The sequence below is a fragment of the Pseudopodoces humilis genome, chromosome 6 (genome assembly GCF_049639895.1).
Source record: "Pseudopodoces humilis isolate 2021_Gansu_Grassland_sample_001 chromosome 6, ASM4963989v1, whole genome shotgun sequence".
NCBI classification, from domain to species: domain Eukaryota; kingdom Metazoa; phylum Chordata; class Aves; order Passeriformes; family Paridae; genus Pseudopodoces; species Pseudopodoces humilis.
The window spans coordinates 35075310-35219488 of NC_142205.1; the positions used below are offsets into that span (position 1 = coordinate 35075310).

General features: G+C 35.4%; 1 protein-coding gene across 1 annotated transcript; it reads left to right on the forward strand.

Moving 5' to 3' along the window:
- Positions 1-5763: 5763 nt before the first annotated feature.
- GPM6A (glycoprotein M6A) lies at positions 5764-121192 on the forward strand. The gene is made up of 7 exons (XM_005517635.3): positions 5764-6332; positions 83991-84183; positions 95571-95727; positions 109406-109559; positions 111659-111735; positions 113058-113123; positions 118931-121192. Exons 1-7 carry the CDS (start codon positions 6296-6298, stop codon positions 119081-119083), a joined length of 837 nt encoding a protein of 278 aa, XP_005517692.1. The 5' UTR covers positions 5764-6295; the 3' UTR covers positions 119084-121192.
- Positions 121193-144179: the final 22987 nt, after the last annotated feature.

Here is a 144179-nt window from a genome sequence, read left to right on the forward strand (position 1 = left end):
GGAAAATACAGATTATGATTTAGTTTTGTGTGTGTGTAGATCCAAGAATCCAATCTTGGCTAATTTCTTTAGTGTTTTGAAGAAATAATTTGAATATAATTTCTATTCTCCAATGTCTAGTTTCAAATTCCATTAATATTGACTTAACTTTAACAATTTCCCATTAGATCCATTTTCTTGCAGATACTCTGGTGTAATGTAGTTACCCCTCACCTTTATTCTTAAATTTACCATACTAACACTTTAAATTTTTTAATTGAAGGTGTGCCTGTGGCCAGTTTTGAAGTACTTCCATTTTTCATCAGCAACTTTGCATTCATGGCACCAAAAACTATATGGAATATTTCAGTAATAGTTATACCAGTAGAAAATCATAGAATACAATCACAGTGATTTGGTTTGGAGAAGACCTCTGGAAAGAGTGCAGTCCAAGTCCCCTGATAAAAGCAGAGTCTGCTAGAACTGTATGTGTTGAGTATGCTACCAAGCGATTCTTTTTAGAATCACTTGATCTAATACATACCTGTATGGGTATTTATTAGTATATCCACTTCCTATAGTACTATCTGGGGTAAAAAAGGCTCGGCTGGATGATCACAATGCTGTGCTAATCTCATGACATCCAGATTTCAAAGGGAATGTGAACAGCTATCTGATGTTGGGCTTTAAATATAGGCTTACTGCTGAGGTCTAGAGCACCCAAGTGGAGAATCTAGCCATAATATTTAGAAACCCATATGTAGAAATATATTATTGGGCATCTCCCTCAGTTACACTGGCATTCATGTTCAGTTGATAGTTCTTTATTAATCCGTCAACCAAGAGCATCTTTTCAGATTTAAACCTTAGAGAATGAATAGCAGTATCCTTTGGGAATATGGACAATTAATTTTGATTCCAAGATACAAAAGGCATAATTTTCTTAGTCTTAGGTTTCAAAATGATTGAAGTTCTTCAGAATTTTAGAGGAATCATATCGACAATGTTAACTAATTTTACTCTGGAAAATTTTACTTATTTTCAAAAGTAAAACCAGTAAGAATCATGAAACATATCCAGTCAGACTAAAGGTTTTAAATTACAGATGATGCTTACAATAACTCCAGATAATAGTCTGGAAGAATATTAAGATTGGTATTCTGAATCAGAGATACCGTTAATAATTTTTTATTATCTTTCTCCTCTTGATCGATACTGCATATATGAAATATAAATGTGAATACTGATATGAGCAGGTTACTTCTTATCTCTTGTGTTTTAAGTATATCATATGTGGTGGTAAAAGATCTTCTCAGTGAAAGAATTTTTTTAAGCAGACAAGACTTTCACAAAGTTTCTGAATACGATAATGATGTTAGTGTTTATTAGTATGAAACATAATGAGGCTATATGCAAGGAGGTTGTCTTCTTGCTCTCCTCTTCAACAGAACACAGAAGAATGAAGAAAGAAATAAAAATAAATTAAGGTCATCAAGGAAAGGATATCCATTAATCTTCTGTCAAATGTAACTTCCATTATAAAAAATAGTAAGAGACTTATTTCTATCAGGTGAAGCCCTGTACTGAAATTTCTTTAGGCTTTGTGACTATTCTGCTGTCTCTTGATAGCTGCCTGTTTTAAACTGGTAGTTCGTTCCTCTAGAAGAATATAATTTCCTCAGAAAAAATTACTGTTGGGAATTAGAACTATACAAATCCCGTCAGTGGGGAAAGCAACAATATTCTGATAACATTACATTTTGCCTTCTGCTTTCTTCCTTCCTCCCTTAACATTCCACTTCCCCACTAATTCTGATAATTTTCATGTCATTAAGCATTCCTCCTTTCCCTGGATACTTGTGTGAGTGTCTGCTATGAGTTAAACTCAGGGTCATGTGCTCTTGGTTTATTATTCTGTAAGTATCTCATGAAGTTGTAGATATGAAATACACATCCCAGAGCAGACATTTAGAGACATTTTGGAAGTCTTAAAACTTCACAATGCTTCCTGTAACTTCCTCTGTTGGGATTTTCCAAAAATGAAATAGTATGTGCCATTATTTTATAGTAACATTTCAATTTTGAATATAAAATATAAATTGTGGAGGACTCTAAACAGAGAATTTTAATTTTAAGTTTTAATGTTTCTGTGCATGTTTTCCAGATTTCTATAATCTGATGCCTAATTTACATAAACTAATTACTACCTGTGCATCTACGTTAGTGTTTAGGTGAGTTTAGGAGTGAACTTTTAAAATGAATATCCCACTTTTCCTCACCTGCTGTATTTTGGTTCTCACCATAGAATATTCTCCAAGAACATAAATGGTTTTTATCATTTATGTTCTCATAAATGTTTTTATATATGCATTATATTTTTTCATATAATGAAATGAGAACATGATTTCCAGGAGTGAACTGTACACCACTCCATCTCCTGAAGGGCAGTCTGTCTGTGAGACCTGACTGGCATTAGTCCAAAGTGAATTCCCTCGAAGCACAAAGAACACTTATTGCTTCACTCCCAATATCCATCACAACTTCCTCCTGTAGTCGGAGGCAAAATAGCTGAAGTAATCTGAGCTGGCTTTTGATTTTTCTTACTTTGTTATTGAGGTAGTAGTATTAGCAACATAAATAATTTTGTGCTTTTAAATTATGTATTCATAATCAAGTTCATTATGTTGTCATGATCAAGACATCACTGCACCACAACATTATCATTATTATGTAATTGAAAATCAATGGGACTGAAGGATGGAATGGTAAACTGATTTGAAGGCCATACAAAACTGGGAGTAAAAGTCAGGTGTTTGTCATGCTGTTTAAAGCTGTAAGTGCTCAGCTACATTTCATAATATCATAATGGACACCAGGGGATCCTTTAATGTCATCAGCTTCCAATTATTCTCTTGATTAACTGTTTATTTAGTCTCATTATACAGTTGGATGTTCTGTCTTGCCTTGCCATTTACAATTGGCATGGTTGTCCAATGATCACTTGCACCAATAATCTCATTTCACATTAAAAGGGAATTTTAGGCAGTTTAATGTAGTTCCCACTAATATAGCTCTCTTCTGTGGTAGAAGTGTTTCCAGAAACAAAAGCTTGTGTAGCTTCTCTGTAGAGTTTTAAAGTAGCTATGTATCACTGGTGGTAAATATGTTTTCCCGGTATGCTGTGGTTGCTGCTTAGAAAGTCACATACAGTTGGTATTTTCTGCATTGGTTTATTACTCTGAGTAAGAATTGCAGAGCTTTTCTGTTCTTTGGCTTTAGGATTAACATCTATTCATAATTTAATCTTGAAAGGTCCTTGCAGCAGTTCTAAAGAAACATTGAGGAGGCAGATTTATGTTTCAACCTTGTTAATAAAGTGCAGTTAAATATGAAGGAAGCTTACGTGAAATCTCTTTCACATTCTCTCTGTTGCTCACTGTCACACAAGCTGTGTGATTGTCCAGTTAATAGCACCTGAAACTGAGCAGAGTTCTCTGAAGAATGAGCTTTGGCACTTCCATAGTTTGGAGGAGTTGCTGTTTAACAAGAGGAGCTGTCAGTATCTTCATAACAATAATATTTACAAAGAAAAATAGATTATTGTAGGGGTGGGGGTAAAACTTAAAGCCATTTTTTGTCAATGCTATGGTTTGCTTCATCAGTTACAGTGATTTCATCTTAACCTTTGGCATGTGAGTGTGGTAAGCTTTTTAGGAAGTAAAATATCCTGTCATTAAAATTAGGGTGTGTGTGAACGTGGTGTGAAAATGACCATTGTGGGAAGTAGATCAAGGATTCATTCAGCTCAACATCTCATATATTTGTGCCAAAAGCAGTCTGTCTTGGAAGTAGTATAAGAAAGGGCTAAAACTTTTTCACACAATATTCCTCTTCTCCCTGGTAAATTTCAGCTCAGGGATCTCATATCCATGAATCCTTGTGATTCAGATTCTTCTTGTTATTTTGTTGGGTTCTTCCCCCCCTCTACAACAGCCTGCTACGACTTGTTTCCACAACTTAAATACACTTTGTGTTAAATGCTTTTGTTTACTTCTGGGCTTACTTGCTTTGCAGTCCTGTCCTTTTATTGAGCAAGTCGTTTCTTCTTGACCTTTTTATGTCACTCAAGATTGTGCCATCTTTACTGTAGCTTCTCCCAGTTATCTCTTTCCAGCCTTTTTTCTTTTTGTTTCCTGTTATATTTGAAAAAAAGTTTTAATGTTTGTTTCAAAGACAAGGTAATTTGGTTTAATCAGTGACCTCTACATTCCATTGTTGCAAACATCATTATTGAGGATGTTGGTCACCCCAGATATTTGGTGCTATTGAGAAATAGAAACATCTTAGAAACAATTTGCCAGCCTAGGTAAAATATTCTCCATTTTTTGAATGGCAAATTTTGAAATATGAAGATTTGTTAATGCTTATGTAAGAAAATATTTTGAAGAGAAAGAATAGCAGAGGAGACTTACACAGGAGATCTGTTTTAAAGGAGATAGGCCTCTCTTAAAAAACTGTCTAAAGGAATAATTCCTAGAAAGATGGAAGACGCTTAGATCCTATGGTGTTTGCAGCATTTCTATAAATACAGACCTTCTCAATGTGTTGATTTTAAATGATCAATTAGATATGAGAACTAAAAAACTGATAGTTTTTTTTCAGTTATTTCAGAAAATGGAGCCCTAGAAACATAAATTAAAAAGGAAAAAAGGTAGGAAATGTGTTGAGTCATAAATAATGTTTCAGTTATTTAATTATGTATATACATTTAACTTCATACATGATTATTATTCTGATGTGAACCAGATGTGAACAGATTTATACACAGAGTAAAAAAACAACAAAAACCCAACAATCACCGCCCCCCCCCAAAAGCCCCTCCCTAAGCAAAACCCCAAACAAAACCCAACCAGCCAAAGTAAACAAGTTGGTTTTTTTTGTGTCTCGGAAGGCAGAACTAAGGCAATGTATTTAGGTAGCATAAAGTAAATGGATGAGGTATTTATCATATATTAATAGGAATTTTCAGCCATAGTAGTTTTTATTTTTGTTTTAGTCACTTCCCCCAGAAGGATGAGAAGTTAAACCTGCAAAGAAAAATTGGAATTGTGTTCAGTTTGCACTTTTGGTGAAATAATGAAAAGTCTTAAAATGATGATATATTTCTCCGTAGACTAAGGTACAAAAATGCTAATTTATTGCTAGACTGCAGCGTCCAATTTGCATTCCAAATCAGACTGCAGAGCTCCCCAAATTAGTAGGTGCCCTCACAGTGTATTTAACCTATGTTTTTCCAGAGCAAAATCTTAGCAGTGTGTGTGTTTGTATGTGCTTCCTCGTGTACATACCCACATGTGGTGCTTCACCATTTTAAGATCCGGTTGTTTTAAAAGAGCTTTGAAGAAAGCTAATTTAAGATATGAGGAATCAGAAGAAGAATTGACGCAATAAATGGTTTAAACCTCTTAACTACCTCTAAATTCCTGTTTACAGTGACAATGGGACTGTGTAAAGTGCACGAAATTTGCAGTGATTAATGTCGTGTGTTAAATTGTGCTTGTGTGCACACATATACATACACACAAAATTGTATTGCTATAAAGATATTTTTTAGAATACTGTGAGTGCAGTAGTGTATATTTGTTGTTAGTTCCTGATGATACAGATATATGAGAAGAAGGGAAATGAAGAGTCATATTATTCTTAAATGTGCTGATACAGGAGGAGGGGGAGAGGCGGGGGGGAGAGAGAGAGAGAGAGAGAGAGAGAGAGAAAGACAAGTAATACAGCATAAAGAACCCACAGGCATTTGGGCTTTCCCACTTCAGTAGCAAATAGGGGGAATTATGGGTTGGTGGTCTGCTTCCCCTTAGGAGGACACCCCTCCATCTGTTTTCAGTACAGCCTGTTTTCAATTTAAACACAGATTTCAATACAAACCTCGATTTCTTTACTCCATTTTATATGCAAAGTGAGGTTTATGAATCGGTGTCATTGCCATAAGGGCTCAGACCAAATTTCCCCCCAAAATTCACAGGCTGTTCATTTGAATACCTGCTTACAGTGGTACACAATGGGCAGCTTTGAGAAGAAAAATTGATAATCTTCACGGAAGAGTAATTTGAATGAAATTACACTTGACAGCCTGTCTCCAAGCAAACAAGGAGAGTGAGGGAGCCTTAGCTAAGCTCTGAGGACTTGCCTAAGCCTCTGCTGTTGGAGCTTCCCAGGGAAAAAAAAATCCACACTTTTTCCTACATCTGACTGAAGCTTTTGATTAATTCTCTGTAGCTGTTTCTAGTGAAGAAAGGTAGCCATGGAAGAGAATATGGAAGAGGGACAAACACAGAAAGGTATTGTGTTAAAATTGCTTTTTCTTTGCATGGAGATAATTATTTTGCTGTTCCTTATTTGCCTTAGCAGCATGCTGTAAGGCTGGGGAATATCCATATGTGGCAGATGGGGAAAGATATATTATTTTCATATCATTTTCTTCATTTTTCTCTCTGCAGTAGCACATAGCATCAATATAGTGACTGCCAGCTGATATCTAGTATGAAAAGAATCTAGGTAGAAAATTTTGCATCTATACGAATAAGGTCGCGAGCATTTAATGCAGCCTGCTTTCCAGACTAGTCTTTGTTAATGTTCATTTATTTCACGTTTTCACGCCTGTCTAGCTGGGTCAAGGGAGTCTAGTGTGAACTATGAGAGAGCTACTCACACAATATTTGGAGCTGGTTGCAGTTGGATATCTAACAATGTAACCAGTATTTACACCTTGAATGAGAATCCAGACTGAACAAAGACATAGGGTATATTTTGTGTGTATTAGGCAGTATTGAAATTTCCCTCTGCCTTTTTGCCACTTTGGTTTTGTAATGTGTTGCAGAAGACTTGCTATCGTTCTAATATTTGCGTGGCACAGGTTTGCATTTTGCAGAAATTAATTTTGCAGGCTGCAGCTGAAATTGCTTTAGCAAGATGTACACAGCATGTTCAGAGCATTTGTGTTCCACGGCTTCTGGTTGAAAACAACTGAATGTTGTGGGATACATTAGCACTTAAAAGTCCGATTTAAAGTGATTGTGGCCATTTAATTAATGTGTGGGACAGACAGTGTTTTCAGTCTTTTCACTTAAGTGTTATTCTGTACAAGCGACATAACAGTACTGAAAGGAACCAAGGTTTTTTTCATTTTTCTTTACTGCAAGCACATAGGGTAATCCTAGTGAATATTTGCTATGTTAACTGTTTATTCTTTCATTTTTATGTTTTTTGAATTCACTTCCATTTTTGAGGAGGATATAGGAAGTTGCCAAATAATTTAGCATAAATTGCCTGTAAAGGCATATTTTTTCTGCACTGATGCCATATTCTGTTTTTCTGCTCCCTGATCAATCTACTTCCTACATGTAAATGTTGTGCTTTCTCATTATAAGTGACCCATTTAGACAGAATGAAGCTTTGAATTGTTTATAGTCTCAACTTGATCTAGATGCACAGTATATAGTCATGAGAACATTAAAAGAGGATATATGAGCTCCATGTGCATACACACTTATGTTTATAGATAAATAGATTAGTATTTGATTACAGCACTTTCTTCAGTTGAATTTTATTATTTGTGAATGAAAGATAGAATAACGAAGTACAGGACAGGTCAGTTTTTTGTTTTGTTTTGGTTTAGTGTGGGTTTTTTTCCCTCAAGGTAAAATCAATACTTTTACTGTATGATTCAAATTGTTTAGGGTGTTTTACACTTAGAAATTGAAGACATGCATTTAAAAAAATTCTGAAAAGCATTCTTTTGCTTCTTAAATCAAGTAAATTGAACTGTTTGACCAGGGGATCAAAATACGTCATTGTTACCAAACGATGTTACCTGATGAAACAGTATGAAATTCAAAATGCCTAAATTCTCATTAGAGAGAGGTAAAAAGAAGAAAAAAAAATACAGTGAAAAAAGTGAATAGTTTTTGTATATTGAAAGAATTTGTTATTGATAAACTGTGTCCTCATTGTTCATATGATAAGCAGTTGAATGACCAATAGCCACTCAAAATGGTGTGATTAATAGTGTGATTACAACAGCTAACACTACTTACCCCCACCCCCATGTAAAATGCCATGTGTTCAGCCTTTTTCCCCTTTAGTGGTACCCAGCTGTCATCACAGACTGTGGCACAAGAATGTTAAGAGCTCACAAATCATATGGATTTTTCCTTATTGGTGTGAAAGGGGATGCTGCTTAGTTTCTGTGACCATACTTGTGAACTTGCCATTCCAAAATGTCGTGTTCCCTTGTCGGGTTATGACAACTTTTGAAATTTATTTAGAGTTTCAAAAAAATTTGAAATTCAGGTGGCAAATCAAAAAACATTTTCAGTTTTGGATTTTTGGAGGTGTTTGATTACATGATAGGGAAGCATTGGGATGATTATGAAATCATGGATCTCCTAAAGTTTTTCACTTTTCACTTGAAAAATATTTACTGGTACAAGTATAACATGGGAGGCCTCTTTCATAGCTTCTGGGTTTTTTTTTACTTTCATTTAGTGTGATCTACCTACTGTGTGTTTAATTAACATCCAGAGGAGAGTTCCAGGTCACCCAGACCTATTTTGCTAATTGTAGTGTTTCAGAAACAGTAACCATAATTGATATATTCTATTTTTCATCCTCCTGCTATCTCAAATGAAAATGTTTCTTTCTTCTTCTTTTCTGATTTACACAAAATCAATGGGAGTATAAATTGTCACTGCTTATCAGCTCCTGTGCTTTTCACAGCAGATGCTTTGAACCTCCCACTGAACAGCATTACGTCTTGCTAGCAGCCATGATGGAAGTGAATAACTTCATATTGATGCATTTCATGAATATGATCAAGGTAGATCTAGCAGACTTGAAAGTCTTTTTATTTTTGAGATTTTTATGAAATAAGATACAATTAAGTGCAAACATAATTCTTAGCACAGTGATTCCAAATAATTACTTTCTGCTACAGTCTCTCAACATTCTAAGATTTAACACTTATGATTTCTTTATGTCTGTATCTTGGAAAATTATAAGCAGGGAAAAACATTCCTTTTTTTTTTTTCTTCTCTGAAAGTAATGAATTACTAGAAACTCACTTCAAAGTAAAGGACATCTTCTCCCCTCCCCATTTTCTTTCTATTGGCTGCAGAAAGTCTGCTTTCGTACTGCCATCACTACCCTTAATATGGTAAGATAAGGCTGTTGTCCAGCAGTTTTCATGTGTAAAGCTGTAAACATTGAAACCAGGAATAATTTCTATTAATACATTTCCTGTTTTAAAGTACTGGAAGACTTATTGTGCTCCCTCCACCTGCTTTTTCCCCTTGATATCACATTTTCTTTGCTCGGAAGTCAGTACAGGTTGGGGAGGAGGTTTTAAAGGTATTTGCTATGCAGCTTTCTCTAGCTGTCCAAGAACTGAAAGTGTGTAGGAAGTCTGTCTCAAATGCAAAGTAAATTAACACTAAAATATATTCTAAAAAGGTAAAAAGTCATAACATTATAGAAATATATTTAGAAATTTCAACTTGTTAACAATTTCTATAACACTGACATTATGCTACATCCTAGACCTCTAACATACTAAGATATTGGAATGCAAATTTTCTGTCTGGAAAACCCAGGATGACTAAACTGGGTTTATTTTTCAAGAAATATCAGGTCCACTAAGAAGCAGAAATTTCACTGATGTCTTTAGGGATGCATGCTAATTTTGAAAACCTCATGCATAAATTTAATGTGGCAGTGGTAGGTCTCAGCTGCCAGGGTTTGAAAGAGAGTGATGTCAAACTGATAGCTTTGTGATGTGGAAAAAGGTATATGTCCAGGTCCTGCATTTCAGGTCCTCCCTGTGTGACAAAACTAAGATTGCAATGGTATCCCCAGCCCCAGTTATTCATCCTAAAAAAGAACTTTTCAGAGGGCAGGCTCTGTAATTTTTTGCACTGTTAAGGAACTGGGTACAGGGGAGTGCTAGATTATTCTCACCACAATCTGTTTCAGAAAAATAGAGAAAATGTTCTGAAGCACAGAAAATCATACTTGTATCATTTGCACTAAATGAAAGATGAATTTACCATTTTTAATGATTCATCCATAACTTCATTTTATAGTTTGAATTCCTATACAGAATAAACTCTTGGGAATGAATGGAGCATCAGGTCTTTGTACAGCAGCAAATGTGAGGAATATACTAATTTTACTTAAGATCTAACCTAGGCTCCAACTGTGTATACCTAACACAGTTAAGCTTTCACCAGTAGGATAGCAAAAAAAAAAAGGTAGTGTTATTGTGACTAGAAATGATTGAATGCCAGAAAATAATGTTTGGCCTGTATTAGCAATATAAGTGGGCCTGCAGCCTGTTATCAGAGCTTTTTCATTTGTTGTCACAGCATATCAGTAAAGGAGGACTTTAAGCAGAGTTTTGGAAGAAAATTATAAAGAAACTAGGATGCTATCGGTAAAACATACACACAGCCTCTGCTTCTTCAGCCATGAGAGAGTAAATAGTTTCCTCTTATTTCAGTACTTTTTGGAAAATGGCAGACTGACTTAGTAGGATAGTACAGAGTAAATGAAAATTATGTGGGTTTTTTTAATGTTCAGAAATACCAACAGCCAAACAGTTCAAATAATGCTGGCATTCTTCCAAGTTAGTCTTCTAAATATTCTTATTTACCTCTAAAACAGGACAATTTTCCTTCTCTTTTGACAGATGTTGCAAAGTTGGTTAAAATAAGAATGAGGAAGTCCCAGTATTTTTCACTTTGATTTTGTTTGGTGACAATGCTTGTAGATAAAGCAGAGCAGTTATTTTTTGTTCTTTAGTGTAAATGCCACACTGAGTGAGAGCCATGCTTGTATCTTCAGTTAGATCCTTTTTATGTTGTGAGTATTCAAAAATAACTTGGAAATAGTTTTTAAATTTGGCCTTATGAGTAGGAATTAGCAGACATTTGCTGGCTGATATTCTTCATACCAAATCTGGATTTGTAGTGCTTGATTCTTAAAGAAAACATGGTGGGCAGAGGTCAATCTCTATTTACTTTTGGAATATCTTTTCAACTTAGCTCCCAAGCTTGTGTTCAGATTGTATTCTTGCAAGTTGCTTCAGAGTAGAATGGTCTTAATTTTCACCGTGTTTATTGTTTCCTGTTCTTAAAGGCATGTGTGTTATAATAAGAGCAGCACATAAAATACTCAACTGTTACAAAGTCACTAACAGAGTAAATAAATTTCCTTTGTAATCAATGCTAAATATGAAAATAAATTTTAGCATTTGGCAAACTATCTCACTGTATTTCCTGCTTAATACTCCCTAGTAGTATTAATCAATATGTTTTATTAAAGAAAAATGCAATAACAGTCAGTATGAATTTGAAGTTCATTGTTCTGATACTGTAAGAGTTATTCTCCTTTATGTAGTAACTACAGGCTACCTTACTTAATATTCTTACATAAGGAGCACTGACTTGTAGAGCTGTAATTTGAATATGTTATTATTCAATACATTATGCTTTTATTCATAGATAATGATGTAAATAAATTTAGTCTTGCTTGCTTATTTAATCTTTAACATTAAAATGTCTCTGTTAATAGTAGAAAACTTTGTATTTCTAACAGGCTTAACATTATGCTAGTCCTAGGCATGAAAATCCAGCATTAATAGGACTTAATTATAATTTTATATACACTCTTTCAGGGCAAAAAACATTCCAACTGCCCCAGGGCAGATGGAATCCTCAATTCAATGTGTGAAAATTTAAGTCTTCATGGTTATTTTGACACTTGGATGTCAATTTCATAAATAAGCTATACTAAAAAGATTTTTCATAGGAGATGTAAATGCTTAGGAAAAAAGTGTTGAATGTATTTTAAATTATTGATTTTCACCAATTAGTGAAAAAATACTCTATTGACGAAGCAATATCAATTTATAAAAAGCTTTTTTGACACTTTGTGAAAGTAAAGGCTCAACTTTGGGGAAAAAGGGCTACTCTGGGTGTCCAATTACTCTAAAAAAATAATAAATTAGGAAGGATAATGCAATACTGTACATACAGAAAAATTAAATTTGATTCAGATGATTGCTTAGGTTCCTTATGGAGAAGGATTGAGAGATTGTTATTCCTAATATCCAAATTATTTTCATTTTAGATTGTGACTATGCATTCATTTCTGATAAGTACCTTAAACAATTTGTCAACATGACTTTGTAACCTGTTTTAAGTAGTCTGCCAATGCACTAAAATTCAACATGAAAGAATGGAGGAAATGCTACTGGCCTCACATATTTATGTTTGCTTCCTTCATAAAATAGTTTTTACCTATTAATCCTCCCCATATAAATAGGTGAGAGTAAGCTATTTTCTCCAAGTAATTTTATATGGAGGATTGAGTAGAAAATTTTTTTTAAAAAAACAAAACCAAAACCAAACCCAAAAAACAAAACAAAAAAAAAACCCAAAAAAAAGCCAAAAAAACACCCCACTTTTTTGGCTGTTGTACCTCAGATTGTAGACACTGCAAATGATTTTATAAAACTCATGAAGAATATAGGCAGCTGATAGCCATTAAAAAAAAGAATGTCAAAAAGGCAAAGGTGAATATTGATCCTACATGAAATACTTTGTCAGTTAATATTCTGTTTGGCAATTCTATTTCACAAGGGTTTTCAGCTGATTCAAGTGACTAAAATGCAAGATTCCAGCCAATATCTTATCACATGGCCAATTTCAGAGACAGGCAGCAAGTCCCACACTGATGGGTTGTCACAAATCTTTTTCACGTGGGAGTGGGGAGTTAGAGAAGCTTCAGTTCCACTGTGCAAGGAATGAGGAGTAAGTCTTGTCATTTTCTCAGCTGCAGAGTAATCAAACTCAGAGCATCGGAATTGAGAGGGTCAAAGATATACACCAAGTAGGAATTAACAAAACTGGGAACTATTTTGTACGTGCTCTCTGGGGCCTTATGAAGGAACAGCACTGACAGAAAAAAATGGCTTACTTCTTCTCTTAGCTTGTCCATGGTAACTCTTATGCACCAATGCATTAGTCTCAAGAAGGCTAATTTTTATCTTATAATTTCCCCCCCCCTAAAATTTTCATCTCCTTCTTAGTAGTTATCATGTAGGAGTTCAGTACTCCTTCCAAAATTCATGCTTCAGCCATCTGGAACAACATTTTCACAAATAACAGTTGCTGAAATACAACTACTAAATGAAAACACTACTCTTCTTTTTACGATTTTTACACTTAAAATGTACCCAACTTTTGCACTTGGACAGTTTCTGAGGACTTTTATTTGGTTCACACAGTGAAAGTTTTCTTTCCCCAGTAGTGAAAATAATACAATTATACAGCAAACGAGTATCACAATGAATGTAGTGTCAATTTTTAAAAAGTTCAGTCTTTTTAACAGCGGCATGAAGGGAATAGTGCATTTGCTGTGGTTTTGGTATTCAAACTAGACCAACAAAAATGCATTTGCTACACTTTTGGTATATGAGATTTACAGAAAGGTGCTGCTGCCAGAATTTTTAAAAAAACTTAAGGGAAAAATATTTTTTCCCCACATTTGTCAGTAAATTCCTATTTTTACCCCAAGACTGCAATTATTTTTTAGACTTCTTAAAAAAATATAGCTCTTTTTGATTGTTGTCTTGCGTTTCATTTTTCTGTGAAAGCACTTTCTTTACTTTCTTTTTAACATGGAAATGAAAGACATGAAAATTAAATTCTGCAACAGTCTGAAATTTCTCCTAGGAACATGTAATAGAAGATGACAAGTGCTGCATGTTTATTAATTAAGTCATAGATGGTCACATCCTACTTCTCAGGTTGCAGAAGAGTGATTTTATACAGGAAAAATTGGACATTAAGGAGGAATTTGAAGGAAGAGAGTGTAGTAGCATAGCTAAGTGATTAGGCAGGGATTGTTCTGCACTAAGGCACAATGAGAAAAAAGCAGAGATGATTGATGATTGTGCTGATAGAGGTTCAAGAGAGGCAGGATGAAGAAAAGAAGAAAAGAATAAGCAGTAGAATTTGAAATACCTTTGGCAGGCTTCAGAAGTCTGAAACTGGTATGGAAATAGGGGAATCATGAGGCCATTTATGTCATAACAGACCTCTGAGGTCATCAGGACCAACCATAAACCTAGCACTGCCAAGTCCACCACTAAACTATGGTGGAAGACAGCACTAGAATTGAAAGAACATTTGAGTTTACATAAGGAATTAAGAGAAGCATAAATTTGAATTATCTTTTTAAAATAATGAACATTTAATTTAAGCACATTTTCCCCCCAAGTAAAATAGCAGCTATGTTCATGGCTACTAATAATACCATAAAATTACTATGGTAATACTGTAACTGTGGGCAGTTGCTAGCTATATGAGGCTATAGATGAGGGAAGAGAGAGAGTAAGTCTGGTTTTATCTTAAGGTGATAAGAGGAAAGATTCTGTTAGTTGGAAAAGGTAAGTGTATCAGTTCACATTCATGGAAAAGAGTTATCAGAATCGACTTGTTGGCCTAGTTTCTCTGGTGAAGTAAGCTGGTATTGCACCCCCTTGCTTAGCAAGGTGATGTAGCCAGTGTGGGAGGCTCCATAGTGTAGTGGCACACTCTGCTACTGGTGAATCAGCTTAGCTTTCTTTATGTAGTTCATCAAAGCCTCCCACCCCCTGCTTTCCCACCAAATCATCTCTTACTCTGTTAAGATACATGCAATAGTAAGCACCTGGCATAACTTTGAATAGATTTAAAAGCATTTAGAAAACAACCAAGGGAACCATGGGAAGAGCTTGGGGTATACCTTTGCAGTTCTCAGGTGAGGATGTTTGACCATAGCTAAGAATTTAAGTTTGCATATTTTTATGCAGGAGTCGATCCTAAGGTTCTGATGTCATGGTTTTGGTTGGTACTGTAGGGTGGGATGAGGAAACCTATCCAAACTAAGTATTTATCCCTATGCTTGGATGGCACAAAGCTCGGACTCTCGTCTCTCCAGAAGAAAGCCAATACATACACCCTGTTGTGTTCTACTTCCATCTGCCACATTGTTTGCTCCCAGTCTCTCTTGTCATTTTATGACTCATCTCACACCAAACAACCTTCAAAAGATTTTCTGCTCTGAGATAGGGAAAGTTACTGTTGGTATCAGGAGTGCTTTGGGAGCGTTTGTGTGTTACCTAAGTAACAGTGAAATCATTCAATTGAGGACTGCTTTCCTTGCTCGTGAATGGTGATAGACAAAGTAAAGTTACATTAACCTGTCCAGTAAATTAATCCTTGCCTTTTGGCACGTAAATACCATAATGTGTCTTAGTTCATATGAACTAAGCAATATATATTCAGCAACTCCTTGCTCTTTACTGGTCTGCTTGTTCTGTGACCTCTGTGATGAAAATTTATTTCCAGCTACATTTTTCTGCATAACTTATTTACCATGTTCATGACACAGCTTGGAGTTGGGATCTGTTCTCTGTGATGCTTATGTTTGTTTTTCTCCCTTTCCAATGGAGGAGGTGGGGAGTGACTGAAACAAATGTGCTGCTGGAACTTGGACCAAACCAACGCTTCTGTACCCTACCTGAGTACAATGTTAAACAGGCCAGGCAGATGGCCAGTAGGAGAAGATGCAGTAGCTGCAACTGGATGCAGTGAGCCCAAATTCAGCCTCACTGACTGCTGGATTAGTCCACTGTGAAAAACCTTAACTGAGCAGATGTCCGTGAAATTATTTTTATTTTTACTGATAATGATGATGATAATAAAATAAAATAATATTTTGAAATCTGCATATGGTGTGAAAGAACTTATAAACTCTAAAAATATAGTGTTTTTCAAAAACATTATAACCAATAAAATACATGTACTTGAACTTGTGGGGGTAGTGGGCTGATAAGTCACTGTAAATAGTAATTCAATATGCATAACTGAGGATGAAAGTAAATGTCTGAAATTGCCTTGAGAAAGGGACCATTGACTACTAGCTACTGTGTTGGTTACGCAGGTATTCAATTATATTATTGAACATTGTATTATTGATTTTTAAACTGAGTAGCTTTAGCGTGAAATGCTTCCTGCTTAAAAGGGTTTGCCTTTGTTCATGACTTGTTGATAAACCAGTCCTGTAGAGAAAAGGAATTTACATTTCTAGCTGATTGACACAAAAACAGTGATTTACTTTATTGTGAATTAGTCTGAGTATATTAGATACATAAAATGGTTTTTGCTATTTGTTGTGGTGTTTCAATATAGCAGAGCAATTATCTTAAGATAGTTTCTCAGCCTTCTAATTTTTTACTGACACGCTGACCACTGCTTCTGACCAACATACACTTTTGACATTATAAATAAACATAGCCATGATTATTCCCCCCACCCTTTCTTCTAGTGGCAGATTGCAGTTCCTTGGAAACACCTGCAGGTTCTCTTTGCAGGTCTCTCAGGTAGTCAGACACTTTATTGTCATGTTACTTGACTAGATGGCTGAACTAGATTAAAATGAAAGAGTATCTTGCTTTCCAGGTGTTCATAATCAGCTTAATATCTACTCCTCTGAGTCACAAAACACGTCTACTGTTTAGTCTTGACTTATGTTTGCTAACTAATGCTTTCCTTTTGCTGGAAAACTCATAGTTCTGATAGAGCATTAAGGACTCCTTTCGTCCACAGTGCCTACCAGTGTTGTAGAAAAGACTAAGATTTGCTTGTGAGTGCATATATGGCCCTTAATTACTTCCAAAAAGTATAGACATCAGTAATTTGAAAATCTGAAAAATCAATGACAAAAGCTCTGATCTTGCAGACTTAAATATACATTTTTGATGTTATGCACTGTGAGTAATCCCATTGGTTTTATTCCAATATAAACAAAAAGGAAGCACATGAATGTCTAAGATTAAGACCTAACAATGCCATGGAGTAATTTGCATGTTGCTGTCAGGTTTTTGGCAGGATATCTGTGAGAAGACATGATGATGCAATTTAAAAGCATTTGAGAGGAGACTGGAAGGAAGGTTGAATGGAGTTTGTTTATCATCTGAGGGGATTTTTTGTTTGTATCACATGGCATTACAGTGATTAATATGCTTTGGGTCTCCTGTGGCTGTCTGCAGTTTCTAAAAAATATTAGTCTTAGATGCTTTTTTTTTTTTTTTTTTTTAAGGTTTTTGTTTGTAGTTTTCTTTTGAATTAGTGTAATTTGGATTTACTCCCGGGCAGGGTATACTGGCCCTTTTAGTGGTATTGAACAATTTTGCTACCGTGTCCTGTTCACACACTTAAGCCAAGATGATCATCAAATTTGCTGTGCAGATGGAATTTTTCCCAAGGCAGGCTACTAGTGACCTTCTTTTTACCTCTTTTTTCTGCAACATGGTCATGGTCTGCTTTCTAAGATTATCTGGGAGTTTATTTTCATTAAATTCTTGCTTCTAGTGCAAGACTAACAGTGTTGTTTTCCTTCTTGCTGTCCTCTTGTAACAAACTATAGATGATCTATGAATGTAGGTCTGGACCAGAATATTGGTTATTTGTCTGTATTTTTGGGCTAGACTGGAGAGGATATAATAAATCTTTCTGAACTGAATATCTATTACAAGGTTTTCTTTTATTAGAAGGTTCTGGACTCGGACAATGTCTAGTCTGATCACTGCATTTTTTTCTGGGATTTTTACCATATGAACTGTGCTATTATAAAATTTAAAGGGAAGAAAGATACAATTTTCAGCTATGTGTAGAATTTGTATATCTTCTATTTTTATGATATCACTTTATTAATACAGATAAAATCAATAAAAAGGTTGCTCATCATTGTGACAATCCCAAGAATTCAGTAAAACATGTATGCTTCAATCACACTAGTGACATGTGGTACAAAGGCCAGAAAATGAAAATTAATTTTGTAGCTCTTTGACAGCATATGGAGGCTACCATTTCTCAAAGATGTTATCTTTCAATCTCTCCAAATTATTCTAGATTTATGAACATTGTTCACTACTGACTACACTGGAGTAATTATAACCTAGTGGTGGGTAGGTCTTTCAGGTCAGCTGTGTTTATGCTTGTGGTTCAGACAAGATATTTTTCTCCCCCCTCCCCATCTGGTACATTCATCAAATATTTAAGACACAGGGGAACCTGTTAAGGACATTTGTGCTCTTTTATCTGCTTTATGGCTGTGTTTACCTATTGGGGACTTTTGCTGTTAATATTTTTTTCATTTTGATCTGTTACATGTCTCTACCATTTGCATTGTCTGTACTTCCAGCAGATATCCCTCCTTTATTACGTGTCATGTCCCCTTCTAGACGAATATGTCTACTTTATTACATAATTATTGACAGTATGAACTTTTAAAATCCAGTTTGAAGACCTCTGAACTGGATCTAGTGATTGTAATATGTGGATTTAAAGACTTTAAAGAACCGGTAGCTGGCTGTGGGTGTGTTTTGTGATTATACACAACCAAAAGAACTGAAATACACTTTTCTGATAGAAGAGGAGCTACGTCCCTGCCTGGGGAGTTACCTTCTAATACACGCTTATTCCTGCTTGTCTGTCTTGATTTATTCCTCATACTGTTTTATTTTTATTATTATCTTTTAATGTAGACTCAACTAGATTTGATGTAGCTGCTGCAGTTGCTGTCTTGTCATATCCTCTGGGATATATTTTTTTGCCTTTGTGTTATTCTTGCCTTAATCACTCCTGATATTTTATTTTTTTTTTGACTCCATACTAACTCTGTACCTCAAGCTGGAAAGATGGACTGTCTCCTACTAGAGGTATGAAAGTACTGCCACTCCAGAATCCCTGATCTGTAATCATTCCTCTAATCTAATACCCTGAAAAGGTGATAGACTTCAATGTTGTTACAGAATGCGGTTGTTTTATTTCTAAAGGGATAATTTTACTAGGCTTTTTGTGGTCCTTCAGGGACAATGAATTACACAATGGCCCAGATGTAGCAAGCAATATGTAGCAGTCATTAAACGAATTTATTGCATTCATCCTCACTGTCCTTAATCTGTTAACATTGTTTTTTTTTTTTTCTTTTCCATAACTATCTCAGTGTGATAAACTGTATAATTTAAAAGCTTTCCTACCAAAGTGTGATTAGGAATAATTTGACTAGGGGTAGGAGTGGGTAGCAATGATGCAGAATTTATTCAGGTAAGCATGGTCATAAATTCTATAATAAATTAAAGTAGTAAGTACTAAAATATAAAATACTTGCATAGAATGCATATAATGAAACAAATTTCTCCTTTGTAAGCAGGAAAACATGTTAGAAACTTCCACAACGATTAATTCACCATTGTCAGAATATGAAAAACTTTAAATGTTTTTCATTTCAGTGATGTTATGTAAAAAGAGGGTAGTTATTTGCATTTGCTTTGTGCAGTTGCTTTGACTCTATGTTTTCATTCTTTGTCCATTATAATTCATTTTATGAAATTGTTTGTTTTACCTTTGTTAAGAAGAATTAAGAAAACACCTCTTTTCTAAGTGTCTTTATGGTTATTGAGGTAGAATAGCAGTTGCTCTGTCAGTGTCACAGTGTTTATTTTAATCTCTGAATTAATTTTCTTGGTTGCTAGGCAATTCTACTTCATAGATTTAATGGAAATGACTAATTCAGTGTGCTCTCATTTCATAACAGGCAATCGTTTGCATTAAAACTCAAACTAGGTTTCTCTATGACATAATGTTTGACAAATACTCGTATCAGTTTACACTTTTATGACTGGGGAACAAAATATTCAAATTTCTATTACCCAGTCGTGTATTTCTTGTGCAATACAACAAAGCTGTTGTAAATATAAAGTATTCAAAGAGGGAGAATTGGGCTTTTATATATTTGTAGAGGGCAAACATCTGCCCTAAAATCTGACATTTTGGAAATTTTAAGGCATCTTATGGAGATGGTTCTGTAGTATGTATTTAAAGCTGGTGTCAGTTAAGTCTTTTTACATCCTCAATGGCAGTGGTGCAATTAATAAGCGCTCTGTATCTCAGTTACTCAGCCTACAGATGTATTCAGGAGATACTGCTTATTAGCAGTGCATGGAACTTCAAAAATAGGTATAAATATTCAAAGTAGTAATAACCATATTATTAAAGAAAACCTCTCAGTAGTCGGTCATTCTGGAGATTTTTAATACTGAAAAGCAAAAGGCCTGAGGACAGTTTCTTTAGAATATTGTTTTCTGCTATTTTGATATTATTCCTATTTGAGGACAAATATGTAGGGAAAAGAGCTTTAAATGAAGCTTCTTAGGCTCCTCAGTATCAGGTAGCACACAAGCACCATGCAGAGGTGCAGGCCTCTTTCATTTTGTTGCTACCAGCTATGCTTTCATTTATTCTGAGCCACCATCTGCTGAAATAATGTCTTTTAGCTTGGTATCTCATCTCACTCTTGTGAGTGTTGCAGAGCTGCACAGCTTAAAAATGAATGGAATCCACCCTCCTCTGTAAAAGAATAAAGGATTCTGTAGGTCAGACTGTCAGTGGTGTACCCTGGTGTTCTCTGTGCTCCTGACATTGGTTCAGGGTTTATCAGTTCAGCTTCTTTAGCCAAGAACATCATTCTGAATGCTTATTTGCTCTTTATTTACCTTCTTTTTAGTTTATCATACATTTGAATTCCTGACAGTGGCCACCTTTTTGTACAGTCATTGTGCTGAAGACCACACAGATTTGGTTTACCTATATAGCTTGTGGCCATCAAAACACTAAATTCTAAGTCCAGTTCACAGAGACAATATTTTATCAAGACAGAGAAGGCTGGGAATGCTGTATATTGTATTTAGTACACAGTCTTTCAGTATCTACTAATGCAAAAAGCCTCTAAAAAGTCTTCCAATTGCTATCTTACAACTTTAATTGCCACCTAATGGTGGTAAAATAAACAACTATGCCATGCTATTTTTGAGCTTTCTAATTGGATTTGAGAGAAAACAAATTTCAAAAATCACACTATTAAAAGTTTTTTGAGATTTTTTTCAAAAGGACATAGGAGGAAAAAATTAGACCACTCAACTCCATCCCTCACAGAAAAGTGCTTTTGTTCAGTTTTTTTTTTGTTATATTTGAGCTAATAAGATGGCTAATAAGATAGCCAGAATACCTGCAACTGTAATGGTAATGGACACTGAAAGCAAGATGTTGGCTGATTTGTATTCAATGCATACTTGTGAGACTGTCTCACTTTCTGTAAATGAGGGGTGGAGTATGCAGCCAAAATGAATAAGATTATGTCAGTGAACTCTCCTAACTCCTCTTAATCTATTTTAACATTTAAAGAAAACAGTATTGAAATGTTAGCTTTTGGTTTGTCGAACTGGATTATGAAATTCCTGCAACAGAAGCATGAAAATGTTAATGTGAGTAAAAGCAAAGATCTAGGGAAAATGAAATAAATTTCTTAATGAACATACTCCATGTCCCTGGCTCCATGAGGTAGAACACTTGGATAAACTGTTGTTAAAACAACCTCGTTAGTGTACTAACTGTACAAAATACCAACAACCGCCTTTCAACAAATGGGATAATGGGAAAAAACACCCAAAAATCAAATCAAAGACCTCCAAGTAGTTTCAGCAGTATGCATCTTCAGTGGATACAAACATGAATTATCTTTTTATGGTGATATTAAGAAAAGGTTCTTCACCCAGAGGGTGGCTGGGCACTGGAACAAGCTCCCCAGGGAATTGGTCACAGCACAAAGCTTGACACAGTTCAAAAAGCATTTGAACAATGCTCTCTGGTACATGGTGTGACTCTTGAGGACAGAAGCTGGACTTTGATGGTCCTTGTGGGTCCCTTCCCTTCCAGCTCTGGATATTCTATGATTTTTATGAATCTCAGTAAGAGTACACAATTACAAAAAGAAAATTTGTCACAGCAATAATTTCTATCATGCTTGGTAATTCTGAGGAATTAAATTGTTATGAAATAGTGAAGGTATTAAAAGTTGTTATTGAATTAAAAGGTAAGTTCTCCTTTCAGCCAGTAATTCATAAGTTTCTCATTTAGAGATAGTATTTTGTGAAATTTCTGGGACATCATCTAAGATTCTGGATTGAATTATGAAATATATGAAATGGATTATTTGTGCCATTTACATTTTTCAGTTTGACTACTACAAAATTATTTGTGATCCTGAAAAATCTCACTGTGATACACTGTGTCTTGATTTCCCATTTGTGAAAAGCCATATAGGACACAAATAAACTTTCATTTCTTCCAAGCATTCTATGCCTTGTTTATCACTTTAATAGGTGGTTGTCTTTACAAATCTACAATGCAACCTCAGTTAAATCCTGTAGATATAAAAGAAAGATGAAGTGTGCTAGGGAATACTTAATAATTTGTAAATAAATAAATAAATAAATTGCAGGCATTCAATGTTCTTTGCTATTAAGGGTGAAATGCAGTGTAATTGAAGATTCTTTCCTGTCCCACTTCAATTCCTAATCAAACCTTTTATTTGAATGAGCAAAGCTAAAGGAGTTGCATTCATTATGCATATGGCATATGTGTTGTTAAAATGAAGAGTGACAGACCTTTGATTTTTAGCAGTGACATAATCTAAGGCAGAGCGCTGTGATATACATATGGTGGATGTCTGTACAGCATGCCAAGGGAAGGAACAGTTCAGAAAGTTGTTAACTCCATTCCCTTCAAAAAACCTGAATTTCTTAGTGATTATAATATGTGTTATGGAATCTCAGAATGGATACGCCTCTACTAGTCATTAGTGTCTTTTTAAACTCATTTTACAGAAGCGATATCCAACAGAAACAAATTAGCCCGTGTTTGCTTGTTTGTTTCAAAAAATATGCATTTTCTTCTGATGAATGGCTATTTTTCTTTAGGAAGGTGATTGCAACATTTTCAGCTACCGAAATGATGACAAAATTTGTTCTGTCTTTGGCAGCAAAAAATACAGACTTTGTTTTATCAGCATATGATGGAGTATAAACCCAAATATGAAGAAAATTTCAGGCTGAAAATTAACAGGCCTAACTCTTGACAGAAAAATACTCAAAATACAGTTTCTTAAATGTGTCTGCTTTCCTTGAATATATTTGATATACAGCCCATGAAAAGAGATTCTCTGAGTATCTTCCTTTGTGGTGCATACCATTTGGTCCCATCATGTCACATCCAGTCTCTCCCCAAAACTGTAAGCACCACCAGCTAATTTGTCTTAGTGGGAAGAATGCACTGTGGTGAGCTCTACACTGTTACCATGTTTAAATGTTGTTTATAATCCCTTCTTTAGGACTACTCTCTGTTTACAAGCACAATTAGACTAGTTGTAGAAGTAACCAGTCTTCTGCATCTCTCTCTTTGTTGCAAGTTTGAAGTGCTCTTAAGCAGCAGCTCCAAAAATCATGTGATATGAACAAAATATCAAGTTACATTATAAAAGCAAATTTTCTGGCCTTACTGGCTTCAATGAAAAAATTATCCTTAAAATTACATTTATTATATATTTAATCAATAGGATATGGATTATATGGAGTCTCTGACAGTGCTGGTGACGCTTTCAGCATGCATGGGCCCTATCTTTATTTTCATTTATGTGCTTCCAAAGAATTTGAAAGGTTGGTTTTTATTTTCTTTCTTTTTAATTTTTTTTTCCTGTGATAAATGAGAGTATTCCTCAGCTTTTGTTATTTTAGTTTTAATGTCAAAGCACATGATGGACCTAGTGCTTGCCACTAATGCGTTGAATAACATTAAAGAGCAGGTCTGCCCTCAAACAACAAATACTGCATTTAGAATGACTGAAAGCAATGTCAAACTATTGTAGGCTTCCCTAGATATAAAAGTAGGCAGGAAGGACTTATTGCAATTTAAACAGATGAAATGTTTCTGAAGTATAGACTGTCTAATATCTGGGTTGGGAAAAAGTGGAGGGAACTTTTTCTTCAACATCCAGTCAAAAACTGTAGTAGGACAATTAGCTTGCTAGAGAGGCTTAATAATACTATTAGGTCAGTCCACAGAAGCATATTTCCAATTACTTCCAGTCTTTTTTTATTTTCAAACAAGAATTATTCGAAAGAAAGATTTGCATTAAGTTTTTACAAATTTGATACTAACATACATTTATGAGTTCAAACATTTTATAAAAATATTTTTGTCTTCATAATTCTATCTAATCTTACAGCAATTTCTTGAGGAGTTTGAAGTTTGTTTTTTTTTTTAAATTTCTATTAATACATGTAGTACTTCCTATTGTGACATGCTGTTGTGTTTTTACCCCAGCCAGCAGCCAAGCCCCACTCAGTCCTCCACCAGTGAGATCAGGGAAAATAAAGCCAGAGAACTCATGGGTTGAGATCTAGACAGTTTAATAATGGAAAACAAAAGCCAAACACACAAGGAAAACAAAACAACAAAATTAATTCATTACTTCCCATGGGCAGGAGGGTGCTCAGCCATCTCCAGGAGAACAGGGACCCATCATGCATAACAGAGACTTGAAAAGACAAACACCATAATTCCAAACATCCTTCCTTTCCTCTTTTCTCTACTTTACATACTGAGCATGATGTCACGTGGTCTGGAATATCCCTGTGGTCAGTTTGGGTCACCTGTCCTGGCTGTGTCTCCTCCCATTCATCCCCCCAGTCTCCCCTCCAGCCTGGCAGTATGAAATGCAGAAAAGGCGTTGGCTCTGTGCAGCCCCTACTCAGCAAAAACAGAAACATCCCCACATTATCCACCCTGTCTTCAGCATAAATCCAAAGCACAGCCCATGCCAGCTGAAGAAAATTAGCTTAGGCCAAAACCAAAATAAATATATAGAAAACTTTTTGCCCATAAGTAAACGCTGTTGTTTGTGGGGGAAAAGGCACTAAATTTATAGTGGTTTGGTTTAGTCATGAAACAGTCCCAGTTAGAGACAGGTGAAGTAGCACCAAAAGATGCTTAGAAAATGAATGCAATTTGGGTCTGCAATCTGGGGCTTATAGTCATCGTAGGTGGTACTATCTGTGCAATAACTGTTTTATTTTTTTAGTATATCTATACTGTAGTTGTTAGAAGAGCAGAGTATGTAACGTTTTGAAAAATGGTTTGCTTTTCTCAGTTCTGTGAAAAAAGTTGCTCTAAATGATGATGAACAGACCTTCAAGAATATATTTTGAGGAAAAAAAATGCATTTTGTTAAATATTTGCCTTTGCTGCGTAGCAAGCATTAGGCCATCGTTCAGAGTCATGAAGTAAAACAAACTCATAAAGTTTTCTGTGCTAGCAACAGGAATTCTCACCAAGTATTCCTCACCAAGAGAAATAAGAAAGAGGAAAATGAAAAGCAAGTGCGGCTTCTCATGCTCCACTGTTCAGCAAAGCCAAGTAGATCTGAGGGTGAACTAGTCTGGAAGAAATGAATAATCACCAATATTCATTACCACTGGAAAATGAAAGAATAACGCAAGAATGAAGAGGACCTTCAGCATGAAGGAATTTTGAACAGCTATGCAGTATATAAGGTGTCCCCTGAAGTTGTGTGCCACATCTGCTTAGATTTTCAAAATTTAATATTGGGCTTAATGTAATAAAAAAATGAGGCATCTTGAAAATGTGAAGTGGATGCATTTTTAAAGCTCCAGAACAAAATTTAAAAAGTGAATGAATAGAAGACCTGTTAAAAAAATAAAATGAAAAAGAAAACAAATAAACAAACACCTACACGCAATTTTTTAAAAAAATGGCCCAAACTTGTTTTAAGTGTCACATGGAGGCCTGATTTTCAAGTCAGGCCTCATTTATAGTTGATGACAATTAATGTAGTCCTAGACAGTTAACTATTTTATGATAGTGAGGCTAGGTGTCCTTCAGAAGTTCCTTTCATTTGAATAATGCATTTCCTGGCTCCTACAGCAGAAAATAGCAGGGCTACTCAGGATGTGTAATTAGAGTCTCTGTATCTAGGGATGTAGTAGAATGCAGTAGGTGGGTAGAGACTTAGTGTGTAGTGTTAGGTCACTATTCAGTGAAGATCTGCACTTGCAGGAGCTGGATAGTGGAGTACATCTCGTGAGCCATGGACAGGTCTTATGTGGACTGAGAGGGTGGATAGCTGCTGGAATTGCCAGTGGACAGCAAATTAGGTAACTGTACAGGTTGGAAGGGCTTAGTGTACAGAGGGAGCTGTTAGGACAGGAGGGTCTTCATCTTTTATTCTGTGTTTAGGGAATGTGATATCATACTTACATAATATTTTATTCCTGCTACTTGCTATTGAAGCAAGAAACTGAGAGAAGAAAACCAAAATCACTTTTCAGCTAGCTGCAGAATTCCATGAATTCTTAGCCCTGTATCACAGAATAAGCTGAGTAGGAAGGGACCCTCAAGGATCATCAAGTCCAACTCATCACCCTGCTCAGGACAGTCCCAAGAGTCACACCACATGTGCCTGAGAACATTGACCAAATATTTCTTGAACTCTGTCAGGCTTGGTGCTGTGACCACTTCCTTGGGGAACCTGTTTCAGTGCCCAACTGGTGGTGCTGTGCCCGATACACCCCAGGACATGGTTGGCCCTCCTGGCTGCCAGGGCACAATAAGTCAGATCCAATTTGTCATCAACCAAGACCTCAGTTTCATCCTACAGCACTGCTTTCCAGTGTCTCATTCCCCAGTCCATACTGTACATACAGGGCTGCCTCATCCCAGGTGCAGAATCTGGCCCTTTCCCTTGTTGAACTTCCTGTGGTTGGTGATTACCTTAATTTAGGGGGTTGTTGAAGAGCATAGGGCTGAGGATGGGGAACTGTAGAAGCCCACTAGTGATAGGGCCCCAGTCTGATGTCACCCCATGCAGTGTAACCCTTTGTGCCGACCCGTGAGCCAGCAGCTCACCCATTGCATGGATGTGTTTGTCCAGCTGTGGGCTGGACTTTTTATCCAGAAGGATCCTGGAAGAGATATTATCAAAAGCCTTACTGAAAACCAAAAAAGATCACATCAGCTGGCTTCCCTTCAACACCTGGTGGGTTACCTTGTCATAAGAGGAAATAAGGTTTGATAAGCAGGACTTTCCTCTCATGAAGCTGTGCTGAGGACTGTGTTGTCTTCCAGATTTTTTTCAATACCTTCCAGAAAAATCCTCCCCACAACTTTACCAGGCACTGAAGTGAGACTGACAGGCCTGTAGTGGGGTTGTCTTTCTCTCCCTTCTTGACAGCTGGGACAATGTTTGCCAGTTTCCAGTCATCTGGGACCTCTCTGGATTCCCAAGACTGCTCAAAATCATCCAGAGGTTCTGTGAATACATCAGCCAGCTCCACCAGGATTCTGGAATGAATCCCAACAGATTCCTTAGACTGGTAGGGATACAGCTGGAAAAGCAGATACTGCACCATGTCAGGGTCAGCTGGGAGTTGATCATTCTCACAGTCATGGTTCTCTAGCTATCTAGTATCACCATCTAGGTTGCAGTGCTGCATTGAATGTGCACATTAATTTTGATTCAAAAAAATATATAAAAGCATTGCTTTGAGCAGGAACTTTAGCATAGTCCACTGCTAAGGCTGCTTTTTGGTGACGCTTGCCAAAAGCTCAGTGCAACATGTGCAATGAATTATAGAATGTTCCTCTAGTACAAAAGATTGAATTCTCTCATTTTCGCTGCCCTTGGTCTTTGGCTTTGGGAAATGCATTTTGCAGTGGTTTCTCATGGAGACGGGGGACACTGGACTGAGATCTGCTGGGAGTTTTCCCTAAGCTCCTAACTAGGAGGAAAGGCTGGATATGTGGGAAGGAGGACTACCTCACATCATACAGCAGAGTGACTTTTCCCTTCCAGATGTGGTTTGAAAGTGGAGAGAAAGCTGAAGTAGTATTTTCTCCCAATTTGGAATTGATATCATTTGGAACAGAGGCAGGAATGTTGAAATCATTCTCTCACAATGACTCTCATTTAAGGATGTGTTGAGGAGAAAGGTACCTTTTAGTCACTGGCAGATGCAAAGTTACTTGGTGTGGGGAGAAGAGGGGAGCTGGAAGGTTAATGTGTCCTGCAATCTTGAACAGCAGACTGGGCTGTAAGAATTCTTATAGAGCTTCCAGGAGCTGGAAAACATGGAAAGCATTTGGTAAACCAGCAGATATTCCCTCTTCACAAGGGCACCATAAGGTTTCCATAAGATGCACTCAGTTCAGGATGATTCTTTCTATGTTCTGTTTTGCAGAGATACTGGAGAAGCTGTGCTATGGCTCAGCAGTCCTGGACTGTATTCCTGACAGCATTTGTTCTATAGGCACAGCAAATCTCTTGTGTATGTGTGTGTATCACAAATTTCATGGAACAAGTCTGAAGGAATTTTTTACGAATGCTTCAAAGAGCACACCTCTGAAAGTATGCCTGAACCATTGCCATTTTCAAGTCCCTCCTGTAAATCCTGAAATAAACCTTAAAGTTGTTCAAAGAAAATCTTGCTAGATTTCCCAACCCTCAGGGAAAATTCATATCTTTTCCTTCAACTTCACTCTTTGGAATAGTGGGAGGTATTTTGGCTGTAACTTTAAAGACTGTAGCCTAGAGGGACACCATGCATAGCCAAATCATCTTTAATAATCGATTTTGGGAAATTAGTAAATAAAAACATTGTTTTACATTGGAAAATATTGACATAATAATGCAAGTTCCTACATATGAGAGAAGTAGAGTGTAAGCAAGAGAGGAAAGGAGTGGAACAAGAAAATCAACACAGCTGTATATCTCTATTACTTGTATCTGTGAGGAATGGGAGCTTATGGATTTGATAAAATATATATTGTCTAAAGAATTTAACATATATAGTTTTATAATATTCTGATATTTTAAACAGCAAATGCAAACATGAATTCAGCTGTGTGTGGAATAAGACAAGATTATGAACAAAGATAACCCTCCTGGGAGATAGAAAGGAGAGCCCCTGTGTTCCTTTTGCATGGCATAGTAGCGTGGGCCTAGGGAGCCTTTTAAAGATATGAGAGATTTGGGACTTAATTTTGTGGAAAGCAAGAAAGCTGGAAGAGCCCAGAGGAAGGACTGAGTGGTCAGCAGTGTGGACTATAAAGAATGTGCATGGGAAAGGTGGCTGGAAGTAGAAGGGTGGTGTGGGGTTCATCATATCTCTAAACTAGCTAATCTGTTAGACAGCACTGCAGGGATATTATATATAATCTAGAATTGCAATTTTTTGCCACTCACTGATGCTGAATGTTCTAGAAAAAGTTTTCACCTTTAAGTTTGTCTGGTATCAGTAATCTCATGCAGCCATAAGGAACATTTGCATTCCCCCACACCTCCTGAAAATAATTTTTAAAAAAATGTCATACAGAAACTTTGGGAGTTTGCAAGCCACAAAGGTTTAGAAATATCAGCTTCAGGATGTGAAGCAATACCCACTCTAATGTGTTAATTAGAAAGGTATTTCTGCTGGAGGTAGGTGGTGGAGAAACAATCCAAACCAAGAATTTTTGTAATATCTAATTGCTGTAATATGGGTCCATATAGCCAGGCAACTAATAGAAATACACAAAATATTAAGAGTGAACATATAAATAAACCTTCATTGGATTAAAAAATAGCCTTTTCTACAGATACTGCAGAAGGCTGCAGCTATTTTTTGCTCACTGCATGGTTCCTCAGATAATTCCATTTGGTAACTGGTGACACATGAGTTTAAAAAAATTGCTGACTTTTATTTAAAGTGACAGGGTAATATTGCTAAGAAACTGAAGAATGTAGGTAAACATACATTAAACATACATTTTTTGCATTTGGTAATATGCCATTATGTATATTTAGTTCTCTTGGTAGTTGCCAGCCTCTTTAAGCAAATTATTTATGTTTGAATAATCTTTTAGCGGAGAATGAAAAGATCAGAAGAAAACTGGGAAATGAAGGAAGGGGGAAGATTTTGAGCATGCCTGCAATAATGTATTTGTAAAGGGGCAGAATTGAATGGGAAACCTGTAACTAGCCTGCACATAGTTAATTTTTAAATATAAATCCGTGATCTAACTGTCTTGCAGGAATCACTGTGGGGGTTTTTGTAACGATTTGCTCCTACGATAGCCATCTGTACAAATATATTCTAAATTAACCATTGCATTCTTTTAGCTTGAAAGAAGGTTTTCAGGTCTTAATTCTGCTCAGCTCTAGCCAAGAATGCAAAATACAAAAGCTATTTCATTCCCATTACTCTTATGGCAATATTGACTTAATTTTGTGAGCCGAGTTAAAAAAATAAATACACAAATAATGAATGCAGATTATCATGGTAGAAATTTCTCCTTTAAAGCAACGAATACATGGGAGGATTAAAACATTAGCGTTAACTCTGTTTATAGTGTTCTGGCTTTTCAAACTGACAAAGATTTTTTTTCCAGACATCTTTGTAGTTCAGTCCCTGGGATTTAATCTCTGTAATGTGTTACACTCACTATTGTCCCAGTGAATTTGTTGACAGACAGTAAGTGGGTCACTGCATTGAAATGCCCGATGTAAGCCCCGAGTTCTCTCTTTGCGTTGGCAAGGCAACGGCAGTGGTCCAGGAATCATGCGCAGAGCAGGCTCCCAGCCTGCTGCTCTCACGGGGTCTCTCTGCAGGGCAGGGAGGAAAAATCCCTCGGATGCTGAGACAGGCAGAGGATTCTTCCCCCCCTTTTTAATGTGTCTGTTGTCTTAGAGTGGTGGTGGGACGGACAGAAATGCAAACTTACAAATAAAATGAAGAAATGCACAGCAATTGACTCTATGTTACTTCTTTGTTCTAAAGTCTTTGGACTTATTTTAGTTTGGTGGGATTGAAGACATTGTACATCAGTCAGACCTAGTTGTTCTAATGCATAACACAAGAAAGATAAATATTTCATAACTGCTTTAGATCGTGCTATGGTTTGCCATTCTCTCTTCCACAGCTCACTATAGAAAAGCAACTGACAAAGTGCTTTTTTACATGCATCTATAAAGAAGCAGAATTCCATGTGTTGTAATCCTTATGTATGCTAGCATTCAAAGCACTTCCACAATAGTTAAATTTATAATAGATTTTTGAAAAGTAGTTTGAACACAGAGAAAACTTGAATCTGAACATCCACAAGTTCATAGTAATTGTTGATCTAATTAACTGATTTCTACAGTGACACTGACCTCTAGTATGTTAACACTAAAACTGGAAGAAAAGGGACATGAAGGGAAAAGGAAGGAATTTTTAGATTGCAGAGACATTCAAATCTTTTCCACTGACCACATCACAGCATGAACAAAAGTCCTGCATCTGGAGGAAACAGCTTTGTTACTGACAATGCCATGGGCTCAGTGTTCATTTGCTTCAGTCAAGCAGCTGATTAATGGAAGAGGTATGGACTTTGTCAAAGCCATCTATTTCTGTAAAATAAAAGAGTTGTACAGAGCTGAGGACATGTAATGTTCATTAGTTACAAAGCTTTTTTTTAAAAAACTATATTAAGGTAGGAATTTCTATGAGTAGATTTCTCCTGAAATCAGCTGTAGAAGAGGCAACAGTAGCAGCAGCCAGCTTTGTTTTGCCATTCATGCTAGGCTAACATAGAGAGCCAGGCTTCACTGTATCTTTCACAGAGGTTTCAGTTAATCAAAAAAATCCCTAAGAATGCCAGTGTTATAATTCTGCACATCTGGACCCAAAATAGCACGTAGCTTTTGTCACCTGCACAACTCGTATGCTTCCCATCCTTGGCTGATCAATAGAAGTTCTGGAGAGTAAACTCACATTGCATGATGAATATTTCATACTTTATGTTTTGGCCCTGCAGGTGTTTAATAAGTACCAGAAAAAGTACAGTTTGGAAACCATCTTATACACAAACAAACATTCTAACTACTTGGGAATCTCAGAAAGGGTTTTGAAAGTATTTCTAAGTAAATGCTCCAATAAAAAATGGCACCCTAGACAAATAAGAAGTAGGCAGGCTCCAACCCAAAATAGCTGAAAGTAGAAGGTGGGAAAATTAGTTATAAAAGTTATTCAAGTTTAAAACTGAAGCTAGATGAACACTGAGTCATGATCTGGTGCAATGCCTTCTAATGCTCTCTAAAGATTTCAAGCAAAAGGGAAAAAAATGTGGAGCTAACAAGTTTTAGTTCTCCCAATACTCCTTGTAGCTTATCTTTCTGTTTTCTCCTTTTCTCTCAAACCATCTTTGTCTGACTTAACTATTTCCCTGCATAATTTAACTAAGCCAAACTTTGAACAGAAGAACTAAAAAAAATAATTATTATACTGCTACTGATAAGAGAAAATAAAAGGGAGAAGGATGGTAGGTTTTCAATTTTTAAAAAAATGTCATTACAGTTTCTGAAGTTGTTCACTGTTTTAACCTTTCACCTTTATTGCCTAATTATTATGTAGGCAATTGAAGATACGTTTTTAACAAGAAAGTTAAGTAAAACCAGTAATACATAAGCATTTTTAAAGGCTAGCATACACCTAGTAGCAAGTCTCTATTTTGTTGGTGGTGAAAAGAGCAGAGAAAATTTTCCTTTTCATTCATTTTCAGTTCAAGTTTGGAGAAACTCCACGGCTTTTGGAAACATTGTTTGTTCCTTGATAAATGGGAAATAATGTCGTGCAAAAGATTTTTCAGCCTTTTAGAACTACTTTTATGAAATAATTTTATTTTTTCTTTCCTTTAGGAAGTTTCCATTTCTTGTAGTCTATTTCATTAATAGTTTCCTGCTGTTTGTTCCTCTTCTGAGAAAAATAACTAGACATATTGCTGTTCAGTTTGACCCAAGTAGTCCTGTGGTTCTAACTCTCTGTGCTGCTTTTACAGAAATTGATAGAACTTCACAGAGCCCACTGATATATAGTCAGATCTTAAATTATTTTCCTCTCCAGGGCTTTAAATCTCTTCAAGTTCACGAATAAATACTTCATATTTCATTGGAACATGTTAAAGAATGTGAAAGACAGAGCTGCAAGAAAAACCAGGAACAGTAAATAAAATGGCCACAACTTCAGTCACTGGCACTGGGGACTCAGATTTCTAGAGGCTGTGCTTAAGGAGTTTACTTTCAAGTGGGTGCACAAGACAGTGGGGGACATATGGCACAGTCTTAAATCTCACAGCTTTCTTTCCTTTTATTTCCCATTTGTAGCACTGTTATTTCTAATGTGTTCCGTATTTTCCAAAATGAACTTTGGATTGTCAAAAGAAAAGAATGGGAATTAAATTTTGTTCACCTTCAATGATTCCCTTTTCTCCTTTAGGTTGTATATAAGGAGACAGCTAGTACCTGTAGCAAAGTATATCTTAAGCACCCACTGGATCTTTTTTAACAGATGGACTGCAGTGAGAATACAGGAAGCTGGTGCCAACTTCCAGACAGCAAAGTGTGTCAGAGATGAGGATATCTTTAAGACGTTAAGGAAAAATAACTTCCCCCTGCACCAGAAACACCCAGATTCCCCAAATAAAATAAGCCTCAAAATCCTATCACTTTGATTTTTGGAAAGTGATTTACTGCATAACTAAAATGACCTATAATTTTCCAGAAAGAGCAGAAATGCATTTTAATTTGGAAATTATTTTGATTAAATATTTTACTTGTAATGCAAGATGCAGGTGCACCTCTTTCTTGGCCTGGCTGTCATGTCTTTTGAGTAGCCTATCAGAAGTGAAAGGTAAAACATATATGTAAGTTAGTGTACAGAGATGTGTAGAAGATGCTTTTACTGGGCTCCAGCTAGGTGGAGCTTCTTCTAGTATCTTTTCCAATTATCTTTGTTTGATTGGTGGCTTTGAAAGTGATAGATATGACTTTTACTTCATTCTTACGGATGTAGAACATAAGCCTAATGGATTGAAACATCACAGAGAATATTTACAACTTTCTGCATTTTAAGATCTTGCAAAGGTAATAGAATGCCACTAAAGCGTCTCTCTCCATGTTTCTAATTTGCATAGAGGACAATGTTATTGTAATTTATCCTGCTGCTCTATTTTATTTTGAAGTTTCTGGGGACCCCAAGGTCTCTTCCTTCCCCTTAATTTCTCTTCAGCAGTGGGATGGAAGAAAGCTGAAGTCAATAAACATGAATAGAAGGAAGCACAATTCTTACTGTGATATGTTCTATGCAGTAGAAGTGCTGGGACCTAACCATGACCTTGTCAGAGCTCATATGCAGAAAAAAATATGAATACCTTTATTTCAACATGTGTGCAACCTGGATCTACAGATACGTTAGCTGTACATTTTGACATTTTCTGCCACAAAATATTCAGTAATCCTTGTCAAGGTTTTGCATTGTCTACATCATGAACTTCCAAAGAGACTTGTCTTCAGGTGTATCCATGCTTTAAAATGAAGAAAAATACTTGACTTCTTGTAAAAGAAATTGTAGGAATAAAAACTGTTTAATACCAGCAGGAAGATCTAAAATCTTCTCATCATGTTGGTGTTTGGTTTTGTGGGGCTTTTTTAGTGGGCTTTCATTTTTCCCCCTTCCTCCTTCTCTGAAGTTTCTTAGATACTTGTCCCCCAGAGAACCTCCCACAACTCAGTTTTGGATTGGATTGGATTGGATTGGATTGGATTGGATTGGACTGGATTGGCAGGGAAGCTTCCAGTGGCAGTAGTTTCATGTAGGCTGTGATGGACAGTAGCACTATATTTTCAGGTTCCCAGCCTGAATCTCTTGCAGTTGTCTGTGTAAGAGGAGTGGAATACTTAGGACTCATCCAAAAGGGAGTTAGAGTTTAGGTATGTGCATTTTAATCTGATCCTCACTAAACCTCATGACGTTTTGCCTAATCCTGGTGGCTTCTAAAATGTGTATGTACCAAAATACCTTAAGTTGCATTAGAGACATCCTGGGAGTGGAGCTGCCAGTAACTGGCTTAGTGAGTTTCACATCTTTGTGTAGTTCATCTGTGTGCAGTGTTGCTTTGCCTGTGCTGACTTCCAGGTTTCATCTTGAGAAGTGTGATCTGAAAATGTATCAGAGATGAGGAGTGCTAAGATAATGGTTACAGCATATGCTTGGGATCAAGTCCCTTCTCACCTACATTTCCTACATCCCTGAGTATATTCTAACAATTGATCTATATGTCAGGTTAAAATGGGGCCATTCTATCTCTGCTGAAACTGTTGAATATAACTGAAAATAATTATAGAGAAGAAGAGAGAGGAAGGGGAAAAAAAAAGAACAGTAAAGAGAACATGATGAGGAAGTCCAGTGTTTGCATGCATATTTTAAATAGGCTGTCACTAAATAGATTATTGAAATAAGAATTTGAAGGTTTGCTTATTGTGCAGGACTATCACAGTTGTCTTTCTTGTAATTCTTGTCCTTCCACTTGTAATTCTTGCCCATGCCCCAGCTAGGAAAATTGTGCATCTTTCAAGAGAATTTCATGTTCTGCAAAAGAGATATGAAGGTAAGGTCATTTTGGACTTGTAGCTTAACTTGTAATTCTAGACACCTAAATGACAAAACACCTCCAGCCTTAATATAGGAACAGTAGCCACTTTGTATCATAATAAGGGTCTCCTTACTTTTATTTTTTAAAAAACATATAATAGTTTGATTTGGAAGTGACCTTTAAAGATGTAGTCATCAACCCTGCTACACCCAGCATGGGCAGGGACACTTCCCTTTAGACCAGATTGCTTAAAACTTCACCCAACCTGGCCTTCAATGCTTCCAGGGATAGGACATCCATGACTTTTCTGGGGAACTTCTTTGGAACAGATTGTGTGTGACTCAGCACTCTCAAAGTAAAGAATTTCTTTCTTACATCTAGTATAAACCTACCCTCTGACAGTTTAAAGCCATTCTCCCTTGTTCATCACTACATGTCCTTGTAAAAAGCCCCTCTCCAGCTGTCTTGTCAGCCCTTTTTAGGTACTGGAAGGCTGCTAAAAGCCTCCCCAGAGCCTTCTTCAGGCTGAAAAACTGTCTCAGCTTGACTCCACAGGAGAGAACTAACTTCATCTTCATGGCTCCCTTCTGGACTTGCTCCAACAAGTCCCTGACCTTCTTATGCTGGAAGCCCCACAGCTGGAAATGCAATATAAAAATGTAAAAATAATACTAAAAATTCAGCAGATACCCCCAGTTGCTGAGATTCTGGGGTTGATGGTCCTTTTAAGTCTTCAAAGAGTGTTTCAGTTTAGCACACATACTTGTTTTCTGCCTTTTCTATAACGTTAAGATACATGGGACACCAAAGTCAAGATCTTAATGGGCATACATTTTATATATATTAATAAAGTACTTACAATCTACTGGATTCTATGAACAAAAGGAACCTTTTGCCTAAACAACTTAAATATTGAATATTGCTGCAAAAGAATTGTGAAAGATGAAGATAAAGCACATAGCTGACATATTTCTATGCAAATATTAGATATTTTAGAATTTTATATATTGTTTTTTTCCACTGAGCTATTTGAAAGAAAAAATGCTAGCTCATAGTAGTTAATGGAAGATAATTTAGGAAGAATGTGGTGGGGGGAAAATGGAGCTTATATAATGAGTGAGACATCACAAAGGAAGCAGTGAAATTCTTTGTTCTGATATCTTCCGTGTTTGAAATGGTTTTATTTATATAAAGATTTTATAAGATGTATGTTATATAGATTTTAATTTTTTCCTGTCTGCTGTCTCATTGTCTGGCTAGTTGGATTTTTTTTTTTTCTTATGGGTACATTCCAGATCACTTTTCAATACTTTTCCAGTAGTCAGTATTAAATAGGACAGGAAAAAAAATCCTGAAAGAAAATGGCTTAGGTAACAACTGTAATAACTCATACTGAGCCTACAAAAGAAGTAAACCAACATGAAAAAAGAGGAATATTTTAAATTACTATTTTGTATTATTATAACTACATTTAATAGTTTTCTCTTGGAAGAGATATTAATTTGTTTACATATATTATTCTAGTATAATTCTTGTCACCCAGGTTCATACCACTGTGTATTATTTTTCAAGGAATCATAGAATACCCTGAGGTAGAAGTGACCCACAAGGATCATTGAAGTCCAACTCCTGGCCTGCACAAGATAGTCCCAAGAGTCACACCACACACTAGAGAGCATTGTCCAAACACTCCTTGAGCTCTGTCAGGCTGGTGCTGTGACCACTGCCCTGGGGAGCTGTTCCAGTGCCCAGCCACCCTCTGGGGTGTAACCTTTCCCTAACATCCAACCTAAACCTCTCCTGACACAGCTTCATGCTGTTCCCTCAGGTGCCAGAGGGAAGAGATCAGTGCCTGCCCCTCCTTTACTCCTCCTTAGGAAGCTGTAGATTGTGTTGAGGTCTGCCCTCAAAATCGCGCTATTCAAGGTGAGGTGCACCAGCACAGAGCAAAACAGGACAATCCCCTCCCTTGACTGGCTGGTGATATTTTGCTTAATTCACCTCAGGACACAGTTTGCCCTCCTGGCTGCCAGGGCACTGCTGATTCACATGCAACTTTCTGTCAACCAGGACACCCAGGACCCTTTTCACAGTGCTGCTCTCCAGTCTCTTGTTCCCCAGTCTGTAGGTACATCTAGGGTTGCTCTGTCCCACGTGGTCAGAATTAATCTTCTGCCTGACTGGAGTACTTCAGATGCAATGATCAAGTAAAATATTATTTGATCTATTAATATTTAAAATATACCTTCATTTTACTCTGTGTCAAAAAAAATAAATATGAAGCACCCTAAGTTAATTAAACTGAAGATGCTTTTTTTTCCACTAAAGAACACCATGATTAAAATGGTGCAGAAGTTTTTCCAAGAGAAGAATGACTTATTTGGTGTGTTGAACACAAATGTTTCATGGGTAAGAATTTCAATATGACTCAGCAATGTCCACTTGCAGCCCAGAAAGCAAACTACATCCTGGGGTGGATCAAAAGAGGTTTGGCCAGCAAGTCAAGGGAGGTGAGTCTGGCCCTCCATCCTGCTGTCATGAGAGCCCATCTCATGAAAACCTGTCCAGATCTGAGACCCCCAACACAAGAAAAATGTGGACCTGGTGGAACAAGTCCAGAGGAGGACCACAAAGCTGATCAGAGGGCTGGAGCTATTTTCCTATGAGGCAAGTTTGGGGTGGTTCAACCTGAAGAAGAGAAGGGTTTGGGGAGATCATATAGCAGTCTTCCAGGACCTGAAGGGTGCCTACAATAAAGCTGGAGAGGGACTTTACAAGGGCTTGTAGTGTCAGGACTAGGAGGAATGGCTTTAAGCTGGAGAAGAGTAGGTTTAGATTAAATATTAGGGAAAAATTCTTTACTATGAGGGTGGTGAGGCACAGGACCAAGTTTCCCAACACGGCTGAGGATACCTCATCTCTGGAAGTATTAAAAGATAGGCTGGATGGGGCTTTGAGCAACCTGATCTAGTGAAAAATGTTCCCGTCCATGTTAGAGGGCTTGGAACTGAATGATCTTTAGATGTTCCCTTCCAAACCAATCCATTCTAGAATTCTATGACCTTAGCCTAACCCAGCAGGAACAATATTAAATAATTTTCAATTCTCAGTCTACCTAACATTTAATTGTCTAAGTTGAATCATATCTACATAGTATATGCTTGAATGGGATTGTGTCTCCTTTTTGGCTGCTGGACTGTATGGCAAAAAATTGTGAATTTCCAAGCCAGATGTGCAAAGTCAGTGTCCCATGTGAAGCTTAATAAAAGTGCATAATAAAAAATGGTTGAGACTTACCTGAATTTTTGGGTATGCTCTTTAACTTTTCTTGGTTTTGGTAATTGCATCGCTATCTTATGCAGTTCTTCACTGGGCTATGCTTCTGTCTTTGCTCTTGAATTATCTGAATTTTCTGATGTGAGCATGCTACAAGAACAATTTCCCTGTTGTTGTTGATGTATGAATTTAATGTATGATACATAAAAAATGTAGATTTTATCCAATAGTTGAAAATAAAGACTGGTTATTCTCTCTTATTTCTTATTTACTTCTTTGTAATCCTCACACATTTTCAAACCTTTTTGGGTTTGCATTATTAAATTACCTTATAGTGTTTATATTATGGCTTTGATATGCAAAAATAAAAGAAACAAATTTTGTGGTAATAAAGAAGATTAAATTGTTTTTACCCATTCAAAAAGAATGGTGTGAACATACATATGTATCTTCTTGTTTTTCTTTTGTGTATATGATGCTGGTATTAGGGGTTCCTCTGCGTACATAGAAAAGGATTCAATAAAGTCTGTTGAAAAGTCACCCTTTTGAGCAAACAAAAATCTACTAATATATCTCTGCTTTTCAGACACTGATAAGCAATTTTCAATTTTAACTTCTTTACTGGTAGATTTTTATGTCGCTCTATTAGGAACGGCTGGGATTGAGCAACACAGACTCTCATGGAGTCGGTTAGGAGAATGTCTCGTAGTTTATTACTTCAGCTCTGTTTTATAGACTGATAAGTGGAAAGTACAGAAAGGAAACTCTCATTGGTTAGTAAACCACTACGTTACCATCATTGGTCAGTGGTGCACACTACCCCCTGACTTTCTCCTGCAAAGAAAACAAGGGACAGACAACAACACCTGGCAAGGCTGTTTTCTGTCTCTGAGGATTGTTTTGAGTCCTCCCATGAATTTCCCAGGCTAGCCTCTCAGGCAGGACTGAGAGAGCTATGCAGCCTGTAATTTCTACAGGCTCTCTGTTTCAGAGTTAGACACAGAGTCCACATTTTTACTGCAGCTTTAGTATTGTAACTTCAGCACTGCAGTGGTGTTTTGCTTACCCTCCTATTTTTTTTTTTGAGCAGAACTGAGAGAAAGAGGTTTCCTGGGAAATTAGTGCTTAGAACAGTGAGAAAAACTTAGGGGTTTTTGGTGGGGGTTTCTTTTGTTAATTTGAAATTAATTTCAGTTTTATTTTCTTGTCCTTGGTTATTGCAGAATAGCACTGATTTTGTGCTCAGCTCAGTGTGCTTACTTGCCTGTGTTAATTGATAGAAGAACTAATGCAGAAAATCATACTTCCTGCCATGTCCATCCTTGCACTTTCCTAATTGATTTAATCTCTGTTCCATCAGAGCATCGAAGCCTCAAACCTGCTCCTTAACCCAGTCTATTAGTCTGATGAGAATCGTGCCATGAGGGGAACATGATTTGTCTGTCTTTATTGACTTAAAAAAGCCAGCAACCAGAAAACCTTAATCTTTGCCACATTACAAATCTGTGAACATAGACTCAAATCTCTCTGAAGCACGCTAATAGATACATTGGTAACTGATATTTTGGAAGAGCTTAGATAAAAATCTGTGGCTTAATGAAGTATTTTGCTTTATAATTTTTTTCTAAATTGTTCATTCAAAAATGAGCAAAAGAGCATTTTATTTCCACCCATAAAAGCTATGCAAGGTCAAAGACAAGTCCATTAATTTTTTATTTGGCTTATACAGCTGGATATAGTAAAAACTGTTTTTCTACTCAAAAATACTTTGCTCAAACTGGTTATCCCCTGATTTATTCTTTGTCTGTAATGATATATTTTTTCCTTTTAATACTTGGTTTTCTGTTCTTGTTGTATATGATCAAATTTAAATTTCTGTAAATGCACATGCAGCACAGAATTTTGATAGATATATTGACACCTAAATAGATGTTGTTGCATGGTGATTGGTAGAGAGATGTCATACTAACTTCTGTGTTTGAAATTTTTCCTAAGAAGTTTGGTTTGTTTTTTTTAACTGATAAGCTTTCTTGTCTATACCAAAAAAACCTGCTTCATGAGATGGTGACACTGGTGATTTGTACTTACACAGAAGAAGAATCAAATACAGTTGTCTAAGCTGATTTTTTTTTTCATGCAGTCTTCTCCATTAAAAGTATTCTATCATGGCTGCACAATAATTTAAACTGCTAGTGGTTCCTTCTAGGTTCCAAACTGCTGTAGGTTTGGAGTCATGGCCACCAATTAATTTTCAGTAAAAAACCTGACTATTTACATTTTACTTAAGTTTCTTAAGCCACCTTTAGCATGATCATGCTCATTTTGCTCTGTGGCAGAAACATATATTTGTGGAGGTCTGTATTGTATTGAAATATCTCTCACCTTGCTATACCTACCTTATTTGGGACACCTAAAAATATTGATAACATGAAAATCCTGAATAATCTTGGCATAGAATATGAAATATATTACATTTTATCACTTGGATTTTTGGTAAATTTTTAAAGTTTTGCTTGTGTATTTAATTCTATTAATATATTTGTTGAATGTGTTTATCTTGGAAACAAAGTTGTGCTTAATCAAACTGGCCAACAAAGCAGGTGCTTTACTTTCTAAGGATGCATGTCTGCTGGAATGGTGCGATGTGGTTAGTGACTCCCCATGATTATGGAGATTAGGGAGAACTTCTGAAGTCTTCAGTGTACTCAGGTAGTGAGTGCAGCTATCTGAGACTCTTGTACAGCCTACTATGCATTCCTCCTACCTGGAGAATCACATTTTGCTGTAATTTTAAATGTGAATGCTAAGGTAAACAGTCTAGGCAAGCAAGATTTGGAAAATTTGTCATTCCCATCTTCATTTAACAATTTGCGTATACTGAAGGAGAATACAGATCTCTGAGTCTTGAGGTGTCAGGAAGTTGTCTAAACAGACAGAGTCATATGTTAGACCATGATAGCCTTGACTGTACCATGCTCATGTAGCCAGGCATCCCGCCTCTGCTCAGCAGCTGTAGCAAGTGTTACAGTCACAGAAAAACATGTGTTTGTCCTACAAATAAGTTGGAGGAAATAATTTTTATAATAAAGAAGAAGAATACACATATACTGGAATGTGAGGCAGAGGAGATTCAAATGTCTAAAATAATGTTTATGAAAATGTTATTGTTACAGGTACCTAACCCTTTTATTTCCCCATTGACTTCTGTCAATTCACTGTCTTCCCCTTGGGAATATTCTAGGTAAAACAACCTTGTGAAACATTTGGTGGTGAACTTATCAGCCTGCCTTTTCAATCACAGCTATCAGACAATCAGTGAATGCAGTCATACTGTTGTTAGATATGTATTTCATCTTCTGACTGGGAGACAGCTGTTATTCAATCTATTGATCAAGCACTGGTGCTTTGTTTTTTTATTAGCTGTGAAGTACATGTAGCAGTTAATACTTTCAAATGGTTTATATTGCACTTGTAGGTATGTGACACTGCCCTTTTTAAAACATTCAGAACTAACACACAGCTCCTCAGTGTGTGCATGATAAATTTGTTGGTATTTGAACAGTGGCATGATAAATTATTTAATATATTTATCTGGATTGACTTTTCAGGACTTACTAGTAAAATGGAATATTTTTTTACCTAGAAGTAGCTTTACGCTAGGAAGATTTTGAAGGCATTCACATCACAACATACTTGTGATATAATCCACTTAAATTCTGTCTATTTCGTTTGAACTGTAAACTCAAATACTAGGCAGGTCTTGTGCATTGAGATGTCTGGTATTCTGTCTGAATTAGCATGTGATAAAGATACTATTTTGCATATATTTCAGCTTCATATGGGCAGCAGCAAATTCAAGACAAAACCAATTTGCATTTATGGCTTATACTTTAAGAGCTACCTCTTCACATTCTTTTCATGTCAATAATCCTTCCAGTGACTCTTCTGAGACCCAGAAAAGTCACTTGTCTTTGCAAGTACTACTGTACAAGTACTACTGATACTATACAACTCCATCTTGCCTGTTTTTCTGTTCTGTGCTTGGACGGCTCTTTTAGACACATTAGAAAACATTTTTAAGCAGCATTTTTGCTAATCTGTGTGCTACTTCCTAAAAATACAGTACTCAGCAGCAGTTCTTTGCTAGAATCAGCTTTGATATGGTTCAATGATTATATAAATATTGTATTAACAAAGAAAAGTGGTATCCTGGTTGAATGGTGTGCCAGTGGTAACTGAGTGACTAGAATGAAGTGTATGGTAAAGTCACTGCCCCTGGCACTAATTATCTGTATGTGTAAAACATATATTATGTATACATTGCAAGGAGGATAAAAGTCTACATTTGACTTTCTAATTGAGAGCTGTACATTACAGTAAGTAATTCAGCTGTGGTTTCTATACCACACTAGGACACTAGATGTTACAGTGTGTGTAATTCTCATTGAAATGTGAAAACACCAAATTGCAACTGAATGGTAGTACTCCTTGTCTAATTGTACTTTTCTAGAGGTTCTACTAAGATGCCCATTTTAAAGCTTTTCAGAGTGAAATGCATGAGGAAGAAAAGGTAACTTAATTCTTCAGCCTTGAAGGAAAGTCCATCTGTAGTATAACAGAAGATCATTTGTTCAAAGACAGCTCTTTATTATTTTTTAAGCTTTATTCTTGCAATATTTCCAGCATCTGTACCTGAGGAAGCAATAAACAAAGTAAACCAAGGCATTGCAGAGACATTTTTCACATCTGTCTTTTTTTGGAACCCATTCAAATTGTTTAAGTTTTCTGAACAGTGCTAATTAGTCCAAATCATTCAATTTTTTCCCCATCTGGATTTACCTCCCTGATATTCCTAACCAGCTGAGTCACTGTTTTGCATGCCAAATGTCATGATGAATATCCACTTTGTATGAGCTACATGAAAAAGATGTAACACCATTTTTTTCACTTCTATTATATGTCAACTTGCACAATATGGTGTGGATAATTAAAAAAAAAAAAAAAAATTGTGTAGTATTACTTAAGACAACTAAATATTTGGCCATGGAAAGTAAAATAACCTTTGGAGAATGAAAAAGAAGTATATTCATACTTTAGGTAAATACACAGAAATGTATCAAGTTACAAACAATGATGCCAAGATTTTCAATTCAGTTCTAAGATTGTCATATAACCTTAATTTTTTTTAATCTTTTGAAACAATGACTTAATTGCGCTTCTTGCTGCTTTTAAAATTAGCTTTTTAATTATTTTAAGTTTGAATTTTGCAAGGGAGAATTTTCAGTGCTTCATTGATACTTAAATGTCCCCTCTTGAATGAGAAACTTTGTTTTTCTAAGTATCCAAATTATTCCTAAAATGCAGAATAATAGGTGGTTCAGAATTTTAGAGCTTGTTTTTTGTATCAGAAGGCATTGCTGTTCGTATCTCTCCAAAGACTGTGGAAGATGCCACTGCCAATGGAAGTGGGTTTGGACCTCAATTACATTTAAGGTGATCTTCCAACCCAGGCCATTCCATGAAGTCTTTATCAGTAAACCATCATCCTCTAAGTTTAAAAAAAAGAAAAAAAACCAAACTGATTAATGTTAGATAAAACACCAGGAGCCTAAGGCTGTGAGAATTGCCTAATGAGGGCTGCATTTTCAACTCATATGGAACAACTTGTTTCTGAACAAAAATGTGATCATTATTGAAAAATAAACTTTTGGCAGATTTTAGCAGATTAGATTATATCTAATAAGCAATAAAAGAGTCTACAGAACAGCAGTGAGAGTTAGATCACCTTGTGAGTGCTGAGATCCCCATCTACAATAGAGTTCCTACTTGTCCCACATTCTCGAAGAGACTTCATTAGTTTCTAAGGAAAACCACATTTACTAATATTCTCCAAAACAATCCTATGGGCTATGCCACTGCTGCCTGGTATAAACATTTCACCTGTTGGATAAAGAGGGAACTTTATGTATGTGGTCAACAAGTGGGACAACTAAATTTGTTCTAAACCTATTTTCATTCCAGTGGAAACTCTGTGGTTTTTTACAGTAAAAAAAACCCGTGGAAAACAATGAATTAATTTTCATTCCGTGGGCTTTTTTACCATGTATTTAGGCCACAGATCTGAAAATCTTAAAGCACCTAAATCAGTAAACATTTTAAGTGGAAAGGTTACTGTACTGCCACTGTTTAAACAGAATTATTTTTTTGTCCTAGTTAATGATTTACTTTAATCTGGTTATTTTAGTTTAGAATTATACCTGCACTTAGTCTGAAAATATCAGCTGGATTTTTGTATGTGATGCTGGCATGTTCAGAGTTGGATTTTTTTTTTCCCCTCAATAAAACATGCTGTTGGAAATCTGTTTTTTTTAAAGGGAGTTATATAAATATGGGTTAAAAAGGACCACTTTTTTCCCCCAATGGTGTATACACTTAACAGCATGTTTAATTCATCCCCTGAAGAACATGACAGTTCACTTTTATGATTTATTTTAGCTTTTGCACTGAAAAACAGGGGCTTGAAATTTTGATAAGTATCTTTGCACAATACGCGCATATTCTTTTCAGCCTTATGACAGTTGGTGAATGTGCATTAAGAGATCATCTTCCTGTCCCCCACAGGAGATCACCTCCACACAACATATGCAGCATTTATCTGCCAAAATTCAGAAGTCTCTTGAATCAAGCTTTTCAAAAAATTCTTCCATCTGGAGCTCTTAGTGTTTCCCAGAGATTCTAGAAACCTACCAAGAGAAAAATCAGAACCTTTCAGAAGCTATAGTTAAACATCTTTTACAGGAAAAGCATCGTGAAACAAGCAGCACATAATTTTGAAGACCTGTGTGTACATTTCTGTTTTAATATAAAAAGTGTTCTTTACATGCATGTAAAATGCATATATTCCATATATAAACAAAGAGAAATAAATGGTAGATTATTATTATTATTATTACTAATACTAATACTAATACTACTAATATTATTATTCCTTCCATTTGTAGAGAGGTTAATACACAGGACCAGTGTCACAAAAAGGGCATACATTCCTTGGGAGACTGTTATGTTCTCACTACATCATTAATTTGATACTAATACTGATTGCACGTTTTTAGTATTGGCAAGTGAAAAACCTATGCTGCTTTCAGATCAGAGAATTTGAGAAAGAGAAACAAAAATGAAGTGACAAAAATAAATGGAAATTGCAAAGCCTTTATTTTTCTCACACTCTTCTCTTTGGTTTATATACACAGGATCTAACTCCCTAGCTGCCTAGACAGGGCAAAGAAGGATAGAAGTGATATTGTGAATACTAAACAATCTCTTCAGTACTGCTTTTTGGCTGGGAAAATGTAAACCTTTTTGTGCTAGCTTTGCAAAAGTGTTCTTTCAGTTATGGTGGTCAGCACAAAGAAAATCATTATTGAAGAACAGGGAAGGGAAAAGGATTAGTAGATCTGCTCCCTAGACTTTGACTATTTATTCGAAGACTGACAATTGCAGAATATAGTGGCCATCATTCAAGACTGAATGGGTGAAACTTGTTTTAATTGAAATTATAAGGTAATTTTAGAGTTCCATCATATCAGATGATTTCATTTAGCCAAAGGCTCATATTATAGACTACTTGTTTCCTAACAGATTTTGACAATCAGATTTCATGAAATGGTTGTCTTGGTAACCCATTCACTTTGCTTCCATCTACAAAAAAGCAAATGAGAAAACAGTTATCTTGCTTGAATTGTTTCTTAAATCTTTCACCACTCTCTTGTTTTCATTTTTGTGTTAGATGATGCAAACTGGAAGCCAGAGTAATACAAATATGTAATATGTAACCCTGAATAACGTTGTCTGTATAGCTCACAGGCAGATAGATATACTATCCTCAATTACTCAGTATATAATTCACAGGGGGGTTAATTACAAGCTCTTCAAGGCAGTGACCTCATTCTTGGAGACATCTGTAAAGTGCCAAGCATAATAATGGTGTTATCTGAATAATAACACAAAAACTCTGCAAAATAATAAATGTCAAAAATAATTTTTGAAATAGAAAGCAAATTTTCATTTGTTCATTTTAAATATATATATATATATATATATATATATATATAATGCTGTCCTTGGTTTGCACACTTACCTAATGGCTATTTTTTTCAAAATACATTTGCACAAGTTGATTTGTTTGTATCATGTTTTCAACTTATGTGGTATGGTTGAGTCTCTGTAGTATGACTGAGCATTTGTTTTCATAAGGTACAATGATTTAGGAGGTTTAAATACCATAGAGAAATTTGATGACAAAAACATGTAAATTACAGAAATGTTATTGAAAATTATCAGAAAATAATCTGTTATGAGTTAACTTAAATTGCTTGAAATCAGGGATTCATGATTTAACATCAGGGTCAGCAGCTTTTTTGGATTCAGCCTAGAAGAAATAGCTCAGGCTGCATATAGCCATGCAGGAATTTTAGAATTTGGGAAAGCAAATTTGAAATGCATTGAGAAATTAAGTTAGTATGTGAAAAATGAAAAAGAAAATTCTGCCAAAATGGAACACAGATGAACAGTCTTAAAAAACATACTGCTTATGGCATGACTGATCAAGTCTCCAAATGAACAGAAAGAAAGAAACAGGAAAAATGCCATGTGCCTTCATGATACAGTTAAAGATGTAAGGCTGAGGAAAAAAACAAAGCTCCCAAAAGAAAAGGAAAACAATGAAATAATGTGTCAGCATTAGTTAAACTGGAAAGGAAGAAAATAAGGAAAGCATAAATGGAAAATTAATTCATTTTCATAAAAAGGCTAGAGGATTTATGAAAAGCTTGTGGAAAAGTATAATGAGATAAAGAGAAAATTAGAACCAGTATTAGGAAAGGTAGGTAACAAGAATGAGTTTTTTTCATTTTTTAATTTTTTTTTAAGAAGAAGTGAATCCTAAATCCTAAGTTTTACTTCAGTTAATTTTTAAAATTATATTTTTCTTTTAGAAATTTTAACAAAAATAAACTTTGTTTTTCCTCTTTCTTTCTTTTCTCCACTAAGTCCCACAGAATGATAGTTCCTAAGCATTTAATAAAAAAAAAAAGAAAATAGTTTCACATGTGAGGCAGAAGATTTGCTTTCTTGGTTTCATTGTGACATAGAAAAGATTTGATTTTCTACTGCTTGTTTCCTGAGATGCGTGGGCAAGTGGTTATAAAAGTTTGATGCCATGCACGAGTTCAGGATCAGCTTTTCTTAGGTCATGTGTGATACCTTACCTTAGTTTTATATGGTGGGTTTTGTTTATTTGTTTGTTTGTTTGTCATGAATGTGAGAAATTGTCATGATTTCTCTTTATATGCAAGTATTCACTTCTCAGTTCAAAATCACAGGGAAACAATAGACTCTGAGAAGAGGGAGGTCCTGTAGAAATGCAATTTGCAAGTTAGTCTTCTTGGTTTCATAATTAATTGATAATATTCTGTCTCTCAATCCGAATATGACATGCAGACTAAGCGTAGACTAAGCGTATGTTTTCTCATAGTTGTAGTCACCCTGTGTGGTTTAACTCGCTGCAGTGCTTTGTGGACTCCTTCTTGGAGTCAAGATCTCCAATATTTATGGAGTCACAGAATGTCCCAAACCTTACTCCAGTCACTTTTGCTCCTCCTGACCCCTGCTATATCAGCTTTTATCAGGCCTGTGCAGTTCCAAAGAGGTCCCACTCTGCTTGATACAATGTTTGGGATACAGTAAAGGACTCCCATGGCCTCAAAAACTATAAATTCTCCATGCTCTTTTTGTGATGAATTTCTTGCTATTTTCCATTCTCTGAAATAATATTTTACTTGAAGTAAATTGATGAAAAATGCAGGTACACACAATTATTTATAACATTTAATTCAGGCAGTAGGGTTCCAAATTATTATAAAGTACTTAGGTAAATAATGGTAACAAAAAATGTTCTTAAATATTAAAAATTAAAAAGCTCTTTTTTTTCCTTCATCTAACTTTGTTTTCTTCTTGACCAAATGATAGTGATAATTTCAGCATATTTTCATGCCTTTTCATTCATCAGATTTGATTGTATGTCCATTCTTTCAGGTCTTCTCAGATTTAATCTTTTTTTTTTTTTCCTGAAATTCCCTTGTTTGTTTCATTCAGTGGGAGAAAATCGTCATTTGGCATGACAATGAGTTTGAATGACTTTCCCAAATTCTTCCTTTAGTGAAAACTACCCACATTTGATGAAAATCTTAGTGCCAGTAGCACTGTCATAGCAGGGAATTTTCCAGGTCCCTCATACAGATTTTTCTGTGTTGTTTCCCTTCCCTGTTTTGGTATGTCCCCACAAAGCACCAGCAGTCTCTGGATTGCTGTGGGCACCCAAGTCATGTGTGAATGTTGTGTATAGCTGGCTGGGAGCCCAAAATCATTGGTCTGTGGACCTGCTGAATATGAGAAAATCCTGGTTCCTGAGCACATGGCTGTACATTATGTTGTGTAGTCGGTAAGATTTTGGCTTTAGGCACAGATGGATAACACGAACACATACATTTTTTATGCTAATATTAATAAAATAATAATTGTAAAATGTGGGACATGTAATACAAGATGACATGTGGTGGATTAAACATATTAATATTCATTTGGAAAGACCGCTAGTACTCAGTGAGACATGAGACATCCTGCTGATGGTCTTTACACCACTACCTCATGTATATGTCATCTCTTTCCTCCCCTTAATGGACCAAATTTTCCAGTGTCACAGTACCTTATCTTCCTGGTCAGCTAGGGATATAAAATAGACATGTAGTTTTGGTAACTTCTTTTCTGGTACATATTTTAGGTTCTAGAAGTATTTTTGGCGTGAGTCTTTGTAGTGGTGCTCAGTTTTAAAAAAAAACAACAGTAATTGCATCCCTTTCACAAGGTTAATTACTGCCCCCCAGATATGTAGAGAAGTATTCATTTTGCATGCATGATAGATTGCTAATTGTACTGATTAAAAGTGTCAGCAGAAGAAACTTAGGTAGTAGAAATAAAAATGCCACAAGTCTCTATTGTTGTTTTCTGAGTTACACAGTAATCATGGAAAATAAGACTAAGCAAACATTTATAATTGATACTCAGCAACGGGTCTGCGTTTCTTACTTATCTTGTAACTCTACAAAGCTTATGAGATACTTTATGAATATTTGTCCTCTATGTTTTTTCCTTCTGTTGTAAATTTTCTGCAGTTTTTAGAAAACAATTTGTGTTTGAGAGAGGCTGATTACTGAATGTGGGAGTCAAAGATGCCCCTGTATTCCTGACACTCCACTAACATTTCATTTGTGACATACTGCAGGCCTTAGAGATGAGCTGAATTTCCATCTGATTCCGGTGATTTGTCATGAAGTAACTTGATAGGTACAAATAGAGTTTCAAGTTAGCTGTATGTGGATGCTGCAGGAAACCTGAGGTGGATTTGACCTAGGTGGTATATACTGAACAGCTTAAAATTTTGTTATGCTGAAATGCTAATTCAGACTGCTAATGGATTAAGGTGACTGTCCAGAAAAACAAAACAAGAAAAAGCAAAACAAAACACCTGAAAGGTAATTTACATTTATATAAGTTTATGGATGGCAGTATGAATTTCCAGTTTGTTCTAACCACATGATGCATCACTGCTGGCTCTCTAAATTATGTGGTGGTCATCTGTCAAGCTCATGGAGTCGCAGCGCAGTGTGACTTCCTCTGGATGCATCAACACTCTCCCCTAGCTGGCATACACCTCTCATGCAGAGACACCATCAGGGAAGCCTTAAGGACAAAATAGTTGCCTTTCTGGAATATCTGACCTTGAAAAGATAATTAATCTTACCTCTAAAAGCTATGAGGAAATTCCTTTAATTGCAGTGAATGGGTCACTCAAATTATATTATAAATGCCATATAAACTGGATTTCACAAATTGTGATATGCAGTGAACATGAAAGCCTCTTTTAGGACTTAAATGAGGTTCTCATGGCTGAAAGCTTATATGGTATTATTCATGTTGCAGCTTTGGAACAACACTTAAATCTTTTGTCATTGTTCTTTAAGTTACGTATTTGAGCAACCCTTGTTTCTCTCTATGGTTTTGGATGTAATATTTGCGATGTTTTTCAAGGAATTCTTTATTTTGAAGGAACACAAGGCCTAGTTTTACAAGAATCTACAGGTGGGCAGATAGTCTTTTGCACGTCGGGCTGAGCAACACTCTTAACAACACCTGATGGATTGGTGGTCACACCTCCCTATTAAATTAGCTAATGTTTGAGTGGACTGAGGGCATGGTAAGGGATCAGAATAAAAGGTGAAATGATATCTAGTATCTACCAAGGCTCTTAGCTGGATCACCATTTGTCCCCAGGCTCATCCAGTTAAAATATTCCCCAAAGGAAATAAATTAGTCTGAGTTTCTCTGTTGCTTCTATATGGACAGTTTCTGGAGTGTCTGCAGCAATGCAGCAGCAAGAGAAAGAGGAGATCTGAGATGCAGGTGTCACTACCTAAACATTGTGCAGAAACATAAGACATTTAAGCAGAGATTTTTTTGAATTCCTTTAATTGACAGGCTTGGAAGCAATGACTTGATTGTTGTAACAGAAAGTGGTCAGTCTCTAAGTCTCTAAGCAGCCAGAAACTCTGGAAATAAAAATATCTTTTTTTAGCCATGATCTTGGGAAGCCTGTGTCAGTTCTTTCCAGAAGGCTCTCAATTTATTCTGGCAATACACTGCAGATTCCTATGCACTTCTGAGATCCTACAGCTGTGAAAATCTGTGAATCAGGAACAGGAGGGCATACCAACAATCACCATACTTGAGCAGAATACTGATAAGACTCAGAACTGAATTTTTCCTCAAAGTTCTGTTGTTGCTGCTGTGTTTCCTGTTGAAATGTGTACATAGAGGAAAAACTGGTAAGTAATAAATATGGTTACTGCAGTATGTGACTAAAATATTGTTCAATATATGCTTTAGTAGAATCCTCTGGTTTGTAAGGCAGAAGCTTTAGCGTTTGGTTTTGTTTTTTTTCCAATCATTTAAAAATTCTGGTTATGTCCATTTGTATTTTACATCAGAGTATAGGCTTTTTGTGGTTGAAATTACTTGCATTTAAAAAAGACACAAGAATTTTACCTGAAAGTGATATGCAGAGATGGTACTAATACCATAATTATTAAATATATAGGATGCCTAAGTTTTTAAGTGCTTACGCATGTGAGATTCTATAAATAACTTACTGTTGATTTGTTTAAGAACTAATAAACCAGATTTTTCCCAACTTATTTATCTCTCTCACATTGCCCCTGTCTCCTCAACAGAGATGCCCAATAAGGATATCTTCATAAGATCATGCTTCCCTTGCACAGATTCCTGCTCTTCCAGGAGGATTGGGCAGGAAGCTGCAGTTTCTCTGCTGTTTGTACTTACTCATCTTAGGCATTGCTAGCCAAGGACCCTGGGTGACCATAACAATTGTCTCCCTCCACCTACCTGATCTCCTGGATCTTCTCTCACTTCCAGGATCTTTTCTCCAGCCGAAATCTTTACCACCTTCTCTCCAGGTCCCTTTTCTTCCATCCTCTTTTTCTTTCCACAGCCCCAGGGTCCCAGGCTTCCCAATTTAAACACAGTCTGTGCTCAGCATTCTAATTTGTGGTTTTGTCTCATGTGTTTACAATTGGAATACTTGGGAGATGCCACTTTTATACAAGATGTTAGAAAGATTTACAATCAGAGTGTACATGCAGCTGTAAAATAATAATAATAATTTAATAATAATAATAATACTTTAATAATACATTTGTAAATAGAAAACTTCTACTTGAAAGTTCAAACGCTGAGTTTTTCACATTCAGTCCTCCTCCACACATGCACCCAATTATCTGCCACCTGTTAGTTTTCCCAGTTTAAGATGGAAGATTTTTTTTGTTTATCACAGGTGCTGACACTCCTAAAATATCTGCAGTTGAATATCCTGCAGACTGACCCAGTCCCATGCTGTTTTCTGCAGCTCTGTCCTTCCCTAGAACGGGGTTATGAGCAGGATCAGTAGAAGGGATAAGACTTTCCAAAGTACCTCTGAGCTTCACCCTAAAGTTGTAATAGTGTTTTAAAGAGAGGTGGTGATATCAGACTTTCAAAACTGCATATGAAAGATTAAGAACATTTTTACCCTCATTATGTGGTTATGCAGAAATTAACTCCCATAAACACTCCCAATGTTAATATGTTGTTTTACCCTCTTACCTTGAAGTTCTTGAAGCATTTCAGGGAAGAAATGTAAACATCCACATACCTCTGGTCTGAAATGTTCAGTGAAGTTAGTTCACATTATTTATCAAACTATAATTTCAATTTTTTTTCACTTTTGCAGTGTTAAGCCAGAGGTGATGAAATGTGGAAAATTTTTCATATTTTGCAAGGATAACAAAAATGTGTGAAACTTACTTTTGTCTAGTTTCTTATAAATTCAAAAAAGCACTTGTAATTAAAAGGTTTGGATTTCTCTTTTCATTTAATATTATGTGATAAATAGAAAATTTAATGAAGCACTGTTTCCATTTTAATGGTTTTCATTGACTTAGATTTAGAAATCTTCATTTATCTCAGACACAGTCTTTATATGGTACAGCCATCCTTTGTGATTTTATAACTGCACGTGCTTTTATGCTTTACAAGGTACATTTATAAAGAGCTTTTACAGATACTTTAGTGGATTTGAAAGATCTCTGATGTCCAAAGAAATATACAGAAGAGCCCACTGACATCAAGTGAGTGTATAATTTCTTTGCCAGTATTTTTGGCAGTCAGTGTTTCATTGGAAATCTATTTATTCATAAGCGCCTTTTTTTTTTTAAAAAAAAAGACCACTGTATTATTACACATCCTGAATTCTAAATTTCAATAAAGGAAATGAAGGGATGTCTTATAGGAAAAGCTCATACAAGTAGTTCGTGTTAAAGAGAATTTGTATTCTGGCCATATCTGCAGTGACAGCTGAAATGAACCCAGTCAAATTATTTCAGGCATAAAGCTGTGCTAGTTGCAGTTTGTCTACAGATTTAGTCATTAAGAAATTTTAGATAAATGGTAGTAACTTCTACTTCTGAATTTTTATATATAGCAAGCACTGGAGGAGGATCTATCTGAATAAATAGGCATTAAAAAATGAGTTAAAGTTTATTTATGTTAAAAATTATCCAGAATTTGTCTTTTATGCCTGTTCTGGTGTTCACTGACTGACAGACTGATGTTTAATTTACATTGTGTTCCAACTTTATTGATATGACTAAAAATCTTAAATATTTTTACATGGAATTTCTATTTAATAAATTAATTTCTAAATCAATAGAGTATGGAAATATGATTGTGATATTTATTTCTCTTCATTAATGCTAGATATAAAACAGATCCTATATTTTCTTGGTTTACATCATTACTTGCCATTTGATTATTGAAGTTAAATAAATATGACCATGAGTAATTTCTATGAACATTATGATGGTTTATATCTGTTTATGTGGGACAATAAAGTAATTACCATTACCAGACAAGTTCCTGAATGCAAAATAAAACCCAAAATTATCCCCAGGTTTGATGATTTCAATTTTGTTCCTCTTCATTTTCTCCTTTAAATAGAATCTCAGGGCCACAGAATCATCAAGGTTGAAAAAGGCCTTCATAGTCCATCAACCTAGCACCGCTATAATCTCCCCTAAACCATATCCACAAATGCACTTTGTATCGGTCCCAAATGAAGACAAATACTTGTAAACTCTGGGAGGTTAATTTTGGTGTGAGGGGTTTTGTTTTGTTTTGAATTACAGACTTTGTTGCATGGTAATGACACATGTCAGAAAGGCTCAAGCACACAAGAAGCATTATCAGGGAAATTTATAGTGTTGGTAGTGTCTGGGATTGTTACCTGATATTCTCTGAACCTTTTTTTTAAAGCTACATTTCCATTAAAAGAAGACTTGTTGCAGAAGTACAATGATGACAAATATGTGAAGGCTTGATTATGTGAATGAAGCTGAAGCAACTGGCATTAAGTAGCATATTGTTTTCATTGGACTCTATTCTCTCTTCCTCAGTGTTTGGAGACAATTTTATTCTAATGTTACCCTGAGGTTTCTTTTCAGCCTTAAAATTCCTAGAAGAAAATGACCTTGCATCATAAGTGTCGGGGATTTTTTCCCATAGTTATGGTTTTCAATGAATGGAAGAGATATTTTGGCCTTCATCAGATATTTAATGGGTATAAAAAGATTAGAGCAAAATTGGATGTTGCAAGTCCTGTCTGTATGATGTGAGTTCATGCAGAAATTAATGTGGCAATAAACGAAGGAGTTTGACACCAACTGGATAGGTTTTGGAGCAAAAAATGTTTCAAAATCTTCAGAACAAAATAGTTCAAAACTTTAGTGTTGCTACAGCTGAGGAATTGCGTAGAAGTTTTTCTAACTGTTCAGGAGAGATTTTGTTAAGCCCTGCTATTTATTGTAAAGCAGGTAGCATTGTGGTTTATTAAATTTTACAGAGCAAAGCCTGGAGTCTTCAGCCTCAACTTTCTTCTATCATGTATTCTTCCTGCTAAAGAACATTTTTTTTAATACCCTGAAGTGCAAATCACCCAATACAAATCCATACTATTTATGTTCTACTGTGGTTGTTGACAGTTCTGATCATACTAGGGATTTCAGTAGATTCCTCACTTGTGTGTGCTACCAACCCCAAAAACCCAGCCCATGCTTTTCATTGGTCTTGAAGGATTGTTTCTTTGTCTTCTTTTTAAACAATAGGTGCTAAGACTTTCTCTTCATTCAGCATTTTTCAACACAATTTGGCATTACTCTGCCAGTAGATTTCCCAGTAACAATGGGAGTACAGCTGAAAAAGCCTGTCCTTTGTAGTGAAGCCTTTTTCTAGGTTGCAGCTATAGATAGAGTTTAATAAAGCAGCTCTTCCATGAGAACATCACCTTGGACGGTAAAACTGTCTGCACTCCATGACCTTCTGGATATTCCTCTGGAGCTGATGGTTCCAGATCTGATCTTGCATTTAATGTGATTTTTTTAATGAAAAAGCAAGTGCCAATGTTTTAGTTGTCACTTCCTGGAACTTTCAGGAGGCAGTAGAGACTATTTCACCTTTGATATCCTCTATTAGAATGAGCCTACCTTGGGACTCTATAATAATGACAATTTTTACAATTTTTTACACTAGATCTACCCACTTTGCAGGTCATTATGAGGATCTCTCAGGCCAAGATATTATTATTCTTATAGGCAAATATATTAATAATATTTGGAAATTATGATAAATTTACAAATAAGATGAAAAAAAACCCCTGTTTTTTTATCTGTGTTACCCCACTTAATACAATAGAAAAATGCTGGTGTTAATGGCTTCAGAAACTAGCTGTACACCATTTGGAAGCAAAGATGGATAATTTCTTGTCTCTTTCAGTGTGTACTTCTCATCTTCTTTTAAGCTGGTGCAGAAAGGGAGATCTGACACATCAAGAAGCAGGTGTCAGGAAGCTGTTTATTTATGACACTTCAGCTATGGAGAAGAGTTTTCCACTCTGGTTCTTTTCAAAATAATTTCAAGGTTTAATATGTTTTGCACCAGCCAGGTGAAGGAACATTTTGGCACCTCAAATACCATTCTGCAGTAATTGTAGGGAAAATTTTGAGAAAACGATGTTTTCTTTTGTTTTATTGTAGCAATGACTTTTAAAGAGTAACAGAAGAGCAACGATCTCTCAAACAATACCTTATTTCTTGCTTAATTGAAAAGAAATTTTGTTTTTTGGAACATTCTTCATTGTTTTTAATTCAAGGAGAATGGATTACTGTTACTCTCAACTGTGTTGTAGAATTAGTTGTTTAACAGATCAGGCTGTGTGACTATAGGCATCCACATATATATAAAATTATTAATATGAAAAATGTTTTTTCAAATTTCTAGGAGCATGTTTTTGATTCAGGTAGTTACCCTAAATAGTGTGTTTTGTTGATTTGTAAGATCTTGGATACCAAATTTTTTCACTCTGGTGAAGTCCTCAGTTAGTGGGTGTAGAAATACTGGGAACTGAAAATATTTGTCGGCCTAAAAAAATAGCTTAAACCTGAAAACTTGTTTAGTGACTCATTTATGCTTTGTAAATTGTTAGTGAGGAAATGATGCCATATGAAATGTGTGAATAAGTTATGTGTCTTCTCCCTAGCTTTGCTTTTATCTTCCTTTGTGTTTTCACACTATATGAATTTTATATTTCAATTTCTTATTACATCGTATGTTAGATATGTCCTAAATTTCATATAACTCATGAAATTATATAAATAACAATATATGTCAGTAATTTTCGTGTCTAAAAAGAAATTAGTAATTATAATAAGTAACACATTATTTATAGTATGGTGACTTACCTGTAGTACACTTGGGAACAAAGTAATGCTTGGATCCTCAGTTCTCTTCAATTTTTTTTCACCTTGAACATCTCTTTGCCACAACTATTCCTCGTTAATTCTTAAAACCTTTGAAGATTCTTTGTTTTTTTATCTTGAATTGGAAATAAGAAGAAAGGACATACTTTTGTTAATTCTTACACGAGTAGATGCAAATTATGGCTGTTAGATGTATGGAGAAGCTAGTCCAAATAAATCTGTTTAAAGTGAAGGTATAGAATATCTGTTTGCAAGTGATTTTCTGATCACAATACCAGAAAGCTGATGTAAAGACATTGGGCATTACTGGTTTCTCTCTGATAGAAGCAAATGGCCCAGATAGCTTTTGGAGGCCTCTTTCTCATTTTGTATCATATGATGGAAATTAAAATCTGCGCATCTTAAATATTGTATACTGTTTTTTATATAGAAGTTCTAAGCAAATCTACTGTTCCGTTCTGGGTTAAAGCAAGCAGACAAAAGAATAAAAGGGGAGAAGGGAGAATTCAGTATATTTTACTCCTATACTTGCCTCATGTCATCTAGCAGAACACTACAACTCAGTGTCATCAGAGAGCTAGGACAGAAATAACCCATATACTGTACCAGCTTGGTGGGTCACTATGTTGTGTTTTTTTAATCTCATGAAAAGAAGGAGAATGTTAACATAAATCTGCTTGTCACTGTTTATGAAGTTCTAGGAGCTACAATAGACCAATAGAACTGCTTTGGGCAGTAAGCTGTTAAATCCTTGTGAAATGCAGAAAAATAAAGCAAAAAGGTATTCAAATCTTCAGTTTGATAAAATGGTGCTGTAAAGACTAATATGAAATCAGCTTTATGAGGCACTGACAAGGTTGATGCAACTAGAAATCCATACAAGCCGAAATTTGAGCTAATTGCTCAATTGTGAACGTTGAAATATCTTTAGGCCATTCTCTTTAAAATTGACATCTGCCCTACTGATCTCACATGGTTACTGAGAAATTTAGTGTTCTACTCCTGTAGTGAAGGACATGTGTAGTTAATTGCCCAAAAGCAAATAGTAGTTTAACCAGACTAGAGGAAGCCTTTACTTTAGATCAATAAACCCTCCAGCATTTCCTCTCTAAATTTGTCAAGAATATAAATAAATAAATCTCTCAAACCCTTTGTTGTTTTTTAGAAGCATCAAATCTTTTGAGTTCAGAGCAGGATATTCTGTAAAGCATCCTAGTGTCCCTGAGAGCTTTCTCCTTGGCTGGGAAGTCAGTCTTACTTTTAACTTGACTTCAGGGCTCTGATGTTCAAATAAAGTAAATAAAATAACTCAATAATCAATAAGACAAACAAATCTTATCAAGACCTAAATTTCTTGTCAGCCTCTTTATTTGTAGGAGAAAAACTCCCACTCCTAAACTTATGGAAGTAAACATCCATATTCCTCTCTTAATTATTTCTACAAGATTTTTTGTTCTTTTTAAAAAAGTCTTGTTCCAGATTTACATGCCAATGTTACATCTTACACTCGAACTCTGCAATGATCTGACTTTGCAGTCATTGAAAGCACAGATAGTTTGTTGAAGAAATCAAAGAAAATCTCATAAGAAGCTGTGTCACAGTCAAACAAACACACAGAAATAATATGTGATGGAATTTCGCTAAAACTTTGGTATCTGACCATTGGTTGAAGACAAAATGTTGGTCAGCTAAGCAAGCTCATGCTTTAGTCTTGAATATGCCAAATGCTGTCATGAGGAAAGAGGACAACCCTTAACAGTCTTCCATGTTCAATTAAGGGAGAGCAAAGAACTTCCTCTTTAGAAGGAAGCTACTGCTATATTTAATACTTTACTTTATAAACAGTAAAGGACAATGCCTATTTTTTGATGTGTTCAAAACAAAATTTAAGACTCTATCACATTTATGGATGTCAAGCAGGTCCCAAAAGTTTGTGTTCTTTGCAAAATTCCAAGCCAGGTACATTTCTGAAATGCGACTTTGTGCTGACAGAGAAGATTTGGTATTTAAACAAGTATCAAGCTTTTTCTGTATTTAAACATTTTTGAGACAGGAAATACATTTTGAAACAGGAAATATAATTGTAGCCTACTGTCTCTGAGCTTCATCTGTATTTCCATCTGATATTGAAGTTCACTTTTCTTCCTTATGATATTGAAGTTCACTTTTCTTCTTTCAATTTTTTCTTTTCCAGTGTGTTTTATTATCAGAACACATGCACACAAATGAAAAAATTAAATAGTCAAAATTTGTTTGCATATATAATTCAATATTTTTAACTTGATGAAAAAAACAAGGGCTTAAGGGACATTTTGTACCAGATTTATGCCATCAAATTCAGTTTTTTATAAAGAATTTTGAGCAATTTTTTGTCCCTGAGGAGAATAATGAACTTATGACTCAATTCTGACTGAATCATTGCTCAGTATATCAACAATATATTTCTGGCTTTTTAGAAGTAGTGGAAAAGAAGAAACTCAAATATTTTACTAGAAAAAATTATTCAAATGTATTTTTTTATGTACATTGTTGGTTTTTTTTCCCACTTTGACTGGGTATTTTATGTTTTTAAGACAAGTTATTGACAGCAGTTTTAACCTGTGCTTCCCTGGAAACAAATGCCTTGGCAGCTGGCCATTGTAACAGATTTTCTGGGCGACACGCATATTCTATACTGATCTTGCCAAAGCCTGGTGTTTCAGATGCTGCCTCCTTTTCAAGAGCAGGTGTTCATTTATTCCACATCATTCTGCAACCTTGGCAGATGAGATAAAATTCAGAACTAGTGCAAAAGAGCTCATTGATCCAGCTCTATAGAAATAAATCTTAACTCTTGGAGCTTGAAGCAGAAAATCCAGAAAGAGGCAGAGTGTGAAGTGGTGAAGTAGCTGGTTGAGTTTAGAAAAAAATGGTGACTTATAGCTGGACATAGTGCCATATTAATTGTCTGGATTCTTCACTTTTCTATGGAATATGACAATGGTTTCTCAGGACAGGAATCTTACAGTAATAACAAAAATCTCCTTGCATCAATAACTGTATCTGATTGCAATAGTTTTATTCTTAGTTAAAATAAGTCTTATTACCTCTCTTATTTTCTTTTAATATCTTGATGTTATCAATGTTACATATAATGCAAATGGTCAAAATCCATCCTTAGTGCAAAACATGTGCATGGGATCTGATAGCAAAACTGTGCTTGAGAACTAAATGTGTGCTAAAACCCCCCAAAATAATACAAAAAATATTTTCAGCCTGTTTAGTTTTATGGATAATTTTACACTTGAGTGAGGTAAATATTTGATATGTTTCATACTGTAACTAATAGAGTAAACTCTCTTTTCCTTTATTGCCACCACCTCTGTTCCCTTTGCATAAAAAATGGTAAATGCATTTTATCTTTAAATTATTCCTTCACCCTTGCATAGCTACAGAAAACATTTGTCTTATGCATTTCTTTACTCATCCCATGGTCAGTGTAAATGTTTGAAAGCCCTTTATCAGACTTACATCAGAAAAATAAACAATTGCAGATTATTAAGCTTGCTGAGAGAAAATAGGCTCACTATAAAAGCCCATAGAGTGGGCATATAAAATAAAATCCAATTAGAGCCACCTAGATGACGCAGTCTGTGGACTGAAGGCCTTCTGTGGTGATTCAGAATCTTGCCACAATGATACAAGAATGAGGTATGTGTTCTCAGAGGACCTGTTGTAAAATGATAGTGCTTTTAAAGGGGAGAAGAAACAAGAAGCTGCAGCTCCTGAGGACATTTCTGATCTTGCTTCATGCATAAAAAACCAGCTTAGGTATTCTTATCAGTGTATGCTGGAGAGGATGTAGGCCAACAGCCGAGTGGCTTTCTCAGATGGATTATGGAGCTTGTGTTGCTCTCTGATAGCACAGCTGCTCTGATAGAGATACCTGAGCTTACTGCTGTGCATGTCTGTATGATTTAGAAATACAGAAATTTACTGTCTCAAAATAAAACTTAAGTTCTTCAAATTATGAAAAATTAGCAATAGTTCTGTGAGAAATAAATATTCACTTTCTAAAATAGATATGCATTTCTCATCTGAATGTAACCACTAGTCAAATCTTTGTGTTCTGCTGTGTTTTTAAACAGATATTCCAGTCTAGAAATGACAAAACTTCATCCAAACAACATGTTTCTGTGAAATATTTTATTCTCATTGAACTTGCCTTTTTACGATGATCTTTAAGAAAAAATTACTGATCATCCCAACTCTTTTTAAGAAAATAAATTAATTATTTTTAGATTATCACCAAGATTGTAAGGTTTTCTTCAGTGGTTCGAGACAGAAAGATGTCTAGGTATCAGCACCATGCTAACATTGACTTAATAGTGACATACTTTTTCTTCTACAGTCTGGAATCTTTTCTCTTGATCTGCAAAACAGTGGAAAAAGACACTGTGTTATTATGTGTTTTGGGCAGACTTGATTTGACTTAGAATGCTGTAGGTTAATTTTGCATCATTAAAAAAATTAATTGCCAAAGCACTTAGACATCACAGTGTGAAGGTGCATATGGGATGATGAAGGGGAAGGATTGTTGAGAAAAAACCCATTCATACTAAGTACTTCATACATAATATAAAAATTATATTTTGAAATAATAAAGGACAAAAGAATCCCTCTTTGTTCTCTCAACCTAATTGAATTTTGGTAGTAGCCTCGGCACAAAAATTTTTCAAACAACGTGAAATTGTTTTTGAAATGTTCTAATTTCTAAGTGGAAATTAAATGTATATGCATTCATTAGTATTGAGGATATTAGTTCTGAGTCTTTCCTTCTATGTTTTTTTCCTGTGTTCTCTCTTCTTGTTAAGAAGATGTTTCTTTCCATCCTAAAAGGAAGTCACAAGCAACATAAACAATATCATGAGGTCTTAAGCACAGGTTTGAATGAAAAAACTGGCCAAAAAAGTTACATAAAATTGAATTAACACTGTCTTGGTTCTGTCCACGGAACAATCCTCTCTTCTAAGTTGTTTTTTGCTCCATCCCTAGCTGCCCTTGCAGCCCTTTTATTTTCATTCTATGATACATTTGTTCAGGACATACATAATCCATGGAAAATGCTTCTATAGCTAGGGAAGATAACCATGGCTATTGGAGAAACTGTAAATCTACTTATGAGGACTCTAGAGAGGAAAGAAGGGATCCCAGGTGAAAAACAAATGGGATTAGGGCAAGGTAAAGTGCGGAGGACCTATACTTTGACAGCTGCCTATGATCAGCCCAAAAAAGCAGTATTGCTCCCTTTCTTGTTCTGCAGGCAGGGAAAATATTGACATATAATCATGGGTTTGGTGATAAATATTTTTTCATAGCATAAATCATTGCAATACTGTCATGGAGTTACTTTACCTTTAAGAAAGTTTAAGTTGCTGGGAACTGCCTGGAGTCTTTTCTCCTGACCAATTATCGGTCATTGCTGAGAATTGACAGCAGTTTAGGCCATTGAAAAGTGGGATCAACTTGTGAACCCTACCTTAAAGTGTAAAACCAGAGCTCTCTTGGTTCTCTTTGTTTCCTGGCTGGGAAGGGCGGCAGAGCCCCAGGCTTCCCGCTCCCTGCCCAGGCCATGCGGCCGGGCGGGGACTGGGCTGGGCCCAGCGTCTCCCGGCCGGGAGATGCGGGCCCTGCGGAAGGTTTTCTCCGGGCTCTGGCCGGGCTGGGCCGAGCCGATCTCTGGCTCGGCTGCAGGTTTTTTGCTGTAACTAAATTCACTAGAAACTGCTGAGTGAAGAAAGAGAGAGGCTCTAGACCTGCAGCGGGCTGGGCGCGGCGCCTACACTCTCCAGAGCAGCCATGAGGAACTTTCCATCGCAGACGGCTCCAGCTCCTGCACCGGCCGGGGCCACAGAACTACCTACAACAGCCTGGGCAAGATTTTAACTCTTTCATTACCCAGATGAGACTTGCGGATTAATCTTTTTATCCAGACAGAGAAAAGAGAGTGATCAATATGAAAAGAGACTTTATAAACTACCAGTGACAGGAAAGAAAAGAAGCTTCAGAAAAGGTAGAGAATTAAGAAGATGCTTTAATTAAGCTGAAATATCTTTCTGTTAAAACTATGGAAATGGACAATAAGGTCTTGAAAACACTCCTTTAATTCATGACAGTATATAGGGAGGAATAGAGTGTTCAAAGAGTAAATTTTGAGTAAAAAGTAGAGTAATTATGGTACAGTGAAGTGCTGGAAGATTTGAAGCCTTGAGAGGCAATGAGAAAACTGTTTTCTGGTGAAGCTCACAGAAACAGATGAAGAAGACTTTTTTGCCTTTGAATAACTTATCCTTAAAAATCCCATCCCTAGACTCATGGCCCATACACACTTGGGAGTGATGTGAAAATGGGAGGAGTGGGCTCTAATAATAGCAGCTCTGGGCAGCTAACATTAGAGCAATGGAAAACTATAACAAAAATAGTTTTTCTTGTGAAAAATTCCATAAATTAACAGGAAGAAACTTCTGTTTCTCTACAAAGACTGGTGAAAAGACTGTAGTAAGAATTGGGACTGTTTTAACCATCAAAGTTCCAAAGTTTTTGTCTCTTTTGTCATGTGAACAAGGGAATAGTAGGTAGACAGGGGATGAAAAGGTTTTTCTGGAAGTTTATTCTGGTATTCTTATTATTGTAGTTTGTCAATAAACTTTCTTTTTTTTTTCCTTTTAAGTTTTATGCCTGTTTTGCTCTTGTTCTAATCCATATCTCACAGCAAGAAATAAGTAATTTTCTTAGTTATTGGTTTAAAACCGCGACAAATATGTATATTTGCATTATAATGGAGAAAATTGTGATGACCTATTGAGCCTGTGTTTTTCTTTTAGGACCTTTTTTAAGGTAATCTTATCTGAAACTCTGCTCCTATGGGTGTATAAGGTAGTAGAATAAAACTATTCCTGGAGATTTAAAAACTGGTCCTCTAGATTATGAAGTTCTTGGAGACTTTTCATACTGTACATCTCCATCTTACCTACAGCTGGCATACAAATGCCTACAGCTAAAATACAGTATAGTGAAAGACAAGACTATAGAGCTGGAAATACAAACTTCACAATAGAAGTAGGTTCTAACTGATTTTGACAAGCAGTAAGTTCATATTTTGTTGCCAATGTCACTGTTAGTTTGTTTCTCATTTAATGAGACAACCACATATGCATTTTGCTAGAAGTTTCTTAAAATTCTTGTTAGTTTCCCGTGTAAATAACTCACATTTACTTTCCCTGTTTGCTCTGAATATTTGGAACCTTTGAAAGATGCTACTCTTTTGAAAGAATTTGTTTTGAAATTTTATTTTAATTAACAGTATTGATAATGGTTCTGCAATTTCAACAATATTCTAGTCTAACTTGTTCCTTAATACGGATTAGCTTTCTTTTTGTTCAGTTGTTGTCATTTTTTACTGATCCTATTTTTACAAATTTCTGCATTTGTATTTGTCTTGAGTTTGTAATACTAGTGCACTGATGAATGCAGAAATATTCATCTCAGGAGAACCTGTAATGTGCTACTGCTGACCTTTAAAATGTCCAGGCTTTTTTGGATAGAAGTCAAATGGAGATTTTCTTTGTCCCTCAGAAAAGACATTCCTAGAGGTCTTGAGAACAGAAACCAGAAATAGTCAATTTTGTGTGTGTATGTGACCAGGAAAATAAAACTTTTGTATATGTTTCTAATGAAGAGTTATAATCCCTTTTGTCTTTATTAAAAGGTTTTTTTCTAATGAGTAATTATAATCCTCTTCAAGAAAGTGTGTGAGTAGATTTTTTGTTAGAAAAAATTAACTGGAACGTATTCAGTGATTCTTGAGGCCCATCTGGCATTGGACACCAGTATGATGGCCAGGAATAGCTTTTCAGGCTGGGAAACTATGTGTGACAGTGTACCTTAATGCTGCACGAGAAATAAATGTTGCACCAGACTCCCAGGCATTGCACTGGGTGTTACTCTGATATAAAACTGCACATGGAGCAGAACGTGAACAAACACTTTGGTGATACTTATCCATCCTAACTTTAGGTGTGTGGGAGTGGGCATCATCTAGAAAATGAACTGTCTTCTTTTTTTAGTGCAATTTTGAAGCCCATTCAGCCGGCATAGCTTTTCAAAAGCTTGTTGGTAGGAGTCTTTCAAGCTGTAGTAAGGTTTAAAATAAAAAAGGCCAAAGCAAAAAAAAAAAAAAACCTACAAAAAACCTTTCATCAGCAGAGCTGCAAATTGTTCCATGCTGAAATACCATCTGCTCTCCAAAAGAAAGGATTTTTACTAGAATGCAGTATGTTTGGATGAAGATGCACCCTGCTGCATGTTTTGCAGTTTTCCTTTGTTGTATTTCCCCCACCATATAAGGTACTTTCTGAAGTCTTTGACTTTATTGAATATTAGTTGAGTGGATCTGAAATGTACACTTTCTGTCTGAAGGCATGGCCAAGTTTTAGAAGGATTCTTAGGTTCTTTATCATCATCTAAAGCATTATATTGACCTTTTCATGTCTCCTTAGAGTGATTTTCCTCAGAAGATACTATTTGAGAAAACAGAGGAAAGTCTTTTAAGGTCGTTTAGATGAGCTCACATGAACATATTGCCATTTGCTTTGTGGAAATGAGCAGTTTTCAGTCATTTGAGGACATATACTTGAAAATTCATTAGGGTTTTTTTACTGAGCTCCCTGGAATTTATTGGCAAAATGCAGTGCCAGCCTTCATGTTTTTGTGCTATCCTAACCTACAGAAATGTTGAGCTTGTGTGAGGGTCTGATGAAAAAGTATCATGCTTGTTTGGCCCTGTTCTGCTGTCCTCTTATCAGAATTTTAAATGTATGAAAGTTAGATTTATTTGCAAATAGAAGATTAAACTGTCTGTGACTTTGTAACCAAATGTTTAGGAAAAAAAAAAAAAAGCATGTGTCTTCTTTATGGGCAGCAAATACAAGTTGTTGTATTTGGCAATTTGGTAATCACAGCTTTTTTCTTTGCTTTTCTCTTCAAGAAGAATTGCCCTTTAATGGGAATTTATTTGCATAAAACTGTACAGTTACTCATATCATGCAAATTGCTTTGTACTGTATATGTGTCATTCTTTCATGGCTGAGAGCCCAAGCAAACTTAAAAAAAAAATCCAGTTGTGAGTTTACTGATTCTAAAGAAGGGTTTCTGGAGGCCACTGTATGTGATTGCAGGTAATGTTTACTATAGTTTACCCAGAAGACCATTGGTTTATAAAGTGAGTTTACTGTGTTGTAGGAGAAGCATTTGTACTCTCAAATATTACTAGCAAATTATAAAAAAGAGAAAAAAAATAGTGTCCATTTCATCTGCATTATCTTGTATCTTGTATTACCTGGTCTCTTGGCTTACACTTTCAGTTTCCGAAGTTTCTGGTTATTGAAATTATATTCAAAGGTCTTTGTAAATAGCATGAGAATTTTACTTCACTCAGACTTTTCAATAGTCTGTAAAACAGAATCCTTTGGAAGTGGCCTGAATTTTCAGTTTACCAAGTTTGATAAATAGTTCTGTAGTGTTTCCCATACAGAAAAGCAATAAATTTCTTTTTCCCGATATTCATATTTGGTTATGTAAACCCTCATTGGTGTGTAATGTTGAATAAGGATAGGGAAAGGCAGATGAGAAATTACGTAACTGGAAATTAAGATGTTGCCTGTGCTGTATATAGTGCCTGCATGTTCTATTTCATGGAACCTTGTCAGTAATGTCTGCTTGGAGTCTTCGAGGTGTTATATGTAAGGTAACTCTGTACCGTTGCTGGAACTATAAATATTTACCCTTTAATATACTCAGTAAGTACACATCTGCTTCCCTGACTATGCATCCTGCATCCATGCTGAGATTTTCCCACCAGGAATTCTCTAGCTATTCAAAAAAGCTACTGTACTCACAGCGCTCAGAGAGTTTTGTTAGCTACGCAAGGGAATAATTTACTGTAAGTTGATTTTTTTTTCCATCATCTCTTTGGAGGATTTCTGCTAGGCCAGGAAACAGATGAAATCCCTGGAGGCAGCTGAATTCTTTTTCCCTCTGCTGGTGTCTGTAATCTAGCCTGGTTACTATTATCCTGTGGTTGAAAGCTGATTGGCAAAACCCATGTAACACACTGATATGCTCCTTGCATTAAAATGGAAAAGAATGTCAGGTTCTATTTTTTATAAGAATGCAGTGGATTGACTAACAGTGATCTGAGCATAATTTTGGAAATTTCCCATGATATTTATCTGCAGCATGTGGAATTAGAGTCAATTATAGTTGTTACAATAGCAGTTAGAATGATTTTTGTAGTGCTCCCTAATGATGTTTGCCTGCAGCATACAAAGCTCTGAAATCTTCATATGGAGAGAAGATCATTGATTAGGGAGAGAACTTTCATGATTTCATCTGCTCTCAGCCACTGTTAGATTTGGCTCTGTGAAATGAAAAAGACTAAATCATTTTTTTCAATTAACTAAGAAAAGTGTTGTAAATCCATACCAACAGTGTTGCAATGTTAACATCATTGTATAATTACAATATTTTTATAACATTGTATACATGAATTGTTTACAGTTTGCTCATGTTTTTTGTGTCTTGGCAAACAGAGAATATTGCAAGTTGCCATGTTAGATCCTGTTCATAGAATGGAAATTCTCAATCCAATGTTGTTTCAATAAATGAAATAGTAAACCAGTGTCCTGATTTCTACTGTCATGTATGACATCTGGTTAAAAACTCTCATCAAAATGTAAATGCAAAGAACTTGCTTATTTCCCTTATGCATAGTTGACTGGTCAATCTTCAGCTTGTTGGTAGGCCCTTCATGTCAACATCTAATCAGAATATGTGTAGTTCACTTAAAATTCAGTATTTTAGTTTACCTCATTTCACATACATTGAGGATTTGGCCTGCAAAACAGCTCTCTTCCAAATCCTTGGGTATGTCCCTATATGATGTTTACTGCTCTCTCTTTCACTTCATGTCTTGCATGCTCAGAGAAGGCTTAGTCCAGGTACTTGGCAAGTGAATCAGAATAAGTTTGTCCAGAATTCAGATAACATATATAATTACAAATGAAAAGTTCAGAACTCTTCAAATACCTCTGGGTAGAAAAGGTAATGCAAGAGGCAAAGTAGGAAGGCTGTTCTAATCTTTGTTTAGAATTCATTGGAAAAAACCAGAAATGTAAAATTATACAATGAACCAAAGCCTGCCCCTCTCTTGTTTCTTCAAAATCTAAAAATACTCTTCTCTGCTCTGTATACTACTTTTCTCTCCTGAAACAGCTGAAGTTGGGAAACCTCAGTTTATATTATTAGTTGTTAATTCAGAGAAATGGCTTTATAAAAGGCCATGTATATTTTCATTTTGGCTTTATTATAATCTTTTATATAAAAATAGGTAAAGAAAGCTTAAATTTACACATCCATTTGAAAATGCCAAAGCATTTTAAAAACAACATTTTAAAGTTTTTTAAAAACTGTAAAAAAACTGTGAAAATCATAATGTCCCTTCCAACAGATGGTTTAAAGGAACATTTTTCTGGAATGGGGCAAGTGGGTAAAGTTGCTCAAAATACCTGTTAAAGTAGTCAAAATTCTTTTGCCTGCTTGTATAGCTCTGTGCAGCCCCTTCTTGACTACAAAAAGAGGTGTAGTGGCAGTCAAAATAAATTATCTGCTTGCTGTTTGTATGGATGATATCAGATCACAAAGAATCTGGTTCTTCCTTTTTAAAAATTTTGTCTGTACTCCCGTAGTGAGTACTGTGACTGTGGGCTGTTATCACAGTGCAGCAGCTGTTGAGTAGAACACAGCTTTGTTCTCACACGTGAGTGATGAGTTTCCCATGTAAATGTAGGTGAAGGTGTGTGCCTGGAATAATGGCATTGTAAAGCTTACCAGAAATCCCAGACAGAATGGCCTAGGCATAATTGTTGTGGACATAAAAATTGATACAGTAGAACAGACATATTCTCCAATTGATTTTCAAAGAAACCTAGAGTTTAACCTAAATTAAGTTGTATAAATACTTATGCCTAAGTGTGGTATGGATATACATAAATCCATATCTTTTACATTAGCAAATTATTTTTCCTCAAATGCGTTTGTCTTTATTTTACTCCTTTTTTTCTTTTTTTTTCTTTCTTTTTCTTTTTTTGTATCAGACCTCTCTGTCTGTTGACCTTTTCACTTCTGTACATTTTTATTTCCCAGGGGTAAAATACATTGCTCTTAGCATAGTGTTACATTGAAGAGACTGTATAGGAGCTCAGTAAGACTTCCTGAGTCTGTGACCTTTTTTAATGCTAAATGGCTTACCTCTGGAGATAGATGTGCTAACCTAATTTAATTAGTGCAGAAAAGCTGCAATGGATTAATTTTGACAGTTTCAAGTCTAAAAAATAATGGTTTATGACTATCATGTCTTTAATTTTGGTGTAAAAAATTTACATAATTTCCTCTAAAAAACTCGTTTTTCAAAAAAGTTAGATATAATGTTAAACTGCTTTTTCAAGCAGGCCTTAATTTTATTTTGTTCATGTTTATTGAATGAAGAAAGGATTGAATGAATGAAAGGAAGACTTTTAAATTGAAGATAATAAACTGAAAACAAATTTATTCACCAAATGTCACTGCAGTTGACACAGGACATAGCAGTCTCTAGTAAATCTTTGGTAAAAAAACACTTTTGTAAAAGAGACAAATGTGTTTTATTTGTATAGTAATAACTATGTGTTTCTAAAATATTTGTTCCCTTTCTATAGTGATCTTGCTTTAAATCATGAGCAAATTTCATAAGACACTTTATATTTCACATTGTATTACATTATCTTACATATATTACATTAAAAAACTTTAAAGTTCAAACCTTTTGAGAGTATGAGAAATATAATTTGCATCTCAAAGACAAACATACTAATTGAAAATTTTCTGTTTCACCGCAATAAAAAAACTACACACCTTTTAAATAAGAAAAATCCAATATAAACCTTACGCTACAAATATAATTTGAAAGACTTTTTTTCCACTGCCAAAGTACTAATACCTCTGTGAATCATTCCTTTGAACTTGTTTTATTGTATCCATTGTTTCTATGCAAGTGTGATATATCATCTTGGTTTTTGCTTTGTTTGATTTTTATCTCTGGAGCTCCTTCAGAGAAATAATGTTCTGGAAAGTAGATATTTCTGGCTGTGAAATGTGAGATTAGCAAGCACCCCATCACAGTGGTGTAGCTGTGAAGAACTACAGAGATCTCCAGCTGTAGAGCAAGCTAGCAGAAAAGGAGATGCATGAGAAATGAGAGCCAGTCATCATGGATCCTGGCTGCTGGACAGTGCTTCTTTATTTCAGGATTGGCCTCTTTTTCTGTTTCATGTAATACCTTTCTTCTCCTTAGCACTTGGAATTTAGGAAAAACAAAATTTATAATAATAAAACAGTCTAAAGCCAACATAAACTGTACTCTGCAGGCATTTCCTATTTTAAGGTTAAGGCATAGGATGGGTAAAATGGTATAAAGATACCAGATGATATCTATATCTGAGGTATAGGTGAAACTGTGTGTATTCGGGCTGTCAGGGTACTGCTGAATTTCATGCAGTCCTGTAGTTTATATTTTGTGCAAGTCATATGGAGATAGGTTTCATTCTGCATTATTTAAAATTGATTTCTTTCTAAAGAAATGTTAAAAATAAAACTCAAATTGTAAGTTACAGTCTTAATGAAATTTTGTGTAAGGATTAGGTTCGTCTGGCTTGGTTTCATAATCAGTGGTTAAAAAAATGATTAGTAGATGTCTATCACTATTAGGATGAAAATGCTATATGGCAACTCTACTTTTATTTTTTAGCATTTTTCCCACTTTGTATTGCCTTTGATCTTTCACAGATCTCTCCTTGCTTTCGTGTGCCCATCTTAAAAATAGTTCCCTAACCTTAGATTTCTATGAAGAAGAAAATAATTACATATAAGTATCTTAAAAATGAACTTTTGTGAAACAAAATGAACTGTTTTGTGAAACACAGTCATTCTTGGCAAAGCAGCAGGTGAGTTAGAGCAATATGAAATATGATTTCAGAGTCTGTTCTTGAAATGTAGTTTTCTTGTCTGCGTCCCATATATTATTTGTAAATGTCTTTTAGTATTTTAATGTATAAGTATAAATGCTTTTCCACTCTACATAGAGAGTGAAAATCACTCTTAATGCAGATTGATCTTGTGCTAGATTCTATTCTGTTTAAGATCCATTTTCTTCAATACTGTTATTCACTCCTTTACTTTAGAACTTGTTTTTGCATTTAATTCTTGTTGAGTTTGTTGTTCCTGCTGGAGTCGGTAAGAAGGGCTATTTAACTCCAGTGGGAGACAGCTTAGGTTTTATTTATATAGGTTTTTTGAAGCCATTAGAAGTGGCTTGCAGATATTTCTGTTCCGAAGAAATACATGACTTAATTTGAGGTCTTGGTAGAAGGAAGCTTAATGGCTCTGTTCCCATAAAAAAACTTCAGTTTTATATCACTAAGATTTTCAGTTGTAGACTTGAGAAATCATGTAACATACTGGTCCACAGAGACTTTCTTTATGACCTGCATCTTTCAAGTTACTATCTATAAAAAAAAAAATGTGAAAAATTTGCACTGAGTAAATGATACCTATAGATTGTTTGTTCCAAGTTAATTAACAAATACTTATCTTTGTGTTTTATTCATGTCTGCAAATTGATTGATTATTGATAGATTCATTGGTTTGTGTTTTTAAATCAGATTAAGCTGTTATTTAGAAGAGTTCAAGTAGCTCATTTTAAAGTGTTATATGTATTCACATATATATATATTTTTTAATAAGTACAATGGAATTAATTAGTTTCATGGAGCAGTCTTCATAAGTAGTCATGTCTTGAAGGATAACAGTTATCTGCCTCATCATCATCTATTTCTTTTTTTTTTTTCCTTTCTGAGGTGTAAAAGTGACAGTCGTATAATGATTCCATTAAAAAGATTAAAAGATATTTCTTTCCAGACAGAAATATTCAGAATATTTTTCGTACTTCTTTAGTTGAAGATCTACCCTTTTGGATAGTAAACATGGCAGCCTGTGCATATATGTTTCATTGAGGAATATCTCAGTGCCTTGGAGAGGGGTGGTGAACAAGGATGGGGAGAGAAGGGAGAAGCAATGCTGTGTTCCTGCTGCTCATTCCCCAGAGCAGATGAGCTTTCTGTCTCCTGGCTTGAAGAGAACTAGCAAGATTATCAGCTCTGAGTGTTTCTCAGGCAAAGAGGTGTTCAAGGGAATAGGAGTAGCCAGCATGAAGACAGCCTGAGGGTAAAGGGAGCAGATGAAGCAAAAAGAGGCTTTTGAGATAAAAGTAGTGTAAAATATGAGGGCATTAGAATCAGAAGTTGCATATGATGTAGAATAAAGGGAAAGGGCTATATAATTCCAGTTAAAGTTTTAATTGATACCATTTCCAAAAGTCTGGTTTTTTTTGAGTTCTCTAAATCCACTGTTTTCAGCTAACAGCTGTAAAAAATACACACCCTATCCTCTTCAGCAGTGAAAAGATTTGTGAGGTAAAAAAGATTGTTTAAGGAAGATAAATATTTGGTATTTTATTCATATGCTTTTGACCACTATGCTCTGCACAGCTGCCAGAAAATTTCCTAAGATCACAACGTTTACATTTTACTTCTGCTTGCATTTTTGTTATTTCTGAGTTTTAAACAGCAAGGATTGGAAATGACAACAGCAATGTGTGCTCTGATTATATAAATGTAAGCATTCTGAGAAGTCATATTAATCTTATTCTGAGTACCAAACTGAAAAGTCGCTTGGTAAATAACCTGTTTCTTCCTCTGTTCCAACACTTGAAAAAAAGAAGTATGCTACCTTCTCTAAAATGAAGGTGTGCAAAACCCACAAATACCTATTAAATATGTAAGGGTTTGTAGAGCATTCCATTTAAACAGATGAGTGCCCAGAAAATTCAGGAAGCAATGTTTTCTGGGTTTTCAAGGTTTGAAGAATGCACTAAAAAAAATAAAAAATACGTAGCTTAAAGCCTAGTATAACTCAACCTATTTGTGAATGAGGAAAACAGTGCAGGATTATATTTCAGAACATACTTCACAGTAGTTTTTTCTTTTGGGATGAATAGTTCTGTTCAAGGCTGAGGGAAAGAGCTGAGGGATTGATTCTATGAACTCTAGATAAGATAGATGAAAAGGATGCTTATTTGCTGATTTTACGATCCATGGCATTGTCATTCACTTTGTAATTAGTAAGTGTTGCACAGAATTAGTGTTACAAATTATTGTTTTCAATTGAATCAAACAATAAAAATTTGTAATTGTTTCAATCATCTATGTATTATTGATATATACAATATACTTATAACCCATCTATCAACAATAATAAATTGTTGATTTATTTAATGTATAAATCTTAGATACATGATCTGTGGAGTCATGTAATGGGCAAACTCTTTGAATTAACTGACCCACATACAAACATTTGTATCATGTTTGTGAAACCAGTTTGTTTTATTCCTGTCCCTTTAGCTTTAGAGTGATTTTGAAGCTGACAAATGTTGTCTGTGTTAAATCAGCCAGAAAGTTTTTTTAAGATTATAAAGATTGACTATGTTATGCCTGAATGGCAGTGACTGCTCTGTGTCAGTAACTTTAATACTTTTTAACTGCTAGATTGAGATCTGTCTCATTAAACAGCAATGAACTTAATGTACTGAATACTCTATAACAGCTAATTACAACACAGTTTTCTGTACATTCTTGTAATCATCAATGTCCAAAATATGAGCATTTGTTTCTGTCCAAGGTGTAAATGTATAAATTTTTTCATGTGCATAATTAAATTATTTTAATTGATACATTTTTTTCTGAAAAAATTGCATTGGTTTACATAGCAAGCAATACCAATACTGGTAAAATCAACCTTCCCAAGCATGAACAGGTGCCTTTTCAAATATTTTCTCTTAACAATGTGTTTCTTTTTCACCAGAAGCATTACCCCCTTGGGCACAGATAAACAAAACCATGGGCATTTATAAATATCTTATATGTGATATTTTTTTTATATGAGTGTGGAACAACAAAGGTGTCATATCAGCTGGTGTAATGTCATCTAGTTCTGGATACCTACATGATATTCTGTATATTTTATTGAAGTTACGGTGTTAATTTGATTTTAAGTCAATCAGACAAGCTACAGGTTTTCAGCCAAGCACATTCTCAATACCTTACTAAATGGAGCCTTGTGGAGGTACCTAAATAGTAGCTGAGCCAATTTCTTTGACAAGCTGTGAGGTGTTGAGCCAGGAGCTTTTGCTTAAATTAGTTCTTTGTTAGAATTACAATTGACAGGGCTGGGAGCGGTAGCACTGGTACCTTAAAGGAAGCATACAAGCATGCAGGATGATCATTTACCTGTCCATCAAAGAAAAGAAGTCAACCCAGAGTGATGAAAAGGTTAACTTCCTGTCTAACTGGCAAAGCAAATGAGGCGTTTTGCTTTAAAAAAAGTATTTCCAGTCAATCCAAGGTAGTTTCCCTTTGTTGTTGAGAGTTATGGAGTAGGAAAGAAATACAGAGTAGCTCTTCAGGATGTTGTGCAGTCTCTGCTACAGCTTGGAATGTACCTTCACTGCATGAAATCTAAACCTTTGATCATGACTCATGATGAGACTTTTCTGCCAAGCCACTGTTTCTCTGGTGTCACTAAAACTTAGATCTGCATTTTGCCGGAAGGTACTAATCAGGCGTATTGCTTCACAGCGCTCTTCTATAAATGTGTGATATCTAGTGCTTCTCATCACTCATTAGAGAGTTATCCAATTTAACAAATACTTTGGCAGAATACTTTGGTGCAACAGAGGAAGTCAACAAACTCTTTGATTATTAATAAAAGAGTACAGTCCACTCTGACGGAAATGGATTTTTGTATGTGTGTATGTATACATATATGTATATATATATATATATCCATATTCAGCTATCCTAAGCTGTAAGGAAAAGAAGCTATAGGTAGCCTGTTTGGCTTTTCTTTCCCTCCAGATTTCAGAGCAGTTAAGATGGATGGATGGAACACAAGAACCTTGTTTGTTGTCTTGGGATTTGTGCACATGTGACTTCTAAACTAGGAGAAAGAGAGGATTTCTTCTTCTTTGCTGTTTGTTTTCATGCTTTGGGCTTCAATGAGAATTAAAATCATGTTTCATTTCCTGTGCAGCAGGGCATCCATGGTACCTATCCGCTTGGACCAATTAAAGTTGGGAGGATGGGAGTTCCGGCGATCCCAGGACCCACATGTCAAGCTCTCACGCAGTTGCCAGTTCCTGGGGCGTGGAGCAGTGGTGTCCTGGGCAAAGCCGGGCCTCTGGGGCATCGTACGAGAGGCGAAGGATGCAGTCATGCTGTTACAGGGCCACGTCACTGGTTGTGCGCAGTTGTTCCCGGCTTGAGACTTAGACCTGGGTCTCTCGCCATCCCGTGCCGCAAGGCGTGTTCTATCGCGTCCTTGTAAGATCCTTATCCTTTTGGCGCGAATCTACCGATTTGCGACCACGGTGGACGGGCCACCGTCACTTAACCCGGAAAAGGTGCACACACTTTACCAAGTGAGTGTTCAATATATAGCCATGTCTTTCAAATCAGCTGAAAAATTATTTTGAATATAATTCAGCTCAAATATAAAATACACCTTTAATTTGGCCTTGAAAGTTTGTTATAACAGTTGATGGTAACACAGATACAGGTCACTCAGCAAGGTGGATTTGCAAAACATATTTGTTTTAATATCTAAGTGTTATAGATGAAGGCTTCTTGAAAAAATATTTCTTCTCATTGCAAGTAGCTTGTTTCATTTTACTCCAACTCTACATTAGGACAGGGAAAGATTAGGTATCTATATAAGCAATCCATTTGAGATTTAATTGCCTTGCATATAAGCAAAGAAATGTGTTCAGTGCATATGATAAAAATGCAAATCTAAGTTATATTTCTGATACAGGAGGTACCATGACTATTTGTGAGCTTGCTGAATAACTTTATTTTCGTAGTGAGTGCAGTTTGTTAAACTCTACAAATTGAGCTGGGGTATTGAGTCCTTGACAACAAGGGACAGTTCTGGATGAAACCGAATATTAAGCAGTGTGCAAAAAATGTACTAATTCTATTACCCTTGTTCAGGTCTAATTGTTATCTGTTACTCAGATCAAGACACCATCCATATGAGAAAGGGAGGGAGGGATTTTGAGTAATGTACCGAATTTCATTAAAATACCATGTAATCCCCAGATCCTCATATTTCAAATGAAAATAACTGTGAAAGAACTTTAAGATTTGCATATGGACTAAGGATAAAAAAGTTATTCAGAAATGAATTTGTAAATTAGGTCTTTGAAGGCCATAGTAATTTTCTTTTTGACAAAATATTTTGCTGCACAATTTTTTCTTCTAAAAATATTGATGTTGCTACCAGGAGGTTTTACAAACTTAAAAAAACCACTTGCATTCCAAGAAACCCTTGAATTTACGTTGGACTACTGACTTAGGCTGCTACTAGAGTCCTAAAATCTCTAACTAAAACTTCTCAAACAATTAAGTTCAGTTTAGAAAAGTTTTTAAAACAATATATTTTCCTAGTACAAGTACTGAGTAATCTTGTATTGTTATAGGATAAAGTAAATGAGTAGTTGATTATTTAAAAATTTTTTTTCAAAAATGGTAGATAAAACTGAGCCAAACTCAGTTATGTTCCCTAAACTGTGACCACTCTATTCATTTTGCTTTAATAACTACACAGAAGATTCCAAATATTTTCTGCATTTCAAAACATGTTGAAGGATCAAATATTTTACCTTTATTGCTTCAATTTAAACTATTCCAGCATTTAGACACATAAGAAAACATCATCTCTTAAAGCTGTCAATAAAGTGAATTTTTTGTCACTAAAGAATTCCTGACATACACATTCAGCTCTTAATGCTGCATTTTCAGACCACTTTATTACAAGCATGAAATTTTTCTTTTCATTTTTGTTTGGAAATCTCTTTGAAGGATTTTAATAGGGTTTTTTTTATGTTAATGAAAGTCCTTTTTATCAACCTATAGACAAAATATAGTAATAAATAAGATGGAAAATTTTGGTGGGTTTTTGACTGCAAAATGATCATTTTTGTTGTTGGCCTAGGGCCACTGGGGGATTTCTCTGATATGTCCATGGTGAGATAATCCCAGTATCATTCAAGTATCTGAAGTCATATTCCTCTTATGACTGAACACTTCACTAAGTTAGAGAATCAGAGCATGGGTGGGATGGATGATGCACAGGTAAATACTTTGTTGCTTTTTTGTTAGAGGAGCAATTGCATGAGGTGCTACAGAGCAGTTTCTGGCTGCAAGTTGCAGATTATTTATCCTTCATATAACTCCCTGGGCAGCAATGTTATCCTAATCATTCCACAAAGGTGGTTTGTGGGATTTTATTTTTTTTTTTTTTTAATGCAAGGTAATATAAGCACAGTGATCTGGTGAAGGGCTGTGTTTGTGGGAGCTGCTTCCAAGATCCAGCATAACCAGACCATATCTCCACTGCTAAAAGTTGTGGCCAGTGGGATTCTCATGAGCAAACACACATTATAGTGATTTTGACAATGCACAGTGTTAGGTATGTCGATTTAGCTTGAGGCATTTTGCATGTAAATAAGAAAATGTCTTTATGATTCCTCTTAGCCTTGGTCCCACGCTGAGTGTAGTAACTGAAGCAACTATTAGCTACAGAATGAATGTAAAAGCCTAAGGACTAACGTTTTAATTTTCAGTATTCGCTGATATGTGATTAGCTAATATCCAGTCACACTGTGGAGATAAGCCCAAGTAGATCCATTAATGATACACAATTTAATGTGTAAAAGGATATCCTCATATTTGCTTTTTATTTTCATGCAATTAGTTGCCTATTTCCTAGAATCCCTTTGCGCTTGTTGGGGCATTATTGTTGCTTTTCTACATGCATTTCTTATAAGTATTCAATATCTATTTACTTTTCTACTGTAGTCATAGCAGTCAGGATATCAGAATTAATTTTGTGGTAAATGTACTTTTGTTGCTAGGTAATTCTGTAATTGTAAGCATACTTATTGAATGAATTGAAGGCTAATCTAAATGAGAAATCATCTCCTGAGCAAGACTAAGAAAACTTTAGTTGTTAGCATTACTGGTCTAGTTTCTTGTATAACGGGAGAGGGTGGAGCAGAGTGGGAATGTATTCCATTCGTGAGCCTGGGACCAATCACATGGGATTGTGTATGCAGCACTTCTTGAGCAGGTTTTCCAAGTCAGAGTACAGGGGTGATCTTTGGTGATCCATTCCCAAACGTTGCTTCACCTCATCTGCAGCTCTGTAAAACCACATCCTGAATGTCTTGTCTTTCTGCTGTGTTTGGGGTAGCACTGAGGGAGCTGGATTGATTCTGCCTGCTGCTATACCGTGATGTTCTGGAGACCAGTTTCAGATCAGGAAGTGACATCTGCTGATTAATTTCAGAGTACAAGATATAAGCAAAAAATGTTGCTTTTTGCTCAATACATTTTGTTTTGATGGCTGTATTTATCAATTAAAATATTACATAACAGTAGCTTGACTTGAGGTTAAGTCTAGCTTAATAGAATTCAGAAGTAAATCTGCATGTTTCATGATGGGGCTGTGAAACTGTATTTGAGTTGATTGGCCATGAAAGCTGTGTGACAAGTGGTACAAATTTAGATATGAAGAAAATGCATGCCTAGCCAGGCATGGAAGACACAGAAGATTTTGTTATTTTGTTTTCTGTTTCAAGTTTATGTAGTTCTCTGGCATTTTACTTGTACTCTGCTGTCTTGTCTTCTAATATTAGATAGAAAACTCTTTAAGAAAAATAATTTAAGAAAAAATGTTAATAAAATGTTGTATATTCTTCGGAGGTACTTGTTCCCATTGGAGATGTAATTATCTGTGATTAATCAGTAATTCTTTGGATGTGTAGTTGTCTCTGATTAATCATTTAGGTGTTCCAGCTGCAAATGAGTTGGAAAGGATGAAAAAAACAAAACCAGAATATCCTTCTGTATTTTATATGTTTACTTTTTATAGATATTTTTAATACTGATTTTCTTCATAGTAATATCTGGGGTGAATGGGTTTTCTTGAACTTTTATGTAAAAGGAAGTCTTAAACTTTTATGTAAAAGGAAGTAACATAACAGCCTACTGTAACTGGTTCTGATATCATTGGTTTAACTTCACTTTCACAGACAAAAGTGGCAAGAGATGTAAGTCCTGAATAAATATACTAACCAGAAATGGATTGAGTATTTTATTTTTTAGTTATAGGTCCTGATCTGCATTGAGGAGAAAGAGTTCACATATCACTAACACACGAACAAAGAAATTATTGTAGTGATGCAATTTGTGTGCATAATTAGATGTATATCACATCTAAAAAAAAATCACATCTAAAAATTTCTTCTGTCTGATACCTACATTTTTTGCCTTTTAATATAGAGATTGTATAAACAGAAAGACAACGTATTTTTGGCTGATGAACTTGAAGACAGAATATTTACACCCAAATCCCAGAAACTAGAAGATATTTGCAGATTTGCCTGCATAAGGCAAGTTTAGACATCTATATCAAAAATATTTCTGATATAGACAGTAATAATTGTACTAACAGAGAGGTAGCTGTTTAGAAGATGTTTGTTGACTGGAAATGGATATGTGTAATGCAGCATTAATGTGTTGCATTTTGATAGCTGAATAGAGCCAGTATTTGGAGTTTTATTTTATCCTTGTACAATAAAATTTCTGGTCTTGTCTTCTTCTGTGTATTTCATGACTAAATTTTGTCTATGGAATGATTAAAATAAAATAGAGAAAAAAAAGAACAGTACAGACCTTCATGTTGAAAACCACTGAAAAGGACAGTGTTTTTGATTACTTCTACAGTTTTAGTAAAGACATGTGGTCCCAGATTTGGATTTTTACCTGAAGGAAAAATTTTGGTACACATAAGCAAAATAAGAACGGTAGGTGCTGAATTATATAGCACAAGCTTATTGAGCAGAGTTAACAGTTTGAAAAGTGCTGAAAACTGTATTTGAAGAGGAGAACAAACATCAAAGAAGCATACAGCCTTTTTCATCTTTGCCAGTAATTATTTCTGTGACTGTGTGTGTTAAATGCCTTGTGAAGAGGGTGTTCTGAGAGGTGAATGACTGCCTGTCTCGCACAGACATACACACATATCTCACAGCTGAGTCACACTGTGCTGGTGACTCAATTTCACTGTGCAGGTTAAAATAGCATTTCTATTGTTCTGGTATTAAACAGCCATTTGCACATGCTGAACAGCTGAAAGGAAAGAATTGGAGCAGATATTACCTATAGCACATTACCTGGTGTGGGGTATGAATGATGTGTAATATCCTTTTTAAAATCATAGTGCTGATTCACTGGTTTTCTTTAGTTTTGAGTTGATCTGACAGCACTCAAAACTCTAGTTACTCATGAAGTAAACAGTGAGAAAGGAAGTAGTAGGGCTATGGTAGAGCTAAATAAATGAGAAAGGCTTTGACATTATATGATTATATGAAAATTTCACATTGTTGAATTAATTTTTTCCCAGTATTTTTTATGAATTAAAAGATCTCAAGTTGGTGGAATATACCACTAAAAGCTTCCCTCAAAGACTTATGAGCTTGAACAGTTCTAATGAGAGAGATTAAGAAAAGCACTTCTTCACAAGCTGTAAATGTGTTTCGGTTATTTTACAAATTTTGAAGCAATGGGGGAAAAAACTAGTTTATTTTTTGATTAAATTTTTCCTGGGATTGTACTTGGATTGGTGTTATTACACCTATAATTGATACTGTTTTTACTTTATTAGGCTATTTTACTACACATTTACACTATAATAAAGCTCAAGTACTATCACTGGCCGTGGGTTTGGATGACATCTGTATTTGTGACACCTTAGTGTGTGCTCAACCCTCACTGGACCTAGAGAGTGAGGTGCAGCAGCTTCAGGAGGTAATGCAGATGTCTGTTCCCAGACAACAGTGCATACAACTTTCTCTCTTCCACTTCATCTTTCTCATAAGGGGAAAAAGAAATCTTTACAAAATATCTTCCTCTTTGCCCCAAGATATTGCAGTATTAAGAAATACTCCCTAAAGTTCACTTGTCCCTGAAAATATTTAGGTCTATCTTATTTTTTCATCTTTGATTTTACAAGCCCACATACATCATTTCTCTTTTTACCCTTTGTCATCTCTCCCCTTCCTTTTCTACTTTCTCATATAATGTCAATAGATACACAGTGGTACTACTTTTCTGAGGCTTTTTCTGCTGTTATTTGTGATAAAATCTGATGTCAGGTAACTGTGTGTTGTCCAGTAGTTCTCATTCAATTAACTTGTTTTAAATATATATTTCTTAGGTATTTTGCCTTTCAGACAGTAGGTTTTCCAGTGAAGGATTTTTTCCCTAGTATTTATGTAGGCTTTTAAACACCGAAGGATTAATTAGAGTTGGTATTATTGAGGGTAATCTTAGAAAAAAGGACCAAAGGAGTTTTAAGTGTTTCCTGCAGTTACTTGCATGCAGAATTAGTTACTCCAAAATAATTTATACATTTTTTCTAGTCTGTTCCTAAGATCTTGCACTGATGAAAAGTACACAGAGTCCCTGGGTACAAAACCCTCATAGTCTGTCACTGAAGAGAGACCCAAAGTGATTGCTGGGCATCCAAAGCCTTGTGCTGCTGAAGAGGAGAGCTGCCTGCTGCCAGAACGGTGGAATGGCAGGGATTGCAATTTGCTCCTCACCCAGTAATGTAGGGGCTCAGAGATGAGGTGGGGGGGTGGGAGATGGATGCTCTCACCTAAAAGCCTGCAGGGTGTTACACCCATAGACCTGTGTGGTGAATGCTCGAGGTGGGTGGCTTGTACAACAGGTTACCTAAGCAAGAGTTAGGCAGCAGCTTGAATGGATGGATTTGCATATTTTACCTCTGATGCTTCACAGTTGGCTCTGATAAAGTAAATTGTCCTTAAAAAAAAAGTAATCTCAAGCTATAACTTTCTTTTTATACAACTATCATACATACTTAAGTATTGTTTTGTCTTTTTTATATTTAGTATATTCACTATTTAGTATACTGTATTTTTTTTTACCAGAAGCTATCCAACCATTTGAGTACTGTCTTCCATAATATTACCTATATTTGGAGAACAGCAAGAGGTTTCTATTTGGGTAAAATGTGTACATATTTGAAACTGGTTTAAACTGTTCTCGTCAGGGAATCTCGTATATAAATAGATATGTATATATATAAATGCTGAAAATACATGTGATGATTTAATATTTGTTCATTAAAAGCAGTAAATAAAGGTTTTAACAGACAGAACAAATCATTACCTGGATTATCTAGGCTAAAGGAAATAGAAATATACCAAATTAAAGGACAAAATATGAAATTACATAGAGAATCTACATTTGAGAATTAGACGTAATGAAAGTAGACATATTGTCTTTAAAGAATGGCTTTTTTCTTTTATTATATCTCTGGTATTATGATTTAGTATAGCGTAAAGCCTTCGGAACAAATTAAAATATATTGAAGTATACCTGTTGAACATCTTATATGTAATTTTTAATTGGTCTTTGTCTGTATAAATGTTTTATAAATATTTTAAACCTCTATTAAAACCTCTATTAAAGCCTCACTTTGTTTTCTGTCCAGGTCCTTTTTGCTATAAACTGGTAGTGTTTAGGAGAAAATACAACTCCTGATTACTGAGTCATGCCTGTTTGTCTTCTCTCAGCCAGTGATTCCCACCTTCTCTGTCCCTTCAGAAGGCAATAGGAAGGGTTCCATGGGGTGTAAGAGGTCTTATGGGATTGATGAGATTTGGAAGAGTCAGAGCTGCTGCATTCATGAAATCAGGCAGGGTAGTGCCAGAAACTTGAGTATACTTACTGAAGAAATGTTTTTTTGTGGAACTAGGCATTGTTTTAGACACTGTGATGGCAGGACATGACGTTGGCCTTTTATAACTCAAGAGCAATTACCTTCACTTAAGAAACATCACACAGAATAAAATATATTGAGAGAAAACTCAGCTATATTATTTTTCTAATTTTGTGCTCTTTTGTGGATGCCTTTATTAATTCTTGTGAGGTATTTGAGTGGTGCACAAGGAATTGGTCTTGCAGGAAGGATCAGTTCTGTTGTCAGAAGAGTATGTTCAAGAAATTGGAATAAACCTGTCATGATGGAAGGAATTGGACTGAATTTGTTTTTTTTCATGATGGTTTTTGCTGTTATTGAGAGTCATCCTCAGTAATCTGGTAGGTGATCATCAGGAATCATGCATATAGGTATAACCTAGGACTGACATAGTAACCTGCTGTGAATAAAAACATGAAGCTCTGTAAGGACCTAACTGTTTAACCATTCATGTTAATCAGATGGCATGTCTACATTTAATAGGTCAAGTAGCAACTGAGAAAACTCAGAAGTTGCATTAACCTTTCACAGGTTTTCTGACAGTCTGAGCTGTTATATTTGACCTAAACCCTCTTTGGGCTACGGTCTTTAATTTTCAGAAGAGTTCCTCATGAATAAAACATTCTTCTTGCTTTTTTTTGATACAATGTAGTAGCATATAACCTTTTTTTTAACTTTCTTGTAGGATGCTTCGAGTGTTGCATCAAATGCCTGGGAGGCATTCCCTACGCATCTTTGATTGCTACCATCCTGCTCTATGCCGGAGTTGCACTGTTCTGTGGCTGTGGACATGAAGCACTTTCAGGAACCGTCAACATTCTGCAAACCTACTTTGAGATGACAAGATCTGCAGGAGATGTTATTGATGCCTTTACCCTGTGAGTTCTCTGTTCTTTTTACTTGTTTCCTTTTAAAACTGCTGAAAAATTCCACAAGGGATATAAATTTGACTTAAGAAAGTATTTTTTTGTGAAAATCTTAGAAAAAATTGTTTGGATAAGCTTAGCAGATGAAATTTGACCATGGTGATATTTTTTAGTATTTAGAAGAAATTTGTAATAATATTACATATTACAGTTTTAATTAATTACTAAAATCTATTTCATATAACATTGATAAATCTGAACAAGCAAACACACAAACCCCAATGTCCACAAAACTCTAAACACATAAAGCACAAAGGCTAGACTGATACTGGAAGTTATCCTGTTGACTTTCCTGCTCTTGATCTTTCTTTATATTCATTGTGTGACACAGAAAAATGAACAAGATATCTATATTTGATCTGACTAGGTACCACTGCTTGAATGAGAGCTAGAAATAAAATCTGAAATTTCTTAACTTCTCTTGGGTTATGTTATCAACATCCTTTCCAAAGCTTCTCTGCAAATTTTAGGTGTATTCCCTGTGGGATTAGTAGCCAGAAAAGAGTATGGAACAAATGTGTATGTCACTGCCATGCCAAATTAAAATTTCTTCTTTGGATCAAGGAATTCTTATGTCCTTGCATATGCTGGGTTGAGGGGAAGATGTATCTTCTGCTTTGCCTTTTTGGATTGTCATTTAGAATAATGAGTCTGGCTTGACTTGGTGGCTAAGGTTCATTGTTATCCTGAATGGAAGATCAGTCATTTTATTAGGCTCTAACTTATTTTATTAGTCCCTAGGAAGCTGTTAGTGTAGAACAGCCACAAATCAATGTTTTCTCTCCATAGCACATTTTCCAGCGTATCTCTGTCACATACTAAAGTGAAAGTATCAGTCAGGGAATATAGTCCAAACACATATAACTCACTGTAAAAGATTATGGAATTGTAAAGGTAATTTTTTTCCCCTGGCATTTGTTTTTCGTAGCTAGTAGCTTTTGGATCTGTTTGTGTCCTTTGTTTACTTAAAGAGTTATTAAACCCAGTTCTTCCTTTGGCAGACATATTGTAATGAAATTTGATTTTATTCAGTTGTGAAAGGTATATCTAAACTCATGTGATAAAGGTAGGAAGAGAAAATATTTTGGCTAAAAGCAGATAAGCTGTTGTTTTGAACTGGGTAAACTGCGTGACTCGCAAAGAAATTTGCACATATTAATTTTCTACCTGTTTAAGTAGATATTACACTGCTTTTAAAATAATTTTGTAGAGAGAATAAATCCTTGTTATTTTCTTACAAGTATTGATTAACCATTGGCTGTCCAAAAGCTCTATGGTAATTATACTTTTGAAAGGCCAAAAACCAGAAAGAAGAATATGTATATAGAAATAAAAGCTGTAGAGCCTACATTCTTAAAACAATACATAATGAAATGGAAATAAAACCTAGTTTGGGGTTTTTTTCTGATTAAAAATTATAAGAACTTTAAAAAAATCTAGCAGTGTGCCCTACTCAACTTTGCTTTTTTAAGGCATATTTAACACATTTGGGCTCTTAATGCTTCTAGTGCTGTGAAGTGTCTCAGGCTGGTCTGGAGTCTGTCCTTCTGTAATAAATGTGCCAGGCAGATGCTGCAGTGGAGTGAAGTGTGTTAGATTCTGTTTAATCATACTTATGGTTTCTGTCTATATTTTTTATTAGCATGCTGGACTTCAAATGTCATTCAGCATAAAAAACAACCCCTATCTGAGAGCTGTTTACGTGGGTGGCAAGAGATGAAGGCTGTTTTAACTGTGTCCACAGTCCACAAGTGTTTGTTCTGAATACAAATTACACAACTCAAGCCACCCTGTATCTTTTATCTCTGTCTATGCAGTTACTGGCTGTAATTTAGAAGAAGCAGCAGACCCCTGTAGAGAAAGCAGGGCATAATGAGGGCATAAACAAAATCTGAAACACTCTCTAAATGCCTAAAATAAAAGCCAAAACACCTAGATCCAATAATACCATTCAGAAACGCCCATTTCAATGTCCCTGAGGGCATCAAAAGCCCTGACTGTCCCTGCCTGGCCTCTCCTGGGGCCTCCCCTCAGCCTTCCCATGTTCCAAGACAACATTTCAGTCAAGCTGGAGGGGTTCAGACCCTCACCACAAACTCTCCTGGTTACGGGGTCGGGGCTGCTCTGGGCTGCCCATGCTCCACATGATGCCTTGACACTTGGGGAGAGATTAATTAATTAACAACCTGCAGTGAGCAGCAAAGTTCCCTTGGAGCATTTGGCCCTTGGGGATTCAGCCGAGAGCAGCAGCCCTGTGGAATAAAAGAGGTGATCTGAGCATGGGTCCTGCAGACTGCTCCCTCATCCCATCTCTCTGGTCTGAATTCAGAGAGCATATACCAGCTGCAGAGCATATTTGCTGTGGAAATATTGAGAAGTAGTAAATATTTGCAGTTTAAAAATTATAAGCAAGTTTTGCAGCTGTTATTTAAATTCTATAAATTCCAGTCACATAAATTTCCTCGAATTTATGATTTTCTTTCCAAGTTGCAATACAGAATGATCATGGTCAATTATTCCAAAGTTATGAGAGCAACCTAGAGAGATGCTGGATAGCGTTTTTTTGTTTGCTTGTTTTTAGGGGGAAAATACAAGCCAAAATTCAGCCTGTAATAGGATGCAAAACCCAACAATTAAACAAAACAAAATGAAACAAAGATTTTTTTTTAAAGGGTTTTGTCTCAAAGCACTGGATTATAGCCTGACTTTAGTTTCTTCAGGAGAGAAAGGTAAAATAGTTACTCTAAATACTTGAAAGCTAACATAAATCAAATGTGTTTAAATCCATGAGAACACATGCTGTAGAGGCAGGTATTCCTGATGGAGAGAACCTATCTTCAAAAATCACATAGCTGAAGGGTAGACTCTTCTCTCTTTAGGCAGTCATTTTAAATCCATGAACTTTTAATAAATTGGATGCCTATAAAAACATTTGGAATTGTCAATGTGTGACTTTTTCATTGGGACTAAACCAATGAAAGTGAAGGAATGCCTGTTTGGGAATTTGCAGATGTCATAAACATTTTTTGGGATGTGGATTCTTTCAGTGGCTATGGAGTAGTTATTTTACTTCTTTGTGGTCCAAAGGAAGACAAAGAAAATACATATGATGCTTTAAATTATCCTGAAAACTGCTTTTATAATATTGAACTGCAAGAGGTGAATGGTTTATGTTGCTGACTTTGTCAGCTTAGCAGCTCTGTAGGTTTCACTAAAACTGAGTAATCTGCTTGAGGTAGATGTGGTATTCAGTCATTCTCGTAGTAACTTAATAAAATGCAGTGAACACTATCTGCAAAGTACCAGGTATAACTTGATTTTCTTACTTAATCACTGTTTTTGTGCAGATTACAAAGTCAGCAGAAACAGACATATGCTTATCAAGCATGTATTGCATGAGCTGGATTTTTATATTTTTCTGGTGTTTGGAACAGATTCCAAAAGAAGATTTTAGAAAATCAGAAGCACGAGGCATGTTTTGTGTTTTTCCCAACAGCATCCTTTTCCAGCTCTTTCTCTTTAGTACACAGGGCCAGTTAATGCCATCTGTCACATGTTTGTGATATATAGGCCATGGAACAAGGGAATCATGCTCCTGGAGTGGAAAATGAAGAAGTCTTCCCTGATAGTAATGTTAAACCCATTTTCCTACTACAGTCAGAGCTAATTCAGGTCGTTGTAAATTCACTTCCTTTAAAGGTGTGAAACCAAATAGTAATCTAAATGAAGTTGGAATCGGTAAATCTGTTGTCACTGTGCTCTCTACCGAAAGTTTCATAGACACTGTATTGGTACCACCTTCCTAGGTCTAAAAAATTCCTTCCTCTCAGACTGAAACCTGTGTTTCAGGTACTGATGTGGCCAAGTTTGTTGCTTGCTGGTGACTTTTCTGTTAGTGTATAGTCAGGGTTTATTAAGATGATATTGTTTCGTAATATATGAATGTATGTACAACTGTTTTCTTTTGAGTAAAACAAAAAATTTGGTGCAGAATCTTTTATATCTTCCCTCTTAGTGATAAAAAACAATGTTTTGCGAGGTAAGTAAATGGATGTTATGATTTGCCTTTTTTTGCTGTTGACTTTGCTGCTATCAAGTTAAATGCTCGTAGCACTAAAATATTACTGTTATCATCAATACGTCTACACTTATATTAGTGGAATACTGTGAAAGTTTTACAATGTGACCTGTAGTAAAAGACAGCTAATATGAAGTGGGATATTTATAAACATTTTTATTAGACTGTGTGATGAGTCTGTTTGAGGCATCTGCTTAATACACAATGGTAGTAATCTGAGTTTTCCTATACATTTTTGGTATCTTACAAAAGCTTGGTATTCTTTAAATTTGAACATACATTATGTTTTAAATACCATTTGTATTATGGTAAACAAAACATATAAGGCTCTCTATCAAAGAGTTGCTGACTTATGCAGGCCTGTGCCAAAGCATGTTTGGAAACAGCAACTGACATTGTGAGCAAAGTTATCTCTGCATGGAATATCCAAGCTTGACCCACATGTCTTCTTCGGGTATTACAATTTTGCAGGAAACACCAGGGAGAGCACAACGTCATTGAAGATGCACTTTACTTAAGGAGAACAGTTTTTATTTCACTGCAACAACTGAGTCACATACAAATAGCAACACTGGACAAATACAACATATTAAATATTAGATGCAGAACATAGGATTTTAGATTTGGTATCAAGGGCAGATGCAGCAAATCTGAGAACATGACCTTTACAAGATTATACAGTGCTGAAAAATCACATTTACCACCTACTCAACTATATTATGTAGCCCAGTCTTCTGTATCCTGATAAAAGCAATACCAATGAGAATTTATGTAAGTAAAATTTAGGATTTGTGAATTACCTGCCAAGACACAGTCTTCATTTTATGAAATTGAATAAGAAAATTTAGAGCACTGCATGAGAATACCAGTGGAATAATCTGGAAAATTCATAGCAGTGCATGTGAATACCAGCAGAGTGATATTACATAAAGAATTTATTGGTCTTCTTCTGTGCAAATACAGTCTCTTACTTTTCAGCAGACATCTGTATTATTTAGTACTGCTTTAAGTAGCTTTCCTTCCTGGTTGACTGGAATCTTAGGTTAGCTATAATCACTTCATATCTTGTGATTTTCCCTTTCTCAATAGGTGGTTAATCTCCACAGAAATATCTTTTTCTTTTTTAGCTGCCTTTAACTCCCTTTAGTCTCAGTTCACTTTATAAATAGATAAAATGGAAAGCATATATTTATGTGTAATATCCAGGTTGCTAAATATGTTTTATGTGCCATGTTAGTCTTACATCCTCTGTTCCACAGGATATCTGAAAAGGGTAAATTCATTATAATGATCCCAATCTGGACATATAGTAACAACCTGTCAGTCTTACACTGTCAGTATTTACTTTGTATGTTTCCAAGTTCATAGTTGTACTAATGAAACACTCAGAAATCCTGTGATATGTTTTTGCCACATATTTTTGCACTTTATTCCTATAGAAGGTTGTTTGGGAATTCAGTCTCCAATAATGTATAGCAACCATCACGTAGCCCCACCAGAAGTCAGCACAGTACTCTGCATTAGTTCCAGTGGGATTTTGCCTTCAGATAAAGAAGGTTTCTGATTTCTTCTGTAATTAGCATCTCTAAAAATGTTTCTAAGAAAGTAGTCTTAGAAAGAGCAAAATTAGGTTATAAAAAGCCCCCAAAAAATGTTGATGAGAAGCCTTGTCCTTTGGTCGTAGTAAAAACTCAGTGTTTGGTACTCAGTTTTCATGATTACTAAAATTCTTATGCTGGATCTTTTCCTATTTCAAAAAAGTTACAAGATTCATAGAGCAGAGGTGTGGCTTGTGCTGCTTTTGCTCTTCCATTACTTTGAGGATTCTGTATGGCCTTTTAGGTGTTGTGTAAGAAATCTCCACTCAACTGTTCCATTCCAAGGAAGGAAGCAAAAAACTTTTAGAGGATGATGATCTAGGGTTCTATCCTGCATGCCTGTAGAGAGTTATACATCACAAATTAAAACCAATGGGTTTTTATGTCACATCAGCTTTGTTTCAGAGTAGAACAAGAAAACCTGGCCCTTGCAGAATGTGAAAGTAACTTGCATATTGCAGTATGATGATCTCTTCTTTATATAATACTAACAATCTGGCTTTAGTTTTGATCAAATGTTTTGTATGATTATACACAATTTTTTTTCCAGAAATAGATAATCAAAGTCTCCATTTTCTTTCTATTATATTTTGCTTCTGCTTTATTAAAAAACTACTTTTTGGTCTTATCCTTTCTCTACTGTTAATTCCTTTATCATTTCATGATAAATTTTAGCTGAACATTCTATGCACCAGTTTTATTTTCTTCCCACCTGAAGTTTAGACCGCTTATTAACCTAATATAGAAAAAATTCCTCATGGTCTTAGGCTAACGTTTTCATAGAGCTCTCATATTATCCCTTCACCGTGAGAGTATTTCAGTTTCTTTTGCCTCATTTGGGCTGTTACTTGGGGGTTTTTGTCTTACTCTGCGGTTAGTACATGGCTATCAATAAATTCTTCTTTCTCTCTGTTAGTTTTCCTTCTGTAGTCTTTGCTCGTCTCCCCCTTCTCCTAACAATTTCTCTCTTTTCATGGTACCAGCTATCTTCACTGCTCAACCTGTTTTTGGGAATATTAGAATAGTATCATGAACTGACACCAAGAAATTGTTCCCAGCTGGTTTGCAGGAGAGCCTGAGCACACCTTTAGAAAAGTTCCACAGGGCTTGGTTTCTGCATAGCCTAAACAGACCTTTTTGCTCGCAAACATCCCCTTATATCTTGTCTGTCTTCTAAAAACACATTTGCAGAACTATTTCTACAAGCTTGAGACAGCTTGAGGGTGGAGGCTGTTATCTCAGTGTCTTAACACCCTCTTAGGATCAGTCCCCCAGGGGGCAAGAGGATCAGCATGGAGGCCAGCATTTCTGGTTTACAGAGTAACAGGGATTATTGTGTTCTAGATGTAAACATCAAGTATTCAAAATTTCCTGTAACTGACAGAGAAAAAAATTTTTAAAAGCCAAACAGCCCCCCAAAACAGGAGAAGCCCTTCTACCCCAATGGTAACAGCTGCAGGTGTTTCTTGTCCATCTAAATTTCCTGTGCAGGCTGAAAAACAAAAAAGGACAGTTTTTCATTAGATATTTTACTAAGGTAATCTTAATAACATTTCAGTACTTTGGTTGCTTTAGTATTTTATTTTTCTTATTATGTTTGGGGTTTTTTTTTACACTGGAAATAGATGTAGTTGCCTGAAACTACTTGCATTCAGACAGTATAGGTACAGTTTACTGGCAATCATATTCTATTTAACATCTGTAATATATCATTGTATATACTGGAGAAGTAATGTTATAAATTCAGAATAGAAATTTGAGACAGAATTGTAATTATAATTATAAATTATATATAATAATTATAAATTCAAGAAGACTAGTCCCACAGTTATATCTAGTATTCTGGTGGGTAGGCCAATGAAAGCCTTTGAAATATTAGGCTTTTGTCACTTGTTCAGGTTGAAGTGCGCACACAGTTTATTTGAATATAATGGTTTTCTGGGAAGCATGAAAATCGTGACACAGGGCAAACTAGTGTGAACTTTAGCAGTTAATTACAACTAAATGTCTTTATTGCATTCCTATATTAAGAAAATTTATATATATATATACCTAACAAGTATGTAGATTATTCCAAAGCAATATTAACACACTTTTCACACAAACCTGCTGAACATAGACATGATCATTCAGCAAATTATTTTATTTCTTGCTGATTGATTCTAATTTTTAATAATTCAATTTGCCAAAACGCCATGAAAATAGACAGTAGGAAATCTGCAATATTGGTCTGACACACTAGGAATGTTTTCACTCACCTCTGACTTGTCTTTGCTGGAATAGTCTACTTGGTACTCAGTTTCAACCTGTTCATTGAGAAATTAGCGTTGATGGCTTCCCTGAATGCCTTCTTCCAGAAGAAGAAAGTGTTTTCTCTAGAGATTTTTTAAAGAGGCTTCTTGTTGGATATAATCCAGATTCAGACAAATGAATTGAGGAGTCCAGTTAATATGGAATAATTAATTATCTAGCAGCAGAGAAAGAACTAAAAATTGAAGTATCAGCCTGATTTAAATTGCAATTTAAAAACAGTGATGTTTTTGTTTTTAACCTTTCTGCACATAGTGTTGTGAGGGAAGGCAGATCCAGAATCCATGGAGAATCTACCAGATTAAGACAGTATGCAAAATATGGTTTAGATTATTCTATATTTTTTTAAAAAAGGCTTTTACTAACTTCAAGATTCTTTTCACAATTATTTTATATTTAGATAGATAATCTTTCAGTTTATTCTACTCAGCAGCCTAGGTCAGAGTAGCTTTAGCCTTCACATAATGTATATTTTTCCAGTCCTGTCAGAAGAACAAAATTTCATCTTTATTGTTTTTTCTCCTTTCTTTACTTATTACCCATTTCTTTCCTTCCATTCCAGCTCACAAGTGTGAGCCCTTCTTGTTCATTTTCTTTGTCCTTACCCATCTTGTCCATTGGCTCACATTCATCACCCCTTCTGCCGCTCTCTTCTACCTCCCTGGTTGCTCTCATGCTCTGTCTGCAGCACTTGAGAATTTGCTGAAGCACAGATGGCAATTAATCTCTGTGAGTTCATCCACAAAGAATCACATTTTATTTTAAAGAAAGGCAATCTCCATTTTACAAGGCCTATCTTTTACCTATAATAACTTAATGAGGAAATAAAAGTTTATATGTACTGTATTAAATGCTGCAGAATAACTTAATAGCAATACTATCTTCATAACTATATATATATATATAAAATTATTGTTGTAATACACTTTCTTTAAATACAGCAGACACTAAATATAGTTATACTGCAATACAATTCTATTTGTCTTTTAAAGAGGTAGTTGAGTGATTGCGTCACATTTTTCCTTTATCTTTTTACTCTTTCCTTTATAGGAAATCCTTTTCCCTTGGAATAAGTCCGTCTATTTCATCCTGTGTAGTCTGATGAACAGAGATTTTATGACTTCTCTGTAACAAGTGGATGAGGAAGAAATAGATTTCTATATTTGGCTAGTGTTGGGCTATATATATTTTTTCCTTTTGTGAAAGGAAGGCTTAAGTGAAAGTTATTCCTGTAGATGCACATAAGGCTAAGGAAAAAGCAGAGATCTCTTAGTACACTTTTTGACACAAGCAGCTCAGTGGGAGACTCAGCACAGATGGTTTAAAGGGCTGTTGTAAGGACTGAAATAGTCTCTGGACTTCTCAAAAGTCCTAATCTCTTTAGGGCAATGAGAGCTTGTAACTGAGCACATAGAGGTCTGAGAGGAGCTGCTGCTGGCAGAGCTCCCAGACTTCAACCACTGGTGAAGGTCACAATTGTTTAAAGTATATAACACAGGAATTAAAAGAGTTTTTATGGAACAGTCACAAAGTTGGTGTCTATTTGTATTTGTAATTTTTTTTTTAATCACTAATGACAAGATAGGCTTAAAACACAGTTTTGATGTTAAAAAAAAAGTGTTATAATGGTTGAATTACTGTCAAATCAGGGACATGGGATTTTTGCGAGGCAATCAGAATTATATATATTAAAATAAATTTCATCAGCATCATTTCATACCATCTTCAGTGTTAAATTTGTTTCACCCTTTTGAGCTGTTCCAATATCTATTCCATACAGAAATCTACTTACTCTAGTTTTCAGTTGAGTATGAAACAATAAGAAATGTAAAAAAAAAATAAAAAAAAGGCTGGAAGTTCTTTGAAATTAGAATGTTAGGGAAAAATATAACCTGTCTTGTTTCCAGAAGCATTCATTTATAGTACTTCTCCCATCCCCAATTATGTCAGAAATTTAACTGCATTTTTATTGCATTTTTTAATGTAGACCTGAGCCTGGCTTTGAATCTTTTGAAAACCATTCAAACTCAAAGATATTTTAACAGGTTTTTGAGCATTTTTATTGTATTATACATATAAAATGTGTATTGTGAGTTGTCTTTTGAGTGATGATGGATAGTGTGCTCATAAGGAATTGTTATCATTAAATATTTCCTTTCATAACAATAAAAATATTAATCATTGTCTTGAGAAAACATCCAGTGTGGGTAATGGCAAGTCCAAATTCATTTGGCAGATCCTAATGGTTCTCAGCCTTATTTTTGTCTTTTGTTGCTAAGAGGTGTCACTATTTTGACCTGGAGAATAAGACTGGAATTTAGAACCATCTTAAATCTGCATGCTATCATTTTATAAAGAGTTGCACAACTCCTGCCTTGTCACATCAACAAACTGAAAATTTACTGTGACTTATTTTTAGAGAAGTTCAAGGAGAAAACTTTGAAATCTGCTGATCTGAGACTATGGTCAGTAGGAATGTTTCCAAGTTTAGGTGACAGAGCAGATAGGTACCAAAGAAAATCTTTTCAGAAATGCTGATCATGAGAGAACATTTAGGAGGCACAGTCTCCTTGAGCCAATATTGAACTTCTAGGCAGTGCTGAGCAGAAGAACCACACAACCCAGGTAATCTCTGTAGTGAATTGAGCCTTCTAGCACTCTGCATGTTGTACTCAAGCCATCCCTCCTTTGCCTCAGCTGTGTGTCTGTGAAATGATGTTTTAAAGCCTCATTATAGAATAATGTCAGATGATCTGACCTCATTACTTTTAGAATAATATGTTTCTGGTTTCAAGTAAGCAATTTCTCTTGATGACTTTATTATTCTGTGTCAAACACTTTGTCCACTGGAGAATAACAATGAAAAGATGGCACAGACTGACATTGCAGTTTGAGAACTACTTGTATGTGCAGAAAGTTTTATTAAAGATTGTAATTAAATATCTTCTATAAACCAAGTGTTGGGTATGAGGGAGATGCTTAAGAGATGTGTCACATTTTTGCTTCCTTTTCCATTTTTTTTTTTTTTTTCTTTTCTTTTCCACTTCATTTAGAGGAAAAAACTGAAAAGCAACTGACTTTTAAATTGATGTGCCAATTTTTGGTGTCTCACCTGAACAGATCCATTTTTACTTTTAATTAGATTACATGACCCAGTGTTTCTTCTATCAGTGCTATTTTATTTCAGAGTTCATTCCTCAGATTTACCTGTCATTTATGGCACATTAGCACTTACACTGACTCCAGTCATCCATAAAGTCTGAGACTCAGAGGGTCTGATTATCTCACCCTGAAATTTCAGAGTCAGCTTTAAATATTTATGCAGATAATTAATTTTTGCTGTTCCTATACAGGATTGACATCTTCAAGTACGTGATATATGGTGTAGCAGCTGCATTCTTTGTATATGGCATTCTGCTGATGGTGGAGGGATTCTTTACAACTGGTGCCATCAAGGATCTCTATGGAGATTTCAAAATCACCACTTGTGGCAGATGTGTGAGTGCCTGGGTAAGTGGCTAAGAAAGCTTTTGTAATTATGACAAATTCTATATGCTTTGTATATTTTTTTCAGTGCCTTGTGATGTTTATTTTTTGGTTTTGTTTTTCTTCAATATTTTGTGATACCTCAGTTCAGTGTTTAAAAATTATAGCAAAGGAGAACACAGTGTGACAAATATTCTCTGTATTGGTTAAACGTTAAGTAATTCTTGCTACTCAGGAGCAATGAATTCCACCAGCTGAAAGAGAAATCTCATTACCTCAGCAACATAAGCTGTACTGAACAGGACTAAAACTATAAGGCCGCCAGCTTTACTGGGAATGAAATATTTCCCTCACTAATATTTTCAATTATTTTAGGAATCCTTCCTGTTCCTCTTTGGAGCAAGCTGAGACCTGTCACCAGGTTCTGTTTTGTTTCTAAATGGTAAACAGCCCATTATTTATTCCTGTGTTAATCTCTGGTTTGGAGAGACTGTTCACTTATGGCCCTGGAAAACTTGGGTTCAAAAAATTCTGATTTGTACTAGGACTTAAATGGAAGTTTATCAAACTAAAATTGCTGACTGTTTCAACTGGGATTACTTTAACAGTTCTGCTCAGTGTCAGGTAAGTAACTAATTTTTTTGGTATTTGACTGTTCTGTGTCTAAACTAAGGCCTGTGCACTTGGTAACTGTTGGATATTTCTGAAAACACAGTCAGCATCAAAACCTCCTATTTTGTGATGAATACTAAATTAACAAATACAGCCAAGTAGATCTGTACAGTGTTGTATTGTCTTGTAAAAAACAAATGTACTTATGCTATATTAATGATAAATAATATATAAATTAGTAGGCAGGGCTGGGCTCCCTATTGTACTGTACTACAACTGTCAACACTTAATTAAGTGGAATACAGTCTAAACAAATTAAGCAATAGATACTTCCAGTATCTATCTTTACTTCCAGCAAAGACTATCAAAACTAGTAATTTGGATATATTTGTATTTAACAATCTAAATATTTAGACATTTATGGTTTAACTGGACACAGATGATCTGCATCTTGTAAATTGGGGAGTGCAGCGAGTACATCATCCCTGCATAGATGTAACCTGCTCCACAGTAATCCTGTGGTCTTTTTCTCTTTCATTCTTGTCATCATTGTATGATTTTGACACTTTGACTAAGATTGCTTTAAAACCTTTAAATAAATACATGTAAAAAAACCTCTGAGAACGTTTTATTTAAAGAGCAGTCATTGCTTATGCCAACATCTTCTGGAAAGAAGTCTCTAATTTGTATTCACTGAGGACCTACTAAGTTAGTTCCAAATCTGTATAGAGTAGTAAGATTTTCAGAACATATTTTTCTCCACAGCTCCCATGAATGCCTGTCCTCAGTATTGCAGCAGAGCAGTGCTACATCCTCTCACAGTTTTGATACCTGTAATTCTCTAGCACATGTCTAGAAGAACAGTTAAGCAGCTATTCTATGGTTAATATCATTGTTGTTACTATCATCAATTCATTACATTATTTCCTTCAACACTTTACTTTTCCCATCAGTAATTTACAATGTTTATGTTTTACTTTGAGAAGCTCTGGGTTGATACACATTGGGCAGCTAAGATTAAGGCTGTGTAGCATTTATGATCACAATTACAATAATCCATCATTATTTTGAGTACCTTGTTGTCATTATTCTTGAAGTCAGTGGAAGTTTTTTCTTTTTCCTGATGGAAAAACCCCATGAACCTGCTGTTTGATTACTTGTCTCATTTTGATGATGTGTCAGTAAGGTTGCTATACAAATGTCTGGAGTTATTTTGGGTTATTATTCTGGCTTTAGTGTCTGTGCTCTAGAGAGTATTTAAGTCAATTAAAACTTGATATCCTTTTGACTAGGTTGATTTTCATTGTCTCATACTTAAAATTTTTAGGGAAAAATAACATCTTAGATTTAATATATTTATATATTTGAAATTAGAAAATATTTCAAGAGGGACATGTTTAGCATTTATTCAGCTCCTTAATACATGCAACGATATAAAGAAATAAGACCTAAGAAGAACAAAATGAATAGTGAAGAGGTAAATGAAACCAAATCAGTGTTGTGTGTCAAGGCCAGATTGTTCAATTGCTAAAAATGTGCTGTAATAAATTTTGTTGTGTACAGTTGCCAAAATGAGATAATGCTATTGAAATGGGTTGGCAGATACTACAAGTTGCGAGAAAGCTTTCTTGTATACAGTTTTGAGCTAGTAATTTTTTAAATATTAAAATCTAAACTGTCAAGTATTAAATGGTTTCTTTAAGCAGCACCTTAATAATAACAGAAATGTACACAGAGGATCTTTGTTGCTTTGAAAAATGAAAATTACAAAAATGGCTCCAAATCAAAAACACCTTTATAAAAACTCCAGTTGTGACTATGACTTCAGATCAAATTCGTTGATGTCTTTCTAAATAGACATTTACCACGTTAAAGTCTGAAAATGAAGTCCTTCAGCTTTACCGTTGCTACCAGTTGTTTGTCATTAATATTTTGCTTGAGCAAATTTGTTATGTCTGTGACTAAACCTATTATGAAAATGGAGGAAAAAAAGCAACAAAAAATTTCAAGAAGGAAAAATTTATTTTAACTTTGTATGGATAAGCTGTATTTCTATATATGGAAATATGAAAAGCAACATCATTTTCTCTTTCTGAAGAACTATTTTTGAAAAGCAGGCTTTTAAGAACACCAGTAGCCAGCATCTGAAGGAACTTTTAATGAGCCCTTCCTGACCTCCCTCCTTAGCTTGCAAATCACTCACTTTCTAGCTCCAAATGGGCAAAAGGATTTTTTTTGTATTTTTGCCTGAAGTAATGGAAAAAGAAATAGCTCAGCCTAACCTTTCCAGTGGCTGTATAGTTGACTTGTCAGCTGATATGAGAATTCAGAGGCTTAGCATCCAAATCATGTCAGTGCTGCCATGGAGTAGAGCCTCTCACATCTCAGAGAGGCCTTGTGAAAGTGACAGTGACGACTCACTGGCAACGCTGGCAGACTTAACTCACTGTGAAAAGTAAAACAAAAGCAGTAAAACAATGCCAGTCACACTCGAGGAGGGATGACTTTGTTTCTAGGCTTCATTTTTCCATGCATGAATATGCTTTTAGAGTATTAAATAAACAGTCATATATAACTGTGCTGCAGCATGATTAGTAAAGAATGGGAGACAGACCTGAAGCCAACAGTAACGCTGTTTTCATGTTTGCAGTTTGATACTTTTCCCATTTATATTCTTCTGCCTTTGCCATAGAAAAGGCTTTCCTCATTTACACCTTGTTTTAGACTATCTGCTTACAGAGTTGATAAAAAAAAATGAACAGAGAAATACAATGACACTTTCCTCCTCCTATGTTATGCTATAAAATGGGAAAGGAGGTTTGGTTTTTTGTTTTATTTCATCAGAAAACATTATATAAAGACTTCATCGTGGCAGTTGTATTTCTATGTCCTTTGCTTTTCGAAAGAAACATGTTAAGAAGAATCTCTAGAGAAAGATGTTTTATATTCTAAGCTGCACTTACATATACCTTCTGTATCTTTATTTTTAAGAATATTTTATTTTAATTACTGACAAGGATTTTTTTCCTTTGAGAATTATTCTGGGTACTTGATTACCTATGTGCTATTTCACACATGCTTCTTGAGTGCATAAACCAAAAACATGAACTTCCCAAAATCTTTCCAGATTTTATTTTGCAAAAAATCCATGGGAGCTGCACAAATGTTTTGAGAAACCATCTGTGAACTTGTCCCTTCATCTTTTCCTTACCAGACCAGTTATTCTAGAGGCAGTGAAACTGCATCACGTTGACATTTGATTCTTTGTGTAGCAAGAGGAGGAGAGTTCAGAGCAGGCTCAGCTGGCTTTCCCACCCAGAACAGATGTATTATTTCTGAATGTTACAAATGAAGCTCTCATTTCTGAAAATTAGATACCGTATCTGGATATTCTGGGGAAAAAACGCTGAGCTGACAGACAGGGAGGCCTTGCTTCTGATTAAATTCTGCTCCATCTGAGGATTGAGATACCATATTTGTGAGAAATAAAGGATCTTCTCTCCAAGACAGCAGATATACTTATGGGTACAGAATCCTTTAATTCAATCTTAACAAGGGAAATGAGATTTAAAAATCTCCTGTGCTCATATATGTTTAGTTGTGTATGCTGTTAGTAGCTTCAGACAGTGATATGGGAAACGGGGAAGGTGAGATTCAGAGTGCTCTGACCTTCCAGATCGCTCAACTGAAAACCAGAAACATCATTTTTTTTTTCCCACAAATTACCCAGAAGCTAATGAAGTAGTTAATTTCAGAGGGAATATATTATGACACAGATATATCCCACCTAATTAAGGATGTGACTAAGGTTGTCAAGAGAAAGGCCTATGCTCCTTCAGTAGTTAGAGGAGAGGGAGGCTTAAGCAAACTTTGTCAGATGAATTGAATTTTTTTGTGGCTGTCCTATTTTCTGCAAAGAGAATAACCCTCAAGTCTTTTAAGTTGTCTTTTATATTAAGTTCTTCAATCAACTATATATATTTAGTTGGATGTGTCCTTCCTGGCCCCTTTAGCTGGAATTTAGGTGAATAATATTTCCTATCTAAACACTGCTGGAGTTAGTAGATGAAAGAAAACATATTACCAATTTTATAGGTTGTTGGAATTCAACTTATTTAGAGAACTGTGTTCCTTGCAGTTTTCTGCCCTTGATCTTGAAATAAGAAGAACAAGCCCTAGCAATTGTTCAAAACTCAGTTGAATGGTTAAGAGAGTAATCTTTATATCATTCTCTCCCAACTTCATTGTTAGTATACATATAGCATCTTGACAAGAAAGAAGAAAGCAAGTTATTTTTTTCACCATTTGCTATATTTTTATAAATATTTTGCAATGAGCTCAGGAATTATTTTGTTATGCATATCTAGGTGCTGACTCTACCTTTTTTCCTGTCTTATTTCTGTAATCTGTCCAAGCCTTTATGTTTTTCTTTATTGTGTTGTTCCAAATTGTCTCACTCAGGAATACTGCACTTATAAACTCATACGTGCAAAGAATTTGATGTTCCTTTTCTCCCATAATTTCCAGCGTGTTGTATATGCAGCCCTTTTGTTTACTGTGGTATTCATCCCTCCCTTTAATAGAGGAGTGTGCCAGACATTGTAACGTGCCTTGCCAGTGCCTTCTCTTCTTCTCTTGGTCTTGCTGCTCACTGACAGCAATGTTGGTGGTGGTGGAGATAAAATGGATGAACTGGATGGTTTTGCTTCAGATTGTGCTTTGTGTCTTGCACATTGATGACAGATTTTTTTCTTGGCATGTGAGCTCAGTCAGTATTTTTTGTTAATTAAACTGCTGTCATGCATTTCCAAAGTAGGCTTAACTTTGGGAGCAGTTGCACTTTCTCCATGGGCTTTAACTATCTGTTATGGATCATCATAAATTGCTCAAGATAATAGCTTTATCTCCCCCATGTTCAGATAATCCACCTCAGCTTTAACTTGAATATTTCATCAGATGATGACAGTCTTCCATGATCCTTGTTCTTACCTGGCTAACTTATTAACTGCATCTAGAGATCTTACTCTTTATGTAGTTATTTAAGCCTTTGAATATTAGTGGAATTATCACAGATTAATTGTTTTTACGGTGAAAGGAAACCCACAGAAGCCATATACCTTTGCCCTTCACATGAACTGCATCCTCCTGTTGATGTTTTATGAACTCATAATTAGTTTTGTAAATATTTTTTTGGCTTTACTTGCACAGGAAAGAGGGAAACTTTTAAATTTATTTAAGGTCACAATAAAAGCTTAAAAAGGCTGTGTTATTGATTTTGAATACTTGGAAAGACAGGAAACAAGAAAGGAAGGTCCCTACCCCTTCATTTTCACATAGGATTCTCAAAGTCCATTAAGAATATGTCAGGAAAGAAAACACTTTTTTTTTTTGACAGCCAAATATTAACCTTGAGTGACACATTTGTTTATACTTATAACTATTATTTCTACTTTCTAGTTTAAGCTTCACTGCATTGTGTCCAATTTCAAACCATAGAATCTTCCTGAAAAATGTTACAATGCAAATTTAGTAAATGTGAAAAATGTAAACAATCTGTATTGTTCAGTCCTTTCCCAGTTGAGCATTATGTCTTCCTCTGTGTATAAAAAAAATGCAATCACTGAAAACAAATAGAATATGGTTCAGGATTTTATTAAAAAAAAAAAAAAATATCAGCTATTTGGTAGCATAACCTAGAAAATTTACTACTAGGACCAGCCTACATTGTCAGGGAAAAGGTAATGATGGAACGGATTGCTTTTAGTACTTTCTGTCTTCAAATTGAACAGTTAAGTGGTATGAACATAGAAAGGAGAGCACATGGAAAAGGAGCATTTAATGAACATATCTGCATTTTAAAGAGCCAGTTTAAAGACCAAATTATCTATCTTTAATCACATTTAGGTACAAAGCAAATAGTTTAGCTATAGTCCCAAACAGTACCTCCTAGCATTAGAAAAATACCACCAAAAAGAAAAACAAAAGGAGGAGGATAACTTTATGAATATGAAAATATAAGCATATGCATTTTCAGAAAAAATAATTCCTGTCTGAAAGGTTGCAAAAAAATTTCATAGGAAATCCTTCTTTAGTCAAGCAGCAGTAAAGATCCAATGCTTTCTATAGGGCTTCAGAAGCCTGTCAGACTACAAAAATTATAGTCTTGCCTGAAGGATATATAAAACAACTAATGATAACTTTAGGCAACACAGTGCTACAAACCCATCAACATTCTAAAGAAAATTCAGTAATAAAAAATAAATTAGAGAATTTGGTTTCTAAGGAAGTACCAAAGAGACAAATTAAATCATCTTAAGGTAAAATTTAGTCTTACATCAATGTGAAACCATCTTCTTCAAACCGATATTTCATCGATTTTTTTACTAAGCCATATTTCAAAAAGTAAATCAATTTGTTGGAGAATCATTTCTGACGTGGCTGTGGAATTCTCCTCCTACACTGCTACCAGCAAATCAACTGCATAAGTCAGAAAGTAAGCCAGTTTTTTACATGCATCTAAATGGTTTCTAAAGCAATAGAACATGAATATTTTTACCTTGAAATACACATTTAGAAAATTATATGTGCAGATGAAAAGCAGAAAGCAACAGTGAGAATTGATCCTAATTTTGACAAGTTCAGTTTTTCTTCCATCTAAACTGTCTGCAAAAGAAAAATGTTTAAAAAAGAGAAACAAAACTGTTCCAAAATATAATTTCAATTTTCTGGGGTTTTATATTTTCTGTTAACGTATTTTAATAATCAGAGGAAATTCTCATTAGGTAGTATTCAGTATATGAATGGATTTCAATTAGGTAAACCTGAGAAGTCTGTCCTTCTATGGAGAGAAATTTGGACCAATATTGGCTATTTTTTTTTCCTCTCAAAGCAGTTGACTTGAACGCAAGCCAAGGAATATCAACCACATGACAGTAATAACACACCATGAAATCTATCCATGTTTCAACAAGATTTTTGGAACTGTGCCTGGGAGTATAATATATTAGAGAGTTTGTTTATAATATATGTTTTGTAGAGGCAATAAGAAATGCCCAACAAGTGATTGTTAGCAATGAAAGTGATGTTATAGAAAAGACTTTACATGTGTGTATTTTCTGTGGTTTACAGTGCATTTAGTGATAATATCGGAATAACAGTCTCTTGCAGAAGCATTGTATATAAAATGAGACAAGTTGAAATGTTTCTGCTTCATCTTTTATTTCTCTCCATGAATGAGGTATGAATTTGGAGATGCTGGTTCATACAGAAATGAAAATGTTAGAGGCCATTTCCTTGTGAGCTACTCAACAGTCCTTCTTAAACATGTTAATGTCTAAAATATTTTTTTAAAAATTTTCTCATTTATTTACATTTAAATAAATAATAGAATTTTTGGTTCTAGACAACATTTTAAAATAAGCAGCTGAGGCTGTTTTAGCTTCTGCATTTTTGTAATGTTTTCCAGAGGAACTCAGCAAGTTTTCTACTTTCTCTCTTTCATATTTGCATTTGGGGAGCTATATATGTAAGATGCTGCCACAAGAAAAAAATCCATTGGGAAGAGGTGGAAGTATTTATATAGGGATTCTTCCTTAAAAAATAAAAAAAAATGCAAACATCTTCTGGATGAAATCTGAACCTCTGAAAAGAACTAAACTCCTGTGGGACGATACAGGTGACGAACAGGAACAAATATATAATCTTTAAACTACCCTGTCATAAAAGTTTATTGATAAAGAGCCCTTATAGAGTATGGACTCTTGGTGTAAGGTGTAGTCAGAACCCTGCATTATAGGAAATTGAATGCAAATAAACAGCAGGCCTGAGGTGGGAACACGTGTAGTACTTTAAATGTGACTTCTTGTAGCCTGAAGAGAGAACTGTGCACTCTATCAGTGCTCCCAGTACAGTTGTATCAAGACAAATTTCAGCATTTGAGAAAATATGTGTCAGCTGCAATGAATAATTTAAAAAGAGTATGCAAATGCATTTATGCAGAATGTGTGCTTGGTAAAGAGACAGTAGCAATAACTGAGAGGAATTTTTTCTGGGTAAAATGAGCAAGATGAAGCAGAAGGCCTGAAAGCCAAAGGTCAGTTATGAATTTGAGGATGGGCAAACTGTTAAAACCAAATAAGTCTTCATTAGTACTGAAATCAAATATATGGACAACTGAAAGTGAAGATGTTTGAGAGGCAGGACAATTCAGAAAGAAACTGAAAATATCTTTCTGTTCATACTTCTGTGTTGCCAAAAATCCCAACATGGCACCTTGTTTTGGCATTTCCTGTTTGGAAAATGCACCCAAAGCCAGGACTAAACTGTGCTGCAGAGGCCAGCTGCTTCCCAGTATTCCCATAAGAGACAGCCAGGCTAACCCTGGGCTTATTCTGGGAGATGTCCAGCACTGCCAGGGTTTCATAATGAAACATGATAGGCTTTGGGCAGGATGGGTGCACATGATCTCTGTAGGTATGGTTTTGATCTCTGGCCAAAACTGTCTAAGAGAATTTCTGAGGCTGTGAAGATGTTTGGAAGGAATCTCTTAGTTCATGTAGCTGAAAATACACATTTTCTGTGTTTGTGTGTCATAGAATAATAAATCTAAATGTGATGCAAACACAGCAAGGTGTACATCTTTGCAGCTCTCTGCGTTGAGAGCTCACATCAGGGAGTTCAAATAAAATAAATATATGATGAGATTGAGAGAAAGTGTAAAAGTAAGTACTGAGCAGTTTGGAGAAAAGATAAAATTACATGGCAACGTGAGTTTTCTGGAGTTAAATTTTATTTGTGCACTTAATTTGTTGCTATGTTTCTGTATTATTTTTTCTTCTTGTAAGCAGTAGTGTCCTCATAAAATGAAATGAACGAAGTTTGTTTCCTTTTAATTCCATTCTTCTTTGTAGAAACTGTACCTTCTAGATAAGATTTCACTGTCTCTGTCCCTAGGGTCACTGAAGCCATCATACAGTGCTTCTTCAGGGGTTCTAAATTATTTATAACAAAACTAAAACAAGAACAGTGTTTGAAATTTAATGAATATGCTTTTCATGGGACAAGTACCCATAAATTAGAAAGAAGGAAAGAAAAAAAAAACCAAACCAGTAACTGAAATCTTGATTTTATTAAAATAGATAGGATTTGGGTAATTTTTTCAGTGGAAAAAGGATTTCAACCAGGTATGGCCACCAGGGAAGTTGTGCTCCACACAAACAATTTCAGAATTTGCTCTGGAATACCTGCTTCCTGACTTTGGTCTGTTTTGAATAAAAAGAATCACTCCAGAAGGTTGATGATTTGCCTACTTTGATAATTTATAAGTCAGAAAAGCCGTTACAGGCCCTGAAAAGCTTACAAAATCTGGCAAGAACATTTTGCCAGACACAATGATGATATAAAAAAAATAACCACTAAACAGGTTAAAGATTCCTTTGTTCAAGTAATTATCGATTTCGTCTATTTACAAATGTGATCTAAGCTTAAATTAGTGATCTTTTATTTTCATGATTTGCTGGATGAATTTCACTATCACTTCTAGTTTGTTTTATGTATTTGGTGTCTCACAGTGAAAATAGAACTGATCAGGAAAAGTAATTCTCACTATAAACACAACAGATAGGATGCTAAAGAACAAACTGTGATACCTCTTTAAGATGCTATACTGCTATTTCAGAAATCTTCAGCTTGTCATGTAGCAAAATGCTACTTCAAAGGAGAAAGATCCCTTTGAATCTCAGGAGACGGTTCTGAATTTAATTCCTGGAGTGAACAGACTCCTTAAGCATTCCTTGTAAATTCTCCTGAGCAAAGAGGAAAGGTTGTAATAGCAGAGAAAATGACCTAAAAAAAGACTTTATTCTTTCCTGTGCCTTTTTTTAAAATCAAATAATTCACAATTTCATTCAATTATAAAAAGAATTTATAAGCTACCACCTGCTATGACAAGAAACTAATAATTTGTTGTTTAAAGTTAACCTTTTTTCCTTGCCCTTACAGCAGGAAGTATATTACAGCCCAGATTACATTTCTGTGGTTTGCTTCACTGATATCAGTGATAGCAGCTTCCAGGCATAACCATAATTATCACATGGTTTAACTTGAAGCTTTGTGTTTTAGTTATTCTTACATAAACAAGGGAAGTTTCCATATTTTTTCCTGTCTTCTTGGTGCTTTTGGTGTTATGACATGAAATTAGGCATGTCATTGGCCACTGGCTCTTCAGCTGTAAGCAATTGACAGAGGAAACATGAAGTTCTTCCTTTTCTAACATATGTTTTTGAAAAGAAATCATCATTTGAACAGCTACTTCTGAGATACTCAACCAATCAGATTCACGTTTTTAAAGAGAATCCGTTCCATAACAGAGCAGGCAGTTCTCTCTGAGAAGGCAGCTCTTGTGACTCACAGCAACTATCATCTGACAGATTTCTATCCCTTTATGCCCAAGGCAGAATTTAGAGGCTAATAAGCTCTGTTTTCCCCCTCTTTGCTATATTTTTAGTGCTTTGTATTATCTCAGCAGAGATTTTTGAGTAGGCTGCCTCATCATTACTACAGATCAGAAAACAAATAGATATTAAAAAGAATTTGTAATGCTCATGGTAAGGCCTATATATTTTTTTCTCCATTTGGTGCTAATCACAAAATAGGAAGAGTCTCAAATCTATACGGAGCCCAGACATAAAAAGAGTTATTACATTTCAGTAATGTAACTAGTATAAAAGATTTAGTACTGCATTAAAATATAATGGGTGTGCTACACTGAGACATGTACTAAATTTATTAAGTATTGTTTATTTCAAAAATTCTAGAAGGATCACAAGACTTCAGACTTACTTGTTTTTGACAATCTAAGAATATAGTCCAAGAGGCTGGTGTACTTTTAAAACACTTCTAAATAAATGAGAATTTAAAGTCTCTACCAAGACAGTCTTCTTTCTTATTTATTATTCCTGCCTTAGAAAAAAAAATGAGTGCAACTCTTTAACTTGACAATAAATTAAGATTGGACATAGCACTTTAGTTGGGAATTCATATCCCTGAATCTACATTTCTAAGTCATTTTCCAAGTAATTATTTGTAAGTGCAAGCCTGGGGCTGAGCCAGATGTTTTTTCATTACCTTTAACACTGTAATATGGAAAGAAAAAAAACCAAAACAGTAAAAGAAAAATAACAAAAAACAACAATAAAAGGAACATGTACAGAACAGTATTTACTTGTGTTGACTATTTCCTCTGCAATAAATGGAATAGAATTTCCAATATATAAAGCAACTGATGCATGGAAATGTCTACAGCAGTATTCATGGGTGAATATTTATTTTGGACTTGGCTATCACTGTCTCTGTTTTACTAGTTGGGTTTCTAGTAAGTGGGTTATTGGGAAAATTTGGTAAGGAAGACAGCTGTTACCTACATGAATGCAGTTTTAGAATTTTTTTTATATAAATTAGACACATCAAGCTTTTCTTTTAAACCAGTTGGAAGCTGAGGGAAAAGTTAAAACAGTTTGTAAGTCTCAAACTGGTAAGCATGGATGTAAAGTATGAGTATTGAAGCATGGAGTACTAACTCAAGAAAGGGATAGAAAACTGACATCAGAAGTATTAAACAGCTTTTCAAACTACTATAACAATTCTCATTTACCTAGGGACAATCAGGAAAATTAACTGAAATAAATTTTAAACTGGATTAATTAAACTACATTAAATCCCTATGTAAATATTCTTCCTCAGAATTGAAATTACTTTTATTTAATAATATTTGGAAATGAGTTAAAGTAAATCAAATTAAGATTTCTTTAATATTGCTTGAGAACATACATCTTATAACTTCAAAGCAATAAAAGTACCTCACTTAAAATTCAGATCTTGTTTTGGATTGCTTTTCCTGATCAGTTCAATGTGGATGAGCCATCCAGCTACAATTTTTAGTACTATTTAAAACCTTTAAGATTCTGACCTTATTTGATTTATATAATAAAATCTGTAGGTATATTAGGCTTTTTTTCCTATATTTCCTGAATTGAGACATCTTACATTAAAAAAAAACAACCCAAAACCAAACAGGAAAATATCTTCCGTATTCCCCTTATTTACTTTTTAAGATTTAATTTTAAGCAGATTTTTGATCAGTTTATTCAGCTTTCAAAAATATTTATTTCTTATTTCTTATTCTCAGAGCCAATATTTTTCTGATGTAAGCAGCTAGAAAAATGTTAGTGTAATGAATTTTTTTTTTTCCAGTCATGTATTTAGATTCCTCAGCATTTCTGAAACCATCAAATGCTGGGCCTATTTGAATTCAATATTTGGAGAATAATTTCCACATTTTACCATGTAGCCTCCTATATCCTTTCCACAGCATAGAGTGAAACGATGGTTTGTTATTGTGTTTCCCTGTTGTGTCAGGCCAGCAAAGGAGCAGCAAGGTAGCATGTTTACACATTTATAGAACATTTATTTACTATTTTTTCTGAATGATGAATTTGCTTATATGTAGACTCCAAATATGTCTGAATGCAATAACAAAATGGCAAAAAATATAGTCTCATTGGTTTAATGCAAAATGGATTTGCCAGTTAGATTTTGTGACAGCCATAGACAAAGGTTTATTTTTATCAAGAGCCCGATTTTAAAAGCAAAAGAAGCAAAACCTACAGTATTTAATTTAAATTTTTTTCATCATGATTGAAATGGAAGATACAACCACAGGGCTTCTTGTCCTAACTATGGCACAGTGGTGATGGGAGAGGGACAGATGGGTTTCACAGAGCATGCAGCTGTCTGTACTTTGGGTGCTCCGCTTTGCATCCAGCGTTGGCACAAGAGTGAGAAAAACATGAAGCAAGCTTGCACTTCTGGAAGCATAATTCTTGTTCTTCTGAAACATCACTTTAATGCTCTGGCATCATTTTGACCTGATCACTAATGGATTATCAGACCAAACCCATAAATTAAATAAGGACAGAAACAGACAAAGCCAGTCATAGATGCATTTGTTACTCTCTGTGGTTCCTTTTTTCCAATGGTGTATCAGTTAAGTTCTGACTTACCACTGGTATTGTTTTTCCTTCTTTTACTGCAGTTTATTATGCTGACATACATCTTTATGTTGGCCTGGCTTGGAGTTACAGCTTTCACTTCTCTGCCTGTTTACATGTACTTCAATCTGTGGACCATTTGCCGAAATGCCACCGTAGTGGATGGAGCTAATCTCTGCTTGGATCTTCGCCAGTATGGTATGTAAATAAAAAGGACTAAATGAAAAGCAAGATTTTGCAAAAGAAAGCATTCCACTGCTTTGCTTCCATGTATCTGAAATGAGCTGTCCAGTGTTTCTGAAGCTATTGTTAAGCGTCTCTCTCTGCCCTTTTACTCACTAGCCTAGGCAACACATATAAGATGAACGGCATTTCCAGACCTGACCAAAATTGAGTCAACCTTGTCCATCTTCCCAAAGCAAAGAAAATCCAGCATGGGGCTTTGGCTTAGTGTCTTCTTTAGAAATTTCTGGAATTCATCTGAAATGCTTAATTAGTCATTTATCTGGAGAATGACTTTTAATCTTGTGGTAGGACACTGACTTGGAGATGTGTGATCCTAGGGTATTGGCTGTCTCTGCAGAGGTGATCTGGGACAAGATTCATTCCTTTGAAAGACCTTGATGAGGTTACAATACTGATAGTAACACTCTAAGAAAGAGGTGGAAAGAGAGACTGGGGATAAAGCCTGAATGGTGGAGGTTAAAATAATGTGGGGATATGCACCTATGTGTGTTTTGAGAGGATGCGAAACTGGGATAGAAAAGGATTTGTAATCCTAAAGTGTCTGAGAATTCTTGTGTTGGTGATGGTAATTCAATTCCTTCCTTCTGCTAGATTGGTTTGATTTTACATTTGATTCTTGTAATACAATTCTGATTGTCTTAGTGATTTCTCAACCCACTGAGCTTTGTGTCTCAACAGACAGTTTCTTATCTTTCTTTTGTTTCCGTGGCCTAAAATAAAATCACAGTATATTTTTAATTGTTATGTGGAAATCTAAAAGATGCTGCTTTTCTTGCCAAAGAAACAGTTTCATTAGTAGTAAACATTTCAATTAACCTGAAATAAAAAATTTGACATTTTTCTTTCATGAGAGGAAAGAAAGTTGGGTTTTTTTCCTACACAGCATGGCAGATGAATTTAAAAAGCAATTATCTGTATAGATGCTATCAAGTGTATTAAATTTTTTTTTCTATGACCTTTTATTTTGTTAATATTCATTATTTATTTTATTAATTCTATTTAGAATGTTTACAGAACACTAATATATACAGTGTGAATTCTGTGAATGTAGCTGTTCCCTGTAGATTTAGTGCAAAAAACACTGATTAATATTAGGAAAGAACCATTTTTCATGATAACTGGGTTAATTGCAGCTTTTTCTTCAAGTTAGTCTTTGATTTAGTATCTGGACATTAGCCAGAGGAAGCAAGGTAGCAGATTCTACTTATTATTGCTGAAAAGAGAAACAATAAAGTGTAAGTTTGCGTAATGCTTTTTTATAACTTGTGAAAGAAGCTTTATACCAGATCAATATACTTGAAACAAATATACAGCACATTTCTCCACATGAGGGTAGAGAAGGTTTGTGAACATTTTTAAGTGTATAAACTGGTTGCAAATAATATCTGTTTTTTAATCATTGTGCTGATCAAAATAGGGAATAAAGATATGTTGAAAAATGGCAGAAAAATTGTTACCTACATATATCTTACTAGGGCTTTTGCTAAATAGATGATGTGTTAGTTTTGTGCTGGCTGAAATAGAATCCTGGAATGGTTTTAGTTGGAAGGCACCTTAAAGACAAGTTCCAACCCCCTGCCATGGGGCAGGGAGACCTTCCTCTAGATCAGGTTGCTCACCATCCAACCTCTCCTTCAACATTTCCAGGGATGGGATGTCCATCATTTCTCAGGGAAACATGTTTCAGTGCCTCAACACCCTCACAGTAAGGAATTTCTTCCTTACATCTAACCTAAACTTACCCTCTTTCAGTTTAAGCCATTACCCCTTATTCTACTGCAGCATGCTCTTGTATAAAATCCCTCCCCAGTCTCTTGACTGACCCTTTTAGTTACTGGAAGGCTGTTGTAAGGTCTCCCCAAAACCTTCTCTTCAGCAGGCTGTGCAATCCCAACTGCCTCAGCTTGTCTTCACAGGAGAGTGGCTACAGACTCCCAGTTGTCAACTAAACCCAAATATCATTGTTAAAATAAATTCTTAGCTTTTCTCATATAAAGGAAGTTGATCTGTACCAGGAATTCTAAATAATGTGAATATTTATTCTTCTCCAGGTATTGTAACTGTTGGAGAGGAAAAGAAGGTTTGCACCTCATCAGAAAGTTTCATCAAGTTGTGTGACTCTAATGAGGTAAATAAGTATAGTATTCTTGGCAAATCCATAATATATGTTGTAGTAGGAAGTAGCTGATCTATGTTTTCTTACTGTTAATGGTAAAATTATAGCTCTGGTGATGAATTAAATCACAGTGAAAAATATAGTCAAGCAAGTAGTTTACCTAGTCTTTTACCAAGTACCAAATTTAGTCTGTTAGCAATTTCTCCATCCATTTGTTTTCTAAATACACTTGTGGTTTATTTGTTTGGGGTTTTTTAATGATTCCAGTATCTAGTTCTTTGTTACTGAGATGTTTTTGAAAGCTAATGCCCCTGCTGCACAATGAATAGGTGCATATAATGAATCACTAATTGAAGGTCTTGTGATTACTGTTGTGACAGGAGAGTAAAGATTTCAAATGGATTTGGTCAAACCTTGTTGAGCTTTAGAATAGTAGCACTTAGTACATTTTCCTTTGTATTTTTTCCCTTGGGCAATCGCCACCTGTTTCAGTGCAGCTGAGGGTTCTGGTTTTGCTTTTAAATGATAAAGGATGAAGACAGGACAAACAAAATTACATCTGCCTAAAACAAAGAGAGGCTAAAATGTTGATCCCTCTGAAGCCAGAAGGATCAACATTTGCTAATTGTTTTACTGGATCTTATTATGGTTGGATAAATCTTAGCGGGAAGGTACACAGTCTGCCCTTATACCATAACCATCTTAGAAAATGCAGCCCTGATGGCGCAATTGACTCTCTCTGGCTGCTGCGTAAACCAGGTCACTGAAATTAAAAGCAAATGTAGTCATTTGGTTTGGGGTGAGGTGAGGAAGGTGGTTAATTTGAATTATGTAAGTAACCTGGTTTATATTATATCACTATGAACAAATTTGAGAGGAAAGTGGATCAATATATGAGGATGAGAAGCTACAGTTAATGAGGGGGAAATGGGGCTTCTTAGACTGTCTCTGCCACTGGAGAAACCACCTCAAACATAATTCTTGTAAGGTAGTGTTGTAGTATTGCAGCATAAAAAAAAACAACCCAAAAAAACCCCTCAAAATGTACTGCGGTGTTGATTTTTAAATAATTAATTTTCTTAATATTTTATTATGTAAACACTGTATTTTTAAATAGAGTTATGTTTTTCCTCCAATATGAGCCTTGTAACAAAACAAGCACAAGCACAATTACATGTAGTGATATCAATCTCTTGGAAAAATATTCCTATTAATTTCTTCTGTGGAAGGGTGGCACCAGGAAGGTAATTATTTGTTCTATGTTGTTCTGAATTTTTGTTCATTTTCTGTTTGCTGTACAACCATGAAAGTCCTTTCTTTACCTCCCTTTGCAGCTAAATATGACATTCCACTTGTTCATTGTGGCACTTGCTGGAGCTGGAGCAGCAGTCATTGCTATGGTAAGCTACCCAGCACTCTCATCTAAATTGCTGATACCTTCTGGTTCTGACTTAGGATCATCTGTTCAATTTCCATATTATCACTCAAAGTTATTGTTAAGATGTAGTTCTGTAATTCAATACTCTTTATTTTTTTTTTTTAAATAAATTGATGTATTCCCTTTGAAGTAGAATAGAATATGATGATTACTTTTTTTGAATTAAAAAAAACACCTTTAAGCACACGCTAAGAATTTTTACTATTCTCTTGCTGTATTCAGACAAGTGTCTGAATCATGCGTCTATGTTGTAACCATAGTATTATACTTTTATGATCTCTGCCTTTCTGGGTATTCATAGGCTTGCCACGCTGCTATTTTAGGAGCAGAATCTTTTTGTCAGTTCTGTGAATATATATGAATGTGTTGATTTTTCTGTCAGGACTAATTTTTCTGCTCCTTTATAATGAAGATTACTTTAAATTTAGTGACATTTTTTCAATGAGAAGGTTCCACTGAGAAAAAAGTGCATGAGCTAGTGCCCTGCTCTTCTGTCTTTTGTCTGCTGTATTTGCTTAAGCATAAAGATATTTTTAGACTCGCAATTCTGTACTGGTGTAGGTTTGCATTATGCATGCTGGAATGGGAAATGAAAAGTGACTGTTACTTGGTGCTGATGCATTCATAAGTGTTAGTGGTGGTGATTACTATATACTGCTTACACTTGGAATTTTTTATGGATCATAGGACCATGATTATTCTTTTATCCTTATAATTGCATCTATAAAAAAGTACAGTCAGAAAGTAATAATTTGTTTTTTTCAAACCAAAATTTTTCTGCTTATAGTTCCAAAAATGGTGACCATATAACAATTATGATAATATATCATTGGTGTTAGGAAATTTAATCCAAGAGATCATTTTTCCACTGTATGATTATTTTGAAGTATATTCAGTAGACATCATAAAATGCTATTTTGTTCAGATGAAAATTCTGCATTTCAAACAAGAGTTTTGACTCCAAATAGCCACCAAAAGGTATTCAATAAAAAAAATAACACATCTGCAATGAAAGAAAATTAAGTACATTTTGCCACATAGTTTAAATATATAATACTTTCAATGTAGATTTTAAAAAGAGGTGATAGTAATTCAATTACCATTCAGTTACCTTCAAAGCTCAGCATATCAAAGATACCATAGCTGTATTACAGCAGGCACAAACACCCTTTGAATTCACTTTGATGGTGCACATTTATTCACACATTTTTGAAGGGTTGCCCATATCCGAGTGTGCTTTCTGTTGAATTCTATAACTGCACAGTGCAGACATGATAACGCTGTTCCAACAAAAACAAAAATTAATGTTCTAAGTGCTAATAAATTGCATACCATGTTCTAAGTGCTAATAAATTGCATACTGTCCCAGTGCTGGTAGATGTATGTTTCATTAAAAGTTTGGAATGGTTTTATACACTTTTTTCAAGTTTGTCACTGTACTGTTTGTTTTTAACCTACCATTCTAATCTGTTAGGTACCTTCTAAAGACTAGCACACTCCATTCTCTGATAGTGTAATTTCTAAAACCAGCATACCAGACCACATCTGTAGGTTGAGACTTGTGCTTCACACTTGACACTGTAGCCCTAACACAAGGATAGGACATGAGGGAAAATTCAGAATTTTGTGTTTGGACATGTAAATATTAACAGGTTCTCCTTTAAGGGAAGTTTATTTTCCCAAGGTAAAAGTGATTAAAGGGAGGAAAAATTAATTTGGGGTCCTAACTATCTCATCTAGGAAGAAGAAGAAGAAATCTTTTTTCTCCAGATCTTACACTCAAATTAGTAGACAGAGCTAATGCAACAGCAGTGAGAAACTGCAGAAGTCATTTCAGTCATTAGAGAACCAGTGCCCTTCACTACATGAGCACTTTCAAGAATAATCACAAATATTAAATTTGTGTATATCCAGAACATTTTGGTGAAATTCAACAGGAAAATTAGATTAAAATACCTGTCTTTGACAAAAGAAAAAGCTTATTAATATAGTGCACTCTTAAAACTTTTCTTGCAAACAATTACTTTAAACCAGAATTGTCCATCTGACTAAAGTGGTAAGTATATTGTATTTATGGCCAGCCAGTAACATTAGTGCAACATCAGGGACACTGCTGAATATGCTCTCTGAATTGACATTTAAAGTTATGTCATCAATATATTCCACTGTATCTTCACTTCTGAAATTGTAAGCATTTGCAAGTGCCAGACTATTTAATATCTGAAGATTTCCTAAACCATCCAATGTAAATATGTTCTATAAAATTCACAAAAGAATCAGCTTATTCATAAATGTTGTCTATCTGTCCCCAGGATACTTTTCATGAAACTGTATTTTAAAAATATATTTTTTTAAAAAAGTAGTCACTTATTAGAAAACCATCACAAAACTTGTTAATACCTGCAAAACCATTTGGTCACAAATCACAAATTCCCCATATCTCTTGGTCTCAGATTTGCATATGAATTTTTTCACAATTCACTAGATTCCTCTTTAGTCTGCAAAGGAGAATGTTGTTTGGGGGTTCAAAAGGAGAATTGTCCTACATATTAGGTCTGATATATAGAAAAACTCATATTTTTTACAGTATATGTCAGGGAAAGTTTTGTTTTGCATCAAAGAACAATGTTGAAGAGTTTATTAAAAATGTGTCATTCCTGTTTCAACACAGGATGGGAAAAAAAGAACCAAAACCTGATACAGTTATTTATGTTGTAAATGCTTTTTGGGAGTCTTTGTCACTGAAAATATAGCCAAGCTCTTGAATCATATTTAATTTATACCATATATAATTCTGAGGAGTACTGTTCTTTCTGATGTGTGAATAGATAACAAATGCATATGGAAAAGTTCATTAAAATCAAGAGCTGATTGTAAAGCCAGTATACATTCCACCTGTGATGTTTCCCAAAAAATACTGTAGAAAAACTTAATTATGAGATATAAAATTTCCTATCTCAAAAGTTACCACATGAGCTGGTAACTCTTTTGCCTTAACTTCCACACAAATTATGTCCTGCAAGGTGGAGATGCAATCAATTATCCTGAAATAGGAACAAGGAAAATGTAAAGTGGTCTATCCTTCTCCCCAGTACGATTGCACCCTTCTGCAGAGTATGAGATGCATGGAAAGGGAGGAAGAAAAGTTATTTAGACTTGGGTCTTGGGAAAGTTGTGACATGTCCTGAATGGAAAAATACACCCACCCCCCTCCAAATACCCTGCTAGGCTACCTGCAATTCCACAGTTTCTAAACACTGAAGCATACTTTCACATTATGAAGAAATCTAAGCAGAAATAGGTATGGAAAGACCCTCCACTCTCTTGCATGTGTCTGTAATTGAAACCTCCTGAGGCAGACTGTGGAAGCTGCCTGGCTTCAATTTAAATAAACCTTGATGAGGGCCTCACTGGCTTCAGGCTATTCAGGTCATGGAATTGTGAAATCCAATTACACAGCCACTTAGAAATGACCTCCTTGATGTGGCAATTTTATCTAGGAACTTGGTGTTAAAATAAAAATAACAAAGGTGGCGGGACAGTTCAATGTATATATCATTATAAAACATGGATATATATTTGAGATTATAGAATTTAAAGTAGGTCTTTCCTGGCATGACTTCCTACTTACAGTGAATATAAACTCCAAGAGTTTTCAACAGTTACTATAGTAGTTTGATTCAGTAACTTCATAAAGAAGGGATGGGCAAAGAATGTCTGTTTAATGAAGGTCAGACTGTTGCCAATATACCTTCAAAATACTCTTTTATTTTAAACAAAGAAAAATACTGAGTGAAGCTGCAAGACATTGAGTTTAAATTTGTCTCTCACTGGGTCATTACGAAATATTCTGTGAGGATAAGAAAACTGCCTACATAATCCCATTTTCATCACAGATTCTTCAGTTGCGAGGATTTCTGGCAAATGTGTTTTAAAAGGTCATGAAGATGTGAGTACACTGCTCAGATGCCCCCCACTTTCAGGATTCTCATGTCTGAGATTTAGGTTGTATTTTTAACAGAAATTTCAGACTCAAAGGACCAGTATTCATGGTTTCATTGTGTGAAAATTGCAATTGAGATGACAAAATTGTAAGGATTGCCAGTTTATTTTGATACTTTTTTTTATTTTTACTTTTATTTTTCTCAACAGTTTTACTGTGGAGAATTTAAGGTGTTTCATTCAGTACAATGAGGATCCAGGATTAGGATCTCTCATTTGATACAGAAATGCCTGATCCAGAAACTACCCATAGTGAAAGATTTTGGAAGAGCTGAGTTAGGATAGGTGTTCCCTTTTCCTGTGCACTAAATTATGACTAGAGAGTGTTCCAGAGTGACACACAACATGCTGCCATCTCCAAATCTATACTCACGGATTGCATTGCTAGTGTTCTTTAGATTATAAGAAAATCCTAAAGATGTGTGGAAATGCTACACTCTAATTTTGGTTTTTTTCCTAAAGAACAGATTCTTTGAACAACTTCTATTTTATGCCTCCTCAAGTCAGACAGTATTCCTCAAATGAGGATTAATTGGAAACTTGGCATAAAACATGAGGATAAAAATTGTAGCAAAAATATCTGGTCTTTTTAAGGGCTTCAGAGTGCTTTCCTTAATCTTAATTATCCAGATAAAGAAATATACTTTTGTATATTTCTTAGTATATTTTGTATATTTGCTCTACTAATCAGCAACAATTGCCAACAAATATTTGTGGGAAAAAAGAAGTCCAAATAACATTGGATATTTCAAAAGAGAAAAAAACGTATTAGAATGGATCTGTTCATTTAATATGAATCTAAGACACTTGTATCTACAACAGTACAACATGAATAGGAGAATTTACATAATCTCAAGTTGTTTTCCTATTATTTATCGTATTATTATTCCATTTTCCATTAACTGAACCCCAATATAATTCCTTTATTTCTTAGAGAGGGGTGAAATATTTTGGATCTCACAAAATCGTCCATTGCTTCTGAGGAAGTAGATTAACATGAATTAAAAAGATGCTCTCATCAGAAAGTGTCTAAAAGCCTGCTAGGGAAGGAATAAATGTCTAGAGAGTCCCAGCATAAACCAGTTGATTATCCCTGTGGAACATTTTTATTTTCTGACTGAATACGGAGTAAATAGAACATCCAAATTCTTATTTTTTTTCAGTTATATTTTATCACATTTTGCCTAACTGAACTTATTTTTCAGTTACTGACAATTTTTCCCCAGATTGGTGAATGAAATACAAAGCTAAAATTGTAGTTGAAAGAAGTAATAGCTAAATGGAAAGACAATGCTAACTTTAAGAAATTAAAAAGCAAAACTTCCTGTAGTTATTTATATTAGGTATGTAGCCATAAGATATCTCTATGGCATATTTTTATCTTAAGAACTACTTTAACAAACACTTCTTCAGCAGGGAAAGGTGTACAATAAATACATAACCAGGGGACATTTTTACATGCACCTTTGCAGACTAGCTGAAAAATAATGCAGGGATGATTTGTGGATTTTTCAGGTTTTAGATTCTTTTTTCTTATATCTATTGTTACCAACTACTAATTATAGTAACAGTAACAGCTACGAGATGAGTAATCTGAAGATTAATGAAGCCTGAATTTGCCATCAATGTCCTATACTACTTCTTGATACAAGAATGCCTAGTTCATGCTGCTGAGAGCCCAGTCTCTCTCCTACAGCCTTCAGGTTTGCACTTGCTCTATTCTGACTGCCTCTATTGCTTCTTAACGCTGTGTTACCTCTCTTACAGGTTCACTATCTCATGGTCTTGTCTGCCAACTGGGCCTATGTGAAAGATGCTTGCAGAATGCAGAAATATGAGGATATTAAATCAAAGGAGGAACAAGAGCTGCATGACATTCATTCTACTCGCTCTAAAGAGCGGCTCAATGCTTATACATAAAAGAAACCTTGTCTTACTTCCTAACATGTGAATGCTTTGTTGTTTAACTAAAGGCCATCCTATCATTTTAAAAACAATTGAAAGTGCTTCTCACAAAAGATAGTTTGGGTGACTTACATATCACCTACATACAATTCTTGGTTGTCTAGCACTTGGTTTCTTAATTAGTTCTTACTTTGTGTGATCATTCTATACCACAAAGCTCCTAAATAGACTTTCCTGAATCCCTTTAAGCTAATTAGTTCTGATAGGTCAAGGATACTAAACTATTGTCAAATACAACTATGTGTTTGATTTTTTTAATCACTTTGTATGTGTTATGCATAACACCTTTTGCATTGTTTCTTATATGTTTTTGGAAAAAAGAGTAGCTTTTTATACTTTTTAGTTTTGAGTTCAGTAACTACTTTAACTACAGGTATACTTCAAAGGGACCATTGTACATGATGTACAATATATAAAGAAAACATTCTGATGACTTTCCTTTATATATGGAAAACCTGCCAGAGGGACCCTGATCAACTTGAATGAAGGTCCTAAGAACGTTTTAAACAATCAAAGGTGCAATTTCTAAATTTGTAATAGTGGGTAAAAAAATTAAAAAAAAAGCGAAAAAAGGAAAAAAAAAGAAAAAAAAGAAAAAAGTGCTTCTTATCTTTGTTAACATTGTATTATTGATGTTTTTAAAGAATATTCTCTTGTTTCAAGTTCCATGGGTGATAATTCCTGTTTGTATTGTGAGCATGCAGTCCGTGGTGCTAACAATGCATGGCCACTTGCCTTTTGAAGGAATTCAATACCACGGCTACCTGTTAACGAGTTATGGTATATAGACAACTGTTAATTAAGTGATATAGTTATTCATAGTTTTCTACAGAATAATCTCTCTTTAATTCAATGATGGTTATGCTAAATTGGAGCTGTCCATGTGATGATGTAAGAAATTACTGCTTAGCTACATTTATGAAAGTAATATATCAAAAAATGCAGTGATCATAGGAGTCAGATGTCTTTTTACCTGCTTTAAAAATTTAAATGGATTGCACCTGTCTGAACTGTAAAAGATATATTAAAGGAGACTTCCATAAATGTTATAGCTTGGCTTCTAGCTTTCCTACACATAATGGTTTACCTGTATTACGTTGAAGTAAGGTGAAAGACCACTACAGAGCTTATTATTTCAAAGTGTAGTAATATATTTGAACCTTTATTTTGATAGGAAAATGTTATCAGAAAGATAGGTCATCTTAATTTGAAAGAATTACCTGTATCAAAAACAGAACAAAAAACCCTATTTAAGAAAAGTCGGTATTATTGGACCAAATTTGGTGGATTTTTTTTATTTTATTTTGCCTATTTCTAATGCTACAAGAATGCTGTAAAGTGTCTTTTAAAGTGATGTAGCCTGACAAGACATTTTTGTCAGTGTTAAAAATCTTAGGTAGTTTTGTGCACTTATTGGACCATTGTGAATTCTCTCTCAGTGTAAGTGCATTTCTAATAAAACTTCTTGAGTAAAACTCTTCTTTGTACTATTAATAGTCATGCATCATCAGTAATTTTTAACGATTCTTGTAGTAAGTAGAAGGTAATACTATAGTTACTTGTGGCATGATAATGCATTAAGTAGTATTAGTTGGTTGAGTTTTTTTTTTTTCTTTTTCTTTTCTTTTGCTTGTTTTGGGGTTTTTTTGATTGTGTTTTTGATTTGGGGTTTTGGTTTTGGTTTGGAATTTTTTTTTACACTTAAGCTGTCCTACGGGGTCAACAGTTTTCTGATAATGTGCAGTACCGGTATTACAGTTCTGCAAAAAGTATTAGGAACCTCTTTTTGGATTCTATATTGTAGTGTTTCAGTTTTGTGTCTTAAAATGTTTGTGCTGATTTTTAAAACTATGTCTTTTAAACTCATGTAATGATGTTAATGCTTTTGGCTCTTCTCTGGTATTAGAGTTTGTATTTTCACAAAGAATGCTTTGTAGCAGGCATTACAATTAATCTGTTTTGTACATAAATGTGCCAACAGCTTGATGGTGGCGTTTTTGAAATGTAGAACAAAGTGCTTGCAAAATGTAATAAACACACTTGTGTACTTTGTGTTCTTGTTAATTCTTTGTGTAGTTTTTCTTTGCCTATACTGGACAGGTCACTGTAACCAAAAATGGAAGAAGTTTGTTTCTCCCATAGACCTTGCTACTGCACAGATTGCTTTGAATATGTCTCCTAATCAGCATTTAATGTCAGAAATAATATATCCTAGGACTAAGAGAGAAAAATATTTTCTTAGAGCAGAGTTTTATGTTCTAGGAAGTGCCAGGTAGCAGGAGCCATACTTGCTATATTTTTAACATATCAGTCAAAAGAACAGTTGGGAAAGAATCCCATTACTACAGTGTAATTTGGAACAGCTCAACAGAAACTGATCTGACAGCAGTTTGAATATTCCTGAGGATACTGATTTCTGGATGTTACAGTAGCTAATACTTTGAAACCTCAATAACAATACTACATTACTTATGTGCACGCAAAGTAATCGAAATGGTTAAGAGAGATCTATAGCCATGCCAACTAACCTGATACCACTAAGGAAAATTATTTAAAATACAGTTCCATAATGTGCTTGTTTCTCAGTTAACTAGCTGTTATGTAGCTCTTTGTGTGCTCTCAATGAGAGCATGTGCCATAATGGCAAACAATTTTTCAGAAGCAGCACAAGCCAAGGGTGTGGAGGAGCTTCCCACAGCACATCAGTCATAAGTGATTCACTTCAAAGTCTGTGCATATTTGGTTTATTCCAGAGTCCTCTCTGTTTGTTGACAGCCTGAGCTGATTTTTCTTGAGGTAGGCTGAATGAATCTTGATTTCTATAAACTCTTCTGTGCTTAATCTAAACTTTTGTCTATTGTGCTTTTAAGAAACAAGAAAACCATTGTAGACTAATCTTTTTGGTGCAGGTTTTTGCTGGCCAAAAGGCTGCAGTTAAATGAAAATTTTCAATTTAAGAGGAATTATCTAGCCTCAGATACTCAGTTTTGCATGTTCATCACAGTTTACTATGTCCCGTAAATACCAGTAGTAGCATGTTACAAAGTAGATTAAAAAATGATTTGAGGTAGACATCCTTCCCAGTCCCTTTCTCCCACTCACATCACCCCTTTTTCTTTTGCACAAGATTATTTTATCCCTCAGCAGGACTGTTTCCCTCAGCAACAGTGTTTCTGCTTTGAGCACCAGCAGATAGAACATTGAATCAGCATGATTTAGACAATGCACAGCAGTGCATGGCAGACGTGGGGCTGAGTGTTTACATCTTGGTAGAGAGAATGGCAATTTTTAAACCAATGCAGCGTATCGTTAGGGGACATAGTTAAAAACAGGAGACACTGAAATTATATGCCTATTTAATATTTCTAAATAGTTAATTATGCTTTTTTCCACAGGAGCTAAAGTAAGAGAATTTCAACTACAATTGGAAATATATATCCATCCATAAATTAAATTAAAATTATATATGCAACCTTTAATCTTACATTAATGCAATTATTTAAATTGTAATATGTATGCATTGATTGTAAGTATTTATTGAACATTATCATGATTGCAACTCACCTTCAGCTGATGTAGTATATTTTAGGACAGAATATTTCTGTACTGTATTTCCTATAACAGCCAATGAAAACAGTTTCTAGAATCTTTTCTATCATCATGAACCAATGCATTTTTTAATTTTTCACTTCTGGGTTACCACAAGCATTTATGTAGTTGGTTTTCTGAAGAGCACAGCTCAGTTTATAAACCATAAAAGATCAGACTTTAGTAAATTTTATGTCAGGAGGAAAGGCGATGTTTATACAAGCTCTCTCTTATAAAATCCCAGCATTTTACTTTCATTGGGTTGCACAGAAACCCCACATATATTGTTAAGCAGCAAGCCGATTCATGTCTCACTTTCCAGTGTTGTCTCCATTTTGGGTCAATATCAGTTGGGAAGAACAAGTCCAGAGCACTCACTGTCTTCAACAGCTTACTGTCCCACATGGGTTTCTATAACTTGTATTTTCTACAAGGGAGGAGCTCCAGCAGTTTATGAATTTTGAGATTTTCAGCTATAGTTTCTTGTTCTTTCAGGTGTCTGCAGAGGACCCCAACACATCACAGAGTTACTTCTGTGTTTAACAGTTATTAGCAATGATGGAGACAGGTAAGCGTTTCTGCTGGCACACCAACAGGGATGGTGACTGGTAGAGAAGTGGATCATCTTTGGCTTGCAGTAGTCTGAGTATCAGCCAGATTTGCAGAGAGAAATTTATCCTGAGAAAAAGGTTCTGTGAACTCTTTCTTTCCCTGTGTAAAGTGGATTTTGGTCAGATAAATGTGAGCCCCAGAGAAGATCATTTGAGTCGGTCTTTGATTTGGCACTGCTTGAGCTTCCAATATTTGAAAGGGATAATTTGGGGCCAGGTGTATCTACTTTAGGAGTCATTAAAAAACAAAGCAAAAACCCCAAAAGAATATCCTTGCATGAATATCCTACGGTTCTACATGATACTCAAGACAGAATTACTGTGAAGGCCAGAAAAGGGATTATTAGAGCTAGGATTTTCAAAGGGTCTAAATACGTTTTCTTCTCAGTTGCCCAGGAAAATGACACTTAGCATGAATCACTTTCCTGTGGTTAATAGAGAATATTTGGTCTCTGAGACTCTAAGTCCTACATTTTATAAATATCTTTACTCACATGTATTTCTTCATAAGGATAAATATTAATTTTAGAACAAATCTCATGGGGAAACAAATTTATCCACAATAAATTCATGTCCCTGTTAAAGCATGCAAATCAATTACTGGATTTTACAATTCTGCTAGATTAATTGTATGTACAGTCACATCCTCACCACTTTATCCTTTTGTAATAATAAAATAAATCACGTGGTTAAACACAGAAGAAAAGTGTCAGATTCATCAGGTGCCTGGTTTGAACTGGCTAAGCAGATGGAAACCTTTCCCAAGACAGCAATGTTGAATGCTTCATATTGATGCCATCTTCTGAAGTATGAAACATGCTAAGAACAGTTACCTCTTTAAGGTGTTTAATTAATATTTCAGCTTTCCTTTCATTATTTGCTTGTCCATGACATGCTGTTACTTGTGCCATAATTTGAATTGGAGCTGAAGCAACACAAAATTTTCTACGGAGGAGGGGATGTACCAATGCCACTGAGTGGCAACGTACCACATGCTTGGAAACAGGGATGAGAGCAGTGAAAAAGGAAGGCAGATAAAAAGAAGTATAAGATTTTCCTTTCCTAGTAAGCCCCAGCTGCTAGGTGATAAGCTGGGCTTGAGACCTATACCTCAGTTAAAGCATTATATACAGGTATGTCTTGCAGGACCAGGGCTTTAGGAGTAGTGAGAGTTTCTGACAAGGTCCAAGCGGCAAATGTTACTGGGAACATAGTGATTTTGGACAGTCTAAAGCCATGTTTCTCCTGAAAGGAGCAGATGTCTGGGAGAAACTTGTAGACCTTTAATTGTCACAGGTCATCTGGCCAGGCACTCTCAGGATTTATTCCCAGCATGAGTAACATGGTGGCAGAGCTGATGTGTCATATATGCAACTGAATGGAACTACAGGGTAGAGTTTGTTTCACTTAAAACAGCTCAGGGGATGATGAAGAAGAGGACCTCTGCTGCATTTATCGTCCTGGCCTCACTGCAGCAAGGTTGTTTTTCACTAACACAAGGAAGAAAAGTAAGGATTTGAAGGTGATCAGTCTGGAAAATCTGATTTTTGCATGTGACACATGTCAAGAGTTTTTGCAATGTAGTAGTTTTCATATCTTTTAAATATACACACGCATACATTCAAGACATAGTCCAATATTTTTATTTTTTTTTTTAAATTAACCTCTGTGCTATAAGAATATATATGAACCTCTGTGTCATAAGAACAATAACCTTAAGGAAAAACAGCGAATTCAAGGATTAGGGGAAATTTTTTACATAAGAAATGGCATAAATTTTACTCTGACACAGTTTATCAGATACTTTGCAAATGATAAGATCATCTACAGAGATATTTCTTCATGAGACTATTCAACTTGCTTTGCTTTTTGGTTATAGCAGGCCTCTGGCCTTCAGAGTGTTATTTTTTTTTCCCTACAGATCTTCCAAAGATTCTGATGGAAATGTTAAGCCTAATTCTCAGCATTTAACACATGGAAATACATGCACGAGCAGGTATTTTTGCCTGCCTTTCTTCAGCAAGCTCAGTACTGCTCTTTCTCTCCCTGCACAGCCTCCATAGTGTATCCACAGGTGCTGTGCCTGCATGCTTGCTTTTCCCTTTTCCTGGTGCTCCCTTCACCCACAATCCCTGCCCCTGGGCAAGCCCCTGGTGGGCCCAGCTTTCCCCTTCATGTCTGTACTCTGCTTTGCTCCAGCTGCAGAGGCTGAGGCTGGCACTAGGATTAATCTTACCTACCTGGGATCAAAGGCGATGCTGAGCCCAGCCAAGCCCCCAACGCGGTTCTCCATCGTGCTCCTCCTGGCTCCTCTCTGCCTCATTATCCAAATGTGAGGTACCCTGTGAAGAACAGCTATGGAGAAGATGTTTACTAGGGAGAAAAACCTGAGCTCCTTAGAGAAATTTCTATCATCCTTCAGTATTCCCGCTGTAAAGCCAGGCAGTTGGGAGATATTTAAATGTATCGTGTTACCATAAATCCTAGCTTGTGCTATACAGTGTTTTTCAACTGTTATTCAAGATTTATTGTTGTTTTCTTTAAGATCAAACAAAATAGTAAATAGCAATATTAGACAAAATAATATTTCCCTAAACTGGGAGGGATGTTCATCTGTTGCAAAGAAGTTGACGACAAAAAAAAAAAAAAGAAAAAAAAGCCAAGTCCAATAAGTCTATCAAAAAAGAAATTAAAAGTAATGTGAGTTCATACCATAATTCACGGGATATAATTAAGTGAACAGTAGGAGGTGATAATCCTTAGGAAAAAAGTTGATTAAAAGAAGAGATTAAAAGAATGTCCTTTTTAAAGTACAAGACCATTTAACATTACTCAGAAATTTTTTGGTAATTTGTGAGCGGTGTGAAATTTTTTGCATTCTGACCACAAATACACAGATTCATATATCCATTTGTACTTAACTTCATTAAAATATAATTGAAGACCATGTGCATTGAAGGAGCCATTGGACTGTGAAAGTCATCTCCTCTTACCAAAGGCTTCCCTGTGTGCCGTGGGGAGCAGTAAGAGTTTGTTATCTGCATTAATCTCTTTAACTGGATTAAATTCCTGAGAACAAAATCCACTCAGTTCCTGGACTAGTATTTGGCCAGATCTGTCCAACAGGTATTTATGAGCAGACATGCAGACAATTTGACTATGTTCCAGAAGATTAAAGTTGAACTCTGTGTCACTGGTTTTCCCAGGAGGCCAACTGAAAAGACTGCACTTCTTTCTAGGGTCATAGTCCTTCTAACAGTTCTATTGTTTCGTTTTCTTTAATCCAAATGAAAAAAAAATAGATGAAAAAATTATAGAAACCTAATGGAAACAAAACTTTGTTTCATGCAGCATTGTTTTGTCTACTGCTTGTGAGTTTTTGGGTTGATATTAGGCAGGGGCAGCATAATCTAGTGCTACATTTCAATTTGATAAATGTTTTGGAGATTATTTTTACTTGCTCTGTTTTTATTTTGGCACATGCAGACTTGATTTCATATACTTACAGATGACCCAAATTAATTTCTTCTGTGCAGTATAGAGAGAAAAGTTTTCTATATAAATCAGTTTATTTGGTGTTGAACTTTTTGGTAATTTTAATTTTTTTATTATTATTTTAAAATACTTTTTTCCTTATACATTTTTGAAAATGCAATCATTTCAGCTCTATTTATTTCTAGGAATTTGTTCGGACTAAGAAATCTAACTAAAGTAGCTTAATGTACTTGCCTTTTCTTTTTGAAGTGTTATAAGTTTCAAAATGCCTTAATCTCAAAGCAAATCCTTCTTCTACCAAAATAAGTAGATTCACAAAAAAAAAGGAAAAAAATAAAAGTGGAATCAAGTACAAGTGCTGTGGTGACACTGAAATTGGATATTATAAATGTTTTTCTGCCCTGAATTACATGTCAAGATGTGCTACAAATAACTGCAAGCAATCTTCCTATTAAATTCTGGCACTGAAGTTTATTTTTTGATGATCAGGCCCTCTGAGGGCACGGTCACACCTCTCTAATACAATTCAAGTAAACATAAGTGAAAATCTCGAAGGAAGAACTTATTTCTTTATTTTTTTTTTCATAGTGCCTGTATGACACAGCTGAGTGCTCTACCCATAGACACAGTTGTGAATAAATTGAAAGCATGCTGATTTTCCTGTTTATTCTTCATTAAATACATTAAATACAAATATCTTTACATATAAACATCACCACCACCTCCAAAACGACAAAACAAAGAGATTATCTATGTACAGTATTATTTTATATATATTTTATACATATATTTTATAGCTTTTAATGGCAGTGGGGAAAACAGTTAAAGCAGATGACGATATGGTGGATCTCACACTGATATGTGTCGAGTGCTGACATCTGGTGGTAAAGCTGTGTAAAACAGAAGAATGTGGCTAGTAAATCCATTTGAGAGCGTCTGATTTTAAGTAACAGCTTTCTCAAGACCAACCTGTTCCTCTTCTACGTCTGTATGTTCAGAAATTATTCGGTAGCACAATCAAATTAAAGCAAAATCAAAAGCAAATCAATTAAAAACAATCAAACACTCTGCCTTTGTATATATCTATATAGATCTATATCTATATATGTATATGAATAGATAAAGCCCTTAAGTATCAGTCACAAGTGGGAGTGAATTAACAGGGAGTGAAGAACTAAAGGAATTCAGTGGGGAACCTGACTTCTTGGCATTGCTCCTTATTCTAAAGGGATTTTTTAATCTTTAGCAGAGTTTTCCACCTACTTTAGAAATGTCATTTCAACATAATTATGGTAGCAAGACAGTAATGTGAATCACCACACCACCACCCCCCACTTCAAATGACACTTACTTTTGTAGTACAATGATTTTTTTTCATGTTACACGCAAAATTTATAAAAATGGTAATTATGATGCCGACTTACCTAAACTGGTGGGAAAACAAGGATGCTAGCTTTTTATAAATGCTTGTCTTTTTCTAGAATAAACATATTTTTAATTAAACTACTGAGTTTCCAATTGTAGCTAAGCCTTGTTTGGCATAAAAGTGACAAGCACTGCTCTAAATTCTAGTGGAGCAGAGCTGTGCTTGGTTCAAAAGCCATGGGATCCTGAGGCAACCCAGCTTGGGAGTGACTGTGGTCAGTGGTGTTACCTCTGCAGACATGGAAGCTGCATGTTAAGCTCCCTTATGTCTAGCTAGCCAAGCAGCTGTCAAAAAAAATCTGTGTTACTGCTAGAGATTAAAACATAGAGGAGGATAGACCAGATGATATTTATGATAATTTTAGGGGCCTTAGGATATCTCTCCTGGTCTTCACCTACTACTCCAGGAGTGTCAAACATCGTATCTCGCACCTGCTGGCCCTGTCAAGGGTATCAAACACCCTGAAAAATGCAAAGTACTACCTAGTTACTGGACTTAAGTGAGTATTACATGTCTTAATCTCCAGTGTTTTGGCTGGGGCTTCTCAGGGTAGACATCAGAGCCAGCCTTGTGCCGCTGTCCCTGGCTCAACCTTCCAGTCTTGTTCCTTGGCAAGAAGACAACACAGTCAAATCCACCTCTGTGTCTTCCGGCTGGAGGAACAGGTAAGGAATCCTTCCAGGAATAAGTCATTATCAGAACAAAATTCTAGTAAGAGGAGCAAAGCCTTAAAAAAAAAATAATTTTGAAGTAAATGCCTTACCAAAGATGTAACTTTCTCAGTTTTTTCTTAATTCAGTTTAACAACATATAGTCCCTTCCCCAGAAGAAAATTCCAAGCTAAATAGTATTCTTCCTGAATTTGTTCTTGATATATTTAAGTATGGGAAATGTGCTTTGGCCACTGCTTAATTTTAGGAGATGCTGAAGTTTATTTTCATATAGACATCATCTGGACAACAATAGCTGCCATAAATACACATTGTTTTCTTGTTTGATTAAACCAATTATTAAGATTCATTGTCGAGCTTCCTCAGAAAAACTTTTCTCCCCCAGAACAAGAACCTTTTTGTTCATAAATATGTATTTATCACTTCTTTTTCTCTTAAAAGTAACTCATATCTGGCTGCACAGTCAGTTAATCTCTAAGTCCAGAAAAAGGCATCAGAATAAGTGACTAGGCAAATTCAAAGACAGAATATCTCTAGCAAAATTTCTGACTCAAGTGGAAACACAGGCAGTGTTTAAAAGCATGTTACCTGTCAAAGACTGACTTCACTGTTCCCCTCTCTCATCTGCCAAATGTGTGAAATATCTTCCTGCACGCATTTCATCATTATTTCTGCAGTATCTGCAGTCTGGAAAGAGTCTTGGAACTTGGCTTCTGACACTAAACACAGGAAAATGAATTGTCAGCATGTAGTCTTATCATATACTTACCTGAAAATTTTATTTGATTTTTTATTTTAAATTACCAAATAAATTTGGTAATTTATTTATTTTATACATTTTCCACATATCAGTACTTGTGCTTGTGGTGACAGTATCTCTCCTTAGCCACCACACAACCACATGTGCTACACACAAGGCTGTTAATCACTCTGGTAGTCTGTGTGTGTCTGTCTCAGAGCCAGTGCTGAGAGAGGACAGCAAACTGTTCCAGAGAGCTGGTGCAGGCAATGGAAGGGATGGACATGAAAAGCAACTGATGGGAAAATGGGAAAATGGGTGTTGCTACTGGGGCAAAGAGGATGTGGTAAGAGAAAGAAAAGACAAGACAAATTGGTGACAGGATAACAACAGCAAAAGGACAGAATCAGAACATGATGCCATGTGGCAATGAGCCCTGAGCATGGAAAGAGAGCAGGGCTGGGTCACACTTAAAGCATCAGACAGGATGGGAAAACCCTGAAAAAATCCTGAAACTGAGGAGGTAATTTCCAATCTGATATGAGACTACAGCACAGATCTGAATGTGCAAGAAAGATTTTGAAAAAAACCAGCACTCACAAATACATACTGGTATAAGAGAAATAAGTCTATTTAGCAGTATTTGGTGATCGTGGACGTGAGTCCAGAGAGAAAGTAGATCTGCACAAACTTACAAACTCAGAAAGACTTAGATAATAATAATTCATGCAAATGTTTGCTTTTAGGTTCAGAACACATTACACTTTCTTATTTCTAGTACGACATATCCTTTAAAGAAAATGAATTTTTCTACACTGCTGTCCAACCAGGAGGTAACTAAGGGTCTCCCAGGAAGCAGAAGCTTCTCTAGTTTTCAGCCAGAACTAATGCAGATGAAACCTCCTAAGTCCATCAAAGGAGACTCTCTTATATGAGGTGAAGGACAAGACAAAATCAATACTTTTCTTCTCATACCTTCTCATTTTTAATGTAATCATTCCAGTTGTCCTTATCAGCATCTGTTTTGTCCTTTTGTTTTGGGTGATGGGAATTGTCTGCTGTGTTACATGTCTGTGGAGAATGTCATTAAAGGGGAGGGGATGGTGGTGGCTGTGCTCTGGCTCCTGATAGATGAGGACGTGCATATAGCCTTTCATGTTAGCTAGAGCTATCTCTTAGTTTCCTTCTGTCCATTTCATCTTCATTTCTTTGCAGTTTTCCAGCTCTCAGAAATGCATTTTTCATCCTATGTTTGTCTAGAAGCAAACAAAAATGAAAGCCAGGCCACACAAATATTGCATACACAACAAATTAAAGTTATGAAAGATTGCCAAGTGTCTTGCAAGTGTTTCAGTTCTATTCTGTTCAAATTGCCTGGAGGACTACTAAATACTAAATACTAAAATAGGCAGAGGGAAGTGCTAACCAGAAATTAGCAAAATTCAGAAATATTAATGTTTCAGTGTGTGTAAATGTAATAGTTTAAATTCCAAAAATTAAAAAAAAAAGAAAAAAAATAAAAAGAGAAAGCCCTAAATAAATTCACTTATGCAGTCATCAAACCATTTTGCCTTCCCTCACATGAATGAAACTTGAAGTCACCAGTATCTCCTTGCAGGACTGGGACGGCACAGTGCTGATTTGGCTGTCAGAGCTGGTTGTTCCATAATGTGGATGTTCACACAGCTCACAGAGCATTCAGGGGCTTAGTTAAGGAGATTAAGAAGGCTCACATTCCATCTTTCCCCATGTCCTTACTTAAGAATCCGTTTAATATCTTGGAATTTTTTAATAATTTGAAATTAAATAGGCCAGGTATGGGTATTTAGAATGAGTAAAACTAAACTAAACTATTTTATTTTAATTTATAAAAAATATTTTGGGAACACTCTCCCGAGTAGCAGTTTGGATTGGAGGAAACTATTTCCATGAGAGGAGTTGCTCCTGTAGAAAATAACTTGTCCTATACTGTGTTCATATTTTGCAAACCTTAGTTGTTTTTTTTCCCCACAGTCTAAATCCAGATCCCTTGCTGCCACCTGCTGTTGTCACACAGAGTAGTTTGCAAGTTTTGTAATACTGTATTTTGTAAACAAGGAGAAAATATTCAGGATCTGATGCAGTGTTTAAGCAAGTATGGGGGAATTTTTTGTGAGATTGAAAAAGAATACCAAACCCAAATAATCAAACCTTTAGACTGATTTAACAACACCCATATAAAAAATGGCAATAATAGACAATTTGTGTTGTCCTTTTATTTGTGCAAATTCTCAAATGAGTGAAAAAACAAGTGTGGGATTAGATTCTATGCCAGAATGTCAGCTGGAGATCTATTTAGGTCTCTGCTCTACAGATGCTTACATAGCTGCCACTCCCAAAATCTCTTGCTTACATACCCCCATAAAAAACCTCTACATAGCTGTGCTACTTAAAAAAACCCAAAAAACAAACAAATAAAAAGAGGCAGCTGTCAGAACCTTGCTTTAGCCACAGTGAGGATGGCATACATCCTCAGCAAAGAGATGAAAGCAGGGATTTCTCCCTCTCTAGTCTGTCAGGATATCAAAAGGCTGCAAATGTCTTACAGGTTGACTGAAAAATTTGTAACTGAGGAATGAAAAGCAAGGGGTTACTGTTTAAATCAGTAAAACAATTGAATAGGAATACCTCCAGATCACTGGTCCCGATGATTACATGTAGTCAGAGTTTCCTTCAGATTTTCTGCAGATTTAGGCATACAAAATATGCTTTTAGAAGTTTATTACAGAAAAAGAGAAAATAAAACCTAGGTGTTCACTGTTATATAATAATAATAAAAAAAAGATCATTGATATTGTGATGCATCAGAGAATCATAAGCCTAAGCCCTAAGGTTTTTCTTTCCTCTGCCACCATCACTACACCCAACACTGATGCTTCATCAAGCTCATAGCAGTGCACCAATGAAGTATTTGCTTTCCATACCTGAAAATATAACTCTGGTGTCCCACAGGAAGCCAGTTTATCTGTTTTGCCCTTAATATTGTATTCTATAAGGTGAAAGGTGAACATAAGCACCAAATGTCTGGTTGCTCATTTTGTTTAACTGCTAATTCAGTTTGTCAAATATATTTTCAGCCAATGCCAAGCCTTGTTTTTGTGGGATGTTGTGCACTAGGAGAAATGGATGAGCCTGTGCCAGGTTCAGTCTGTCAAAAAAGAAAATAAAAATCCTATGAAGCCCCTGGTCAGTCCCTCAGGAAGCTTGCTGCTGTTATTTCTCCATGGTTTCATAGTAAATATATGAATATTCATTTAGCATTCATCCTCAATTTCCCATATAAAAATATTCTGATGAACTACAATACCACCTTCATTTTATGTCTTTCCCTCTGAGGTTTAAGTAACTAAAGAAATAACAATTATGCTATATCTGTAAAGATTCCATATCCAGTCTGGAGGAGAGGCCCAGCCCAGAGCTGTGCAGCACAGATGTGGCCAGCCTGTACTACCTGAGCTCACATTGAGATAATGGTCCCTTGCTTTGTTCTATTTGTTTATATGTTTACATAATCTTCCTTTTGTTAGCATTTATGGTGTCAGTAGCTTGTGCTCTGTGCTTTTGAAAGGTTTGACATTCTTCCATTAAGATACAGCTTGGAGCACGATATTTAAAATCTACTGGAAGGCTTTATACAAGAGGTAAAACACTGTCTCTGACTGAAGTTAGAAAAAACCCAACATTTCAAGGTTTTTTATTTGTCTGTAAGATGAAATTAAAAATATATTGCAAAGAATATCAGAAAGAAACATATTGGTTACAAAAACATTAAGACTACTATTTCAGTCTGTGTTGTTTTTTTGGATTTTGTTTTACATGACTCATAAAATTGCCTTGCTTTTGTGGACTTGTAAATAAGCAATACCATATTTACTACATATATTGGATTTGAAACCTCACTAAATGAAGATTGGTAAAAATACCATTTAAAATACAGCGTTTTTTAGCTACAAATGAATGTGAAACTTCCTCCTCCTATATTAATGCTGAATGTTTCTCTTCTGTCCCACATCAAAAAATAAGTTTTACTAACAGAATGAGGGAAAAAAGTCAAGAAAAAGAATTTAAAAAAACAATTGTTTTTTTCTGGACATATTGAAGACAGTCAGAGTGTACAGAGATCCTGCAGAATTGTGATTCTGTTGTTATCCTGAGAATAAGTGCTTCAGTATGATGACAGGACTGCCTTGTGTAAAACCTTAGCTGAGACACTGTGTGAGGGTACTTTGTGCAGTTCAAGGGAGTTGATTTTAGGAAAAAAAATGCATGGAAATATTCCAAAGATGACCAGATAAATGGAAAAGAGGCCATGAAGGCACTGACATATTCAGACAAGCAAACCAAGGCTGAAGGGTTTTTATTCTTGCCATTAAAAGAAAATGTGAATGACAGTGAACCACTCTAGTGAAGGGCAAGTAATTATTCAGTCAATGAGCTAGAACTAGTAAGAGAATAAATAAGCAAAAACTAAACAGCTTGAGTTAAGGCTGGAAATTAAAAAAAATTATAAAAAGATTCCTACTCTTTAATATAAATCTTTTCTGTAACAACCTTCTAGTGGGAAAATAGAAAGAGGAAAAAAACCATTTTTTTAAACAGAACTTAACAGTAATTTTGAAATTATTCTATGCTGATTTGAATATTAGTAGAGAACCAATTTCCAGGGATCACTTTACTTCTTCATTTCTGCATTTCTCCAGACTATTAAATGCAAGAAGATAACATATTTTCTCTTCCAAAAGAGAACAGGGAGAAATAGGAACTGTGAATCTCAACTGCAGATCAAGGTAAGAATTTAGATTTAATTTTTAAATTTATATTATTTGTCCATGTTCCCTGTTTCTTTTTGCATAAATGAATTATTCAATGCTTCAGAAAACTCTTTGTAAAATGGATGTGATTAATGTTCAGAAATATAGCTCTGTCCTACAACATCCATCCATCTTGGTTCACCTCTTATTATCTATTTTTCAGATTAAAGTTTGGAACCACCAATCTTTGAAACAAAACCTGAATGTGAATTTTTACCTGCTCTGATCTCCTCTCCCTCACTTCTTCTCTCCTGGCGTTTCTGATAAACAGATTCAGCTCAGGCTTACCTAATTGCAAACCTAATTTTGGAGCTATAAAGCTCCATGAGAAGGCAAATTCAAGAGGATCTCTATGGATACACTACATACTTCAGCTACATTACTAGAATTTTTCAGATCACACCCATGAATTTATTTTTCAACTAAGGAACATATCATATTTCAACATATGCTGAAAACTTCCACAAGGTGGGGATAAAGTGATGTTTCACATCAAGGAGTTTGTTTTTATAAAACTCAATTTATACTTTGCACTTCTGTATGAAGTCTGTGGAAGAGAAATTTCATCTTATAAATCAGGGATTCAAGTAAAATATTCATGAAAGCACAATAGTTTTCCAATGAGTGTTTGAGGATAATATGTAGGCTTGTTTAAATTACTTAAACAGTATAATCCTAAGGATTATTTAGCAGTGGTCCCGAGAGGGTTCAATGCAATATTTTTTGCTTTGTTTGATTTAAAATTATCAAACTTATGCTTTATTCATACTGGATGTTGCTTGAATGCCTAATGTTTTGTTATCCTGCATTTAAGTGTCAACATTCTAGTTTTATAATTATGGAAAAATATGAGGTTTATAAAAACGTCAGCTTGTAATGCTGAATCCAAATAAGAATGTTTTTTGCAGCACAGTATAAGAAAAAATTAAATGCAAAAAATTATAATACATGTAAATCAGATCTGGAGAAATTATGAACTAAGTATAATTAGAATAAGAGATTTTACTTCTTCAGGGTATTAATGACTTCTTTACTAGAAGGTTTTGCCTAGTTTTGCTAGTCCTCAGCTCAGCAGAGCCAAAAATTCTTTCAGAACTCACCCACCTGTTTGTCTGAAAGATTTTAAAAGCTTTTGTTGTTAAGGAGGAAGTCAAGCAATGGCTTGATTAAGAGCTACAGGAAACAGAAAGTTCATGGGTTTAGAGTGAGAGTACTAATCACCCATGCTAATTTAACTGTGTGTTGTGTTACACACAATTAGAAATTGAAGAAATACTGCATATAATGTTTTAAATCAAGAGCACTAGGCCAAAATGAAATCAAGAAGAGACTTGCATACATTTACCTGTTTTCAAATTGAACACACAAGTTTCCAGTTTAGATTAATTATACATAACTGTGACAGGTTATTTCATGGTCCAATACTTTCTGAACAGATATCTTAGATATTCCACACAGGAAGAGTTTAATGTTTTAAAACCCAGCTTGCATTTTTGAAGATACTTGACTCTACACAGGATTTAGATTTAGCAGCATGTTTGGGTAACTTATTGAAATCACAACTTGAACACAAGGGTTACAACAGTTACAGATGGATCACAATTCAAATGTGATCCCCAGGACTAGTGTCAGTGTGCTCACTCTCGAAATGTTATCCCCATGATTGCCGGGAGGAATACATAAACTGAAATTTCCTCGAGTTCTCTACTTCCTTCCAAAGGTCATTTTGTAGGTGGTCAGATGTTGAGCTAGGTGCTCTGTGTTGAGCTGAGCCACTAAACACTTCCCCCTGAAGGTCTTGATAGGTCAGGAAGTACATTCACTCCTCGTTTAGTGTGGCCAAATTCAAAACTCCAATCAGCAAAACTCCACTTGGCATCTGTTAAGACCTGATTATCAAGAGATGCCTCAGCCTGAATTAAGGTGCAAAAAAGACCATATGCTGAAGTCCATAGTACAGATTTTATTCAACAGTAAGATGTGATGTAGAGGGACAGAAAGAAAACAGAAGAGATGAGGAGGTGGATGGTGGGGGGAGACAGAGAGGGGTTTAGGAGAAGATAGTCACTACCTGTGGATCCAGAGTCTTTTCACCTCAGGTTTCTCAGTGATGGTCACTATTTATACATTTTAGCAAAAAAAAAAGAAATTAATGCACATTGGCTATACAGTTCCCTTATTCTACTGGTTAAATTACTCCCTTGCTCCTAATGCTAATTAGTCACATGCTCAGTCTTCCTCTTCTTTTGAGTCAGTGGGTTTCTTGTCTTGGGTTGGGGGGTTGTGATCTCCCCCCTGCTGGAATTACATTTTAGCCAGTTGGAGCTGATTTCAACACAGTTGTTAAATTGAATTTCCCAGTGGCCCATTGGAGCTGATTTCAACACAGTTGTTAAATTGAATTTCCCAGTGGCCCATAAATTCCATATTCTTTGTAGCACATAAATTATGCATTCTCTGTGTCCACTAGCTGTAATACATTCTTCTGCCCCGGCATCGTATCCCTCTCCTTAGGTCTGAGATAACACCCAGTGCCACCTTCATCTTATCTCAAGTTCCTGCTGTGGTGGCTTAATTTATAGTCCAAATTCCAGTATCCACAGAGCATTGTCAGGGGGACTTTTGTTGTCATTGGTGTCACACATGCCATCTGTCCCATGACTTGGAGTGGTCTTTGTTTAGATGGTGATATGCATATGAGCAGTTACTTCACTTCTAGTTTGCCACTGTGGGAATTTTTGTCTGGATGCATTACCCAGGATGTTCAACCAGATCTCACTTCTTCCTGTCTGAAGTTATTGCCATTCTTTTGCTCCCTTTTTTGTTTATCTCATGACAAAGTCTTTCTGTGTCCTTAACAGTGTCTGAGACTGTGCTCTTTATGTCCTTACAACCCCAGAGCCACAATTTTGCTTTAGGATGATAAACCAGGCAGGAAGTGTAATGTCTGGTACCTATGCTGGTGACCCATTCTGTGACAAAAGTTGACAGGCTGTGAATCCTAAACCAGTGACTCTTGATCTATTCTTCCTACATCTATTAATTACACATTGTGTCTTAATAATTTCTATTGATTTTATTATTTTATCTGGTTCCTAGGGACATACTCCATTTGTAAACAAGCACCGTATGTTTACATCAGCTGTACACATTGATATGCTGCATTTGTTTTTCTATTCCTTTCACTACAACACTGCATGTTTTCATGGTTTTTAAGCCCAGAAATTTCTTTTTCACTATTCTATTCTGAAGTTGCTTATAAATTACATATTCAAGCTTGGATCCATAATGTGGTTTTATCAACTAGTATTCATATTTTTCAGGCCTGTGTATCATTGCTCTTTCTTATACATTTGATTTTAAAACTGTTACTCTTTGTCTTCTGAATCATGGTTTGTACCAGCCAATTCTATTACTAAAAAGATGCATCACTATACAACTTCTGCAATTCTTCTCATGATGGAAGTTCATTGTAGATGGCAGAATACTTTTTTTTATCAGTAAGACCAGCACATTAATTGGATCTATTTAATTGCATACCTTCCTTAAAATAACACCTTTATTAGCTGCTAGCAACTCCATTCGTACTCTTGGGTCATTAACTTTGATGCAGCAGGCAAATGCAATTTCGTTGTAATGAAGAAAGAAATAAAGGATAGTTTGTGCACCACAGGACAGTTTACAATAACAATAAACCCTAATGAATTCTATTATTCACTCTCTCCCATTAAAGTCTGAGTTTAGATTCTGATATCAAATATCTAGGGAGTGAAGCAGATCAGAGACGGACTATTCTGTCCTAATATGAAATTTATAGTTTGCACCTGAGAAATTAAAATGAAGCACTAGAAAATAAGTGGATTCCTATGGGTATTTCTGTAAGAACAATCTATTGTGTCTCTAATGAAAGCTATTGTTTGACATGATTGTGAGTCAGCAAGATTAACTTCAGCTAGATTTTACTCTGACTGTTTATACAGCACAAGATCCCAGTGATGGGGAAGAGGAGTCCAAAAAGTAATTGTTGGATTTATCCAAGATGGGCTGACAGCTTTTCCCTGAGTATGCATTAGGTGTTGGCATTTGACTTGGCACAACAGGCTCCCTTATCACAAGAAAGGGAAAGCTATGGAATTTCCCATCAAGTTTGCACCAACCTACGTCTTATAACAGTTCTTTCGGAAGTTTGTGTCCTGGGTCAGATTACAATAAATGCTTAGAGTAATAAAGAATGGTGGAACCTGAATTATAATAGAAACGTAATAGAAATTGCTCTTCAAGGACTTGTCAATTTTAGGGTTCAAGGAGAGCCTTTGAATTCTAGAATACAAGGAAGACTCCTGTGGAGGTTGCATTAGATTCGGAAATCTCTTAGAAATCATTGTGGTTTGAAGGGGATCTTATGAGGGGTTGGGGGAAGAAACTGAGTTTGCTTGAAGCTGTTCTCTTCCAGATTATACTTTTATTTAACTAAGAATTTAAAATTTTACAAATTCCTCTGCAACGGACACATGCCAGAAATGGGCTGTACCTCCTCAGGAATGTGCAGTAGCAGAGTGTAGCATCACACCTAGGCATATGATACTCATATTCTGAGCTACATTTAATACATTCAAAACGTAGCACAAGGAAAATGCATAACACTGTATGAAGATGTACAAATGGCCTGGTGACTAGGAAGATCCCACGTTTCCTTTATTCCCCATTTTCCCACTTTTTGGACGAGTTTTACCCAAATGTTGTTTACCTTGGCATTTGTGTACACAGTGCTAGTCCTCCCCTTTCACAGCAACAGTAACCCAATTTCATACTATTTCCTTCCTCCTCAATACCGTTTTTCATGACTGCAGGGGTAACTCAAATCATGGCTTCATCTAAATCTTGCTTCTAGCTTTCACCACCTCACCAGCACAATACTCCCTGGATCCTATTTTGGTTTCCTGAGGGGGAATGCCAGCCCAGGACTGCCTGTACTCTTCTACCAGACCTTGTGAGTAGCTTGGATGAGAAAGTCAAGAGCTTCTAATGAGTTGACTGATGTAAACTGACAGCCAACTGACAGTGGCAATCTATTGTCCAGCAAAACAAAACAACATATGCACAATTACTGTAACACAAGACCTCCCTGTACTTGTGCCTGTTCATGGATGACAAGAGGGTGGCTGCATGGGGTGGTTTGAAATCCCTGCATAAGGCTGTTCAGCAAAAGGTGGCCTTTTTCTGCCTAATCACACAATTTCAGATAAATTCCTTATTGTGTGTTGGTGCATATTGGATCAGTGTCCTTAGGGAATGAAGGTGCAACCCTGTTTGTTTCCTGAATTTCAAAGTGCCTGAGGCAACTGGATTCCCATCTCTGCCAAAAGAGTGACACCTTCTGGCACATGGCTTAGTGAAGACTGCCAGCAGATGTCTAAGGCATCTCCAAATGCAGTTAGACAAATTTTGCTCTATTTTTATTTTAGTTAGGATGTCAGTTAAAGTAAATGGACAAAAAATACTGCAGCTGTATTTTGGTGAAAACCTTTTATGACTTTTCATTTATTAACATAGGAGCTAATCAATTTTTGCAGAAATAGAAAAAATGGAGAAATTTAGGTTAACTGCAGAGGTAGCAAGTTTTTTTTTTTTGATCTGGTGAAATACTGTCAAAGATTGCCTAGAAAGGGTGTAAAATCTCCTTCCTCAGACTGAGAATGGAGCAGCCTACTTCAACTTGACTTTATTTGAACCGGAACTTGGAATGGGAAGACTTTCAAAGGTCTTTTCCAACACATTCAATTCTGTTTCTACAATTTGTGTCTGATAACATTGTTGCATATGCTACTGATCAGCTCAAGTTAGCAGCTAATACAAATGGGATTATTCATATCAAACACGTGCAGTTAATTTTTTTTTTTAAGGTGTTCAAGCCTGTACTTTGGAGTTTAAAGCACACCAGTAGACAATGCAAGTAATTCTTGACACTGGTAATTTCTAGTCCATCAACTGCATGCCAGCAATGTTTGAAAAACTTAAATTCCCTACCCAAAAAAGGATGTTCATATTAGAGCTAGAACCTGGGTCTCAAAATAGGTTTTTGGAGAAGTTCAGCTAGAGAGTTCACCATTCTTTCCACCCTTACCCACTTTTTTATGTAATGGGTGTATTTAGCCACCCTCACTGACGATGGTTGAGGGAGCAGCGTTCTCATCATGCCTCCTCTTCTTTTTACTGTTTACTGCTGTACTGAAGCCTTCCATCAGCCTCCTTTTGTCAAAATCCTTTTGCTGCCTCATCCTTCACCTCATGCTTCTGTTAATCCTTAATGCAACTGAAGATTTTATTCTCAGTCTGATGTTGATTCTCTTCAGCGAGTGCTCAGCCATTGCCAAGTCTGGGCTCCACAGCTCATTTCCATCTTGCCAGCTGCTCTCCTTTCCTGACTTTTGCATTGTACTGCTGGAAAGAGTATAATGCTTTTCTTTCCCCCCTCAACCAAATGATGGTTTCCCCCTGATCCCAAATGCTGTGTTTTGCATAGCCCTTACTTCAGCAAAAACCTTGTATGAAACTATCCACGTGCAGTGAAGAGCAATAAGGAAGCCTTTAATCAGATTTGCCTCACAATGTTCAGGTAAATCAAGCACTTCTGTGCTAATTATAGGTTTAATAAAGGATGGGCAGTGATCATCTTCCAAAATTCCCTCACAGTCCTCCCAGAACATAGGCTTCAAATGTGTACATGCTCATATTCATATATATATCTATATCTATATCTATATCTATATATGTGTGTGTGTGCATATGTATATGTGTGTACTTATAATACAACCTAGTTCAAAGGGAAAGGACTCTGGATTCCCTTTATGAAATTGTCCTTCAAAAGTAAGAGAAAAAAATTAAAATAACTTTGAGATCCAGTAATACTCCAAGTTATGCTGCTGATGATTCTGCAGTGAACCAGGAAGATTTTTGTATTATTATAATTTTTGTGAAAGTGTATTGATCTGCAAAATGTGAAATTAGAAAGTTGCTGTTCTATACAAAAGAAGACAAAGGGGAAATATTAAAATGAACATTTGCAATGAATCCTCAACTTTTATCAGGAATCTTCAGTTAAGAGACTATGAGCTAGCAAAGGACAGGGAAAGTTCACTTGAAATTAAGAAACCACTGGAGAAATATTTAAGGAGGCAGAAATGTTTTAGTCAGAGAAATCTGTACAGAAATAACAGTCATGGATACATGAATTTATTTACATAGCTTTAGGTAAACACAGATATCCCAAGACGTTTATTGCAATTCATACTTGCAGAAAGGGAAGTGAATGAGAATGGATATCTGTTCAAAATATTTGAGGACCGATCCTAAAAAAAAAAGGTGCAGCTGGCAAACCATTTTAATGGCTAGTAGAAAAACCCAACAAACCAAATAAAAAACCATAAAAAACCCAACTAAACCAGAACTCTCTGAAGTTGGTGCAAAAGAATTTATTTTGGGCCTGACTTAGTAAATCACTCCCTTAGGTTTGGTTTCCTTCTTCCTAAAGTTGCAGTTATAAACTCATCTATCACATTTTGATAGCCTGAAGGCTTTCAGTTGTCACTTAGGCAGTGTAGTGTAGCCACTTTTACAGATTTTTTTATATGGAAAGTTAATTACTTAATTTTCCACTGACAGAAAAATGGAGCAACTGGAATGATTGCTAAGGATTAGAAAGACCACTGTGACAGGCAGGTGTCTTATGCAGGATCTTCATTGAGGATAACTTTTCTGTTCATGTGTAAAGGATTCCTGAAAGTCAGAAGACATGTTAATTTTATTAATCATTGAGTCATCAACTCAGAGCAGCCACAAGATGTCATTGTGGGCCTACTATGACAAGCACTGTTTGGGTTAAAAATATATATAGTATAAATTAGAACCACTCCAAAACACAACAAATTATTTTATCATATATAAAAAATATATTTTGAAACATTTTTCCATAGGTTTTATGTCATTACTTTGGAATACAAAAAACTTGAGTTATATGGGTTCTTCACATCAGCACTTTAACACTGCCAGCCTCTGCAAGGCATCTGGGGCAAAAACTATTTTAGATGAGATGAAACATATGCTCACATGAGGTTAAACCAACAGAAATAAAATACTAGAAAATAAAATTTTAAAATTATAGAAATACCATGAATGCTTAGGAGTTTTTAAACTTTCATTTCATGCCACCTTGAATTTATGTTATTCCTTTGAGAGCATTTCCACACATAGAAAATAAAGATTTTATGTAGGACGAAGTTCTTGAGAGAAGAGATTTTCACTCTTTTTGAGTTCTTCATGAAGATGAAGGTGTAATAAAGAGAAATTTTTACAGTGGACTATGATATTCTCCCAAACTATGAACATTAAAAAATGTAATGAAATTTTGGTACAATTAGATAAAAATTTCAGACCTGACTACTTTTAGTTGAACTCCCATGTTCAATTTCATTATGAGACAAGAATCTGGAGGGAAGTTTAGGCTCTTTAATCAATGTTGAATATGCCACAATATAATTTAGGTGTTATGATATTTAACATTTAGATCTCTCACCATTTATAGAATTTTGAAGTGACACAGAGATTGGAAATGGGGGGTATGTAGGAATTTAGGGATTCACATGTAGCTTCACTCTTGAAACACAGTGTTGCTATGGGTCAGTATTCTCCAAAGTGTGATAAAGAAGTTCACTATTGAGAAATTCAGTGCAATTAATGCTGGAAGAAGAAGAAGAAACCAACTAAACCAAACCAAAATCAGCTTACCAGATGTACATTTCATATATTTATTTAGAAAGGAATCTGAACAAACACACTGATATATAGCGAGTGGTTCTCAAAGTCCATGACTGGAATGCATAAGGGAACAGACAATTCTTTGATGGTGTTGCAATACTGCTCTTCTGAGAATTTTGATTCCATAAAAATTTGTGAAATTCCAGAACTTTCTACTCAAAAATAAAAAAAATGCTTGTTTTCTTTTTCAAAAATGTGTACAGTGTAAAGTTATATTTTTTTTCTGGTATCACAGACATTTCTGATCTAATTACTGTACATGACCTAGGTCGCTGTATCTTCACTGAATCTTCAGTGGTTTTCCCAATAAGTTAACCAATGTTCTGTTAATTAGTGAACAAGACTTACATCTTAGAGAAGTTTGCAGTAACTGAATGATCCTCAGAGTCCGTGGTCTTGACTCCCAGTACAAGAATTAGGAGAATTTTCAGAAGGACCTATATTTCTAAATATAATCCTTTTTTTCTGATTAAATAATGACACATTTGTTCAGCAACTCTCACACACTTTATGAACTTAAAATATATTTAGTTTGGCTATGTGAGGAAAAGGAAAAAACAAAAAAAAAGCTTACTCGCAGCAACAAAATTCCTTTGACACTGAGAGATAGGGTCAGTGTTCCTTCTTGAACATAGAAATTCTACTGGGAGAATGACAAATGGTTTTAGCATTGTAACAAGGAGTATCTCTGCTTTCACTATATGGTGTCACTTTATGCTTTTTAAACAAATATTTTGCAACAACTAATGATCCTTGAGATCTCACTTCCTTGTATAATACCATTATAATCTGGTAATAAGACAAAAAAAATAGAAAGAGTGCTGATCAAAGCTGTAGCCATAAGGCACTTAATAAAA

Excerpts from the sequence above, each read along its gene's own strand:
- GPM6A (XM_005517635.3), top strand. The coding sequence starts at position 6,296 with ATGGAAGAGAATATGGAAGAGGGACAAACACAGAAAG. Across the intron at positions 109,560-111,658 it reads CTTGGATCTTCGCCAGTATG|GTATTGTAACTGTTGGAGAG; the intron begins GTATGTAAATAA and ends ATTCTTCTCCAG. Across the intron at positions 113,124-118,930 it reads GAGCAGCAGTCATTGCTATG|GTTCACTATCTCATGGTCTT; the intron begins GTAAGCTACCCA and ends CCTCTCTTACAG.